A 136,405-nucleotide genomic window follows, 5' to 3' on the forward strand; every position below is an offset into this window, starting at 1 on the left:
TTAGTTTTCAAAAAAAAAAAAAAAAAAATTCACAAACCATATAAAAATGTCTTACAAATTAATGTAAAATAGGAAATTCTTGTAAAAAGCAATTCTGTCAGTCTTTTTGTATGATATATGATTAAATACAATTCTACACTGTGCAATTGTGATTGTTATTAAACATCTGCATTTACTATTGGACATCTGCTAAAAATACAGCTTTATAACAAGCAAACTACTGTACACAAATAAAAAAAATCTCTATTTCTGTAAACTAAGATAGGCATAGAGTGCAGTGTTTAGCATGTAATACTCTGTGCCAGATCCCAAGGGTTATTGGTAAATGTACAAGTATTGCAGGCAAAACAGTCTTGACTTGGAGAGTTTGACTTAGTTTATTGCCAGTTGCAACCTTTAACTATTGATTAGGGTATTAAGAAACCAAGAAGACAAATAACTATGTAAACATGGGGAAATGCCTTTCTTGTCACCATTCCTCCTTCCCATCACAGCTGCTACACTTTTTTGAACTTGTTGCATTTCCTTGGGCTTCCCTCAGTGGCAGAGGTTGGCGGGACACAGGGTGCTCACCCCAGTGCTGAAGCTGCCTGTAAGATAAAATATTCTTTAGGCCTGTCCTAACCTTTTTTCCTCATGTCTACATTTTCAGAAATGAGGAAAAAAAAAAAAAGTTTAAAACAGGCCTAAAAATATTTTCAGGCTGTATCTTTCAGACCCACTTGAAAAGAGTTTCCAATAGAATCTAGTTTTTTTCAGTGTTTCAGCCTGTTATTTAGAGTAGAGGTCCAGAATATTTGAATGTATATGGAATTTTCTGTACTTTGGGATACAACTTGTGGATGGGACTAAGCATGTCAGACTTAAAAAACTTGAAAAATGATTGAAAGCCAAATTTTGAATTTACTATAATTTGATAAGTCAGCATACAAAAATCAGCTTGCTATAGTTAAAGAAGAAAGTGTCACTCTAAGGAAAACATATGAAATATGCCCAACACAATTTTTGTTTTCTCCTAGATAAGCATTAGTTCTGACTTTGCAAGACATCCTTACTCCATTATTATTAAAATAAGTTATATAGAAGCTACTTGTTAGCCCTGCAATATAAAAGTTGTAGCTTGATGAAGACATCAGTTTTGACATTGGACAGTATTTTCCTGAATAAGAACATATGTTATATTTGGTTGGGGTATGATACTGTGATTAGGTGCTCCAGTTCAGAAGCTCTGCCCTAATCATTGCACATTTAATTGTATCTGTGTCACGACATCCTCTGTGAGCAGCAGTTTGTACTTTGCCCTGGAACACAGCACATAGCCTGAAGAGATACATACATATTATCTTTTTAGGTGGAGCAGGATTTCTAACATGCTGGTATTTGCATTTCATGTTTAACTGAACTGTGATAGAGATTTATACTTGAAAGGACTCCTTATATGTCTAAGCCTTTATTTATGTTATTTGCTCCTGTCTGTTGTATATTTACCACAGATTCTGATAAAATATGATCCTCCACTTTTTTTCCTTATTATTTAATGACACAGCACAACTGTCACTTTCCATTCAAGGCTGCATTAGTTTCATTTCTTACAATGGGATCCTTTTAAATCTGTCTATGAAATGTTTGGAAACTTTTGCCACAGTTCTGTCTCTTTCTACAAAAGTCTTGTGGTCTCTACAAAAAGGCAGTGACAGAGCTGGGCTCCTTTGGAAGAGCTGGGCTCATTTCATACACTTAGGCAACTTTATGAAAAGCTACTTGTTATAAAAAGTATTTCTGTACAAACTGACATGGACTTTTACATTGTCAGCCAGTGTTAAGATTGGGTACTGAACATAGAAATTTTTAAGAGATGCTTAAGAAAAACGTTCTGAAGACTTTTGTGTATGAGTAGAGAATATACTCAAAAATGCATCATGATTGACTATTCAAGAGCATTAAAAAAGACTTGGTTGGATGCAAAAATACTTTCAATACAGCCATTTATATACCTAGAAAGTAGCTTCTATTAATCAGGAAGCCTCTTGCCAGACACAGCACAGAGGAAACAGTCCTCCTTCAAATTGACATGATCAATTTGCACATCTGTCAGAAAGCTAATGTTTACTAGCATTGTCTCATTTCCCTTTCTCCTTCTCAGAAACTCCTGCCATGTCCTGTGGGAAGCCATTGCCCTCTAGTTCCCAGAAAGATGTATGATATAAATGTATTGATAGGACCATAGTGGTGACAGATTTCCAAAAGAATTGTGCTAACACTGAAGAAAGTCCGTAGAAAATATCTGATTGTATTTTATCTGAGTAAGGCAAAAAGTAATAAAAAAGATTAAAGCTACTTTAAAAAGTGTTTTAACCTGAGGTCATAAAACAATGGAGTGTCTCCTTTTCAAGGCTCAGCTTTCTACAGGTAAAGCATGGAGGTACATGCAGAGTATTGTGCTTGTATTTTGCTATCTTCTCTTGCTTAGCTGGCCATGCTTATTTGAGGAGGTGTTTAATGGAAGCATACATTCCCTTTACAATAACAGGACATCGTGTTGTAACTGCTAGTGTCATTTTTGCTGACATCTACCTACTGATCATCTGTCTCCCTGAGCTCACAGAATCACATGTCTGAGGCTGGAAAGCACCTCTAGAGATCATCTGGTCCAACTCCTGCTCAAAGTGGGGTCTTAGAAAAATCTCATTCCCTATCTATTATACCAATTAATCTTTGTAATATAAAATTGTATTAACTTTCTTTAAAATATATGTATAGTTTACATTGGACGCTGAACAGTCATGCTTAAGCAAGAAAACTAAAGAACCTTAGCAAACCAAAGAACCCCAGCTTATTGTAAGGAGAAGGACAACCTGGTTCCCAAGATAAGGACTCTGCTTCTTTGAATTTTAATCACTGTCCATGAAGAATAAAAGATACACCTGGGCAACCAAGATAATGCCAGCATTCTAGCCCTTCTAACATGTGTTTGAAACCCTCCCACCGTCTGTCACTATAGATAAGTAAGTATAGCAAGACTGACTGTGAGTGTATCTGATCAATAGAGAAGCAGGTGGTAGATGACATCATAGAAATGTAGTTGCTTTGCAAAGTTTTACTATGATTAGTAAATATTAGTGTGTGTTAGGCAGCAATAAGTGAAATGTGCACCTGAATGCCTGCCCTGCTTTGAAGGGGACACCACATGTGCATGAATAAAAGAACTATGCTTGTAATTCTATGCTTTGCATCCTAGTTTGTGTCCTGATATGGCATGGTCCAGTGCAACATTTAGTACAAAGGTCAACTACAGCAGATTGGACAGGACTGCATCTAGTTGGGTTAATTGTATCTCCAAGGATGGAGACTCCACAGCTTCTCTGGGCAGAAGTCTGTGACCACCTTGACAGTGTAAAAGGTTTTTCTTATATTATGAACATTGGTAACATCTCCCTGAGGCATTTCTTCTTCAGGTCCCAGCTCTCTCAACTCACCATTGTATGTCAGATGATCCTTCTCATCACTGTGGGTTTTTGCTGGATTGCTCTGGTGTGTCCATGTCTTGTACCGGAGTGCCCAGCACTGACTGAACTCGGCACTCCAAGCTTGGCTTCAGCAGTGCTGAGGGGCAGGGCCATCTCCCTCAGCCTGCCAGCAGTGCTTCTCCTAATGCTGCCAAGGGTACTGATGTCCTCCTTGATCTTGCTGTAGTCTTAAAAGGACTGTGGAATATAGCCTGATAGCCTGTAAGAAGGGGTTAAGATTTCAAAGCCACAATGAAGTGTGAGTTGGAGCATTCCCATACGAGCAGTGGTGAAAGCTGATATCCTTCAGTGTTATGAATTGCTTCTAAGGTATGTAGTAACAAAGACTAAGTACTACACACCACCTTGTGATATGTGCCTGATATGACAAGTGCCTGAAGGTTACTGCTGTTACTACTCCTACACTTCAGACTTCCAGAGTTATGGCTTATCTTCCCTACCTTTGATCTTAGGTCCACAGCCTCACTTCATCAAAGAAAGCCATTCTCGACCCTCATCATCAAGCAAATGAAATGGCAAAAGCCTGTACCAACAGGAATGGAGGAAAAAAAGGAGATTTAAAAAATTCCTCCCATTTCATACTGCCTTCTCATTATCCCCATTTCCTATTTCAACTGCCCAGTGTATACATCATTAGTTTTGGTGAAATTTGGAATAGATTTTACATCAATAATTAAAAGCTTATCAATCTGTGGTACCAGTGGGAAACAGGCAAGAGTACAATATGCAAAGTTTTTTTTTGTCATCCATTAAGCTTAAGTGACATTTCCAAATTGTTTTTTCCTTGTAGTTTATTGTTTTTATACCTCCACCAAATGGATTTCCCCACCATAAGGAGCTCAATGCACTGTGCAAATTTGGGAACAACAGTAAAGAATGAGCACAGTTTGAATAGGAATTTATGCCAGTGAATTTTTGGTTAACAGTCAGTAATACACAAGACACAATGAAACAAAAACATGAGATGAGAACAATATAGTGTAAGCAGAAGGTGATTTACCTGTGTTTGCCCTCTGTCTGTTTCAATAACATATTCCTATTTCCAGAGCTGGTTCTGCTGCCATAATTAAAATAATTATTTATGCCACTCTTTTTTTCTTTTTATAGTAAAATAAATTTTCCTTCCAGCTGAGTTTTTTTCTGTAAATTTTTGTTGTAAGTGGAGAATAGGAATGTGGCAGGCACAATTTGCATACAGGGCCTCTAGGGGACATTCTACTTGCAACAGGCAGGTTTTTCTCTTGTTTATTAATTTAATGATGGGTGTCCTTTCCAGTGAAAATGCATGGACCCACAGAGCTTTTAGGCATTATGTGATGCATAAACAAAATCGTTTTACTAAATTTACAGTTATTTTTACAGGCACTGTGAAAAAAATTCAAAAGACTGTTAAGGTGGACTTTTGTACTGGACTACTGAAGTAATCTCATATTATTGACAAATGGCTTAATCCAAAACAGTTTTCCTCTCTGTTATTGAGATATGAGCACAGATTCTGAAAAACTGTTTTGGGACCTTTAAAATGCACTTAGGCATGGGCTTAAGTGAGCTTACAAGAATTGTAGAATGGAAATGATGTTGACCTGACTTCTCTTTCTTTTCTCCACAAAACCGTAAAAAATGTAAACAACTGGCAGTTTTAAATACAGAGGGTCCAGAGGAGGAGAAACTACTTTCTCTTAAATTATCTGCATTTCCTGCCCTATGGCCTGCAGTGACATCCAATGGGGTAAGATGGAATGGTCTCAAGCACTTCACAAATCAGCATACTCCCTTCAGAGCAATTAAAATTATTGCTCCAGCAAAAAGAGGAGGAGAAAAGAGGGTGAAAATCAGACATTTCAAATCCCAAAAAGCTGTTCTGATTTGAAACACACATGAAGTCAGTTTTGACTGAACAATGGAGGAATTTATGTGGAACTCTCTAAGCTTCTCAGTCTTTCAGAGTTCTGCTCAAATGTTTCAACTTAGAGCCCCTGCCTGATGCTTTATGTCAGATGGCTATTTCTTAGGGAGCAAATCTAGTGACTACACTATTTTTGAGATCATGTCACTACTACTTGCATATTTGGGCTTCATGTGCTGCCTCTGTGAAATGCCAGATCCTATTTTCCTCACACGCAATGCTGCAGTTATTTTTTCCCTTTTTTTTCAGCCTCACAAGATCAGAATGCTGACTGAATACCATGCTATTTCTTCCTTGTCTTTGAAAGATGGAGATAGGAAGAATGTTTAGTAAATATGGATTAAGGTACTTTAAATAAGTGCAAATTATTTTTCATAATACAGAGTGCTTTAAATAATATCATACAGCCTGTCTTAAAGGGTAGGCACAGTGTTTGTTTTCCCATTACTCACAGTAATGATTTTCTGCACAATTAACTGTTCCTGAAGTAACTTTTTCCCTCCTGTAAATTAATTCAGTTCATATTTCCTCTGTTCCCTGACTGTCACTAACTGACACCAAATAATAGCTGACCCTGTGGAAATAATAATGAATTTTCCTGCAGGATTCAGAAGCCAGCTAACAGAAGCTTCTGGAAGAGTATTCTTCTATTTGCAAAGGGACTTGTAGCACACTGTTTAAACATTGTTTAAAAATAATGGAGAATTATTTTAAATGTACAAATAGCCTGAACTTCCTGCAGCTTTTGGAAATAGCTTGAATATAACTTAGTCTCCTAGTCAACGAGAAACAGGCTCTTCAGCAGAAAATAGAAAACCAGTTCAAGTGCAAAGGAAACAATTTAATGAGAACACATTATTCTGAATAGTATACATATATACATTTTTGTAACTGCTTGACAAATCCATTTCTACACTTGAAAATTATGTCACATTAAATGAATTAAAATAATTACTTTATTCTAAACCCCAAATGTATTTTGCAATCTGGCAATACTGCATTTATTACTTTTCACGTCAGTGTGGAGGTCTTCTCTTGTTAAAGTCAACCCAAAAAAAACCCCTTCTGTTTGCTATTTTTGCTATTTTTTAAATAAAACAAGCACGGATGGCATCTTGGGCCTGGTTCCTTCTTGTGCTTCTGCTGATTGTTTTTTAGAAAAAGGTGTAGGTTTTATAGTGCATTTTTTAAGCTATCCCTTTGTCTTTTGTATTCACTTATAAGGAAAAAAAAAGAATTAAAAATAACCCTATTTCCCAAGGAATTATTACTTAAAAAAAAAAAAAAAGAATTTTAAAAAATGAGCAATTTAGAGCACCCCAAAAGGGATTTTCAGTCTGAAGAAAAATTGCTATTTCAAGACAAGGTGGCATAAGCCTTTGCTACTCTTGAAGTTGTTGGAATTTCCTTCAATATATTATAAAGAAGAAGTAACTTTGGTATTTTCAGATGCTTTGATTTCCTCTTCCTTTATCTTCATATACGTCTAGGAAAGAACATATACATAGATATATCTAACACTTGTCCACAACGCTGTTTTTCTTTTCTTTAAAAGAACCGTTGCAAATATGTAAGCAAACCAGCAGCTCTAAACACAACTCCTCAGCCTGAAAAAGATCTGTGGGGACTGATTTGCAACACACTAAATTTTGAATGATTTTTTATTATGCATACTATGTCTAGTTTTGAAAAGACAGCACAGGTTTGAGCCATAACAACATAATGGCTAATATGGCATCCTGCATTGCTGCTCTTTCTGTACAGATATTTCAAGCTGCTCATATTGTACAACAATAATGTACCTGCTAAAGGGTGGTGGTAACCATGGGCTGAGCCAGTGCAGTCCACAGTAAAACCCTGTGCTGAAATGCCTGGCCAAGACACATGGCTTTGTATGCTTACTGCTCTTTCATAGCTGGCAGAGCAGAAATCTGTGAAATGGTTAATGATTGAAATGAGAGAAACAGTATGGATCAGAAGATGATGTAAAATTATCTTCATTTGGAGTGAAAATGAAACTTAAGTTACAAATAGTTTTTAGTGAAACAGTTATGAACTGTCGGTGCTTATCTGTAAAAGCTGGCTAAACCTCTTTCTCATTGGATTAGGCAGACATCTTTGGATTTCTCCCATATGTGGAAGAACCTGTTCATTTTGTAAAAAAAAATTATATTTAGTTTAAAAAAATGTCCAAGGGTGGGAAAAGAATCAAACAAAAATGGCTTAAATGAATCTGTTTAATGATATACTGGAGTATGTGAAAATCCTGTAACTTCCTGTGACTGTGGGTCCCAGAGATGGAGCAGAACAGTTCCCTCAAAATCTGATTTTCTTTTTTCCCTTTGGTTCTTTGGAGGTGCAGAAGAGGCGAGTTTGCAAAAGACTGTTGTGAAAAGCAACTAATGGAAGCACATGAATGTAAAAGTGCAAAGCCAGCTGTTTTCTCACCTTATATTTTGACTACAATTAAGTTATAAGTCTGTCAGTCCAAACCCAAGAGATTTAAAGAATTTAATTATTTTCCAGTAGTATTTCTACCTTTTAAGAGTTAGGGTGCAAATTTTGTAATTATTTTGACTGTTAAAGGCATATGTGCATGTGTGGATGAAAGGATAAAAAGGCTGAACAAAGCACAATGGAAAGTGGAAAAAGCTATTCCCATGTGTTAGGCATTGGCTAGTCTGCAAATTTGCTGGTATTTTCACTAGGATTTCTAGGAGCAAGAGAGAAAACACCAGCTAATTCTGGTGAAATTACATTCAAAGACAGGATTTGAAAGATTCTCAAACAGTAAATCTGAGAATTAAACATTGGTTTTGACTGATTTCATTTTACATAGTTATTTTAATAAATTTATTAAATCACAGCAGTTAAATTTAGAAGCACTGGGAATAAGAATAAAGTAATCACTTAGCTAACAAATCTGTTTGGCTCCTGTAATATCTGTTCTTTTCATTTGTACAAAGAGAGATTCCTGCCAGAGTGCAGACAAGTTTTGTATCATTTTTCCTGTGAATATTGCTGATTATTGTATAGATGACTGCATACTGAGTCTGTGGGATTCAACCATAAGTAATCATTACTTTGCACTACAGGAGCTGGCAATTACTTTCCCAGCTTCATTCTCTGTTCTGTGGTGTTTTGTTTCACCCTTATACTGAAATGGAAGCATCCTGCTGTAAGGACCAGTATTGACTTACTCATCCTTATTTATTTATCACTCAGAGTGCTTCTTCTCAGCAGGTCAGGAATTGGAAAATTCATGAATGTGATCCTTCTAATCTGAGGAGGTTGCCCAGTATCATGCTTAGCAGATTTTGTGCTATTAGTGAAAACTTTTTCCTGTTTCCTTTTCCAAATACGAAATATGAAAAGAGCAGCAAAATTGGTTTATGCAAATGAGTCCTTTACTGTCACAAAGTTCAAATTACCTTTTTGTTGCATTTATTAATTTTTTTCAGAGGGGTCAAGTATCAGTGAGAAACTTGAGAAGGAAGACATGTAAGAGGAAGAGTAAGAAAATATGTACTTTATGAGTGGTATTTTTTACATCTGGCTTTATGAAAACTTCTGAGCAGAAAAAAAAAACATAATTAGCAAATCAGTGTTGCTTTCTCACTGACCAGCTTGTTTTAACAAGCATGGCTGTGTGTTTACATACATAATGTGGACACACAGTTGACATAAACTAAGACATAACGACATTTTTTGTAGGGTAAGTACTGCATGCTAATGCAAGTCACATAAATATAGTGATTACTCAGCCAACTGATTAGAATATTGTTAAGAGTGTGTATTTTCCTTTTCAACTATAAAATAAACAGAACACATTAAAAAACCATAGAAAATGAGATATAATAGGCTTGTTACCAAATAAAGTCTTGTATGCTGTTCTTAATTTGTAAGAAAGACTATGTTCACAGTAGATTTATTGCAGGTATACTACAATTGAAAAAACTTCACCCTTCTTATGCTAGGAAGTGATATGCACTAGGTGATTTGAACAAAACCAGGTCTATAAGACCTGTGCTACAGGTCTATAAGCACACTGTGCTACCTACAAGCAGAATGTGCTGTGGCCTTCCTGGTATTTAACTCAGCAAAAGTGTTTCTGTGGAGTTCCCAGCCAGGGTACCACATAATAAGAATTCTTTTGCTATAGAGACACGGCTTAAAGTATAACTCTTAGTATTTCAGTGACTATTGTAACAACCATTGATTATTACTCAACTGACTAGTTTCAACATTGCAAAAAACCCCACTAACTCTACTTGGCACATGGCTGAGAGGTCTGAAGGCCATGCTACCAATTAAACTGCTTTGATTGAATATTTAACCTATTCAGTAGGAAGTGCTGATGTTTCAGTGCCCTATTAAATTAAGTGGGAATTTCAATTTGAAGCTGTGTTTGAAGATCTCACCTTTTCTTTTTTACACTTTAACAAAACTAGGGTAATGAAACAACAGACTGAAGCCTTGAGGAAAAGTGGGGGATTGGATAGGAAATGGTGAAGGAATTAAGGCAGTTTATATCTTTCCTTCCATAATCCTCTCAGTGGAATCAAAAAACAGCTACCAAAATGTAAATTGTTCTGGATGCAAAAGTATTTGTCTTTGAGTTACCATGTGAGTGAGCACAGTCTGTAACTTACTGTTGGTGGTCTTGTTCTGGCTGCTCAGGAATGTGCTGAATAACTTCATAAACCGTACTTAGCATATCCTGGCCTGCGACAAAGTCAGGGCCAGGAACAGATTGACTTGAAACCTACCAACAAAACATATTCCTACTGTAAATACAAATATGAAAAGATTCAACAGAAATTAAACTGTTAATGTAACTTGGAATTTTTTAAACTTTTTATCAAATTGTTGATTGTGGATTGAACAGGTAATCTCTTCTAGTTTATATTTCATTTTGAGTAAGTTCTCATCACATTAATACTGAGACAACTATTAGTTTTAAATTCTTTTAGCCCCTTAAAAGATTTAGGATGCAGATTTTGCATTTAATACAGCAAATACTTTATATTAAGGTACCACAAGTCAAGAAAGAAGCATTTAATAAAGGGAAAAGCAGGAGAACAGATGGTAAAAATGCAGTAAATATTCCAGGCTTGGGTTCAGCATAAAATTCCCACCAGCCTGTCAAAGAGAGAGAAATGCATGGAATTTCCATAAATCAAGTAATATTGATTGTTCAGCATGTTAAGTATATTAATTTCCTCTCATGTCATGACAACAGATTTACCTAGACTCTACATCCATAAGGAATTACCAGTCTTTCTGTCTATACCTAACCTCCAGTTCTTCATTATCTCCACCTTCTTATTTCCCCCTTTCTCTGCTGACTAAATGAGACAAAAGCTGACTTTACCTGGAATGTTGTACATTTGAATAGCTGAAAATAAATGAGTGGAGTTTCTCCTGTTCCTTGAAATTTTGCTGGAAATTATAGTATATTTCATTGCTTGTACATCTGTCCTGTTGTTCTTGTCACTGCCCTCTCCCTCCTGACCTACTAAGGCCCTGATCCCTGATCCAAGAATGTGATATTGTGATATGATCAGCTTCAGGGATATACAAGGTTTGGCTTGGAAGTCCTCAAAGATTATCCAGTTCCAACCCCTCTGCCACAGTCAGGGACATCTTTCACTAGACCAGGTTGCTCACAGTCCAGTCTGACTCTGAACACTTCCAGGGATGGGGCATCTGCCACTGAGACAACTTTTAGTTGCCTCACCATCCTTACAAGTAAAGAATTTATTTAATTGAAATATACCTTCTTTAGTATATCACAGTATGCTTAAGGCTGTAATGATCTAGGGCCTGATCTCTAAACTTAATAAGCCTCTTACTGGCACAAACTGTAAGAGACACAGTTCAGCTGCTCTGTTTTCTAAAAGTCTTTTATCTCTGCTGCTGTAAAAGCCTGTCCTCTCCACTAACATTTGCAGTAGCACTTTAGCCCTATAAATGTATATTTCAAACATGTAACTCCATCAGAGAAGATAAATTAATCTATGACTTTTTTTTGACATCATGTATTACAAGTACTAATCATAAAAACAAATTAGGTGTGGCAATGTGACACTGACCATGCTTTAAGAGGTCTCCCTTACTTGAACAGATTGATGTTCTCCAAAGTTACAAGATTACATTGCTGGCAATTTTCCCTAGCAAAGGCAAAGTCTTATTCTCTTTCCTCCCAGTTTTACCATTGTCCCTAAATTTTGTGGCCCTATTTCTGATATTTTTATTGTCCTTTTACACCATATCAGAATGGTCTCCAACTGTTATGCAGTAGTGTCAGAAAAGACACAATGCAAGGAAGCAGCAAATGTTGCAGGATTTCTTTTCTGCTAGCAAAATTCCTATGCTTAACTCCCACCCTACAATACATGAAACCAACCACATACAGCTGAGACTTATTTTATATTTACACTGTAAATAACCCCCAACACTTTTCTGCACTGCCAGGGCTGAATGTTGCATGAGAAGAAATATTAGGGTCAAGGGAGAAAATGGCATCACAACAGTACACTTGCCTGTGTGACACAAGTGGTTCAGTGCTGCTCAGCTTCCCAGCATTACTAATATTCTTTTAGTATAGGGTAGTTGAATGGAGAGTGCTGTCTTTAGAGCTTAGTTATTCCTTACTTCACTGTGTTGATTATGAAGTACTGAACTAATAACACAGGAAAGAAAGAGCAAGTACTGGGTGACCAATAGCCATGAATATGGTGTCATACAGACATCTGTAAAAAGCAACAGAAGTGAAACTACAGAAGGATTCTGGTACAGATATTTAGTATACCTAGGGAAATAGAAGAGAAACTGTCTGTTTATGATGTAAAAGCACATACCCTAGAGCCACTGGTAAGATCTGGAAAAGTGATGAACTCATATATCCCAAAATCATCCAAAGCACTTTCATGTCCTAAAGTTAGAACAAAGATTTTAAAAAAGAGATGTTAATATGAACCTGGAAAATAATGACTGGCAAGATATTTTGCCCTAATTTTTGAAACACCCAAATACTGCTTATGTGATCTGCTTTCTACCACTTCCCTGCTGAGCTCCTAAACTGGTGAGGAGTGAGGCAGGACAGCTGCAGAGCTGGTGTGAATGGTACTTGGTGATCTCCCACACCCTGTACCCAGTGTGCAGCCTCTTGCTAACCTCAGCAACAATTTTGGTGGAGACATTCATACTCTCTATTCTGGAAGGCTAAAATGACCAATTCACTTTCATTTCCCATAGAAGAGAGGCTGAATAAATAAACTCAGCACATTCACAGTGTAGTGAAGCAGTACCACCTGAATATTTTACAATTTTGAGAATAATAAAAGGGAACATGGTACCTAGAGATGCCACATTATTATTATTTGGGACTTCAGATACAAATTGTATCTAGGTGTATTTAGGTGTAGTTAGTCTACCCTCCCACTGTCCACGAGATGTGAGGCTCTTGGTTGTCTCTTGGGCAGCATTTCACATCAAAGGTTGCAGCACCAAAAACAATGATGAATTTCTATTATTTGCTATGACTTTGATGGACCTTCTGTGCTCAAGTGAATGTCCTACCTTCCTAAGTTACATATATTTCCCTCTACTTGTGCATGTAGCAGGTTATGGTCTGCTCTGATGCTTTGGTAGAAAAGAATGGGAATAAATGTGATCTCCTTCCAAAGGATGGTCTCTCACATCTCCTGCCTAGGATCAGGTGCTAAGTATTGTGGAGGGAAAAGAGGCAGTGGGAAAAAAAAACCACTCTGGGTCCTGATAACACAGAGAAAGGCAGTATAGGATGTGATAGAAGGTGATATATATATATACTGCAATGTCATTAACTCATGATTTTGGTAACAACTGATGCCAGAACATTTTCAGTTGCAATCCTTCCATGGTGTATCGCCTCTTACTGCTACCCCACAATAAGACTGATTTAAGTAATATTGGTGACAACAGTGGAATACAGGTATTCCAATACCAGAATACTGGGATTAATAGGTAGAATTCAAGACAACAGTACATACTGCTATGAGCTCCAGGCATGAGCTAAATCCATGCTGACTTCTCAATTTAGGCCTTATCTTAATTAAGCTATCATAGAGGTGTGCCTCCGAACATAAAAACACACTTTTCTTCCTTTCCTTTTATTTTTTTCTGTATTTTGTGATGCTATTTTTCTTTTTCAGAAATGGACTTTGACTTTATGCTCACACTTATTTCATTAGGATTACCTGAAAATGCCTGTGCCTTTCTGTAATCAGCTTCTGCCCTAGAAAACATAAACATGGTTCTCAGTTTGATGTCATAATCCAAGGAAAGAAAATTAATATGATAAAATGCAATTCTCTGGATGGAAATTACTTTTAGAAGTAAGATGAATTGTTTTTCTACCTGCTCTGTAGCTTCTGTTGTATCACTGAAAAGAAGAAAAAAATATTTATTCCTTTTGCTTCAATGGTCCAAAAGAAGAAATGGACTTTGCTTAACTTTTACATACCTTTATGTGGCTGATATCTTTTCCATAGGAATAAAAAGGCCATAGCTAGGATCAAAAATAATGAAATTCCTGTTATTACTGCAAGAGAAGACAAAGATTTTCCTTTCTGGGCCAGCTTTTCCAACCCTGTGACAAAGAAGATGAGTACTGGATTTAGTTCCTTGTTCTTCACAATGTGCTACAATGACACTGAAAAATGCATCTTTTAAAATTCTTCTGAAACAAGTAAACCTGAAGAGAGATATAAAACAGGTGCAAAGTTTGTGTCATGTGAATGAGTAATATTTATTTTTTCCCACAGATCTCCTGAACTGAAAAATCAATTATATGCATATCAGAAAACACTTCCAAGCAGATTAGTGCATAGATCTAAATGGAAGTCAGCAAATGTAAGCTACAAATTACAGCATGAGAAAAAAAGAAAAAAAAAAAAAGAAAATGCATATTATAACTTGTGGTATAGAGACACTGAACTACCAAAAAAGGAGGATGAGAGAGTCACTTGTGCTAGATTGGAGGGAAATCCTCCTAGTAGTTGGGAGCTATAAAGTAGGAGAAGACAAAAGACCCATTAGACTTTCTGTAAAGTTTTTTAGATCACTGGCAGTCTGGTTATTTATCAAATCACATCTGAAACCAATAAATTATCACAGAATCACAGAGTCATTTAGGCTGGAAAAGACCTCTAAGATCATTATGTCTAACCTATGACCAAAGACCAACTTGGCATTAAGTTCTATGTCCAGTCTTTCCTTAAACACCTCCAAGGATGGGGACTCCACCATGTTGTCTGTATTCATATCTTAATATATTCAAAATATTTCTTCCCTTTGCTCAAGTCTTTTGATGGGCTATGCATTAGCAAGACTTTTCCAGCAGGATTTTCTGATACAACACATACACAAATTGCATATAATTACATACCTAGAAGCACATGGAAAACATTTGTAATTAATTTACAAAGACAAGAATGTGAAAGTTAGGAAATACCAGACGTATTTGCTTGTGCACTCTCAGTTTCCTCCTTTTGCCCTGAATTGTGCAGAATTCATGTAATTAAAGGACAAAAATCATGATCCATAGAGGTAAATTAATGTTGCATATTTGCTAGTGCCAGATTTATTAGTACAATTAAAATGCATATTATTTAGCTGGATGTGAACTCCTGTGCAGAGGGCTGCTTACATCTACTTACACCTCCCTGTAATTCACTGGCATTGTGCTGGCTACATATACAGTGGTTTTCATGTAGATTAAATATAAGGATTCCTAGACAAATATGTCCTAAAGAGATGGGAAAATAAATCACTGCAATTTCACCAATTTTTTTTAATAGTCCTTCAGTGTACTGGTTTATTTAGGAAGAAAAAGACCAAATGCTGGAGAATCAGATGAGTCCTTAATATTGTTCTTCAAAGTGATTAATTTCAAATGTAGACTCAATAAATCACATCTCCATAGATACATCAGTGCAGAAAACAAAGACATGCTCTTTGCATGCATTTAACACACTCAAGCTGACTAACCTTGAAAAATGAGCAATGACTGGCATACACAAGACACCTCATCTTAGTATCTTGGCTGAAAATTAGTAACAACTTAGTGCAACTATTGATATAATTGTAGCTTATTATAAGAATTGTTTTGTAGATATTTTTTTAGGATTAATTAGGCATCTGTCTATAGCACCATATAGGTGAGTTTCTGTCCCACAGGGAAGTTGTGTAAGATCTTCTGAAACATCAGAGTTCTTGCTGCTACTGAAAGTGGCATTTCCGCTATTTTGGTTGCCATAGTCCAGCCTCTGTATCTAGGATTATGAGGGTGAGCAAAAAGAATATAGACAATTTTCATAGTCTTTGGTTAGTATGTTTATTTACTTGCAATGAGAATTTAGCATGAGCAGCATTGCTGAGAATGAATTGTGTGTGAATTCATACCTCTCAGAATCAGTCAGTGCTGCTCTGCAAGGTGTAGCCTTGACATTTCCATTTAGTGATATTTGAATAAACACTCATGAAAAAGAAAATGGCTCCCGAGGGGCAAAAGACCTTTTTCTATTTTTAAATACACTGGAGAAAATGTCTTAATAAGATGTAAGTAAAATATTTGTAATTAGGGAATCTATTAAGTGCAACCAACCAGGAAGCTGTGGAGTCTTCCCTCCTTTTTGGCCTTTGAAAGGAAATCTCAGCTGAATATCATATCTTATATGAACTTCCTGGAGAAATGTAATGTTAATTTCTATAAATACATAGTTTTGGTTGCATTTTCTTTCACTACTAACCAAAATATTTAGTTTTTCAGTGCAGTATTCTTACTATGAAATTGAAACCCATCTTCCTCTCAGCATACTGGATTCAAGATGAATCAGTAAGTAGCCTGAATCATGGACATACCTTCTTGTTTGCCAGATGAACAAATTTGTTAGCTGTTTGCTCAGCCCACATGAAATTGCTTTGCTAAATTTTCTAACAGGCAATCTAGTAATTCTTGTTGAACATTAATAGCATATGTTCCTTATCTGGAAATACTTGTATCCATCTGTATTAAAGAGATATCAGACTTCCTTGATATCTTGTTCTTTGCTCTATGCTTCTGGAGATTTTCTCAAAAACTGCTTTGTTAATATTGAACACAACCATACAGGAACTGAGATAATACCGTATGAGCAATGAAGGTATGTGTTCTTCAGAACCCAGCAATCAATCCAGAGATTCATAAATATGACAAGGAAATAATTTACATGAAAATTTTCAATAAAATCCCACAAAACTTCAGTGTCTTAGTGGGTTGTGTTCCAAGCTGTGTCATACAACAAGTAAAACCTGTATCCTACAGAATGTCCAAAAGCCCCTTTACTATATTTTTAGCAAGACCTAAATTTCATACATATTCTAAGAATTACTTCCTTTTCCTGGGGCATCTACTCAGATGTTACACTTTACAACAGTAAAGTTACATTCTTACCTACAGACATAACGACAACTGTGAATTGAGTTTCATCTCGTTTTCCAGTCACATTGTTGAAAGCACAGCACATGTACTCCATTGTCCTCTGGGCCACTTTGTCAGATATAACTTCCAGATGGGGTCCATATTTGATTACTTGAGTGGTATTGTCATCCCTTTGAATCCATGAATAAGTATTTGGTGGATTTGAATCTGCTGAGCAGTCAAACAGTACAACCTCCCCCACGTCAACTGTAAACACTGCCCCAATATTCAGACCTTTGTCTGATTTGACTCTTAGTCCATAAGGTCCATCTGCATTGGGAGAAAAGGAGAAATACAGTGGGAAAAAGAAAATCAAAGTATATAATTAAAAATTAATCAGAAGTGTATCTCTAAAGTTAGAATATTTAAGTTAGACTAGACTTTAGAATGGCTGGCATTCAGTCATTTCAATGAAAAGGTTTTCTGTTCAATAACTGGATCTGTGCTAGGCTTAGCTCAGGCTACACCCACTTAATACTGGTCCAATTGCTGATTAAGGACAAAGCATGGGTGTATGTATTTCTCAGCATGATAAAAAGAATGAAAACTGAAATCAGTTGGATCTATGAAGTAAAGGAGCATGTCTTCTTCAGGAGCATATTTGATTTCTACTTCAATGCCAAACTTAATGGCATAAGTATTTTCCCAATTTTCCTACAAATTTAAAAGTAAAAAAATTGGCCTTCTAATGTTAACTTCACTGCAATAATTTACAGTATAAAATTTATAATATAATTTACAGTATAAAAATTATTTAGGGAACTAACTTACAGGTATAATATTGAGTGGGGTGTACTTTAGAAGAATGCACAAAAAATTTCCATAAATGACTGCTAGAATAAACTTTAACTTTCCCCCTATTTTAGTAAGTTTGTACTACTAAATAATACCTTAAATAATTAAATAATTTAAAATACTTAAATAATTTCTACTATAATTATGCTTTTTCAAAGGACAAGTTCTTGTGCTGAAAGTTGTTTTTCTGAATATAATTAGAAGAAGCATATGTTATTGTACAGTCTTGTGTTCATTACGCAAAAAATTGAGCAGATGAGTATTTTTAGTGCAACCTGCATAGGAAAATGAGAAGGGAAACAATATACTTAAATATAAGAATATTTCTCATGCTGTTTTTATTAGAACATTTCAGATCATTGGAGCTTTTATATCTTTATATGTTAAAATTATTTTTACAGTTATTGAAGTATACAAATTTATGTAGAGAATATAATTATTGAAGTGTGCCTTATTAAATAACTTTTTCTAGTTTAAAAAAAACAAAACCAATCCCCCCTAATCATTTAAATGTTATTAATTCCCTGAGGACTTGCATGAATTATTAAAAATGCACAGACCTAATATGACAGAGCAAAAGAAGAAAATATGCAGAGTATCATTTTGGTAGGATCCCTGAAGATCAGTAAAGCTGCCTCATACAGAATGGTGTAGCACAAAAGAGACACAGTACTGTGCCCATTGCAGACAGGGGAATCTAGTAATATTTCCACCTTCATGTGGTTGTCTGGAATAATTAAGATTATGTAGCTGGTGAGCTACATGATCTGTATCCCTGCTACATGATGCTGCACACTTGTATATTTAAGACTTTATTTCCCACCAGGAAATTCAGGACCATGTTAGAATGTTCTCTAATACTTCTCTAATACTTCTATTTACTGTTTGCCTTTTTTTATGAGACTCATTTATTCTTCAAGAACACCTAAGCCACTACCACACAACACAAACCAGGCCATTCTGTGTGTGCCTCTGTGTTTATTTCTGTTTGTTCAGTCTTAGACAAGAGACTATAGACCACCACATATGACCTCAGTTTAGCCCACTTTTAAGTAAATACCCCTATTTCACAACATAAACTTGTCAATCTTTTAATTTCCTCTATTTATTTCCTAGAGGTAAGCTTTTTGCAGTCTCATTTTAAAGAATGGCTGACATAATGCATAATATTTTCTTGGGAAATGCAACACAAATTCACTTCAGCATGAATTAGTGCTGCTTCTACCTACATTACAGTGGCCACTCTGAAAAATCATGGCTTTTCTTTAAGTTCTAGATGCTGGACTGCTTCCTCACAGGCTCTGCAATTCCTGAGTCACTTGATTTATCATCTCTAAGAGTCACCTGGTCCTGTAATGACCATTTCTGTGAAGTACAGACCTATACCCACTGTTTTGGCTTGGCTGGCCTCACTTGGTCTGTATGTTTCTGTGGAAGTGGTGCTTTTCACCGGAGCTGAGCTCTCATAGGTGTTTACTTACCCTTTTTTTCAGATCTGAAAGGAGAAGGGATGTACTGGCCTTTGACATTTTTCATAAATGAATTAAAGCCCTTCACAAAATATGTATAGGCAGGAACATAATTTTTTTACTTTTCAGAGCAATTTAGTGGTTCTTCCAATCCAATTCTCCCATTTTTGGAGAATTAGCTTTTATTTTCACTGATAATATGACTTTGATATGTGTTAACATAGATTATTGTAAGAAGAGCTGACAGGTTTCCATGCTCTCCTCACTGTAGTTGGTGCTTTGCCATGGTCTGCAAAAGAATCGGAACTGAGTTTTGCTTTTCTATCAGTATCATAACCGTGCAACATAAAGAGATAACACTGAGAACTATATTTTAATGGAAGATGCAAGTTGAAAGAAATCATTATACAAACACTGACACACACTGGCTGGCGAAGTAAGCTGGAAAAAAACAGAGGGGTTATCTTAAAATCCTTGCAAAATCTAAAAAGTGGCATTCCTTGCTGAAGCCAACACAAGGATTAGGTAACCCTTCTGCTTTGCCTGGAGCAATATTTTGCCTCTCCTGGGCATTACGGACATCAAAGTCCCTAAACAATGGGTAACTGACACATACACAGCTTCAAGGATGATTCTGAAAAGTAGGCAATTAACCATTCTCTCTCTACTAGTAAGCATATTCTATCTTTTGGAAGACTTGAGGAAGAAAATCCCACTTAGTCTGCTGAGTTCAACCCAGTACAACAGTGTCTGCTGCAGCCTACAGGACAGTAGCTTCTTCCAGTCTTGAAATAATTTATTTCTGAGTCACATGACTGCAACAGCCATGTTCCAGGATGCATTATCATCGTAACTAATGGAGAAACAGGATAATATTAATAAGACATGAATTAAAAAACACTTTTCATACTCAGCTACAACCCACAATGATAGCCTTCATGGATCCCTCAGCTCTATCTACCCTTTCAAGTATTCTCAGCAGAAAACTGCCTCTTGTCTCAGTAAAACCAGTTAACTAAATTATGTGTAAAATAATAAATCAATATTTCTGAGTAATAATTTACTGCTCCATGGGAATATTTTCAATTGCTCCCATCACTACGAGACTGTTACAGTTTCCAAGCAGATGGCAGGTATTTACCGTGAGTGACCTTTTCTTTATCACCTCCAGCAACGCCCCCACAGCAATGACATATGGCAGAGAGAGATCCTGGGGCTAGTTCTGGATTGTTATTGACAACTGGGAGCTGGGAGACAAAGTACTTCTGGAGGCAGAGGTTGAGCCAAATTAGGTGACTTCATAGAGCTCGGGAAGTAAGACTCCAACTCCCATCACTGACTTGATTGTAGAGAATACCACAGGTATTTGAAGTCTTTCAGCATTGCATTGTTTGCTCTTAATACCTTTTTTCAGATTTTATATTGTGCACAAAGCAAATCCTCAGTTCTGATGAAGGACATTCAGAAAATGCGTGTACAATAATATTTACACGCATGGAGAAAAAGTGAATCTCAAGGTTTTTGATAAAACTGTATATCACAACCATTTAAACAGCAAAAGATTCAAGAAATATGGACACTTAACTAACTTTGAGATTTTAAAATTCTAGTAAACAGTAGGTCAAAACCAGGTTTCTAGCTTAGAACTTAGAAAGATTTTTCAAATTTGCTGAAAAATGTGTGTAATTGATGAGGAAGAACAGGGGGAAGCAGTACCAGAGCTGGGACTGAAGGGCACACATGTTCTCAGACCAGGTGTTCCAGACACCTGTGAGTGCCATCAGTGCTTTGGAGACAATTCTATGTATACCAGGTCAGAAATTCAAATCTCACATGGGCTGTGCAACGAACAGAGCTGTCTGAAAGCTAGCAAGGGTGGCAGATGTTTTTCTAGCCTGACCTGACTTCATTGCATGGGTAGGGGCTCTCAGGCTGGATACAGTGTCCCAAGTTCTATGCAGGTACTCTTTGAAGACAGACCTGTATAAGGCCAATTCGCAGCTCATTAAAGTGAGAAACGCAGTAGAGAAGCTGGTTCGTACACCTTCAGGTCTCATTTTTAGCACTTTAAGCACATAAGTGAGCTGAGACAGTGACTTTACAAAAGCAGGCATATAAAAATGTGCTACCTTGAGGAAAGAATGTGATTGACTTTTTTTTAAAATTGCAGTAATGATAAGTTAAAACTCCATCAGTGCTGGTTATTTTCTTAATTATCATGATTCCTCTGTCTAATGAGATGGAAGATCAGTTAATATTTGACCTGTTTAGGACTCTTTGCAACTGCTTCTTCATCTTCAAGTCTGCGCTGCTGTCAATTTTATAAGCTACATATAAGCTTATATCAGCTCATATCTAACAACGTCCTTGTTAATCCTTGCTCATTTGGGCTGTCTTTTTCTCTTCTCCTGATGCAGTGTAGAGACACCTCCTCCCCTCCATACTTCAGATGCAAGTTATCCCCTTATCCAATTAATTCTTCCAAGTTATAACAAAAAACCCCGAACAAATAGCAGAAGAGATAATCAGAGATGAAAGGAGATGCAAGGAGGAGGAGGAAAATATAAGAGGTTGAGATGTAGGTTCTGAATATGCTGGTAGTGCAACCACAACAAGCTGAGCATGAGCTGCCTACCAACTGCCAGCTGCCAGAGCCTGGAGAAAGCAGGAATGAGCACCAGCCCTTGACTGGACAGGAATTCAGTTCCCGTCCTTGCAGTGTCCCTTCCAGACTGGGCCACTGGGTAAACTGGCTGAATAGGACTGGTGGCAAAGTGGATCCTGGCCTTTCAAATTTCAGCTCTCCTCTGAGAAGGAAAATTCAACCCCTGAGGACATAAGGATTAGGGCATGGCAAGTGAGATATGTGTAGCATGTGCTACTTGAAAACTGAGGAGGCACTGAGAATTCCTGACATGGACCAAAATGAAAAGGCTCTAAGATTTATTGTATAATTGTTGAATGGTGATTAAATCAATCTTTTGTTTCCTCCAACTCAATTAGTTTCTCAGGTGCCTTCATTTCCAGTCAAAATACCTGTCTACCTGAAGGTTTACTCTTCTGTCAAAAATGGACTTTATGCAACTCTTCTTGCTCCCTCATGCTTCCCATTTGATATAGAACGTAATAATTTCTTTTCATTCTAATTTTGCTAAGCTTGACTGAGGTTTCTGTGTCTCTTCTCCATTCCTGTCTTTCTTTCTTTCCAGTTCAAGATCAGCATTCTGGGATCTGCAGGGACTGCATGAATGATTGCACATGTGGTGTTATCTTCTATGTGCCATTAGCATTCCCCTTGTTTCCTTGTTGGAAATACATTTCTCACTCCCCCAGAATTAAATATGTCTTTTTATGCCTGAATCATACTGTGATATTTTGTGATAGCTCAATCACCTAGGCTCACTGCCTTGATTATTTTCTAATCAATCTTGATCTTATCAGCAGAAGTTCATGTTTTTTATTCTCTGAAAAGGCATGCCCATTTATTTAATTGCTAGCAAATCTCATCCCAGCACTATTACTCTGTCCAAGTCATTCAATTCTCCTATTTAATAAAATGAATTAACTTCATTGAGATACTCCCTATCTTCTTTCTAGTGTCATTAATGGAAGTATTGAAAAAGACAGGACTTGAAATGATCTTGAGGAAACCCACTAATACCAGTCCTTCAGCCTGGTACTTCCTGTGCTTAGCTTTTTGCTACTATTCGGTATCTTCATTTATAACAATTATCTCATTATTTTTTTCCTTTGAGTCACATCTGAAGATATCTGTGGAAATTTTGAAGTTTCTATTTGAATTCTGCAGTGGAGACTGATCTTCACAACTACACAACACCGAATAATTTTATTATCCTGTTTAAAGTTAGAGCTGTTGCAAACAAGATCATTTTGAATGCAAGCTCACATACAGTGTTGACTCCACTGTTTTCTGCCTGTTTTCATATTTGGAGGCACTCCTTCCAGCAAAATAATTAATACAAAGATAATAATGAATATTTTATATACTCACAATATATGGTTGGTGCAATTATCTCACTTTCCATTGCACTGACAGGGTTAGATACCAGACAGCTGTAATTCCCAATGTCTTCTTTTACTACAGGAACAATTAGAAGTGTAGCATTGTTTGATGAAAAGGTATAATTAGGGCCAGCATGAAGACGCTTCCCATTTTTCATCCACTGGTAAGCTATCCTTGTACCTCTATCCACAGTACATTTTAGGGTAATATTCCCTACATACTCCACTACTCCTGAAGATGGTTCAGTATGTACAGCTGGCTTTGTGACTGGAACTGTAACATAAAGCAATAAGAAGAGTTGTTAAAGTGACAAGCCATTATATTACAGTCTTCATGGTCAACATGATTCAAATAGCAATCATCATTCTCCCTGGATATTACTAATATTTCAAATTTTATCTCTTAAATGTAGTTAAAGGTTAAAAAAAGAAGGCCATATTCTCAGCTGGTGACTGTAAGAATTGTTATGGGACATAAATAAAACCAGACTGTTTATATTACTGGTAATAGGATAAAGGCAGCAGTCGTGTACCCTGGCCTCTTGCCTCATATACTGAGGCAATCACTGAGTCCACAGAAAGGAAAAGAGCACAAAGCATGACACTGCCCACATGCCCACTGCCCACTGCTGAGAGGTGTGTGACGTCTCAGCATGACTGCCCACAGCTTTGCCCACACTGGGCATCACTGAAATCTGGGCAATCTGTCATGAGGATGTCTGCAGATTGGGGTGGGTTTGGGAGTTAAATGGCAGCTACAACTTTGTCACCTCAAGATGTCATTTGTCTCATTCCTTCCAGCTCTGAACCCTTCAGTTACAGGGCTCCCTCTGTATAATCCATAAATTAAAGAAGCTCTTGTTGCTCTTTTAGATAAATTTTTTCCCATTTCAATTTTTTTTCCCCAGTTCCCAATAGAAAGAGCAGAGTCTAAAGAGGGAAATTCAGTAAATTTATGAATTCAGATCTGGGCTTCTTTTACAGACTACAGTCACCAGCAAAAGTCAATGGCTCCTCTTTGTTACCCGAGGTAAAGTTGTTCAGGGAAAAAAAACTATTTCAAATTCAATGCTTCCTCATGAAAGCACAGCAGAAACTTATGAGATCTTAGTTTTTAGAAGTCTGTCTAATATAATCTTAAATGTTTCTATACCTCTTAAGTTTTTTACTTATGATATAGAAGCATCAATCAATATATTAATTTTGTTTAAAGATGACGTATTTTAGTATTCCCTCCAGGAGCAGTAGAAAAAAAACATAACTTAATAGTTTGCATTTATTATTTATGGTTGCTTTAAATGAGACACCATTGTAACTGGATACAAAGAACCAGGACTTCAAACCTATTGTAATTTTATTTTCAAAATGAAGATACTGTCCTTTATTAACTTACCATCAACAGCTACTTGAATCTTTTGACTTGCAGCTATGGTCCCATTTCCACGGACATTGACTTTTACAATGTAATTGCCTTCATCACTGAGATGCAATGGATTAATCCTCAAAGATGCATTTGGTGGTATAAGGGTAAACTTGTGCTGGTATTCCAAGTCTGGAACAACTCTTTGATTTACAGAGCCAAGCAAGTATTTTGGATTACTTTGAGACCTCTCAAAAAGCCAAATTATCTGGATTTCAGAAGCTGTAGCATTGAAACTGTAGTCAACAGAAAGATTAAGTGGTTGCCCCTCGATACCATGGATGGTATGAGATGGTACTGTCAATTTTAAGGCAGAACAAATCCCTGCATAAAAATGAAAGAATAAACAAATAAACAAACCGAAAATACAAATGAAAACCACAGGAAACTCAAATGAAAAATTCTTACAGTGAAAAAACTTTGAAGGCTAAAACTCACATATTTTAGTTATAACTCAGATTTTAAGTATGAAAGGGGCAAGAGCTCATTGACCTTGGTGGCTGCATCTAACTACAGAGTTCTAGCCTCATATTCTACAAAAAGCAAAAACTGTTGAAAGTTTGGCCAAAATATGTATATATAATGTAAATTTACCTTAATGTATAAAATATCTTCCCTTTAAAATATTTTGGATTTCTAGGTCTTACACTGTTTAACAGTCTTGGATTATAAACTCAGTTTTTAGGATTTTTTCTGGGTTGGTTCAGCTGCAGAGGACTTCTTAGGTACCCTGCCGGTTATACTGAGAAATTGACTGAAAATCTGACAAACCGCACTTTCATGAATTCTGACTAAAACTATATGTAATTATTATTGCTGACTGTTCTTTACCTTTAAGACTAAATTCAAGAAACATTACAAAGCTTGCAAAATTCAAGTATTCCAGTCTTAGGAGATTGCCAGAATTAAGCCTTGCTCTCGATATGCACAAAAGTGACTTTTTCACAGCCACATGATTAATTCTGTTTTCCAAGAATTCTGTCTCTGTTATGATGCAAAAAGGCAACTCCTTGGTTAATCATTGTCTTTCCCATACCTTTTAAAAATAATTTTTCCTTGTCCTGGCCTAAGATATATTTATAAAACACTAATAAAGCTTTAATGTAGAAACGAAGTGATTGATTTTCACATTAACTTTTCCATGGCACTCATGAAAACAGCAATCAACATTGACATTAATGAACTGATCTCACAACACCATTTCAACTGATAGGACTTTAGAGATGAATAATTTAAGCCTAGAAAAAATTAACAACAAAAATACAGACTCAATTTGGATGACCAATTCAAAATATAAAGGGTATGATTTTTCAAAATACATATAAAAACATTTCAGTATGTTCAAGATGCAACTCCAATTAACTCTACTTGCAGGTTTGATTGTTCAGATTTGTGTTCAATACTGCTAAAAAGCACAATGCAAATGGCAAAAAAACTCTAGGAAAAAAGCAACCTCTTATAAGTAAGAAACGTAAGAACTGTTATTTAAATAATCCATCTGCTACTGAATAAGAACACACTGGAGACTGAGAATGCACTGCCCAGGACAACATGCAATGCTTTCACCATGTACCATCTATTCTTTTCCTGCTAATGATCATTTTTGTTTGGACTTGATGATCCTTGAGATCCCTCAAACCTGAGATTCTGTGATTCTTGACATGCTTCCAATATCTGTAATGAAAAAGTAACTTCCCACCTGATGTCCATGGAACATGTTTCTATCTGGAAAGAGCTGGATGGGTAGGGAAGAGCAGAAGGAGCAATGTATGAAAAATATATGACTTTGCTCATTCATATAATGCAGGGTTAACTTTGTTTCTCACATTTCCTACTTTCATATCATTATTCTTTATGACAGAAATTGTGAAAGGTTCATTTACGTCTAATTTCCTACGTATGTGACAGAAAATAAAGAAAAACATAAATTCAGTATTATAATGTGGTATCTGTACATGTCTTTTGCGTTAGAAGCATCAAATTTCTGTGCACAGTTGTTTGCCACGAGGTAATAGCAAAGCAAACTTGTTGAGGATGAGGGTGGGGACACAAAATGGAGTGGTGGTTACAGATGCAGCAGTAATGCCAGTAATTAATGTCAGAGGTACCCTGGAGTGTGAGTGGACTGGCTCCTGGGTAGCCAGCAGTGCTGTACAGAACCTACCCCAAAAAAGTAATTTTGTGTCTGGCTTCCCTTTTCATAAAGCTGAGCAATATTACACTCAGCTAAAGATAGCTTACAGCATTTCTGAGGGCATGGCAGGGAAGCCAAAGGAAAATGCTGCAGAATACTAACAGGGAAATATAAAAAAAGACAATGAAATCCTTTGACAGTAAGTCTGGCAAGCCCCCATTAATGGGGCTAAGGAGGAAGCAGGCAGAGGGCTTCAGGCTGCATGGACTTTAATTCGCAGAGGACTGGCTGGGGTTCAGCTGAGATAGGAGGAGAACAGGGTAAAAAAAAGAGGAACAGTGTAGAAAAAATGTGGAATGGCTGAAGTGGAGGATACATAGGACAGAGATCATTATATGCTTAACTTTCTAGATGAGAAACCTAAAACAGATGATGCACATCAAACTGAAGACTGCTCCCCTACCCCTTTTTAACAAAATTTGCACCCTGTTATTCTTGCAATTTTCTAACACTGCACAACTCTTCAAGGATTTCTAGACTCTGATTAACAGGATATTAAGTATTTTGTTGATTTTTCTAACACTTCTCAGATGTTAATATGCTCCCTGACAACATTACAGTACAAATCAGATTTAAACTGCTGTTGTCCACTTGGAAAAGAGAGAAACTCCTCAGTAGAATCCTTCATTAAATACTTAATGCTAGAGATCTATTTCGTATTACCTACCAATTATATAATCATCCATTTTAATTTTTAGATCAACTGGAATAAAGTCAAACACATCTCAAACACAGAGCCATCTGTAATTAGAAGATCTGTCCATATACTTACTGATTCTTTATGTCTGATGCTGTTCAATTTTTGGGTTTATTTAGCTGTCAATGGGTGATTGTGCTGTTGGACAACATACCAGTAAAAGAAGCAGTGCAATCATAAACTATGGAAAACAAATAATATTTCTCACAGATCTGTTTGTGCAAAAACTTAGCATAACCTAAGCAGGTCTTGTGAGCACCAGGATAATTGGGATGACCAGGATGGAAGGTAACAGCATTATTATGCTGTAATGAAAAGAGAATCAGAGCTGGAAAATGTTTTTCTTAGCAGCTAAAAACTGTTGGAATAGAAACTGCAAATTAACTTTTTTCAACTTGATTTATAGGGAAAATCGGCTCTGTGTAATGTCTTGGAAAGACACTTTGATCTGAAATTAGGGAAAGTCTTTTAGCTGGGATCAGAGGTGGTGAGGCCAGAAACCCCATTTTCCCCTCAACCCCTTCAAGGAGTGCCTTTGGATAACTCCAGTTCTTGTCGGTCTCTCTGGGTTTGCTGGGGGGATTTTGTGGAGTGCCAACATCCCATAGGAGCTTCCCCATGGCTGGCAGGGCAAGGGAGAAGGCAGCCTGAGACTGGGGCAAGTTATTAGATAATGGTGCTCTGTCAAAGGCAAAGGTTTTATGGGAGCAGTGATGGAAATATTCTGGTCTTAGCAGAGGTCTTCTGCAGTCTGGGATATTCTTTATTGAGAGGGTTATCCTTTTCATCAAAAGTGTTGTCAGGCATTAGAATGGGACACCCAGGGAAGTGGTAGAGTCATCCTCCCTTGGGATACTTTGAAGATGTGTAGATGCAGCACGCAGGAATATGCTTTAATGGAGGAATTGGCAGTGTTAGGTTTATGGCTGGACTTGATACTCTTTAGGGTATTCCCCAACCTAAAGTGTTCTATGATTCATTTGAATTAGATTAATATTGATTTTTAATTTAAACTGGAGACTGTTATGACTAATCCTTGAATTAAAGTTAATAGCAAAATCAAGCCAATGTGTCAAACTAAATTAATATTTTTCAGGCCCAAATCCCATAAAATCCAAGCCTATCCCTACTGCTTTACATATATAATGCACTTTTTTTCCCAAGATGATGAAATTCCAAGACCTAATTTTTGTATAATGATTTTAAGAGCTGTACAAAATGACCTCCATTTGGAGCTCAGTGATCTGTGCTTTGCTTCCATTTCACATTGCTATCACCAGTATTAGCAAGCACAACAGAATTGTTGTTGACATAAAACAAGGGCTGCAGTTTTAGTTTAAATAAAAAACTATGGCATAACTTTTGAGTTTATGGCATAAACTGAAACTTGCTTAGCGAGATTTTAGCATTCTCTGAATTTAACATGCACATCTCCTTGCCAAAGTGAGTTTGGATTCTCAATTGCTTTTCACCAGAGTGTTCATTTAGCCCTTCAGCTCTCCTGAACTTGATGCAAAATGTCACTAGATCAGTGAAATTTTCCCCCCGTTTTACAAGTATGCTTATTTATGGAACAAAAAAATCCAAACAACCCAGATATAATGGCCCAGGAAAGCTGCAATTTCTATACCTCCATTTATATAATGGAAAATTTGGGAGTATTCTTCCCTGGATTAGGATTTTTGCCCAAGAAAAAGTTCCACTGAGCTTTGTTACAGGATTTAATCTTATTTGCTGAGGTCAATGCCTTCAGTGGCCTTTGTGTCATGCACCTGATTCTCATCATGATATGAAGTATGGGCAGCACTTTTCCTGGGTAAGGATGTAAGGCTTCTTGGTGAATAAACCTGTACTCAAAGCACTCTGCTTGAATGACAACAACTCTTGCAGGATTTTAATGAAAAATATCCAATAAAGTGGTAAAGTAGATAAAGCACAAAATCGCTATTTTTTATCAACCAAATATTTTTCATTTTTAAAGAAGAGATCCAATAATCATGATATAAAACATCAATCATTATGAAGCCAAAAGTCTTGAAAAAGTATTGAGCCCAAAATCAAGGAAACTAGGTGACTCTATAATATGCTAGAACTGTGAGGTTCAAAAAGAAGATAAAAAAAGTTGTTCCTATACATGAAAGATTAGAAGATGCACTAGATTTGTAATATTACATATTTCCTCTGTTGACATTTACAAACCCAATTAAATATAGAAAAAGGTAATTACAATAGTTTGTAGAATTAAACTTCTCTAACATTTGATCAGAGGATATTTCTGTCAAAGTACATGGAACATCTATTTTTTATCCATTACATGGATAACAAATGCACATGTACAAAAACTGCACCCAGTCACCAAACAAAAGTACTATTAATGGGGAGATATTCTTCAGTTGATTAAAAGCTTAATTTAGTTTCAATACCAATTACATTTAGATATTACATATAAATTTAATAATAAAGAAGTGAAAAATAATGTAACAATGCTGTCTCAATAAATTTTTAAACAAGTGTGTAACAGTTTCTGTCTAATTGGTTTAGAATCTGTCCAGTCTTACTGGTTAAAAAGAATACACAATGTATATGTTATTCAATAAAATGTAAGAGTATGTATTTAATCAATACCCCTGTTTTACATGTTGACTATGAATATTTAATCAATGCCCAGTTTTACATATAGATTATGTACAGCACTCCTTTTTGTTCAGCTGCTAAAACTTTAGCTTCACTCCCAAAACAAGGTGCCACTATCTGATTAACAGCTAGGCTACCTTCCTGAAATCAAACATCTGCCAACACAACAGAAATATCTTTAAATTGATAAAGATAAATCTTATAGAACCAATTCACATTTCCACAATGACAATTAAATATAATTCATACTGTATCTTACCTACAAGCAGAAAATATATTTTGCACTGTAAGTCCCAAAAGAAGTTGGCTAAAGGGCTCCATGAAAGCATCCTGTCCCACAAAAATGCCACCTTCTCAGCACTAAGCCAGGGCTTGGACCTGCAGCTGCTGGTTTATTTGCTAGGGAAATCAGCAATGAGTTAACAGGTCCTACCCTGTCCCCTGCCTTATGTGATTTGAATATGTGTATACAAAGAACAAAGGGAGTGGAGCACCTGTTAGATGAGGACCCATCTTCATTGCCTCTGACTTTATCATAACCCTTCCCCAGCAGTCACAGCAAATATGACACAGAATGTAATAAATGGGGCACACAATACAAAGTACATTTAATTAATAGGAGTAAGTAAACGCACCAAGTGAACAGGTTATACAGTTATTAACTTCCTTTAGTTACAGTTTCATAAAAAATACTGTGATGCTACATGCTTATTTCAAACTAAAATTAGTATTCAGAATATTTTTTCAGAACTTTTCTAAGAACAGCCTCTCATTTTCTGTTTTAAAAACCACCATTAAACAGCTGATAAAGAGCCTTACTAATTTTTTTTCTTAGCACTTTCAAGCCTGTAACTTTTCTGTATTTTTTTTTCCTTAACATAAGTATAACTCAGCAAAGAATGAATTCCCTTTCTCTAAGCAACACACGATGTCGAGTGCCTAGAGACATTTTTGAAATGAAAATCCTATGGCTAGAGTGGACAGCTTACTACAGTTGTTAACTGCTGATTTTTGTTTCTTCTCCATTACCTTACAACTGTTTAAATTAATATTAATGTAGGGTTTGGATTTTGTCCAAAGCTGTCACCCACCATACAAATCAGCAGCAAACTGGACAAACCCTCCCAGAGCTGTGCAGTAACAGTTTGCAACAGCAAATATTAGCAGTGACAGAGATGGTTTATCCATACAAAACCACACAATATTTTTCACTAAACAGCACTTAGGCAGACTATTATGGATTGACAAATATTAGGCTAGACTGTATTCTGCTTTGTGCAGGAGCAACTGGTAGGAAGGAATTGCCTCCCCCTCACTATGTGCTAGGAGCAGGGGTCCAGCAAGGTGCTAAACTCCCTATCAGAAGGGATGAACACCCAATTTTTACCTTAGTTAAAGAGAGGTGAAAACACCCAGATGTTTCCAGGTCCGATATAAGAAACATAAGGGTTATTCCAGGTTAAAGCAGAAGTACAGTGATCCCACCAGAAATAATATCACCACCTGACATATGTCAGGAGATGAAGAGGGTATTTCACATATTCCCAAAATCTTTCTGGCTCCATTGTCCTGCCCACATGATTGTTGTTGTTCAGAAGCTGCTTAATCCACCTAACTGTAGGTTTGATATATCAAATTGCAATCTTTCATAAAACCTGGATTAGAAATTATTATCTACTTGATTTCACCATGTAACAAAATATTGGTCATAGATGCTAACTAACTTCTAACTGAAATAATGGGACCTTTAGCATTGGAATAAAACTTGTATTGGCACTTTAAATGCCCCATTGTGTCCTGTAATTTCCAGCATTTGAATATATTCTTGATGTTATTAATATACTGCAAGTTTTAAACGAACCCACACAAATGTGCATATGAAAAACAGATTTTCTTTTCAGGAGACTTGTAGCTTGTGCTAGTTGTTAAATGGCATTTAGACTTAATACAAATCAAACCTCCCTCTTGAATAGAATCAACTACATTAAAGCAACACTACTTGCAGCACCAACATTCTGCAAATTTTCGTTACTTTATTAATGAGAAGTAACTTTGTTGTGTGCTAAACTTGTTCGAGGTTTTCCACAAAACAATTACAGGGTATTTCCAATGGCAGCCAGAAAGTACAGAGCTCCTGCCAAGGAAAGCAGGGCGGGACCATGGCTCCCGACCCTCCCTTTGTCAGTGTGTTGTTTCACAGACACCTGCTCCTACCTGCCCTGCCCTGCACCAGCACAGCAGCAGCTGGGCGCTGAGGGACAGCACGATCGGGAAACACGCCGAGCTGACCTATGTGCCCTCCAGAAGGAAAAACCCCTTTTTCTGCAGGCACAGCCACGCCACAGGGGATGGAAAAACCCCTTTTTCTGCAGGCACAGCCACGCCCCAGGGGATGGAAAAACCCCCTTTTCTGCAGGTAGTCAAATCGCCGAATGCTGCCTCCACTCAAGCAAAGACTGTAGGATAAATTATTTATTTTCTCGTGCTGGCATAAATTAGATTTAAAAAACCATCTGGTGAGTTTTGGTGTGCGTGGTTTTTTAAAGCTGCTATCAATACAAGTAAATAAGCGTGACACAAGCCTGTTTTGCCGACGCAAAACTACATCATCACCCGCCAACAGGCCAGACGCGCTCTCCGCGTAACGCCCGAAAGAACCCGAGACAACCAGGAAATTCTCTCCAGCTCGCCGCGTTTCACCCCCTGAGCTCAGCACACCCAAAGCTACACAGGTCCCAGTGCCCAAGCACCCCGCCCACCCCGGCGGCCGGGCCCGCCCTGCCGGCCGCGCTGCCGGGACTTGTAGTCGGGCGGGCCGGCGGGGCACTGCCGCTCCCAGGGAGCCGCGGGCGGGCGCGGCAGGGTCAGGTGGCGCCCAACATGGCTCCGCCGTGCCGCGGCGCCTTGCGCGGCCGCTGAGCGCGCTCGGGCGGCGGGGCCATCATGCAGAAGATCAAGTCGCTGATGACCCGCCAGGTGAGCGGCTCTTCTCGGGGGGCGGCGGGGTACCGGGGCCGCCGTGCCCGGGCGCTCCGGGGAGCCGCCGGAGTCCTGCCGGGGAGGGAAGGCTTGGGGCGTGCGGGCTGCACGCCATCCGCCGTGTTTCTCTCTTGCGAGAAATGGAAGCGTGCGCAGGTGCCAGCGCGTAGCTCGTGTCACAACAGAGACATGGTGGTTGAAGATGACAGGGCGGGCCCCTGTCAGTTTGCTTTTTTGACATATAATTTCAAAATTGTTCTGTAACGTAGCTTTGTCCGGCAGCAAATGCTTTTTGTCCAAAGGGAGGCGTAGCTGAGAAGGTGCCAGGGTCATATTTGGGTGGGCACATAGAGAGTGTGTGCCAGAGCACTCGGTGTGTGTCTGTCAGCTCACTGCTGTCTGCTACTTGTACCTGTTGTCTCCAGGATTATGTAGATCTAAGCCTATGTTTGGACCAATAGTTCTAAGATTGAGAGTAATTTTAAGGAAGTGTGTCAGCAGAACATTCCAGTTACACACATAAGATAACCCTGAAGAGAAGCCTGTTTATTTGTGTCTAATTGGAAAACTTAAAAAAATCACCTATGTCGCCCATGTCAGATATTCCGGATAGCTATAGAAAATCATGGGAAAGTCAGAAGCTTTTTTTCCCCCTAAAACTATGCCCTCAGAGTTGTGATCCTTATGCAGGAGGCAGGTCTTAAAAATGAACACTTGTGTGAAAGTGGAACGAAATCTGTTCTGCTTCAGTAGAGGGTTACATTATTTGTTTTCAGTTTGACTAGGAGGAGTGCTGGGAGGCCTGCCCAGTGTGGATGTGATGTTTTCTGCAAATGATAACAACTTAAGCAATTTTCAGTCATTTGGAAGGATTAGGTTCCATTTACCATTTAATAAGTGGAACCTTTTATTTCTTCTGGATCTAAGTCACTAGAACTGCATATTTTTGAGAGGACTTGGGACGATTTTGTGTGAAGTATAAGAAACTGCAGTAGTTGCTTTGCTTGTTCTTTGAATTTCTGATGCGTAGAGGTGAGTCATCTTTGATGGTGGCAACTGCAGTGGGAGGATGTTTTGAAGTGACGTGCAACAAAATCTGAGAATCAGAATGGAGAGGTTTTGCGTCTTGAGAGGATGAAACAGTTGTCAAATGTAGTAGTTAGCACTGAAATTATGTACAACACTTCATCAGTTTCATAGAATAAATACAAACTTTCTCACCATAAAGTAACATAGTACTTGCAGAAGTCCTTTTAGAAATAGGTACCAAGGACCAGAAAGGGCTTGGAAAAAATACTGTTAACATCAATCACAAGAGCAGGGGGAAATTCTGCCTGAAACTTGTGACTTACAGGAACACACTGAAGTTTCAAGAGAAGCTGGAGTTAGAGCCATATCTGAAACCTGAATGTGTAGATTAATTTCTGCCTAGGGAGCTGGCAGAAGATATACTAAGCAGCCTGTTATGTGGTATTGCTTCTTGAAATGGTGAGTTGCTGTTTCAGGTTGTCAGAGAAGCTGTGGGTGCCCCATCCCTGGAAGTGTTCAAAGCCAGGTTGGATGGGGCCCTGAGCAACCTGATCTAGTGGAAGGTGTCCCTGCCCATGGCAGGGCTTGGAACTGCCTGATCTTTAGATTCCTTCTAACCCAAATCTTTCTATGAAAATTGTGAATATGTTTGATATTCAACAAACATACATGCTGTTTATGTGGCTATATGTGTTTTAAGGAGTAATAATTATATAAAGAAGCTAGTGTGGATTATACAACCTTTTCACATAGGGAAAGCCAGGCCTAGTAGTGGAATATTGCAAGTAGAAAAATATGCCATCAAGCAGAAATAATCTTGCAATAGAGTAGCTGGCACCTAACTTGAATTCAGTGTTTTGATTCCATTAAATCCTTAAGTTAATGGAACAAAGTATGCTATGTTTTTTGGAGACATGCTCATTCTAAAATTTAAGATAACATCTGGACATTGACAGGAGAGTGTGAGTGAGTTTTATAGAGAAAATGTTAGTGAGCTGTACTGAAAAGGTACATATTGCAGAATAAAACTGGAAATGCTTATACGTTTGTAGAGCATAACTTATATACCAGTGGTCTTGCTTAAATGTTTCTAAAATAAGGTCTTAGCCTTCCAGCTACATGTCAGAGTATTCATTACGGGACCTGTAGATACCTATGAAACATCAGGTAAGACTTGATTGTAAGATACATAAAGGAATCAAACTTAACTGATTATTAAAATTCTTTTAAAGGGTCTAAGAAGTCCTCAGGAGAGTGTTAATGACCTCAGTCCTATTGAAAACTTTCGGACTCTTACTAAGGTATGATACAACACCCCTCCCCTCCCACTCCCTTTGTTTTTAATTTTTCATTTTATAGTTAAATGACACTTAGTTGTATCTTCATTTCTTCCTTAACACCAGCTTTACTGTTGTTCTTTTTTCAGTTTTATTTCTTGCTGATAGTCTTTTAGAATGTTTTAATGGAAGAATTAAGAACTGTGAGACAAATCAGTTCACCAACTCCAAATGAATTTGTGTGAATTTTTTTTCTTGAAACTTTTCAGTTGTCACTGGATGCTGATCTTAATATTATTTAGGTTTCTTGCTGGAGTGAATTAAAAAAAAAACGAAGAAAAAAGAAAAATGCCTTTTTGATTTTTACTTTGGAAAATAGATGCTGTGTAGATGGCCTGTATAGTTCTAGTCTTAACATTTAGTTTCTTCATGGTTTTGGTGCTGTAAGTGTATTTTGTAGTTTCATATTTTAATCTTCAACATACATAATTAACTTAATGTTCTACTTTGAAAGTTAAATCTTTATGATAGCAGTAGTCTTTGGTATTTTTTTGGATCTCACTATTTAAATGAAGCTAGCTCACTGTCATCTCACAAGTCATACTGCATAATGTGTGTGAGGGAACAATTGTCACAATAATTGGCTGTTCCTTGTTCCCTGTTGATCTGACAGGAGGATTCACAAGACTTCTATGGTTGTTGTCTATTATTTTCTATGACTTTGGTCTTTGCCTTTAACCATTAAAATACTTAAATTACCGACTTGAATTTAGATGACCTATTTTACAAAAGTTAAAAAATCAAACTGAAAGACCCTTTGTGTTTCTTTGTCTCTCCCTTACTGTGTAATATGTTGCTTGTGCTGAGGCAGATCAGAAAATTAGCATTGCTGTCTATTTCAAAAATCAAGTAAGAGTGTCTGAATTGGTATATTTACTTTACACTTTATTAAACAGTGGCTAATATATTGATATCAACGACCAAAAGTATTCAGTTGCAGCAATGTTGAAAAAATTGTCACATCTCCATCACTTAAATTTCACAATTGCAGATTCCTGCCACTCCCTGAGCAACCAGTTTTTTGCCAAGTTGTCTCTCCTGGTAAAAGTAGATGTAGGGTGTCTTGGCTGGATTTCCATTCTGTAATGGTTTGATATATGTCTGATAAGTCTACACTGTGTAGTGTAGACTTATCAGACATATATCAAACCATAGATGTTTTTATTTAACTCATGAGTCATTAAAGTCTCAAGCTGTTTTGATGAGAGAATGGTTATGATGCTGCACTTGCATTGTCACACCTCCATATTCAAATTGTTATCTCCAGACTGATTTAGGGCAGATGTTACTGAAAACTTCAAAAGCTGCATTAAAGCTATACAGAAGTATACAGAATGAAAGGCTGCAGGGTCAGCATTAATTAGGGCCAGTATGAATTACTGGTAAAAGGACAATCTTTGTCTAACACTGGTTAGACAAACTCATGTTTTTTGAGATGAGGGACTACCACACTAGTTTGGAGTTCAAATGGGAAATAATGGAGGACAGGAAAAAAAATATGCTGACATTCCATCCCCAAGGGCAAAACCAGCAAAATTCTTTTGGGTCTTGATATCTGAAAGTGTTAATTTGCTGACTGTTTGCTGACTGTGGCCAGCATGATGAAGTGATGACTGTACTCCTCAATTTTTTATTTTCAGGCAATGAAATTGTTAGGCATTTGGACATTTTAGTAAGTGCCTGGTTGTATTCACTCAGGTTAACTGGTTCTGCAACTAGTTTGAAAAGGTTCCATTTCTTATTATATGAAGGCAAATCACTAGCAAACTTGCTTAACTTGTTAATACAGACTCATGCAGCCAACTCACTCGCATAGGGAAGTATCTCAGTAGGAAATAAGTGTATAATAGTTTGAGTCAGATAAAGTCTCATAGAGAAGCCAAATCTGAACTGCAAGGCTGGATATAGCAGGTTGCCCAGAGAAGTTCTGGATGCCCCATCCCTGGCAGTGCTCAAGGCCAGCTTGGATGGAGCTCTGAGCAAACTGGTCTAGTGAAAGGTGTCCACAACAGGAAAGTTGGAGCTAGATAATCTTCAAGATCCTTTCCATCATCCTCTGATGATTCTTTGATGATTCTATGATATCTAGAAGAGAAAGTCATTTGTAGAAGGACATAATATTTATTTTGACTGAGATGCCTTACTTCATTGGCATACCCTGATTACCCAGAGAAATAAATTATTTTTGTTATTGTTGTTTCCCAAACTGGTAACAGTTTTGTTAGCAGATTCTGTCACAAAAGGCTGATGTAGATATTTTACATGCTTGAATTCTAGTGTGGTGGTTAATGGTGAATTGACTTTGAATTAGGTTATGTTTATTTTGATGATAACCAGCTCATATGCAATATACAAATAGTATTTGACTTTGTAGCTTATCAGGGTAAATAACACTGAGATTTTTAAAAAATGTTTTTCTTATAGATACAGGATTTCTATTTTCCAAGCAGTAGCTGAGTGCTTTTTAGGAGTGCATTAAGTAGTAGTGTGACTAACATATGTTCTATGGATAGGTTTTGTTCTCTCCATCAGGAGAGTTGTTTTCCAAGTATAATGTTTGTTTTGGAAGAGTGAGAGCTTTTTAGTAGGTATCAAAAGGAGGTTCTGAGCATTTTCTGTGAAAGATAGGGTATATCACAAACTTCTCTGTGGTACTGCCTTCCCGAGCTGGAGAAAGGGGAGGGAGGGGTAGGGAGGAAAAGCAAAGTAAGTTTATAGATATGGTTATACATTGTATTTTATTATATTATAGGCATTAATTGTTAAATAAAACACATATAGAAATATTAGATTGTTATATATATATAGTTATATATATATTATTAATATATACTGTTATAGTATGATATAATTTATATACATTAGATTAGATATTAGATAAAGATTCTTCACCAAAGGGTGGTTGAGCACTGGTACAGGTCTCCAGAGAAGTGGTCACAGCACCAAGCCTGACAGAGTTCAAGAAGCATTTGGACAATGTTCTCAAGCACATAGTGTGACTTTTGGGGATGGTCCTGTGCAGGGCCAGGAGTTGGACTTGATGATCCTTGTGGGCCCCTTCAAACTCAGTGTATTCGGTGATTATAAGACAATTATAATTTCTAAATATATATTTTTATATAGATAGAATTCAAATATTGTGTTTGCGTGTGTGTATACAGATACATATATAAATGCTTTAATACTTGTATTTCACAGTGGTGCAGTGTTGCAGTATAGCTGCTTATTGAATCTGTTGAGCACGGCCCTTATCCTGATATTTAGGATTGGATTTTAGCACAGATGTTCAGAATGGAGGGATATAAATCAGCAGCATATTCATTGGTGTGTTTTTGGCTTATGACAGAAAGGAAGGCAGTGTCCAAATCAGTACAGCACAGACTTGGCCCCTGGTAATCTCCAGATAAAAGTGCATAGGCTGTTGTGGAACTTCAGCTTTTAACTAGATTAGAAACAGTTCATAATTTTTTTCCCTGAGTGGTATCAGTTAACTTTTTTCAATATCTTCACTTCCCAGTCTTTTAGGTGATAGTGACTGGAGTGCAGAAAGTGTTTGCTTCTACTCCTTGCCAGTAATGCTTCATTCAACAGAGCAATATTGGTTTTGCTGCTACAGGCAACATAACATACAAGGAGAGTGGGAGTGTGATGCACTGGGAAATAGCTATGTAGACATATAAAACTTGCTGAACTGCATTTCAGATGAATCTGCAATGAGATGACTCTTCTGAAAAGCATTTCAAGGAATTGCCACAGGTTTCTAGACTGTAAACTCCTATTTCCATAGAACAGAAAGACAAAATGATGTGAGAAAGATGCAAGCACTTTTGTTTAGTGATGGCTTCTTCGAGCATGCAGAGCTGTCAGACTTCTTTTTCCTTCTTCCTTTTCCTTCCCAGATGCTGTCTTTCATGGATCTATTTAGGTGACATAATGAGACAGACCTGCCGCTGAAGGTTGGACTAGTGGTAACCTGACAGGATAAATTGTTTTTCCATGAAAGTATGGTCCTGAAGTACTGGGGAAAAAAAAGGTGCAATTGGCACCACAAGTGATGTGAGTTGTAGGTAGGAGGTGAAGCCTCTTGCTGAATAAAACTCTGGGAAAATGAGTAGCCTGTGAAACAGTATCTTACCAGGCTGTGTTGGCCCATTATTGATTGGAGAGTTCCTACTGCTGAATGCATGTGTTAACCTGGTCAGGTGGATTAAAGTGAAGATTGTGGGGTCCACCTTGCCAATATGCTGCTCTTCTGGACCTCTTGTGTATCTAATTAATTCTGTTTAGCAATGGTGAAGTTCTCTGCAAGGGTATTATCATGAGCTTCCCGCTGTCGCAATTTTTGACAGGTTTTTCTGTTCAGAATAGCACTCGGAATTGCTGAATTAACGTAAAATGTAAAATTATAAATGTGTTTTAATGCTGACTTTTTTATTTTTAAGGAAGATACTTATATGGCAATAGCTAGACAAGTTTTGGGGTGGAAAAATACCTTGACGGATTTAATAGAGCGTCTCTGTTTCCTTCTACTAAATGTATGAGTGCCAAGTCCACAGAGTTAAACCGGCCCTTTGCCAAGACCCCTGAAACTATGGGCTTATTTCTACATAGTAAAATTGTTTTTGTGTATCTGATTGAAAGGATGAGGAAAATGGAATATCAGCAAATAAACTCTATTAGGGATAATTGCCTCCTTTAGTGGTGAGTGAATAAATTTGCCTTCCCTATGTTGGTTATTTCAAACTACTGGAGCATGATGTGCTGAAAGGTGCAGGTTATCATGGTAGAAAGTCTGGTGTCAGATAATGTAATTTATTGGGGGAGCTAAAATTTATCCTCGAGAGTTATAACTAGACTGCTTTTCTAGAAATAAAATGAACAAGGTAAAGAAAAACCTTGTCATTTAATAAATATTTTCCTGAATAGTGTTTTGGCAAGAAACACTCAGATGAGTGATATTTCTGAGACAGAATAAAATGGTTTCTTAGCAGTTTTCCTAGGCACTTCCTGGGCATTTCCCATCAAATCCAGATTATGTGTCCATAATGGCTTTCTTAGTGCATCTTTAGCAGATGTCAATCACCACTGACGTATGGTATTGAGATATTTTTTCACCAACATGACAAGGTATCAGTAGTCCAGAATTTCAAATGATCCTAAGCATTTCTTCTTTGGTTAGTTTTTAATCTTTTTTTCTTTTAGGAAACAGACATGCAGGAACTTGTAGGCAAATACTGGATCATAAATTCAGTTATTCCTTTTGCAGTGGTTCAGTGGACCCTGTTGCCTGTCTTGGATAATTTTTAATTTTAGTTTCATATTGGTAAAACTCAGTGTACTGTAAGGTTTGAAACTGATTTACAGTGGGGTGTACATTATAGAGCTACCATTACAGATATATAACGATATAACTGTATTATTTCCTTGTTTCTCTCGGTCTCTCGGTGCTGTCCATGTCCTTTCTGTGGTTGTGCGCGGTTGCTGCGTTCCTGCGCTGGTGGCAGTGACTGCATCAGGCGTTTCAGGGGGAGCTCGGAGGCGCCTGAGGGGCAGGAGAAGGTGGCTGCCGGAGGCTTTGCTCCGGTTCCGGTGGCTCCTCCGTGGTTTTCCTCCGTGCCCCGCTGCCCATCCCAGCTCGGAGCCGCCCGCTGCTGCCCGGCCGCGGCCCCGCGGTACCGCTAGCTGGTGAAATAAACCTTTGAGCTCTTTGTGGTGAAAATACCAGCACCTTGTTCCACTGGAGTAAGTCAGCACTGCTGGGTGGCTCAGGGTCATTATGGGACTCTTCAGTCTGCTGGATTGCTTCACCAGAGTTTAATTTCATTATCAAGCAATTTGATCCATTTTATCTATACTTTTGATGAAAGAATGTTCTAGCAGTTCTCCCTTTGGAGTCCCTGATAAAGGATTTTTCATTGTTTTGAGTGAATGACATCCAGTTGAAGGCCAGTATTAGCTGCAAAGTCCAGTGCAGCAGAGGAAGAGGAGGTTCAGGCTCAGTCCTTGGTTTGCTTCAACCACTGGAGGCATCTGGGTTGTCAGGGAGATCTTCCAGAGGAGATCATGACAGCAAGGAGGGGGATGCTTATCTCTGGAATATTAGCTTTCAAAAAGCTGACAGCACGTCTCTGCTCAGACCACTGTGCACAAGTCTGAGAGCTGTTAATCTTGTGCAAAGAAGGCAGATCTGTTCAAGTTTTACCTGTAGAAATCAAGTGTTTAATGGCATGACTTTTACTTCAGTGAATGTGAGGGCTGAACTGGAAAGTTATGCATTTGTAATGACACTATTTACCTGTCATTTACAAAGAGGGTTCTTCTGTTTTAAAAAATTCAGGTTTTATTTTTTTTTTTTTTGTGCATTTTTTTCTCCTTCTGGAGAAATAGTCTGCCAGCTTATTTTTAGTTTAATACTAGTCTGCCAGTTTATTTAGAATTTCTAAAGGTAAGGAGGAAGAAACTGGACTCAACATGCAGTTGGTGCCATAAATCAATGAAGAAGTGTTTAAGTGGGCTGCAACATTGACGTCTACACTGTTTTTTGAAAAGTTTTCAATGTCTTGCTCTCCCTAGTGGAAGTACAAGCAACAGTGTACTGTACTTTCTGTATTTTGCCATTGTTTCTTGTGTTAATGTTGGAAGTAGCTTTTGAAAGATGTTAGTTTTGTTAAAACATCATTCTTCCTGGAATGTGTTATTACATTATGGAAATTCTTTTTTGTTTCGTGCAGGAGGAACTCAGAGAACTACATGAAGAACCAACTGATCCTCAGGCACAACAAGAAATAATTAACAGCATTGAAGAAGTTTATTTTTCCAATGACTCCTTTGATATTGTGAAGTATGAGTTAGAGGTAAGCTGTCATCTTAAAAGAAAAATGGCAACATAGCACAAAATGAAGACCAAAAGCATGCTTGTTTCAATGAGCTATTTTTTGTTTCTTAGATCTTGTCTTAATACAACACTGTGTTCCCCTATGTCATCTTGCAGTTGTGTGCAGCTTCTAGCATAGAGTATTGGTGCATATATATAGTATATAGTCTCTTAATGTAGTGGAATGTGCTAACAGGCATTTTGTAAGTTAAACTGTATTGAAAAAGTCAAGATAGCTGAGGAACCAAATCTGTTCTATATTTTGTGTATTTTTTTAGCAAACTGACAGAGACAATTTCTGTGATAAGGTGGTTGTGTGAATACATATATTACTTTGAGGTAATTATAATATTACATGAGGCAATTGTGATCATTTGTTGTATATCTTAACACTAATTTATTTCAGTATCCATAATTTGAAAAAATGGATTAATTCTGCAGATTAGATTACAGAAGCCATAAGAATGTTTCTTTAATGAAACTGATTGCCTAGCTAATGCTATGTGTGATTTAAAAACCTATAATTTCTCACTGATTTTATTATTTAAATGCAGAGGCTTCCTCCAGTACTTAGTCTTCAAGAACTAGAAGAGTACACAGACAAACTAAAACAACAGCAAGCTGCTGTAAGTAATGTTTTTTCCTCTGTACCCTGACACAATTTGTTGTCCTGTCTATAAGTCTAGCAAGAAGTATAACTGAAAAAGATTTGATTTCTTAATGCATTAGATACTAAGTATTTTTTAAATATTGTTGTGTGCCTTTATAGTGGAAAGTCATCACTAAATCATATAATCACATGAAATCATGGAAGTAAATCTTAGTATTAAGTATTGTAACAGAGACCAAATGTGCTAACTATTTCTTTAGAAACTTAACTTTTTGAATGTTTATCTTGTAATGTTCAACACAGTGCTGACTAGTGGAGTAGTATCTTTTTGAGGGATTTCTGGCAGTGTAAGACTTAAAATGTTTTAAAAACTCTCTTTGAAGATGGTATTTTCTCTTACCTTTCATTTGCCAATATATTAATTGTTCACAAGGGTTTTTAGTGAACACTGATACAGAGTTATTATGTAATAAACCAAATGAAATGCAATGAGTAGCAACTACGAGGAATGAGGAGAAATTGGAGTTGCAGCGTTTGAAAGGTGCTTGTTATGTTGTAGACTCTTATATTTTCTATTAATGTATTAACTGTTGTTCCATTACTCTTTTGAGATGGATAACACAGTACAGGAAACAAATCTGTTAACTGTGGCATTTGGAGAATATCTGCAAGTAAAATAGAAGTAATGATCCTAATTCATGTCTTCAAATAAGTGAAATGGATAGGATAATCTTGCATTGTTAAGAATACATAAAGAAGTGCCTTCTGCATTAAACTGCTTTCCCCATAACATTCCTATGAAGTTTTATGAAAGATTAGTGAGAAGTTGAGGAAATTAATATTCTATGTTTCTTACCAAGATTTATAAGGAAAGAAGTTGGAAGTGAATGAAAGACAGTAATTTTTTTGCTTGTTTTTGTGGTGGTGGTGGTGGGTTTTTTTTTTAAATTTTAAAGAGGCCCTCTGGTGGTGACCTTGTTTTGCCAGGAAGTGCTCTCAAGCTGAGACAACTTCAGTGAGATATGCTGCATAATTCTGATATGTGTTATCAATATCTTGGCCATTTTTTGCTTGCAGGATGGGAACTGGCTGCAGGTGAGGGAGTAGTTTCAGGGCATGGCTGCTGCTGAAACATTTGAACTGGAAAGTACATGCATCTAATGAATAATAGGGGAAAGAACTGAGCAGAAGGCTTCCAGTAAATATGGCCAGATGTGTCTTTCTTTTAGAATACAAACAGGTAAAAACTCTCAAAGCTAAAACTTTTGACAAGAAGTGTATGCCCAGTTCTTCTCTCATCAACTTCCCCAGTCAAGATTGGTCCTTGCTTATTTATTTCTTAATTTCATGAAAATGTGTTTCTGGTATAGGAAGGAATTATTTCCTCCTTGAGTATGTGCCAAAGTGCTAAAATTTCTTATATACTGTATTTAATGTTCTTATGTTATATTTTCAGGTAGAGTGTGAGAGACTGTTGCATGTTTGCTTCTTGTGTCTCAGTTGTTACCCATTCGTCTTGTGATAGGTCATTTAGAGAACTGTCTGCCTTAAAGGATGTTAGTGTCTTTCATGGAAGACAAAACTGCAGAATGTTGTATGTTGTTAGTTCAGTCCTAAAAATATTTTAATGGTAAATAGATTATTAGAGGATTCAAGAAGCCTGTTGACATATTACACAATGGCTCTGCTTTTGTAAAAAACTAAATACTGCCTTTTTCACTTCAGTGTATGGACCTACAGCTGGCAGAGGAATTTACAATAATAGTTTGGAGATAATACCACTTTCTAAATTTCTCTAATGCAAAGCAATTATATGATTGAATTACAGGTACTGGAGCTCTGATCTTCACTGACTTGCTGCTTTTGCACAGCTGATCTTGGTCATCCTGTTGTTTTCAGGGTCACTATAGACTTACTTTCTGTAGTTTTCTCATTAGTTTTCCATTTCACTGGAAGGATCCCAACTTGCTCAAACATTTTTTAATATATGTACATAACCACTTTAATTTGTAATCATCTTGATACAGACAATTTGGATTAGAAAGGCTTTTTAGTTTTATGTCTGTTAGACTTAGTTTTAATTAGTAGTCTAATATCCTTAGCTATGTTGTTTTTTTCTTCAGGAGATGACATATTTTTTACTGATGTGATTAAGAAAGAGAAAATTGTTTGTCCCTTCAGCAAATGTTGTTGGCAGGCTTTGAAAACCACGGTCACATTCAGTGCTAGCAGCTGCAGTTCAGGATTCCAAGATTTAGCACAATTGTATGGAACATGCCAAAAGGGGTGTGACAGTTTGGAAATAAATGAAGTTACTGAGGATAGTATTGCTTATCTGAAAAAATATCTGAGAGAATAGCTTGGAACCTCAGAAAGAAAAGTAGTATCACTAAGTACTGGGAAAGAAAGAAAAGTGCCTGTGGCAGGTGCTTCTCAATGTTGAGGTCATTATTAGACAAGGGAAACGGAGGACTTGGAAAACAAAAAGTGTAAAAACCAAAAAGAAATGTATCTTTTATTCATGTGCACTGCTTGACAGTACTAGAGCATTGAATAACTAGCAGGTATATCCATGTCCTGAAGTTTTTTACAGGTACAGAATGAAGAATATGTTGAAAAAACAAGGTGAAAATTTCACAGTGCATAGACTGTGGAGCCCCAGGGTCATGCAGACTTGTGTAGCATTTAGTTTGATAATATCCTATCCTGACCCCACCTCGCTCTGGAGTGGTTCTTCTGCTGTCCTACAGAGGAAAGATTTATTAGTTATGGAGTAACTAAAAGGTTAAGAACAGTTCAGTTTTAAAATTGTTCTGTGGTTCTGGCCTGCTTTTGATATGGAAGGAGGAAGCATAGCTGGGTATATGCCCCTTGTCCACATTGCCCCTGATGACATTGGAATACTTCAAAGACCATTTATGTGCAAGTGCTCTTCCAGAGGATGGGATTGAGCTGGTGGAGCCAATATAAGATTGTTACAGGAATGCTGATTGAAGAGCTCAAATTTCTGCTATGTTTGCCTAAGAAGTCAAGTTTATAAAAACCTCTTTGTTTCTCTTTGCCAGTAGTGCATTGTGGGCTGGCTGTCATAGCCAGTTTTATTTTATTTCCATTTCTGGGAGTATTGTTCCCCGAAAAGAATATAGAGCAATACCAGTCATTTCTTTGTTATGTTTGAAACCATTTCTTAAATATTTTTAGTCCCTGATGAAAACCAAAACTAAATACACTATAAGTGCTCAAGCTGGCATTTATAAGACTGTTACTGTTGGATTTCTTTTTAAGCTTCTGTGTTTGTGGACAAGAGATTGATTAAGGTAGCAACACTCAGTTTTTAAATTCAATACAGACAGCAGCTCTCAGGAGCATTCTATTTAGAATTATACTCAGAGCAGTGGAGAAAATTTTAAAATATACATGTTCTATGTACTAAAGAAAGGGTATAATATGTAGAGGATGCATATTCATTTTGACATCGTTTTACTTTAGTGCAGTATCAGTCTCAAAGGTAGGTGTCCTTATGTTGAATGTGTTGTGCTTTGACTCTAGATGGCAATGAAGTATCACACAGCCTCCCATTCACTTCTCTGCCAGTGGGATGCGGGGGGGAGTATGGGAGGAGTAAAAGTGAAAAAGCTCATGGGTTGAGAAAAAGGCAGATAATAGAGAACAAATAGCTAAAAAGTCGGTAAAGCAAAACAGGGAATTAATTCACTGCTTTTCATAGGCAGGCAGCTGTTCAACCTTCTCCAGGACAGCAGGGCTCTATCATGTGTAGCATTTATTTGTCAAGACAAATGCCATCACACCGAGCATGCTTCCCTTCCTTCTTTTCCCCAAACTGTATATGCTGATCATGACACTGTACATTTAGGATATTCTGTGAGAACCCCGGGTTTGGTTTGGGTTCTTGTGTGGTGGTAAAGTCTTTCCTCCAACCCGTGCGTCCAAAAACTCCGCAGCCTTTCGTTGTTCGGTCTCAAGGCGGTTTATTGCTAGTTATCTAAAAGATTGTGTTCGCGGGCTGTTGCTGTTCGGTCAGCGGGCCAGGCAGAGACACACACACCCTGACATCCTCTCTGTCTGCTGTCTTCTCTCCCCCTGCCCAGGGCTGCTGCTATCTTTTATATGATATATTACGTATTACATGTTTACAGTTATTCCCCAATACCTACTACCTATATTACCAAGTGCTTTGCTACTCTGAACCCATCTGTGAGTGCCAACATCACCAAGAACATGGAGGCAAGGAAGAAGAAGGAGGAAGAACAGGATCAGCCCACTTTCCTCCATTTTAAAACTTCTGACTCCCATGTACAAAATAACAACTCCCCTGTACAATACTAAAAAAATTTCCCCTCTACTTTGTAACTACTTTTACTATGCTATCTAACCCTTTGTGACTGCTTGTTCCACCTTCAAAGTTGGTAATTCATTCCATGGCTCAAACTCAAAATCACAGCTGTTTCCAGCTGCTTGCTGTGTTCTAAAATACTTCTGACCAAGGCCTGGAACCTCTAAAAATGTCTGAGAGACATTTTGAGTTCCCACAATATCCCATGGGTCAGTTGGGGTCAGCTGTCTCAGCTATGTCCCCTCTCAAAGGTTTGTGTACCCCCAGCCCACTTGTTGGTGGGGTAGTTCCAGGAGTAGAAAAGGCCTTGATTTCTTCAGGCACTGCTCAGCTGAAACACCTCTGTGTTATTAAAACTGGTTTCAGCCCAAATACTTTGGAGAAAATTGAATACCCCAGCACAAGCCAGCACATCATGCTATATCATTGACTTAAATTTGTACTCTAGCAATAGCATGAGCAAAATGTAAACACTTGCCCCAAGTTATTTCTATTTGCTTTTCTAGCACATTCCTTAACAAGCAGAGAGTTAAGTGAGTAGTCTAAAAATGCCCACTAATTGCTAGATGGACTTGTGAACGTTTCTCTTATCTTGGTTCTAAGACAGCTGATCATAACTTTTACAATTTTTTTATATGTTGTTGTGGAGTATTTATTAATAAATTTGAAGAATGCAGAACTTAATGGTAGAGAATCATAAGCTTGTAGAATATTATTATGGGCATGGCCTACTTAATTGAGATTGCTGTGTATCATATGGAGTGTTCTTCTTTTTAAGGTATCTAAGAAAGTTGCAGATTTAATCCTTGAAAAACAGCCTGCATATGTTGAGGTAAGACAACTAACACTTTTCAAGAATAAACTGCTCAATTTTTTGCTGTTATAATGCTGGAGTTGTGTCGGTATAGTGATTTGTAGTAGGGGGTGATAGTGCCTGGTTGGAAGCAGCTATTTTTGTATGCTAAAGCTCTGTCTCTATAGTGAAAACCAACGGTGTATTGAGTTGAAAGTCCTTAAGATGATAAAAGGTTTTGGCATATGGTCATTTTACAAGGGTTTCTGAAGAATTCAGAATTCATGAATTCACAGGCTTGGCTAATACCTGTAAAGGACTTGGAACAGGAGCTGCTTTAGTGCCCCTGTTTAGGCATGGTATCACATTTTATTCCATAAGAGAAAGCAGTAATGATCTTTTTGGAGATCACTTAACTGCCACTAATCTTGGGCAGTTGTAAGAATCACAGTCACAGAATATGTCATGTTGGAAGCAGCCCGCTAGGATCATCAAGTCCAACTCCTGCACAGAACCATCTCAAAAAGTCACACCATGTGCCCGGGAGTAATGTCCAAACAGTTCTGCAAAGTGAAAATGGTGATTGTTATTAAGTTAGTCAGAGAATGATCCTGTGGTTAATACTTCTGTTTGTGTACAGCACCTTACATCACCATTGTTGTTGCTGTTTATGACAGTTCTTTGGGCAAGAAGCTGGAGAGAGCGTGGAAGAACAAAGATGGCTTCCTGTGGTAGATGTCATGGAGCTGCATTCATTTTCCTCTTACCCAGAGGACACAACATCCTTTTTGTTCTCTTGTTCTTATGGCCAGTGCCTCCAGCTGTAGTGAGGTTGCCATCTATGTTCTGGCATCATTACCTGGTGAAAGGAGTGCTGATGTTTAAAGAACAAGGGAGGGTGGAGAAGTGACCTTGATGCTTGCATCATCTCCTGCAATAGCAGGTGAAAGAAAAATGCTGTAACAGTAAAGTTGTTTCAGTTTTAGTTAAAGGGGTGATGAGGTGGGAAGCTATTGCAGGAGGCTGGTAAGTGCTACTGTACAGAAAGTGCTGCTGGTTGAGTCTTCACAAGATAGTGTAGAAGGGGGAGAAAGAGTTATAGTGTGGTATAAAAATATTCTGGTATTATTTCACTGTTTTGAGGGTTTGAAATTGATCGTTTTGAGTGAGTGCTGCTTTTCCTGAATCCAGCAGCTTCACTTTGAAAACCTCTCACTGCATAATGGAACTGCAGCAAATGTTCTTGCATTTTGCTGTGTAATGCTGATATTCTTATTGCAGCATCTTAGTGAGTTGAGCCTGGTTCATACCTAGAAGTGCTTTCAGATATTCCAAAAGGACAGTTAAAAATCTATTGTGCCAGTGAAAATGTTTTAAAAACTTTTCTTAAATACTTTTGTGCCTGATTAAGTCAATAATCCTTCAGTGTTACTTATGGGCACAGGCCTGCACAGAGTTATTCTTGTCAGTAGACTTTTTGGAGATTCTGATGGGCATTATTGGTCTCACTTTACCACTGATTCATGAAATGAACCTCTTGCTGTTCTGTGTGAACTTGTAATGGCAGTTCTAGTTCAGTGTTAAACTACAGTAACAAATCATTACAAGAGCCAAAAATGCAATTGAACACATTCCCTGGACACATTTTCAAAGTGTAGTTTAGGGATATCATGGTTTGAATCCTATGCCTAATGTGAAGTACTGGTCTAACAGGCACTCCTGTGGCCAAAAGAGGCGCGGTGCAGACACAGGGTAAGGGATTTACAGTTTTCTGTTCTTGGAAGAAAGACATGCTTTAGAAGGAACCAGTGGGTGAAAGACTGTTTTTAAGAGAAAAATTGTATTCAGCCCTAAATGGTGGGCAGAAGATTCCCTCTTTGGAAATATTTAGGCTGCACTCTCTCCCCATTCCTCTCCATCCAGTTGTGTTCAAAGGAGAGATTTTACAGAGTCTTTGCAAGAAGCAACTGAGTGGAGTTGCTCCTTATTGTATGTGTTTCCTCATGAACAAGGGAACAATGGCTTTTTGAATAGCTCTGGTATTTGCAAAGTATGTTTTTAGAGAGAAGCAGGTATTGAGGAAAGTAATCTTCCAGTTTGCTTTCTTAAGATATTTTGCATATCAGCAACTAGGCTGTCATTTATAAAAAAGCAACACTGCTGACATAAAAGGAGCAGGTTGTGGTGGAAGATGCAGCTCAGTGGTTTGTAGACTGACCAGGAGCTGATCTAAAACTGAACTGAACTTTGAACTAATTTTTGCTTGTCATATTAGAGTTAGATGAGTTTTCAAAGTGAAAATCTCCCTTCTCATGGAAAGCACTTGATACATTTTGAAATGATGAGCGGAACTAAAAAATAAAACAAACCTACCCCATCCAAAAAAAAAAACAAACCCCAAAAAAACCAAAATAACCTTCAAACAAACAAACAAAACTCTTATTCTGTAGGAAAGCCTGGGGAAAGAATGCACTTTTCTGCAGAGCTGTTCTAACAAAAGAAGTCCTAATAGTTGTATTAAAACATTTTTTTTTTCAAGGAGTTGAGATTATGCTAGGTACTTCACTAAGTCAAAATCAGGCTAAATTCAGGTCACCTCTGCTGAAGAGTTTTCAGTTGAAAGTCAACAGGATACAATTAGCATTCATTATGATGTGACATCTATTAAATTGGTAGAACAAGTGCCTCCAAACAAGAAAATGCTGTGTGAAACATAATTTGTGTTTTTTGTTTTGCTGCTCTCTGGCATATTAATGTAGATTAAGCCCTGTGTTTCTATCCCTGAAGCTTTGATCGTTCTGTTGTAATGCATTAATGATATAGAAATTCTTAGGCTAAATGTGCAATATATAAATGTAGAGGGTCCCACTGCAATGAAACCAGATTTCAACTATCTTATCTTCAAAAGAGAATTGTATTTCAAAATATAGTTTATGTTAATGTTACATTGCAGTACTTAGTGTATATAAAATGATGAAACAAATAATATATGAAGTAACTGTACAAAGTCATTTTAACATCTCAAGAGAAATACACTAATCAGTAGTCTTCATTGGTGTGTAACTTGTATATTTGTTTAATTTGTATATTTGTTTAACCTGTTGTCTCTCTAGGAACTTGAACGTGTTACATCATTGCAGACTGGCCTTCAGCTAGCAGCAGTTATTTGCACAAATGGAAGAAGGTATCTTGCTTAAGGAACTACAGAGATTGAAATTGGGGAAATATTTGAAAAGAGATCTGTAAACCCAGGAAGTTTGCTTGCTGATGATATTTCCTGTTCATGTGCTGAATGCTATTAACAGTTGTAGTTAGAGATAACTGAAACTGTTGCAAACTCTTGCAGCTCTCACTTTTGCAATTGGTAATCCTCTGTGAAATAGAAAGCTTTGGAAATAAACCACTGATCCACAGACAAGTGCAGAAGGGAGGATGTGCCTTCTTGTTTGTCTGTTGCTACAGTCTTGTTTTCTGAGTTCCCCTAACAATGCTGGCAATTTTGTCTTCTACCATTTATTTTGTTGGACTTGTTAGAATTTATTAGAAATACGTTTTATTTTATGAATTGTTGAATATTATGTTAATTTTTACCTTGCAGACACCTGAATATAGCAAAGGAAGGGTTCACACAAACTAGTTTGGGGCTCCTTGCAAATCAGAGGAAACGACAGTTGCTTATTGGACTGCTAAAATCTCTGAGAACAATAAAAACACTGGTATGTACAGCTGTTTTGTTCAGTGAAAAATATTTTTCTTACTTTCTGCATAGTAATGACTGGATTTTTTTTTTTTTTTTTTTGGCTTTTCTTAGCAAAGAACTGATGTGCGTTTGAGTGAGATGTTGGAGGTAAGTCCCTACCAGACTGGTATAATTTGAAGCTATTCTAAGTCTACATTTGTCAGTCATCTTAATTTTTGTCTTGCAAACAGGGTGTGTGCGTGGGATGAAATTATATTTTTATTCTTTTAAATTGGGAAAAGCTTCATATCAAATTAGCCCTGCTGCCAGGGAAGATTATTTTCTATCAGAAACTCATTCCTGCCTTTACACTGGGCACTGAAGCTTGTGTTAGTTCAGTAAAAATGTTGTGGGATCTTCATTTATCCCCGCTCTCAACTTATACCTCTTTTCTTTAGGTTGATATTTGGGGGAAAAAAAGAAAAAAATATGAGATTTATCTGACTGGTGATAAACTGGGTCCGGATAAGGAATTTCTATTGATATATTACTATACAAATTTATGGATGGGTTCCCTGTTTTGTTTTTTATTTGTAAATGTAGTAGCTTTCTGTCCTTACTCATTGTGTTGGCTTTTTAATTCAATTGTAGAAAAGATTGCAGCATGCAGGCCATGACACTGAAAATTCTGATGCTGTTATGTATGCTGCCTAAAAATGCAGTATATGCTGCACAGAGCAAAATAAAATCTTGTCTTGAGGTGATGAATTGTTTGAAAGAAAGCCTCAGGATTTTATTGACAGCTATAGTAATGGTAGCCTAACAATTATGACTTGCAAGTTTGCCAAATATTTATAGCTAATACTGGATGGAATGTCATGATGACAATCCCCGGTTATTAAACTTGGAAATTGAATCTTAATAGTTTCAACTTTCAAGATTCTGTGAATTTAATTCCATCTTGAGTAAATCACCTTGTGTCAGCAAACTTTCTTACTCTTTACCAAGCAGTACTGCACTGATTTTCATATGGCATAAATGCTTTCTGCTCAGTAAGCCCTGTACAATGATTAGCTTTTAATTTCTGTGCTGTGTTTTGCTACTCAGGGAATTAACTCTTCAGTGTCTACTGGCCAGAATTGTCCTGAGGAGGTGTAGTTGTTGCATTCACACACAGACCCTAATGTCTAATTACCATAATTGGTCAGTGATTTTTAAGGGCTGAAAATGCTGTTTTGGCACAGTGCAGTTTTAGAGCTGTGCTCAGTGTCTGTTCCCAGTAAGTTATCCCAGCTATTGGCCCATTTACTTTCTGTACTCCTAGAAGTTAGGAAGTTGGAATATGCATGAGAGCTATTAGTAGCCACTCAGAGAAGAGCATTTTGAAAGGGTTCCCAATTAAAAAAAGACCTGGAATGAAGCTACAGTAGCTTACAGTGCTGAGCTGCATTTGGAATATATTAGTAACATACCTTACGCAAGCAGGCTTTCTGATTTGAGCCCTGTTAGACTTATGGAGCAAGTACCAGGTTTCCAGTGGAGAAAGATGTAAGGAGCTAAAAATGCAGCAGTTCTTTTAGACCAGTGTACTGTTCTGTTTTCATCAAATGGATAATGTAGTTTGGGGTGTTTTTTTGTGTATTTTTAGTTAAATTTGATCTGCATTTGAACATTGCTGTTCAAACCAATTTCATTTCAGAAACTACTCTATGATAATAGATGAACATAAATTACCCTTGTGATTTTGCTCTTCAATCAATGACTGAACTTCCAGTAACAGCTTTGCATTTTAGGTCTCTAAAGCATGTAATTATGACAAAAACCAGAAGCTCTTAGCTATTAAAAAGGGTTTCTCTCCTTCCAAGATTCCTTCTGGTCTTATGTCTAATAGAATACTGAAGCAATAGATATATCTGAGGCAATGCCTATGTCTTATTGGTAGGATCTTGGATTGTACATTTTTGTGTGTATGTTTTTGTTTTGTCCTGAAATCCTCATACTTCCTGATTGAGCTGTCTACTTATTGGATATTCTTATATATTAGGACAGTGCATCCATAGTGTGTTCTTTATTTCCCGACACTTTCTGTGAGTCAGTTATGTTTAATCTGATTTCTAATGAGCTGGATGTATCAATTTAAATAGTGTTTATTTGGGCGTAATGTTGGAAGTGACTTCCTTGTCTCCTTTTATGTTTTATAAACAATGGGAATAGCTTGTCAGTGCCCGAGTTAAACTCTTTCCATGAATAGATTACTGGGAAGATGTTAGTTGTTCTGTAATAAAAACTTTGTGATATATTTTTTACGTATGGATAAGGAAACAATACAGCAAGTTGTTTGCATAAGGTAATGTAATACCTAGTGTTTTCAGATGTTGATAATTCTAAACTACCTGCACATTAAGTGCTGTAGTAGACCCTCACTCTTTAACTTTACTGTATAGACAGGAGGGGCAAAATATTTATTCCAAATGTTTATACATAAGCATGCAAGCGAAAATGGGTATTGCATGACTGCTTCGGATGAGTTTTCAATTGTATTTTATCCTAAGGAGGAGGATTATCCAGGAGCTATTCAACTATGCTTGGAATGCCAGAAAGCTGCCAGCACTTTCAAACACTACAGTTGTATAAGGTAGGGTGACATTGTGCAGATGTCAGCTTTTATGATTTTATTTCTGATCATTGATTCTCAGTCTCTAAAAAAAGTTGAATTGAAAAGTAATTTTTAGCTTAGAAAAGTAAAATTGAGGCAGTTATAAAAGTGTAAGTATCCTCTGTAGTTTCCCACCTCCCTTTATCACAACTAACCAATCTTCAGTCATAACAGCACATGGTAAATGTTTAGACTACATAATTGTATTGTAACTCTTCTAATATGTTGGCAGGTAAAGTTTCAACTTAAAGTGAATTTTAGCTATGCTACAACCTCCCACCTAGAGATATGTAAGCTGAGTTTTTAATGAGAAGTTTTTATTCTGGAATTAATTTGCCTATAGCAAGATGGCTTCTTCAGGATAATTTACTCTGATTCTTGTCAGTGACATTAGCAAGTTCAGAGTTTTATGCTGACATGGAGAAGTTGCTTTCAGAACCAAAACTAATACAAATATCTGCAGTGTCTTTTGTAGGAAGACTTAATATTTCCATTTCTTTAAAAATAAGAAAAGAAATAGCAGGAAATGCTCATAAACTCCAGCAGGAGATGTAGTAACATCAGATTATTATGGAAGTCTTTCTGTTTGAAGGTTCATTTTATGTGGAGAAACAATAAAGAAACACTGGCTACTCTCTTAATGTTCAATGGCAGTTCTTTCTGATTCCCCGTTTTTCAATGTAAACTTTTCTTTGCAGGGTGCTGTACCCAATTTATCTAATGGAAACAAAAAAGGAGGGTGATGGGTGTATCATTTAAGCATAGAGAACTAAGATGATGCATAGAGAACAGAGATGCTAAAATCTGTCTTTTTATAATATCCTGCCTATTTCTTTGTTGCTTTGACCCTTCCAAACCAAAACAGTAGGGTTTTTTTTTTTTTTTTTTTTTTTTTTTATTGCTGCTGTTCTGAAATTTTTAAAGCTGGTTGTTGCAAAGGTGCAGAGGTGCCTTTCTTTGTTATAAATAGTTTATCTTATGGTAGCTGTTTTTGTTAATTTTTTATACCAACTTTAAATTTTTTTTCTGAGAAAGCTTAAATTCTCTTTTTTCTGATAGCATTTCTGTAAGGGGTTCTTGAGCAACAAATAAAAATTACTGTAGTTTGCAAAGGCTTGACAGCCCTGACCCTTCTGGGTATGTTCTGCTGTAGACCACAGTGCCAAACCAAAACATTTAAAGCAAGTTTCTTGGAGGTTAGGAATGTCTTTGAATTCTTGGTTAAATCATAGCAGGATGGAGTCTTGTCTAGACCTTCTTAATGCTGTTGCATTATAAACCTAGAATAATGTGCTTTTCAACATAGCAGTGATGTGATGGTGCTAGTCTGACATAGTAACAGCAGCTTAATGGTTTATGATGAATTACTAGGTTGTGGCTCAGTTGTAGGGTTTTTGGAAATAAGAAATGGTCTGAAATGTTTATATAATCAGTAATTTTATTCTATACATTTTTTCATTCATCAATAGTGAGTTAAATTCAAAACTGCAGGACACTTTGGAACAAATAGAGGTAAGAATTAATATACTGATGTTTAGTATATGTTAATTTTTAACCTCTAAGTATGTGCTAGTATTTAATCTCTAAGTACTAGAGCTTTCCAGTAAAATGTTAGCAATTATAGAATGTGTACATTATTTTCAGATACTCTCTTTGGATGCTGTAGCCATTGTTGTTCATGTAGACTTCAGTGCTGTAATCAACCTATATGCTCTGTAATATGTTACATTATGACCCAGTTCACTAGTTGTGCTCACTCTAAATGGTAGAGCAGTCAAATTTAAAAGTCACATAAAATTTGAAGTATTGAACTTCTAAAGAGCTGTGAAAAGTAAATTAGTAGCAAGCCAGTAGTTTGGATAAGCTGTACAAGAGATCACAGTTTCACAGGAAATTTTAGAGGTCAGCACACTGGAAACTGCTGGATAGGACCAGTGCTAAGCTGTAGGAAGTAAGACTTTAATAGCTGTAAAGGATGAGACTAAGGTTGGTTGAAGTTGGTAGATAGTATCACAAAAGCAAAGGGATATAAAATGTTAAGTGTCTTCCTGGAAACTGGTGGAAAAAAAAGGGAATGCTTTGAACTCCACTGCTAGGTAATTTTGAGCTGGAACTTGGCGAGCTTTTTGTAGGGCGGCTAGCAAAGTAGGTATGTAAAATGTGTATGTGATGCATGTAATGCATGTACATGTAATGTTTACCAGGAAGCTGAATTAGCTATCTGAGCAGCTGTCTACACCCATTGTCACATGTTCTTCAGAAAGTCAGACCAGCATGTTTTATAATACCTTTTTATTTAATTCCCTGTAAAATTAAAATTTTGTCATCTTCCTTCAGTTATCTCTTTGTACTTCAGCTTTTATGTAAAGCTGTTTTTGTTCCTCTGGTCTTCCTTTGATAATGCTTTATTCAGAGCATGTCTAGTTCAAAAGAGCTGGTGGAATGACTATTTTCTTCCCACTAACACAGGCCATGTAAGAGTGAGCACTCGGCTTTTTTCTTGTGAGCAAATGCTGATGTTGCTTAAAAGGAGACATGAATTTTTACTTCCTTCCAGTAACAGCTTTGAAGAGCAAATTTTGGTCTTATTAAAATATGATAAAATAGGCCATTTTGGTTGGTGAAAGCAATTCACAGCTAGCTAAATGGTCATGTTCAGGATTCTTATTTATTACTTGTGAATTTATAAAAATATCTTACTTTCTTCCTGTGAAAGTATCTTATTTTCTACTGCAGTTATGCCTGTGCATATGGAAGAAATCTAAGACATCCTGGAGTCTATGGAGTATTGCTGAGAAACACATGGTCTAATTAATGCAGAGTAATATTCTGCTACTTAGGATTTAAATAATAAGACTTTTCAGTAGTTGAGTGCCTCTACTTAAGTCCATTCCTTTTTCTTGTCTTTTTTAAATTTAGGTTTTAATATAGATCTTACTTTTATACTAAGTTACAAATCGAATGCAAGATGGTTTTAGTGGAAGGAACTATAGAAAAATGTAACAGAAAACATTAATGTTCTCTGTTTAAAAGCTCTGTTCATGGGCAGTTTGATATCCTGTTTTTTTTCTTTGTACAGGTATTCTGCAAGAAACAAGAGAAGGAATTTTTTTTTAAAATCATCATATGTCTGAAATTTAAATTTCTAAGTAATGTTTTAGAGAAGTTCTGAATCTTTAGGTTACTTATCCTTTTACCATTTGGCTTGGGGAAGAAAGTACAATGAACAACCCCCACCAAATCTCTAGGATTAACACCAAAAATAGTCTGTGATTAATGATGTAATTAATGAAAAATTTCCAGTGGATTAAGTAAAAGTACATAAACACCCATCTACTATGGTTTCTATTTTTAAGAGCAAGACTGTATTGCAAGATCATAAAATAATACAAATTGAAATTATTTTAGTATCTAGCAGTGAAAGAAAATATTTGTTACCTGTGTATGTTATTATATGATATGGATTCATTCTGTTTTTATTTTTTGCATTGTTGGTTGGAAAAAAATAGGTTGTGTAGCTGAATATATTACAGTATCTACATGAGAATAACGTTATTAAGCCTGCATAGCCAAATTCTTGAAAGCTTTATTAGTTATTAGATACATTGAAGTTTATTTTTCACTTAGTTTACATAGTAGACAAACTTCACTTTTTGCAGAGCTGATCAGTATGCTCAGACATGGCTCTGCTGGCAGAACCAGTATTTGTATGTCTACTTTTTTAGACTTTCTCAGGTACTGATTGTTGTGCTGATACAGTATTCTGTAAATTGGCTGTCTTGCCAATAACCTTTTAATTCAGGCAGTATTAGTTCAATTTAAGAGATGCAGTTAGAGGGTTAAGAAGTCTGTAATTTAATTAACCCCCAGATCTGGGTTTTTCTTAGGGGTTGAAGTATACCAGCTCAGAAATCCCAGCTCTGCCATATTGAGGTTCCTGGCCTTCTCAAAGTAAACATCACTTTGAATTTGACTGCAGTATTCTTGCTTGTTCTTGGGAGTGGTGGAACTCTGTGGCTGACACTGAGTTACTTACACTGTGAGAAGTAACACTTAAGCACCTCAGTCTAGTCACACGCAGTCTTGATTACTGTACAACCGTAATTACCACACTGTTTTAAATAAATGTCTTCCTCACTTGATGCTGTTTAAGTAATGTATTACTTGGTCTGGTTTTTTTTAGTGTTTAACACATTTTTTCTTCCATTTTTATAGGAACAATTGGATGTAGCACTTTCCAAAATATGTAAGAATTTTGATATCAATCATTATACAAAGGTTCAGCAGGCTTACAGGCTGCTTGGAAAAACACAGGTTAGTACTTACCTTCTGAGGAAGTCACAAAGAATAGTCATGTCACAGCATGAAGCTTTGAGTCCTGTGATGGAAATTTTTTTTCATAATTTTCTGGTTTGATCCCATGTGGCAGCTAAGCCCCCCATAGATGCTCGCTTCCTCATCCTTGGGGCGATGGCAAGGTCAGAGGGTGGGCAGGTGTTCAGTCATCCCCAGGACAGCAGGGCTCCATCATGTGTAACAGCCACTTGTGAAGACAAACTTCATCACTCCAAACATCCCCCTGTTCTTCCTTCTTGCCCCAGCTTTTATTACTAAGCATGACACCGCATGTTATGGAATATCCCTGTGGTCAGTTGGGGTCAGCTGTCCTGGCTGTGTCTCCTCCCAACTCCTTGTACACCTCCACCCTCCTCTGGAGGGTTGGGGTGAGAAGCACAAAAGACCTTGACCCTGTGTCAGATGTGCTCAGCAATGGGTAAAACATCCCTGAATTATCAACACTGTTTCCAGCACAAATCAAAACTACAGCCCCATGCCTAATACCAGCTACTGTGAAGAAAATTAACTCTCTGCCAGCCAAAACCAGCGCATTAATGCTGATGGGTCTTGCCAAATATATGTATATGGAGGCTTTTATAATGCTCATGTAATTTAACATTTAATCGCTAAAGATAAGCTCTGTGTTACTGCAACATGTACATTTTTGGACAGATCATAATGATAACAGTTACGTATTTCAGCTGTGTTTATACTGCTGTTTGCACTGTTCGTTCTATTTGGTCATGTGAATAATATTTTTTATAGCTGGGTCTGCTTTTCTGGGTTCTGCATACCTCTGCCTTGAGTATATCCATTTTATATTGTACTGTTAACATGATGGTAATGGAGCATGTGAGGGGGTAGATTTTTGCAGTAAAGTACATCCTATGGCATGTCAAACACATACTGTGGACATGTCTGGGAAGTTACATTTGTGTGTGTCTAGAGCATTTTCTGTGTATAGAAGAGTAGACCTAGGTTCTTCCATAGGATGGGGTTTTCTTCTCTTTGGTGCACTGTCTTGAAGCTTCATATTGGTTTATTTTTCTGAGAAGGCAGTTGACCTGTTCCCTTCAGAAGGTATGAAGTATGGGAGCTAATATCAAGGTCCTGTGAGGTAAAGGGGATAAGGAGACATGAAAGTCTTGGAGGCATGTTTTGTCAGTGGTCAGTGCTCATACGTGATGGTGCCAGTCTAACAAGGATTGATTTCCTTATGGAAGGGATTGCCCCAGAAGCCTTTAGTTGCTAAAGATCGAGTCAAAGCACCTGTCCCCTGGTGAAGACAGGACAAGAACTCAAATAATTTTTTATTATGCTTGGCTTTTTTAATGCTCTTTCTAAATTTCAGGAGTATATCTGATATAAGATTGCCTTTATTTGGTTTGTTTTAAAGTTTTGTTTGTTTGTTTTGCTTCTTTTTAATTAGAACCTTTCTAGGTTGGGTTCTCTTTTCCCTGGCTTGACTGTAAAACCAGTGCAGCTCTGCAGTAGGATAGAAATGGATTTATCTTCCCATACTTTGTTAATGTGCAGAACTATTGGAATGCCTAAAGACTGCAACTTAAAATCAGGGGCAAAGATTAATTAGACTTTTCATTTTTTTAGTGCACTGTATTCAATTTCTTATTTACTGAACAAAAATAGGTACAATGCATTCACTGCATGTCAAGTACATGACATGTTGAGAAAGGCAGATACTTGGAGAGGAATGAAGTTTCTGACAAAAGTGTTATTTGTTACTGTATGGTTTTGCTTGCTTTGTTCCATTATAGAGTGAGTTGGTTTTGGCATTCTTTTTATTACTAGTAAAGTGCATATTTTGAATTTGTCCTGAAAATAATTTAGTTGCATTTTTATTCAAATCTCTCTTTATATTGACCACTTTTCAGTAAACAAAATGTCAAGGTTCTTCAGTACTTTTCATTATATCATTTGTCATTCTGTTTTCTTTAGCTAATTCAAGTTAGGACTAGCTATAGAAGATGGGCTGTTTTAACTTAAGCAGAATTGCTTCTTCATTTCTTGTAGAGTGATTGAGTTCTCAGCTCTTGTTGGTAACTAAAAATGTCAAATAGGAAGTAGTGAAACTAAACACTTTCAAATCTGCTGATTGTGTGTATGTGAAAACAGTGAGAAAATTCAGTTTTTGAATGTTACATGTAATTTATTAAGAACAGGGACATTTGGGAAACATCCTGACCTGAAACTCAGACATGATTATGGCAAAACTAATATGTTACCTAGTCCTTAGTACATGTTATTTTTTTCCTGGAAAATGTAGTCTTTAAAAAAAAAAAATAAAAAATTGGGGTTTTTTTTCCCTACCAAAAAGAGGGGATTTATAGGAAATTTATTTATATGATGTGCCTACCTTTCTGTATTGCTTAATTGTACTTTGGGCTCTTCACTCTGGCAAGTGGATGAAGACTTTGTAATTGTGCTTTTAATTTTAATGATTGCAAAGGAAATATTTTTGATTTAGTGGGCAGTGTTTCCAGTGGGAAAAAGTGCATGAATCCCAACTAATTTATTTTTGGCATGTTATCAATAATTGGGAGAAGGGTAAATGAGTGAGCAAATTCTATAATTATCTATGTTATATTAATATTTACTAGTGACAGTGTATAAAAAAAGGTAAAGAGGGAAGATGGCAGAGGAAACTGATTTTACTTGCAATACCTGAACTCTTTTATGTGACCACATTGTAATATTGCCAAGATCTATGTTACGTATTTTTGAGACAGAGATTGGAGGACATGCTTACAGGTGTTCAGTACTGAAAAAGATTTATGTTAAAAGATGATGGCATATGACAAATTGAATTTTACTGTTTGGTTTTATGTTGCTCTATTTCTTTTAGACAGCAATGGACCAGTTACATATGCACTTCACCCAAGCCATTCACAACACTGTGTTTCAAGTAGTTCTTGGATATGTGGAGCTGTGTGCCGGAAACACAGACACCAAGTTTCAGAAGTTACAGTACAAAGACCTCTGTACAGTATGTAATTCTTGCATATATGTATGGTTTTTAATCTGAATTTTTTCACTGTTGTAGGTGTACTTTTTGTCAGTAGGGACTCAGTTGTTAACCCTGTAGCTACTCTAGTTTCTTAATACCACTTATGATTATTTGAGATATTTGTTACTCATAACTTAGTATCAATTTTGAATGCACTAAATCTTAGCACCTTGGAGTTACTGTGCACTCCATCTAACAAAGACCAACATTTCAAAATATGTGTGTCTTCAGTATGATATACTAGTTATTGGAATAACTATTATCTTTGAATTTTATTCCTGTGCATTTAGGTAGTATTCACAATTTCTCTGATACTGCATTTCAGTAAGAATTCTTGTAAAGATTCTAATTTAATTGGTGTCTTCCCATTATTCCTGATTTGTATCATTCACTTTCCATTCTTACATTTAATTTTGCACTTTTGATACCAGGATAAGGGACAGCTATATTCTGGAGATGTGAAAGCCTGATGATAGGCAGATAATGGGCTCAGAATATACATATATTTTCCTCTGCTGCAAATTTTAAGTGTCGTTTCTTGCATATTTTGTGTTGCTTTTAGAATGAATGTAGCATTTTTTTAATTCACTCTTTTAATTTTTTCACTTGGGATTTTACTGTTACATCCTGAGAAATTTTCTCAAACTTCAGTGACGGGGAAGAAGAATGTGAGATATTCTAGGGGGCTAATGTTGAATTACAATTTGAAATTATGTTTCTGTCTTGAATGTTCTTTAGGATGTTTGTTTCAGTCACAGATGGAGCACTCATCATCCTTCATAAACTTAAGGATCCATCCCATCAGTTGCAATTTATAAAATTGAATTACAGTCACAAGGAGATTAACGTTCATATTCTGATCCATTTTCTGTTCTTTCACTTCTCTTATCTCCTGGGATCAAGTAGCTGCCACGAGTAAACAACACATCTGCATTGTAAACCATTTCATTGTAAAGAGGTGCCTCTTTAACTTAAAAAGTTTACATTATCTAAGAGCTTTCATATAAATTAAAGTGTGATAAAGCAAAATAAATTTATTGGGAATAATTGACTTAAGTGTTCATGAACATAAGGAGTATGTTTCTGGATAGTTAGTATTTCCACTTCACTGAGATGAATTCTAGTTGCAGAGAGCCAGCAAACCCTGATCTTTGTTCTCCAGACTGCAGTCCTGTCATCTTTCTGCTGTAAGCCTTCAGAGTGTGGTTTTATTTTTGTTTCTTAGTTTCCAATGAACTTTTCTTCCAGGTTTTTTTTTTGTTGGTTTTTTTTTTTTTTTTTTTTTTGCTTTATACCTCTGTATGTCCTTCAGTTTATCTCATTCCTTGCTAATACTAATGATACTATGCCCACTTATTTACACTTTCAAACTATTACTGAGCTTCTTCTGGGCAGTTCTAAAATCCAGATTGTGTGTTGCTGTTCTGCTGTTTATCCTTATACTTGAGTGTGTGGAGGGATCTTTCAGGTACTTGGAAATACCACATTTTGTAATACACAGACAAGAGGGTGGCTTCAACTGCATGGTTACAAAATTATTTCCTCATTATTTCTATTAGTCTTTACTTATGCGAGATCTTAAAGATATGATGCTTAAGTTAATGTGACCCTGCAGTAGCATTCTGTATAAAGGAAGGTACTCAGATTTTGGGACTTGATTCTACTATGAATATTGCTGCAATTACATTGAAATTTACTTTTTAAATTTTTCATTACTATCTTGGTAACCATTAGATATTTAGGGACAGGCTGCAGATGGGAAATTCTGGTCTCTTACCATGCTGTTCAGTGTTGGTTGTTACCTGTTGTAATGCATTTGTGAAATCAGGGTGCTGAATAAGATGAGGTATCATAGCAATTCAATTTTTAACTTCCTGTAGAAAAAGCAGCAGGTTTTCATCTCATGCATTCAGTTGTTGAGGAATAAATTGTTCAAAACTGAACTATGAGCCCTCTTTCTCTTTGTTTAGTTAAGTGAGAACCCTCTTCAGGCTGCCTAATGCTGTCAAGCCAGCATGCCCTTAACATGTAAAGGGTTATGGAGTACTTTAATTAAGAAAGGGAGGTCATATAAAATTGAATTATTCCTTTTGAGGCAGGTATGCTGCTGTGTGTTTCTAAAAATCCGTCAAAATGAACTCATCTAGCTTATTTCCATTGCACATGGGTAGTGCGGGACTGTAGTGGCTTTTTTCTTTGTTTTGTTTGAATCTTTTTGGAAGTCAGGAACTGGATATTATAATAATGTGAATCCTTTAAAAATAGTAATGTTTTCAGAAATTCTTAAGCATTTATGAAAGTTAGTGCCTGTGCAGTCAGAGTCACTGTTTCATTGTTGAGTCTTTCTGTTCTTAGCAATATGCCATGCTTTTACATGTTTTTTCTTTTTGAATATTTCTGAAGCAGGACAAAGCCTTGCTGCTTTAGTCTCAAGTTTTGATTTTCTTTGTTCTAATATAAGCTCAAAGAAAATAGGTTGTTTCCTTAGTTTAAATGGAATTACCTTGATATTTAGTAAGTAATCCTTTCTTCCTGTCCACTGAAAGGTCATTATGTCTTCAGATATAGTGATTTGCACAAGAAAACTTTCGATTTTAGATACTAAAAGCCCTGAAATAAGAGTAGCATTTACTGACAAGTTAGTAGAGAAAATTGCTGAATCAGCAAGGTTGTTTTTTTTTTTTGATGTTTTTTTTTTTCTTTTTTAACTACTACTTTAAAGATCATTCAACCCAATGGGATATTCGCCAGGAAGGCTTCTCTGTCACACTGCAGTACAAAAGTCTGTGTCCTTGAACTGACACACAGGGGTGGCTGCATCCCTCTGATAGTGAGATAGCCTTACATCTGTATCTATGTCACTGTAAAATAAATGTAAGAGATAGTTAACATACAGGCCAATTGAGAAAATTAAAAAAGAGGTGCTAACAAAAACACTTAGTACTTTTGGACAGCATTTGGTTAGTTGACCAAAATCAGGAATCTGTCACTTCTTAAAATACATTTGAACATGAAACTGATCTATCTCAGCTCTGCTGTATGAATTTGAAGAGTTTCTTACAGTCTGTGTTGCTGCAGCAAAAAATGAACACAATTTTGAAGCTTGTCAATGGTGTTTGTTGCTCTGCAGCACATTACCTCAGACAGCTACATTCCATGCCTTGCTGATCTCTGCAAAGCCCTCTGGGAAGTCATGCTCAGTTACTACCGGACGATGCAGTGGCATGAGAACCATGACCAAGATGAGGCAGATGTTGTGTCTTCTGGTAAGAAACTTCTGGAAATAAAACTCTTGATATTTGGAAATAACTTTTCTTGTGCTCAACTTATTAATTTATGTGTTGATATCTTCGTGGTCTTGACTCAGTGCCTTCAGCATTTTTGCTGATAGTGTACAGTAAGGACTAAAGCACTCACTGGATTTTTTTACTTCTTGGTGTAAGGTTAATTTTTAAATGAATATTTGTATGTGCCAGTCTTGCAGCTATAAATTATTTTGAACAGTGCTTAGGGAAAATGTCCTTCCCCTGTTGCGTGGAATCTTAAAAAAAAGATAGCAAAAAACTATTTTCTTTGTAAAAAAAATTATTTTTGATTGCTGGAGCTCATTTTGGAGTTGAAGCCATTGCTTGAGTTGTAAGATGTTATAGCTATAGCAGATGTAAAACTCAGAGTCTAAATATTTGCTTTTGCAGTGTGGTGTGAAGAAAAAGTCTAGAGTTTTGATTGAATTGCCCATTCTCAATAATATTTACATTTACAGGTTAAATAAGATAGTTACATTTTCTATTGTGTCCATTTTGCTGTGTTTTTTGCAGGTGTAAAATCAAGCAGGTGCATTACATGCTCATGTAAAGAGCATGGAAAAATGATTGCAGTAGATCCTAATTCAGCCACATACACACTTATAAACTAGTTCTCCTTAGAGCTGTTACTTGTGACATCCTCAGAAGAGAAAACAATCTGCATTCTAAAGCCTTCTACAGAAGCCATTAAACCCAATAAAGTCATCTATACAGTCAGATGCATAATTTTAGATGCACTGCTTTTAAATACATGCCAGAGTGTTTTGGTATGTTTACTACTAACCTTCTGTCACTCAGTTTTTAATTTTCTGTACATACAGCTTAGCTATAATGCACAACTGAAATGTAGTGATCTACTGAATCACTTTTTCAAATACCTCAGCAATGGTAAAGCACACAGAAGGGAATTTTAGAAGTACAATTTAATTTTAGAGGGACTGTAAATATCTACTGGTTGTTTTTTTTTCTAAAAGTCACTGCTTATTCTACAAGTAATTATTGAAACTGTACAGGGAATTCTCATTTCATACTTACTAACTATGATATGTGGTAAAGTCAAAGAGTAAAATTTGTGTAGGATGGGCATATATGTCAGAGGGAACCAGGGAGGCAGTTCAGGAGATTATGCTGGAGTTCTTCAAATAACCCCACAGACTGGAGCAGTAGATGTACAACTATGTCTGGCTTTTATAATTTTGGGAACTCATAGCTGTCCCAGTTAATCTCAGGACTCTTAGAAAGTACCTTAAATGTGTCAAGGGACTCTTGATCTTAGGGCATAAGTACAACTGTAGATGTGAGAAACTGGACTTGAAAGACATTATTTATAAAGCTCTTTGTATTTTAGTAGTGAAACTTATCCAAAAGAACTCCTTGGAAAGACAGAATTAAGTATATGTAGGACTTGTTTAATCCAACCGAAGATAAAGTGAACTAAAATTATCAACATAACATGAAATTAATTCTATGGCATATTTAATGAGATGCTACTTAGTCTATGGTTTTGTTGTTTGTATGGTAAACAGTAAATTCTATAAGATGGGGTTTCATCCCTCAAAATAAACTATTTACTGGAAAATTTTCCATTACACTGCTTGTTGTGGTCAGAGCATTGTTTATATTTTTAGTAAAGAATCAAATAGAAAATTAGTTTTAAAGGGACCTGTGCAGATAATTTTTGTCTTCTCTGCTCAAAGCAAAGTGATCTTTGGAGTCACACTGGTTTGTGTGAGGGCTTGCCTGATTCAGCTGGATTTTCACATAGCAAGCACGAAATTTACTATGGCATTGATGGAATTTATGTATTAATGAGACAAAGATTTAACAGAAGACCTTAAAATGAATGGTAAAATGATCCCTGTAGCATTTAAACTCCTGATTTCACATGGGTAGTCCTAGGGGTAAAAGTTGGTAACAGCTCTAGTATCTGTAAAAGAGTCAAAGAAAAGTGAGAAGAAGATAACGTAGGATGTAAATTCAATTTCAATAATTTTAATTTTCAAAATGTTTTGTTTATAGTACAGTGTAAATTCTATGCAAGACTTGCTTAGTATTCAAAGAGTAAAGCTAGAAGACAGAGATTTGATTGAGTCCTTTTATTTGCTTTCCTCTACTGTGCAAGGATTAAACAAAAACCTTTTGTTATGATTGAAAACTGCCTTTTTGAATTTTGAGAAATACTGAAAAACCTGGAGAATTACTGTATTTAAATGAGGCATCTAGAATAATAACTCTTGGGTGGTTTTGATCCTTATTTTTATGTGTAGTTATGAATATATGTGTTCTCTGCTTGTTCCAAATTCCTCACTGCAAAATGTGTAAACGCTTGTGCAGTCCTTGATTTTCAAGGAAGTTGTCCTAAATGAATGTGTTTGCATGTGTGAAATTAGCTGCAGTGCAGTTCATTAAAAGACTGGAAACAAGACCTCTTAGCATGACTGGCCATAAACCAAGACCATTGGGAGACTGACAAGAGACAGAATATTCCAGTGATTTTTTAGTGAACAATAACATCCATATTGCAGTGTCTGTCCAGCCATTCCTTCATGAATAGCAGTTTGTGAGTACAGGGACTATGGTCTTGATCTAGAGAACAGGTCAAACATTGTCTTCAGTCTGTGGAAGTTTAAAAGAGAGGAGGTTGCAGAAACACACAAAGAATGTGCCGTGTCTAAGATTGCTGGTTTTATTTCCTTGATAGTCTGGGAAAGGTTAAATCCACTTAGAGGTTTTCAGGTTATGGAAATTAGATTCTTTCTGTTTGTGTTTCATTTAATCTTCCACGAAAGATCAGGAAAATGAATTTGTCAGAATGATTACTTTCAGAAGATGAGCATATTTAGGTACAGTTAGTAAATTATGATTTATGCAGGCAGTGGGTAATATTTGTTTTATGATTTTTTCATTCATAAGGGACATTTTTTTGCATGTCTTGCAACAGTAGATAGTATGGAATTAAGTTTAGGTCATGTTTGCACAGAAAACAGCCTTTTATAATCTAATTTTGAATTATTAGGGTAGATTCTCAGTTAACCTGCAAAAGCAGTCTCAATGCCTTAACACAGTAAAAAGTTGAACACAGGTTTGCAGCCTTGAAAAATGAATATAAATCCAAATTCCGGATTGTATTTTATTATGTTTTTTTAATTTTGATAAGGAGTTATTCAATACACAGTACATAAACTTTTGCATTCTGGCTGGTTACTGTGCTGGGTTCTGTGTTCTTGAGTTTCAGCCTTGTCGGCACACTAACTCAGCTAGTGTGCCAGTAGTTCTTGGTAGTGTTTGTATGTTCACTGATGTAATCCCTAGTTTACAGGTAAAACTTTCTCAGTGTTAGATAAAGTTCATAATTTAATAATGTGTCCAGCCACACCTTATGGCTCTGTCTGAAAGAAATCAAGCAAGGCCAGCATCCTTCTCAGTATTCATATTCCCCACATCTGTTTTTTGAATTTAAATGGAGGTACAGATGTAGAAGATACAATATTTTTTTGTTGTTCCTCTTAAGATGATAGAAATACTTTTGTAATAGTTCTTGTTCTGAGAAACATACTCTGGAAAGGTTCAAATCAGAAACTAGATGGTTTATGAGGAGAAGGATGACACTGTTCTACTTACCAAGAGACTGGCCTAGGACAGGGAGAATGAGGCACTGCTAAGTGCTATTTATAACTGGTGGTTGTTACAGAAGGAAATTGCTCACTTGACAATGAACACTGGATGTTCTGAAGAAGATACAATGAAAACATGGTCAGACTGCTGTGCTATATTGTTATTTTGGTTTTATGGAATTGTCAGTGTTTGATACAAGTCATAACAATTCCTTTTAGTGGGTAAATTTTCTTTTGTTCTCTTAAATATGTGGTAGTCCAGATAATGTTGCAGGATCTGTTTTGCATGCATCTGAAAAGGCTGATAAAAATCTTGTATCCATCATCCCATTTCTTACTGGCCTTTTTAGTAAGGTGTTCACAATATTTTCATGATATTCATCTAGACTGAAATGTCTGGATCCAGGGCAAGGCGTGACAAGGAAAGAGCACTTACTTTGTTGATAGAAATTTCATGGTGCTGAGAATTGGAGGATGTATGTACATTGTTTATGTTTCTGGACTCTTACTTCAGTAGGCAACAAAATTAGACATGAAAAAATTGCTCTTTTCTCTAAGGAAGGTGAAGCTAAGCCAGGAGTTTGTTTGGAAAAAGCTGTGAAGCCTAGTAATGAAGAACTGCAAGGGTCAGTCAGGATTAGCTCTCACTGTGATCCCTGCAGTACATTACTACCTAAGGAACACTACTGGGACAAGTGTTTGGTATCCAGGAGATGAAACTCTCCTGGTCTGTATTTCCATATCATGCTTATATGTGCATTATTCATTTCTGTTCAAAAATTTAGAGAAAAGTAGCTCTTCTGGAGTTTGCATAATCAATAATATGGCAATAGCTAAGGAAATGTAATTCTGTGTAGGATAAATTTCAAAGCTTTTGGAAATACTTAGAATGCCTTTAACCTGAAATTTCAGATGGCAACAATGTGATTGGAACTGAAGAGAACAGTTTTGACCGCAACTATGTAAAAAAGAAATTGGAGCATGGACTTTCACGAATATGGCAGGTATGGCTTTTGAATTTTGTTTCCCTCTAGGTATTTATTCCCTCCTTTCCACCTCTCCAATATTAGTTATGGTTATATTTATACTAATGTTTTTAAAGAAATGTCTCTAGGTTTTTTTTTTAAGTGACTTTTTAAAGTGACCATGGAAATATAATTTCTATGACTCAGTGGTTGCAATGCTTCCAAACTCAGTCAAAATACCAAAACATAGTAACAGGACTTTTAGTCTGATCCCATTTCTTTCAACCTGTGTGCTGCCACACAGTCTGTTTTCTTCTCATATGTTTTTCTCTGTATACTGCTTTATATTTCTGGTATAACCATAACTCTGGAGAACCTGGAGCCTTGTGAACCTGGCTGGTTTCATGGTATTCCTTGTGTGATTACTGGATCAGTGGGGTGTACAGTGTCACCCAAAATGTATGATGAAAAAGCTGAGTTCTGTTCCTGCATTGATGATAAAGCATCTAGGATTGACTCTATCTGTGCTATAGAGTGCTAAACAAACTGATTATAAAATTGTTTTAGAGAAATTACCCATGTTACAGAAAATGGAATTCTATTCTAAATCTCAAAGAATTTTTAAGTGCGAACAACCAACAAGCATTAATGAACCAAGCATCCAAACCTTCACTTTTTATCTTCAGTGTATTAACTATACAAAAACTTGTTTGTATTTTGTAGGATGTTCAATTGAAAGTGAAAACGTATCTTCTTGGAACAGATCTGTCTAACTTCAAATACGATGACTTCATATTTGTCCTTGATGTTATCAGCAGGTATGCTGGTGTGGTCGTAAGACCTTTAAGTACGTGTCCACAGATGAGCTCTGGTCAGATAGCACTGTTGATTAAGGCTGATATTTGCATTTGGATGCTAATTTCATTCAAATGTGCTGGTAGCTTGACGATCAATTCTTCTATATGTGAGAGTTTATGAGGATGTATTTAGGAGGAGTAGCATGAACCATTTGCTGCATAAGTGATATGGCTTCAGTATTGTCTCCTTTTAAGATATGGGGTGTGCAGGTCTAGTAATTTTTTTTTTCTAAGAGCTCTTAGAAAGGGAGTCTGAGTCAAGCAGAAAAATGCTGTGGTACTGCCAACTTGTACAATTGATATCTTTCTGTTTTGGTAATAAAATGACAGATTGAGACTGTGAACTGGCAGCTTGCCCTGTGTAGCAGGCTCTCAAAAATACATTTATTTTGCTTATGGCTTTTTGTCTCTTATGTGTATGGCACACAGTGGTAGGATTTGAAGGAAAATGAGACATGGACTTTTGTGGAATGCGACCCTAACATTGCAATATAACATTGGTACTTTGTGTTTATGAAGATATATCTACACTCACAGTTGGAACAGCAGTATTAAGAAATCCATAAATATGTCTAAACTTTGTTTTATTACTTTAGGCTGATGCAGGTTGGAGAAGAATTTTGTGGCAGTAAGTCTGAAGTTTTGCAAGAATCTATCAGAAAACAAAGCGTTAACTATTTCAAAACATACCACAGGTGAGACTATTATATATGTAGTAGATGATTCTAATGTCATTTATTGTTCTTAGGTAAACGTTTTCCAAAGAAAACACTGCATAATGTTCCTGTGTTGAGGTTGCCTGTAGAGTATGTTTCCTGATGAGACTAAAGCTCTGAGCCCTGAAGAAGGGGAGAGGATAGAGAAGCCTTCACTTCCACTGTCTTTGTGGAAAACTGTAGTTCTGCAGCAGGCTAGTCAGATAAAAGATGAACAGCTTTTTAATGCAGAATTTCAGTAGTTTTTTAAGTTTTCTCTTGTCTCCTGGCATCTTGAGGAGGAATGCCTTTGAAGTCCATACTTTGTAGCAAAATTGTGTCTTCTTTTTCTGTTCTATTGTTTAAGAAGATTTATAATGTATGACTCTGAAATGTTTTTTCAATATGCATTTCTGTCTCGAATCAAGTAAGATATTAGTCCATCCTTTGGAGTGTCATGTCTTCATGGCTTGTTCGTTGGCAGGATGTAACTACATTTCAATGAGCTGTATTGTCATAGCTGAGGCCAGTCATGTGTTGTCATGGACAGGCATTCTCTGGACCCAGATATGATATATGGCTATAACAGCATCAAGACTTTCTGTTTGTTTCTTTTAGTTGCCTTGATTTTAGAAATTTTTTGGTTTGGATGATTGACGACTTTTTAATTCTAGTTTTCTAGCATTATGATCTTTCTGGGTGTAAAAACTAGAAAGAGATACACTAGAAACTAGAAGAACTAGAAAAACTAGAGAAGAAATACAGCCTTCCATGCTGTAGGAAATGCTTACTTTCCTAGTCTTGATCTGTTGCCCTCTTGTTTGGGTGCTATCATACATCTAATACATCCAGAGTCATTTGAAAAGTCTGAGACTTTCTGCCTAAAGTCCATGAAGTATGAAAATTAGGGCAGGAGAACATGAAACAGTGCTGAATTCAGAAGATGAGAATGTGGTTTGGAATTTCTTCCAGCTTTGTTAGTTTGTTGCTAGGAGTTCGTTTTCATGATTTGAAGAAGACCTCAGTTCCAGTTGTCTGAAAATCTTGAGCCTTAATCAGATGCACATTATGTCTTGTCAGGAGATGCCACCTGTTTTTATTAATTGAATTTTTTCTGAATCCTAAACAGAATTTCATGAACCAATTTTGGTCTACCTAACCATCTTTTACTACACTGACTTATCACATAATGCCTTGTAGGTTTAAGTAAATACAATTTTGACTGTTACAGTTCTGTATATGATTAACAGCTTAAGTAATCATAGGCTAATTTTCTGAATTATCTTTGAGTAAAATAAAGGTTAAGGAACATTGATGAAATATGTATAGAAATAGTAATTTTTTGAAAAACTTGTGTTTTTAAGATAATGTAATTCTTGTGAAAATAGAATGAAATATTTATTGACATGAATTAAATTATATGAAACCTTTGAATATTTTTATGCAGCATGGGTATTGTGAAGATTAATTGGCTGCTGTTTTCATTCTCAGAAGGAAAAACATAAAAAACCCTGTCTCAGAGCTATATGCCCTGGGTTGTTTTATGGAAAGCTTTAAGCATCTTGCCTTTTCAGATCAAGCTAATGTGGCTTTCACTTCTCTTGGATATTTAATTGGAGGGAAAAAAAAAATCAGGAGTGCTTTTAAGGATTCATTAGTACATGAAAGCTACACAGAACTGAAATGCTTGGAGTCCAGGAGTAATCAGTTCTTTGTGTAATTTGACATGCATGGCCTCCTGGGCAGTGTGGTGTTATGGAGAACTGCCAACATACAGAAAATATTGAAAGGAATTGGCTGTGTGATTCAAAAAGCATAGAAGAGAACATAGTACTAGAGCATACAGGAAGCCTGTTTTTTGGGTGCCAATGGATTGTTCTGAAAAATCAGAATGGGCTTTTGGCAAAGAGCATCAATAAGATGATTTTTGAAATGCAATTTACTATATGTACTGGTACACTTGTAAAAAGGTCTGTGGGATCACTTAAGCTTTTCACAGAATGAATGCATCAGGTCTTCATGCAATTGCCTTTCTACACATACATGCTGGTGAAAATTAAGAGCATTTGTTTAAGTACTCTGTCAGAGCCTTGTTTTCATGTTTAAAATGCTACAAAACCTGTTGTGTGGCTTTTAAATGGTTGCTTTTCTATGACTTTCACCTCAGTATCCCTCACAAAGACTTTTAATCTCTAATGCTGGTTTTCACAGCATCTCTGTTGTTTCTATTGCCTTTTCTGTGAGAAGATCTGCAAGCTATGGGTGCTCAATGCCCTGAAAATAGCACTTGAAGTCTATTTGTATTTAACTTGGGAATTTAAATAAACACCGCAAACTGTAGTTACAATTCAGCACATTGCTTATCTCATTGTGGCAAGCAAATTTTAATTGTAGTGGTGGTTGTAATTCATTATTGAAGTTGTGGTATTCCTAGAATATTTTATTGCCTAATTAGAAACCCAGTGCATAGTTTACCAACTGTTACTTGTTAAACAAAATCATATGCCCTATATTAAGAGGAAAAGACAGAGCAATGTGATCCCAAAAAGTATTCATTGCTGTCTTTTCCTATATATTCCATTTATGTGGCAAATTTTTTTTCTTTATCAAAGATGTTTCTGCTTACAACAGAGTGGAGGCTTTTCTGGTGATTAAAAACAACAGAAGAAATGCAGAGATGTAATGGCTTGATTACTTTTCCTTATTACTATATTACTGATACAATAGTAAAATTAAGCTATGAAGAAAATTAGAGACTAATAGCCATTTATGTTTTTTTCTTTGAAATGTTGAGATGTCTGTAGAATATTATTTCTTTCCTCTTCCCTTTGCCCTCTGTTGGCTTCAGTGTGTTTGAAAGAAGCATCTGTCTTATGTGGGCTCTCAGAAGCTGTTGTGCTGTTAGTGGCATGTTTATATATATTATATTGCTTTCTATGGTTTACAGAGGAAAAAGATCCAATATTTCTGCATAAATGTAGATTATAATTTCTCTATAATTTCTGATGGTTTTGATTTAAAAAATTAGTTCACAAATTTTAGAGATAGTCTCAAAGAATATCTTTCTCCAGGGGTGTCATAAAAAACACACTGTTTTGGTAGCCACAGCATTGGTGGTTTGTTGGTTAGAAGAATTGCTTAAATACTTGTTTTAAAGTGTAACTTTTTGTACAGTTTTAGGAGTTTTTCACTGCAGAAGTGAAGTAATTGCCAACTTTGTGATTGAATCTTTCTGCCAATTAAAAATATTCTTTTGTGTTTCAGAACCCGTCTTGAAGAACTAAGAATGTTTTTGGAGAATGAGACCTGGGAACTTTGTCCTGTTAAATCCAGCTTTAGTATTTTGCAGCTTCATGTACGTTCTATGAATAAAATATACAAATTAATACTTTAATAACTAAGTCATGATGTTCTAAGAAGTAGTGAAGTCCATGAACTACTGTACAAATGTTTTTAATGGCTTCTAAAAGCTCCTTAGTTTTACTTCATGAATTATTAGAAACTTAGGAGTCTAATGCTTTTGAAACAGTAGTGCTTCTGTTTCAGATAGGCAGAGGTTTATATGGAAGATGCTGGAGTTGTAAGCATAATGGTAGCCTTTATTTTTCCCGTTTCAGTGTACTATGTCTGTTTTTAATTTCTAAATTATTTATCTGACAGTAAGATGCTAAAACATGAGTGCCTGAAAGTAGTTGCATGAGCGCTCACTGGCTTGTAGCAACTTGGCATCTGTTTCTGGAAACATAGTTCATGCCGCCTCATTTGGACAGGAAAAAAAATATTCTTCTGTGGTGAAGTCCAACTGAAAGCAAGTAATTACAGTACTCACCTTCTAATACTCTGAAGTGTTTTTTTTTTCATTTTTAGCATGTGGTGGATGAAATTAACTTGTTTTGCCAAATAAAACCTGGTGCCTGTGATTAAAGCTATAACTAAGGTACAGAAATGTTTTAGCACAGCAGTGTTAAGCAAGATCATTTTGCAACCTCTGTGGAGTTAACTGTGGAAGTAAGCAATAGGCTACTGGGTCACTAAAAGTATGGAGGGGAAGGAATGGAGGACCCTCAGCAGCATCCAGCAGCAAATCAATAATATTTTTAGTAAAAAACTGGGACTATAAATCTGTACATACTGCTCAAGGGACTGGAGCAGCAGAAAATGGCAGAAAGTTACGGACTTGTTCAAGCAAACAGAAATCTGACATTGTAGTCCTTTTAGCTGCATATGTTTCAATCTTTAAACCTTCAGTTAAAAAAATGTACATTTTGCCATTATGAATATCAATAGCTAGAGTTTAATAGATAAAAATGGTATGTCATCTGAGATAAGTTGTGTTTTTTAAGAAAAAAAAAAGTAAACAAATTATGCCTTTTGGGTCCTACTTGGTGCATACATTTGCAAATGTTTGTGCACTCAGCCAGTGATCAGAAACTGTGCAGTGGGTTTGAGAAGTAAAAAATTTTGACAACTTTTTAGAAATAAAATGTCAACAAGAAATTTTCAGCTTTAGTAAATTATTTAGTAACTTGTGTAAAGAAAACTGTATTTATTGATAGAATTTAAGTATTTTTTTATCTCCTTATTTCTGTGAAATAAAAAACACAATTAGTTTTCAACTAGTTTTAGACAGTAAATACTTCCAGAATGCAGATGTATTGCATGTTGTAGCAGAAAACTTCTAAAAGTACAAAGAGATGCAGCATAAGTTTGTCACTTTCAAGGTTAACTTGAGCCAGCGTGAAAAGCATGTTTAAATAAGCAGCAGACTTTGGCTAAAAAATTGTCCACAAGTTTGCTGCTATTCTTTGTTTTTATGGAACTGGAGTCATAATAACGTTGAGAATGCCTGATGAGAAGGTGGTTTATTTCTGTCGATAGGAATTTAAGTTCCTGGAGCAGTCGCGGTCCCCGTCGGTGTCACCGAGCAAGCAGCCTGCCTCAGCAGTTTCCTCGACGGGGACGCTGTTCCAGCAGTACTGCGCCGCAGGAAACCCCTTCGAGATCCAGGCCGACAGCAAGGATGATGAGACAGAAGACGTGTTAGCTTCCAATGGGGTATGGAGCGTTTCAGGAACAAAGAAAACAAAAAAAAAGAAGGCAAATTGTGCTTTCAGTAAATGATGATATATTTTGTGAGGCAATGATGGTAAAGTTAAAGTGTGTTAGTACAAGAATCTGTTGCTTGCAGTACTGTGCTGCTTTGCTTTTAAAAGTGCCGGCAGCCCAGGCATCCTGTTTAAAGTTCAGTTTGTTTTGCACTTGTTATAAACGAGAATTTATTCAGCCAGATTAAAAATAAAAATAATTTTATTTGCAGTCAAATTCTATCTAGCCAACCACACGGAAAGGACAGAGCCGAGCCCGGGGTCGACCCTGGGTGTGCAAAAAGGAGTCAGCCTCAGCAGAGGTTTTCTCCTATGCCCACACCTCCATCCTGGCACAAGCGGTTTTTATAGGGAAAATTCCGCCTGAGGCCAAGATTTCAGTAGTTAGTCTTTTCTTCTATTCAGAGTCTATAGGTTAATAAGATTTTCTTTTTTTGGTGATGAGGAGAAATAATTCAATGTCCGGAGTAGTTGAATTCTTGATGAGAGTTTACGGGAAGGCTGCATTCACAGGGATCTGTTTGAGAATTTCCATGATATCCATCTTGGACGATCAGCACCGATGATCAACACCTGGAGCCCAGACATGGCCAATCTCCTGGCTGAGCCACATCCTTTTACTTGTAAATCAGTTTCCAATATACATCCAGTCTCGCCTGCAAGGGGTGGGGAATTAATACGACGGGCATGATTTAACAAGTATCCAATATTACATATTTCATACAAGGAATGGCGCAAATTATATTTATTACACATAAAACACTGAATCTGTACTTTTTTCCCACTCAAGTCAAACATTCCTGAAGGTTAAAAAGATGTGTTCCACCTAAATTAGTATTTTTCCAGGGGTTTAAATTAGCTTTCTTTGTGGAGGTAATTTTATCATTTTAGGACTTGCTTTCCAGCTTCATAGGAAAGACTTGTTGTGTGTTTCTCCTTTTTTTTGTATCTGTTCACACCTATGTGATTTGCCATGGATTTTCTGCTGTTTGTTACATCAGTTTTAGTTGTAATTGAAAGTACAACTATCTTTATTGTGGGTTCTTCTATAAAACTGAACAATAACTGTGGTTTTTTTTTTTTTCAGACTTCTGTCAAAATCTTTCAGTGCTCAAATGTTTTTCAATGTAAAACTTCATACTTTTCTCTTAAATGCTACATTAACATGTTTTTGTTTAAGCTTTTGTTATTGTTTATCCCTTTGAATGATGTTTTATTTGGCTTAACTTGTGCTACTGAGGCTGGATAACATCTCAAGAACAAAAAAGAATAATTTCTGCTTAGTGATTCCAAACTCCTCTTATGCCTTGTGGGTTACTGCTAGGAATGACAGCCTACATCGTTCCCATGTCTTTTATTTAGTGACTTGTGATCAGCATACTTAGACTTGTGGAAGGCTATAATTGTTTTCATTTCTTGGTTATGGATAGGTTTAAGTGTTTTTATTTCTCTCTGCATGTTTGTGTGAGATATGAAAACTCTGCATACAAGTTAGGACAGACCTTCTTTGGTCCTTCCATTTCTAACATTTTACCCTTCAGAATCTGTTTCTACTAGCTTGAAGAAAAATTTACAAGACATTGTCTTACTCTGTGCTAAGCTTTTGCAAGTGTTAAATTATTTGATGAAAATCTAGGTAGCAAATGCTGATGAACATGTTGGAGGCACTGTTTTGTTGGCTTTTGCCAGCATGAAGTGTCACACTGCTGCCTTCTGTCAGTAAGACAGAAGCACTGAATTGTTAGTGTTTGAAGGGACCTCTGGCACAGCAACTGCAGGCTCATGAGAGAAGTAGTGGTCCAGCAGTCTTACTGGCACTCTTTGAAACCTGCATGACTTACAAAACATAAGTGTAAAACAGACAGAAATTTGTCTCTCTGCATGGAGGCACAGGACAGATTAATTAACTTGTCAGTAGGTGTACAGGACATGTCCCAGGGCTGGTACACAAAAGCAAAGGTATTTTATGACTGAGGTGACTGTACTCTACAGATGACTGTCCTACTTTCCCTTTTGACATTTTTAGTCTCCTCTCTGCATTACTGTCCCAGAGGCAGGGTAAGTGAGGTTCTTGTTAACAGATCCTTTGGGATGGACTAGAGTGAAACAGCACTGAATGATTGCTGTTTATACATACATATAAATGGTAAGCTTATTTTAGAATAATTCGGTTTCAGTGGAAATGAGGTCTGTAGCTGTTTGTGTAGCTTGTTTTTATCTATAGTAATATAACAATATAAAAGTATTAAGATATAACTTAATGAAATATACAAAGAAATAGAAGGAAAGGGTAAAAGTAGATAGTGAAAAGATAACATAACTCATGGATCCAACTGGGACTTGGTTTTTACAATTTCAATGCCCATTTGTCAAAGTAGCCACAATCTTGATCTGTTGGGGCTGAGGGAAACCACCAAACATGAAAGGTCACTGGGTTAATAGACATTGATGTTCAGAGGGGGAGCAGCCAGGTACCTCCACTGGAGGGGTGTTTTTGGCTGCTGCAGCAAGGATCATGTGCACTCCTCTGGTGGAAGGCTGCAGAAATGAGTCTGGGGGCATTTTGGGGGTCTTTGATGGTTTGTGGCCCCTTCTAAATAACTTGACTGCTGTTTGACCTGACTTAGTTGAGCCAATTATGGATTATCAGAAGGGGCGAATACTTTAAGGTTTCTGTGATACCTCTTCATGGGAAGGGCATTGGCATGATAAAAAGTGTTATCCTGTCTCACAGGAACTGTTTATTACTGACCTTTTTCCCTAATCTGGATCAAAAAATGGCTTGTTGCTTATGAAAGGCTGGTTTTTCATGGTCATCCTCTGGTGGTGGGCATGCACCTCCTCTGTCTCAGGGAGATCAAAGGTTTTGCCAGCACACAGTTGGTGTGTGCAAACCTGGCCTCAGCAGAGCACCTGCTGCTCTTGCAAATTGCTGATTGCTGGAGCCATTAACCTTTAATGTTTCAGTCTCACATCTGTCTGTTCTGAAGTGCTGACACAGAAAGAACTCCCGTTTAAAAAGTAGAAGGTATACCTATTTTGTTATTCTTTACATAGAAAGATAAATAACCTGCTTAGACAATGCAGGATAAAATTTTACAGAGGTTTTCTGTGTCGGTGTCTCAACTGACCAGTTAAGGTATAAGCACATTTTAGCACTGAAAATTGGAATTATTTCAGGTAGAAGTTGCAAATTTTTTTTTCCAGAGAACACAGGCATGTTGCCAAACATAGAAAGAAGTAGCGCGATAAGGACGTAAACAAGTAATTTACTTGTCAGTTTATCTGTAGTGTGGGAGGAAATGTCAGGATTTATTTTGAGAATTTTAAAGTGTTTCTTAAGTGCTTCGTTGTTGCAAAATGGGGCCCCTGGACCCAATTACCTTAGCTCTGTATCTTGAGCTTCAGTGGGATGCTTTGTGTCCCTTTTCTATAGCTTCTTAAAATATCTTTGTTATGATACAGTTAACTTCCAGTATTGTAACACTTTTCAACTCTGATGAACCTTGCCACTACCTGTGGGCTGGTTTGAGTGGATTGCCTAAACACTTGTAACTGGTTATTGCTGCAGGATACCTGAATTAATTTTTACTTTAAAATTTTACTGCAGGCTGTGCAAATTCAAAATAGTTCTATAAGGTCTCTTCACATTAAGGTCACTGTTTAATAGTTGTGAGTTAATGCATACTTTAAAATACAAATGCATTTATCTTAAAAATAGCTGTTTCAGATCATTAATAGCATTAGATTGAGGAGACTTAATAAAAGCACTTTTTCATATTAAAAAAAAAATTCAAAATCCCTCTTATTCTATGATGTTAAGGCATTTAAATAATGCCACTTACAGATTCTTATATCAATATGTATTGTAGTTAATAATTTGTGGTCAATTTATCTTTTTACTGTCACTAAATTTTAATTGAATCAGCAAAGTATGTACTATATATTAATGCATAATAAGTGGTGGTAATTATCTGTGCTTTTTTTTTACTGCCACTATAGGGATGAATTTTGAGGATTACTATTTTTTTCTGATTGTAAGCAAATAATAAAAGCTCAGATATGTGGGTAGTTCATAAATCAACTAGAAAGCAACACAAATTATCAGTAGCTGAAATAAAATGATGCAAATATTTACTCAGTCAACATAATATAAGTTGCCTGCTGCATTTTTAAAGAACATTGTCAGCAGCCTTTCAGCCAGCAAAGTTATTTGTATCCCAATCAAGGTAAAAGCCAAAAAGTGACCAAAGTGCAACCTTAAATGAGTGATAATATTATATGAAAAATAATGGTAGTAATTTTTTTTAAACAGTATGAATCAGATGAACAAGAAAAAAGTGCCTATCAAGAGTATGATAGCGACAGTGATGTTCCTGAAGAGTTGAAAAGAGATTATGTGGATGAGCAGACAGGAGATGCCCCAATAAAAAGGTAAGTAGGCTGTGTGTGTCCTTGGGTTAATTCACATGCTTTTCATCTCAGTATTCTATTTAGTTCAGTGTCTATAATCAGCAGCAGTGGAATAATAATCAAATGAATATTATGCTGTCTGCACAGTTAGAAGGCTCAGAACTTAGATCTCCAGAATGGGGAGGAATATTAAACTGCTCATCATTATTGCAGAGAAAACCAGAGGAAAGGAACACTTTGAAAGCAGATAAAGGCTCTCTGAAGCAGGTAGTGGAAAACTGGTTAGTAAGGACTAGATGTTAACTGAGGGTCCTTCTGTAGCAGCTCTTGTGTATATGTGTAATTTCTGTTGTGTCAAAAGCAATTGTTTGCAGACAAATGCTTTGAGTTTTGAGCTTCTGCTTCTGCAGAACAGTAAACTTGTACAGGTTAAGGAAAAAAAAAATAAGGTTCTTCCATATCTTGAAAACAGTCTTTTGAATTTTAAATTCTCTTTTTCTTTAATACACATCTAGATATATATAAATGAATATATATATTCTATTTTGATGTCTATAAAAAGTATTTTATTTGTATATATTCATGTAAAAAAAAGCCAACTTTGTATCCTCTAAAAGGATCTGAAAACAAGTTTCTGTCTAGGATACTGTACAACTTAGATGTACATTCAGACTTTGTAAAGTAGGCTAACATTCTTTTATGTAGGGTTTGCAGGACAGGTAGAATGCCATCACTTGGATGAAAGTAGAGTAGTTACAAGATGACTCTTTAGGATAAAATATTGTTACCGTGATTCTTTCTATAAGGTATACCATGTAAACTGCCTCCTTGCAAAGAAGTGGTGCAGCTATAGCTAAAAATTATTTAATTGGAACAAACAAGAGTTGCTGTCCATAGATTTATGCTGTGAAATTGAAATTTCTGGAAGAATATAATTTTGAGGTATGGCAGCTGGCAGAGGGTTTCTCTTACAGAAAATTAAAATGTGTCTAGTTGGATAAATATCATTTAGTCAAATTTTTTTCCTGTCTCTTTCAGAAGTAAAATTTATGAAAAAGTTAATGATTCTTTTAATTTTACCTTCCTCAAAATTAATTCTATTTCTAGGTAGTAACTTTTAGCTGTAGCTGACAAATCGGCCTCTGTTTTGTTGTGACTTGTGTTGTTTTTATTCTCTTAATTAATTAAGAATTTGATTCAGAGTGATTAAAATGACTGTTGGGGCAAGACAGAGCTCCAGCATTAGAATAAAAGTCAAAAATTCCTTCTCTAGCACAATTCTATGTAAATTAGATCAGGATTCTTTCTTAAATGTTAGAATCCTAACCCTGTTGTGCTTTGGAATAAATAAAATTCTTTACTGGAAGACTTACTGTCCTGTGAAATAAGGAGGGAGGGATAATATATTTTCCACTAAATTTAATTTGTATGTCTTTGAATGTTTTCACATTTGCCTATTTTGTTTTTTTCAAGTGTTTCTCGAGAAACTCTGAGGAGCAGAAAGAGATCAGATTATAACCTCAATAAAGTGAATGCACCTATTCTAACCAACACTACACTGAATGTAATAAGGCTTGTTGGTAGGTAGAATAATTGTTTTTTTGAAGTGTTCTTGATTTTTGTGCAAATTTACGGATTATAGCAAATATGTTAAATGATATTTAAGGCCCTGAAAAATATACCTAGTTGGGCTCTATTTCTGCTCTTTGAAAATGTTAATAAGATTTGTTTATTAAAAAATTATTTAATTAAATACACAAATTTGCTTATATTTTGAGAGTTATTTTTACCTGGAAAATTAATCTTCATGCATATGTTGGTTTTAACCTATAATGGTAGTTTATTTTTCTGAAATATTGAATGTGTTAGAAGACTAGAGATAGCGAGCAAAAAGATTAATACTCTTATTTTAAAGTAGAATAGTTGCAAAAGTAAGAACTTCAGGGTTTCTTTTCCTATTTCATTATTCAGATTCTTGCACTCAGAATAACTGTTTTTACTACATAGTAATCAACTAGAAGCAAAGATCTCTCTCATACATCCTAGTAATCCCTAGGAATTTAGGGAATCTCTGTCCCTGTGGGTCATCAGGATGTAACTGGACAGGCTACTGAGCAGCCTTGTGTGTTCAGACCTTCTCTGAGCCAGATGTTGCACTAGGCCACTTCTTGAGGTCTTTTCTTGCCAAATTTTTCTATGAAAACACTGGCCTCCAATTCTACATGTGATGGGGTTGATTATTTTATCATCATGCCTTCTGTGTGATGATCTAGATAATTGTACCGTAGCAATTTTCTGCTACTGACTTCTATCTATAGAGAAGGGGGAAGTAACTGCCTAAATATATCTGAGTAAGCAGGAGAGAGAAGAATTGTGTATGTGTTGCATTAATAAGGTTTGCCTTCAAAGTTTGAAAATCATTGTTGCAATTCAGAGTAAGCCCTTTTAAAAAAGGTTACTCCAATACCTCATTATAACAACTTTTGCTGTCTTTGAGGGCAGCATGAAAGTCAGGAATTAATTTTCTAAATCTTCTTTGCAGGTTTGCTAAAGCCTTTTTTTTCCTTGAGAATTTATTATATAGACCTGAAATGAGAGTTCATTTGTTGTGATTTTTCTGTGATTGATCTGTGACTTAGGTTGGAGAGATTTGTTTGCTGCTTTTTGCTATAAGGTTTTGCTCTAAGAAAATGGAGGATTGAATGTAGAAACCACTCATGGCACTTTCATGCAAATTCCAGCCTCTGTTTCTCCCATAAAACACTGTATCAGTAGGTGAAGTAATAGTTCTGGTTTTCCAATTTTACATAAGGAGTCCTACTTGAGGATTATGTTGATTACCCCAAAATTAAACATTATTTTAAAAGCTCATATATATGCTTTATTCTCCTTCTGGAATTATTATTAATTTTCAATTTTTCTGCTGTTTGGGGTGTTTTATATTGTTTTGGTAATGCGTGATAGTAGCATTATTTAAAACATGGAATTGGAAAGGGACCTCCTGTGGGAAGAAGATGTCATTTAGTACTGCCTGTATTTATGCTTGTTTTGAGCTCCAGCTCAAAAATACTTCTATTAACAGCACTCATTCTGATAAGAATTCTATTTCAGAAATCTTGTCATTCTAAAGAATAATAAATAAAATATCCTCCTATTTTCTGCTGGCTTGATCTTATGACAGAAGAAATTTTGAGGTTTAAGGGATTGGTTTTTTTTTGATGCATACTGTTCTGCTGTTTTTACAGTAGAACAGCAGAACTATTTCTTTTCAGTCTTTGATTTGCTAAACAGTGGAGAGATTTCTAGTGTCCTCTGTATTCATCCACCAGAAACTTAAATTTTCTGCTTTTGTTGTAATCTTACCAAAATCATGTGCAATACTTCAGATGAGATCTTCCTGCATTGTCCAATTCTTACATCATTGCATCATGGTCCTAAGTTGTTTCCGTTTTGCACCTCTTTTGATTTCTTACAGCTTCCTTGTACTGGCAGTGTATAATGACCTTGTACAGCCAGCAGATCCTCTACCTTCCCAGTTTTTTCCAAGAGATAAGCTTCTAGCTTATAGAAGAAAGATGCGTTTTTTTAATAATTGTCCCCTAATTGCATGGATTTACAATTTGTGCTACTGAATTTCATCCAATTCTTTCTACAACAATCATCAAGTACTCCTGTACATTATGTCAGTCCTTTCTGTTTTGATGGTGCCTCTTTATTTTTTTCTATTATCACTCTTATTTTTGTGCCAGACTAATTTGTGAAAATGTTAAAGAGATGGCCAATTGCTGGGAACTCCACAGTGGCTTTTTTAGTTACTTCCCTTTCCAACACACTCTAGCTTCATTTATTTACTGTGCAATGTTGTTATATTAATATTTTCACCAAATCACAGATAGATGAAATGTACTGTGTCCTTTGTGTAGAAAATCATGTACCTTATTCTGGTACAATTCACTTCTGTTAGATCTATGATTTATCTTAATTTTCCCTCCATATTTCTGTTTCTGTCATTTCCATAGTTTCTTCTAAACAATCTGAAATTCTGCATCCCAAAAATTATAACAGTGGATCAGTAGTTATTACTATTTTCCCTCCTTAATATGTTTTTTTTTTTTCTTTTCTGTTTTTCAGTCATAGTGATGAGCATGCAGATTTAAGTTGCCCAGTCAAGTAAAAGAAATGATTGCCTTACTTCTTAGGAAAGTAGTAGTAGCCAATATTGCTAGTGTATAATTGAAGTGGGAGTGGTTACAATTGTGTTTGACTCTCAAGTGAAGAGTTCAATTTGTCACATTTCTCTTACATTAATGAAGGTAATTAGTTCTCTTTCTAGCATCACAATAATTTATAAGTTAATTATTTTTCCTGTAAAGCCATTGCATGTTGACTTAAAATGTAAAGGAAGAATAAACCTGTGTTAAATTTATATGGAATAGTTTGGTTAAGCACTATATAAGAATAATAAATGACTATGTCATTGTATATATTGATTCAGTGATCTCTTAATATAATTTTGATCTAAGAAATAGTTTAGTGGCTATTTCTTATATTGATGGAGTTTAATGCTTTTTTGGCCTTATTTTTGCTTGTGTTAAGAATGGGTTTTGAGGACAAATTCTTAGATTTTGCTTACTTTAAACCCCATTATCTTGCAAGAAAAAAATAATAGTGGTGACAAACCTCACAGCAGAAGTTGTTAGCTGAAGTGAGTGATTGGTAGCATAACATAGAACCTCATGTGACTTAAAGAACCTTAAACCACACAATCTTTAAACAGACTTTGCACTTTTTCCTTTAAAGTGGCATTTTAGCTCTTAATGTGTGTCTTCATTCCACCATTCCTTTTTCCCAGCCACCTGGGTCAGGGATTACCAACGTCTTGTCAATGAAGACTGATACACAGAAGGCATTTTGTATATCAGCCTTTTGTGTTTCCCCTCACCAGGGTTCCTTCTCCATTTAGTAGCAGGCCTTTTGTTATTGATGTATTTGAAGAAGCCCTTGTTGTCCTTGACGTTCTTGATGAGATTTAATTCCAGGTGGGCCTTAGCTTTTTTTGTCTTAATGTCTACTCACTCTAAGAATGTCTCTATATTTGTTCCAAGTGGCCTGTCCCTGCTTCTACCTCCTGTATATGTCCTACTTTAGTGAGTTTTGACAGATGTTCTGTGTTCATCCATGCTGGTCTCTTGACAGCTTTACCCAATTTCTTGCTCATTAGGATACGCCATTCTTGAGGCTTGAGTATTGACCATCTCTCTTGGACCCTTTTTTCCTGCAGAGCCCATCCCCATGGGATTCTTCCAAAAAGATCCCCAAAGAAGCTAAAGTTAGCTCTTGAGAAGCCCAGGGTTGCAATCTGGCTTGCTGCCCTGCTTCCTTCATGTAGGATACTGAACTCCACAATCTCTGGTCACTGGTCTCTATGGTCACTGTAGCCAAGGCTGTCCCCAACCTTCACATCTCTAGAAAGGCCTACCTTGTTCATTAGTAAAAGGTTGAGCAACACACCATTCCTCATTGCTGTCTCCCACCATCTCTGTCAGGAAGTTGTTATCAGTGCTTTACTATTTATGCTTCACTGTTTTGTTCTTCTAGCAGGTGTCAGGATGACTGAAGGCCCCTGGTGAGAACCAGGGCCTGTGACCATGAGGCTGCTTCTACTTGACTGTTAAAAGACTTCATCCACTTCCTTCTCCTCATCAAGTGGCCTGTAGCAAACACCCCTGACAGTGTCACCCTTATAAGTCTGCCCTGTTATCGTAATGCTTGAGCTCTGGGCTGACTCATCATCCACCCCAAGGCAGAGCTCGAGGTGTTGCCTCACATACAGCACAACTCCACCACTGTGCTTTCCAGGTCTGTCTTTCCTAAACATGTAGCATGTAGCCCTTCATGACAATATTCCAGTCACACAAGCTATCCCAACATACCTCTATACCTGCAATGAAAACAAAGCACCATGACTGCATGCACATCTAATTCCGTCTGTTTGTTCCTATTGTGTGCATTGGTGTACAGGCACTTCATAGAGGTGTTTGAGTGTGTCAATACCTCAGTGGGAGTGCAAGGGGATGTCCCATAGTCCTGTCTTACGTCTTTGGCTGCTTGTACCTGCTGGAGGTATCCCACTTAAACCTTATTTTTCCGCATGCATGGTCACTGTAACTTTCCCGTTACCCCATCTTTTCTAGTTTAAAGCTCACTTTACCAGGTTGGCCTGGTAAAGATTTATTGGCAAAGATTTGTGTGTGCTAATTTGTGAGGTGCATCAATTTTGTATAGATTAGTCTAATGAAAAATGCTGTTTACTTGCTATCCTTAAGGACAGAAGGAGTTCTGCAAGCAATACTTCAAAAGAAACCTGGCAAATGTTCAGCAGTTTAAGCTATCTAGACCCTCTAGAAATTCAAGCTACTTTCAGCTGCTGAAACTTTAAGTGTTGTTTTCAAGTATTTCTGGAAATTTTTATTTTGATATGTCTTTGGACTGTGTGCTGTTTGGAAATGTTCTTATATATCCCTTTTTAACCCAAAACAGTGACTTCAGCACAAGTATAGGTAACAATGTGTAGACATTAAAAATTGGTGTCCTGTTATGGAGAGCAATGAGGAGGAAATGTTCTTGGAACATTTGGAACACTTGTTGTGTCAACTTGCTGAGTGATGTAGTAATAGAGAAATGTTCTTGGCTCTGGAAGATTTTTATAGATACAATACTTGGGCAGTGTGTAGTACGTAGCACTTTGGAAAAGTATAAGACACTGCCCAAGAGATTATCTTCAATATTGATGCCAGTTGCACAGATACTTGGAAGTCTTAACTGTCCAGAATGTGACTCATCACTCATAGTGTGTTTGGGTTGCAGGCAAGTTTAAAAATATATCTATCACAGTGTAAGTGGAAAAAGTCGCCTGTCCAGTACAGAATATTCAGATAGTATGGATGAAGGTGACACTTGTTTTAATTAGGTACCAATACCAACCTTTCACAAACATTCAGAAGTTTCCACATTGGTCTGTGCATTCGATTTTCCGTTTTAGAAGACAAATAGAATTTTTAAGTCCACTTTTCAGTTTGTTCATAATGCTATGGGTTAAAACATTTATAATTAAGTAGTATAGAGTTAATAAAAGGGCTAAAGAGACAAATATCAATTATTACAACCTGTGTCAAATCTCTACAAATAACAAAACTTATGCTTGTGTGTCGTAGCAAACAGGGGTGTAGTCATGTAGTATTCAATAAGGAGTCTAAATTAGATAGAAACCTGGAAGGTAGCAATGTCAGGCTATTGTTTGGTTCTTACTTTAATGCTCTACCATTTTATCAGGTATGTAGCTGTATCATGCATGTTTCAACTTCGTTATCTTTGCTGACCTACACAATAACTTGCTTGAGAAATTCAAATAACTCCCCCATTATTAAAAGCTAACTTGTTTCTTTGCTACCCAGTTTCTCTGATTAAACCAGTATTTTCTCTGCCTATTAGTAGATTACTTCTCTGGGCATTGTTTTAACTTGAAGATGAGTGTTGTTGACTACAGGAAAGATAAATTGTTTTAGCACTTTCCTGTGATTTTTCCAACCTGTCACACCTAAATATGTCTGGAATATGACAATTTGTGAAATGACCTGCTGCATCCTACATTCTAGGGTAGACTGCATTTTTATTTTGGTTTAAAAATTGCTGTCTGTCTTGTACTGTAATAAGCAAACAGTTTGTTGGTAACAAAATAACATTTGTTATATGTTATGTTTTTAGAACGATAAAAGGGCAAGCAGGATGTCATTTTTGAGGTAGCCAGCAGGAAATGTGAGGTCTCTGCAATATCAGGGTTTTCATTAAGTGTGCTTCTTTTATGACCCAATGAAGAGCCATGTCCTATGCTGGAAACAAAAATAAGTGACAACTATAGGCCCTGTGAAGTAGGTCTGTAGGGAAAACTCCCTTTTGGACTCCAAATACTATGATCAGTTTGATTCGGATAACATATAGATGAAGAACCTGAGGCTGGGTTTTATTATTAAAAAAAAAAAAAAAAAAGGTGAAGTCCAATATGTTACAACAGAGAATAGTAAGGAAAAGAAGGAATTGTTCTTCTCCCTGGATGTGCCAGGGTACTGGCATTCTCCTTTACTCATAATCTCTCCTGGAAACATTTCAAACTTGAAACTACTTGAGATTCTTACCACAGGATAGAAAGGAAGGACAGCAGAAAATGCTGTATCACTCATGTGAAGCACATAACTCCTAAAGTTGTTGGGTAAAATCCAATCTTGGACATATCATTTTTATACTGTGTTTTTCTATTGCTTGAAAAATATCCATATGTGCATATATAAACACGCTAAAGCCTAAGATCTACAGTGGCTCTGTATAGCATTTGCCAGACACTGCTTTAGCAGATCAATATTTTTTACCTAAATGAAGCTGGAACTTGTAGAGGATCCAGACTGTTGTGTGTTGAATTTGTTACCAGAAGGCTAAGAATGGTTGAAGACATTTTGATATGGATTAACATCTATATTTTGAGAAGTCTTGAAACAATTGTGGTGTCTTAAGACATCATTTTAGCTTTGTTTTTAAACCTTTCCAATCTGTAAACTGTTATTAAGTTGTTGTTAATAAACAATGAAGGCTACATAATACACTTGGTAAAGTTGGCTTTGAGTTTGTCTAAACTGTCTTTGTAGCACTTGTGCTGAGGAAACTGATCTTCTGTATTTAATTTTTAAGGGAAATACATGCAGATGATGAATATTCTGAAACCTATCGCATTTGATGTGATCCACTTCATGTCCCAGCTCTTTGATTATTATCTGTATGCAGTCTATACATTTTTTGGCCGAAATGACATGGTAGGTAGAAGCATTTTTCATTTTCAAGTATCACTGTACTCAGAATGAAAATACAGAAGAGATCTCTTTGCTTAAAATACTATCTAATATATAATTCCCAGAAAAATTAGTGGCAATAAAATGGATTTGAATGTAGGAGTAAGAAAAGGCTGATAGCTCAGCAATAAGGGAAGTACTGGGAGCATTATTGTCAGTGAGGCATTAATCATACTATGTTTTGAATAGCTAGATTCTCTATTCTTTTTTCAAGCACTATTGAAAAGGAGGAAAGACAATGTAAAATACCTAGAAGTAGTGGTAGAAAGTGGGTAGCAAAGGAGATCGCAGAAGGAGGGTGGTTTGAGACTAGACAGTACAAGATGATTGAATTTTTCTGTATGTATTTCTCTAGTTTACATAAGAATAGCAAACATAGGAAAAGGGAGCCATGAAAGTTAAGTAGGAACTCAAGTTTAAGAAATTTGGAAGACACTTTTCATGTCTAGTATTCTTCTGCCAATCTACGTGCATTAATAAAAACAATGTTTTTTTGAGTGATCTTGTAGTTGAAAAAAAATGCTTGTTGGCAACGTCTTTACATAACATAGATCAGCTGTCAATAGAATTGTCTTAATAGCTGCATGTAAAAACAACTTCCTCCTATCTTGGCCCCTAAATTACTCCTCAAGTAACAGTGTTGAGGGATTCCAAATCCATCATCATTTGCTGGCAAATTGTAATGAATTTTCAGACTTAACATATGGTTCTAAAAGGTTTTGAACTGTTTGGCAGGACAAGTGTATTTTCACTTTGTGTTTACAAGATGGGTGGAGGTTTTTTTCATTTTGTTGGGTTTTTTGGTGTGGGTTTTTTTTTTTTTTTTTTTTTGTTTGGGATTTGATTTGGGGCTTTTTGGTTTGTTTTGTTAAGATAATTCATTTCTGTTGGCTTAGTTGCTCTGCTATTCACATTGTGTTGCATTTATTATTTCTTTGCACCTCCTGTTTTGTGTTTCTAAAGCCCATACCAGCTTCCTCACTCTGTGCTCCTAACAGAGAACAGCACAGTGCTAGGCAGGTAAATGTTCTAGCAGATGGGTGGTAAAATTGTGATGTTTTTGTACTGTGCCTACTATTTGTTTTGACAGATTGTTTTCCATGGGAAACAATGCTTACAAGCATTTATGATTGTAATAAACCCTCTTGTAATGCTGCTTAAATGTCCACACTGTCCATAGTGTTTGTATACCTTTAGAAATTAGAGATGGGTGATGGTATGTGATTTAGACCACTCAGAGAGTTCTTGTTTTATTTTTGTTCAGAAAAAAATGTCAAATGGGATTCTTAGAGTATGCTGGTATAACTTCCTTAAATGTTAAAAATTATTTGTGAATATTATGGTTATTTTGTATATGTGAGTTAGTACACACATAAGGAGAATGGTTATATAGAGTTTATTGCCAGCTCAGTGAAAAACAGGGATTTAAAATATGCATGTTGAGTTCTATGTCTGTTCATGATGCTGTTGTTACTTTCAGAACTTGTTCAAATCATTATCCTATGTAATCAGTATTAGCTTTCTTCACTGTCAAAAATTAAACACTGTTGTAACCAGAATTGCTTTCAAAACTTTTTTTATTTGTGGGCTGCAAATTAAGCCTGCCTTATCTCAAAAATTAGTTTAATGATTACAGGTAAAATTGGTGATGAACAGAATTATTCTGCAAATTGTTTAGTGCTCTGCTTACTAGCCTTACTATATCATCAATTTATGAAAATTAAAAATCTATGGATCTGCAAATAGAAATAGCAAAAATTTGTATAAAGTGAGTCAGCTGTGCTGATGAGTGAAATGTTCATGGTAGAGCCATGAGGTTCTGTTCTTGTGAACATGTCTCCTAGATCAGGTTGTAGATCTCATGACAGTGTACTTCCAGTGAGAATCCAACTCAAATGTAAATTGTCATTTAATTAATAGAAGGATTGGGGCAAATGACATTTTAAATTAGAAACTTTGGATGCAGTAAATGGGCATCCAAATGATACCTGTTTGTACTCACACAGAGAGGAGGAGGACACATAAACTCAAATACTTCCTTCCGTGATTCAGCCCACAGAAAGCAAGTCTAATAATGCAGTGTACAACAGTGTCCTAAATATTGTTCAGCAAATTGCCTTTTGGTGTGAATCACATACCAGAACTGTATTCAAATCCTTCCAGGTTGTTGACTTAAATTTGTGTCTGTTACACATTCTGTTCCACTTTCTTTGTGTTAGTTTGTTGGAGGTTTTTATTAACCTCCAACAGGAAGTTAGAAGAAGATCAGAAGTTACAATAATTATGTGTGTCAAATCAGACCCTCAGCTGGTATAATCCATTGCACTTAGCAGGAAATTAGTGTAGCTATATATATGTGTGTATATATATATGAATAAAATAAATACATATATATAGCACAGGTATATATATAACTATATATCTCAGCTGAGTACTCCTGAGCCGTGAACATGAAAATGGCACATTTCTGAGGTGGATCTTCGTAGACATCAAGTAATAATGACTGTTTATAAAGATCAGTGCTTATAATTTTTACATATGCAAGATATATATTTGATGATTACTAGAAATTGTATAGCTAGAAAGAGGAGGGAAAACCATTTGACTTGGGTGTGGTGTGAGTGCAAGGCTTGTGGGGGTGTTGTGGGGCATCATTCCAGGGTCATCATCCAAATGAGAAAATCTAAATTCCTGCAGTTAAATACGAAATTATAACAATAAAAGATACTGGATGTTTAATTCGTATGAATGATACACTGTTGTCTTCATGGAAGGTACTTAGGTCATTCTTCACAGTGAAGTGTTGAGTGCTGTGACCTCTGTTGATTTTCTTTTCATTTTGTATGGTTGTGATTCTGTGCTAAAATTTTACTGTAAGAAAGATGTGGATAGTCTTTGCAAGCTCAAGTTTTGTTGTATAACTTTAAACCAAAGAGATTTCCTTTCCTGACTTAAGTAGAGTGTATTTCTTCCAGTTTGAATCAACAGGACTGGGCCTCAGTAGCAGCAGATTACGCACCACACTGAACAGAATCCAGGAGAGTCTGATTGATCTGGTAAGTACCTGGATGTTGTTAATGCTCCGTGGGATAGAAGTTTGTGTATGATATTCAGGAATTATATTTTATCACAGCTTTTTGATTTCTTTTCTCATTTCGCATTAATTGTGAATGTGTCTAATAACGAAGTTATCTAATCACAAAGGCTTAGTTTCATGATGTAGAGGTCATTACTGTATGAAATCATTTGTTTCTAATGTACAGCAAAAGGAATTAAATAGATTTTGCTAGATGTAACAATGACATTTGATATTTAAATCTTCTGTTATGATTCATATAATAAAGAGAGACGATTCAGTATTAGCCTTACTAAAAGACATTTTATAGAAAGAAATAGATGACTCATTTTTCTTCAGTAAAAGGATAGTAAAACAGTAAGTTCTCCCTGAAGATTGTTCACCTTTTCAGACAAGAGAGCTTGTGTACTAAGACCTCCCTTAATTTTGGGGAACTGTCCCTGATGTATTTTTTGGATCCTAGCCCATCAGTCATTTCATGATTTATGTTCAAAATGTGAAAAGCAAATACAGTGCTCATGTCACACTAGCAGTAGATTGCTATCCTGCACAGAAGGATGGTAAAGGAGATTGTAGGTAGTTTTTGTGGATTCAGCTGAACAGCAGAGTTTATAAAGAAATATTGCTAAAAACTACACCAGAAATGGAAGTTTGAAGTTCTCATATTCCGCCTAAATATAAAACCTTTGAAACATTGTGAAGAAATTTCCTCAGGGTGTCATAAATGGCTTGTGTAGTACTTAATACTATGAATGGTACAGGAAGATTTTATTTTCTGAGGCTTCTATCTTAGAAAGAGGAAAAAGATGTTCTACTCTGACTTGCACAAGGATTTGACACCCCACAGAAATGTACTTTTTATCCTTTTTTAATTCCTTGAAGTGTTTTATCAAATCCTAAACTGTTCTCTCAGAGAAGCATCTTAGGAGGCTTGGAGGCCATTTCTTAAACAGTCAGTAGAGGGAGCATAAGATAACTAATAACCCTAGGCTCCTGTAAAGGAGAAAAAAGCTTCTTGATATTCTTCTCAAAGGCAGTGTATACAGAAAGAAAAATTAATTGCAGGAAATACTTGCAAATTAATCAGCTAAAGATTAGGGAAAAATGGCAAGTTATGGAATTAATTTTTAAAATTTCTCTATAGTGATGGTTCTTTCATTTCTTTAGCAGTTAAAATAATTGAAAAAATAATCTAGGAGTGAAATAGAAAAATAACAGCAGTTTTTCTTCCTCAGTCATTAACAGTACTGTAATAGATAATGTTATTGCCAGTTGAAATTAATAGCTATATTCAATGTAAGATTTGAAAGAAGAAAGAAATCTTAGCTAACTGCTACTAGCTTAAAGGCATTCCATGAGGTTTATTAATATCTTATGAACTTATGCCAATCTTACACTAGAAATGGAAATTTTTCACTTTTTGATTTATGAGGAAATAAAAGTATTCTGGGTATTTTTGTTTATTGTTTGCTTGTTTTTAAGAATTTGTGAAAGTCAAGGTTCATTTTCATTGTGTCATAAAAAGTACCTTTTTCTTGAGACCGCATGGACAGTTCTGCACTGCTCAAGGGATTCTCTGATCTTATTTTAAATTTTTGTAAATTGCTTTCTGAAAGTATTCATGTTTGTGTTGTGGCATTCAGTTTCATGGTCTGTTGGGAATTTAGGGTTGTTGCGTTTTCTTCTACCCATGGTAAATTTATTAAGGGCTTCATTTCTGTCACACTTCAGTTCCTCATGGTAGCATCAATATTTTATTTCCACAAAGATATTATGAATCTGACAATTCTGAGTCTGTGACCAAAACTTGGCCACTTGCATATAGATCAGAATAATTTCACAAATCTGTCAGTCTCGGTGAAGGTTGAGCTACGTGGTCTACATGAAGACTCTTCAGTAATTTAGACTGGATAATTTATAGCTTTTCTCTTGGACTTTCTCAATTCCTTTTTTTGAGATATGAGTGAATAAAGGCCTCTTTACTCAAATTTATTGTCAGGAGTTAGAGGAATTGTTAGGAGGATTGAGTGGCCACCCCCTCCAGCCTTGTGTGGAATTCTTGTAGTTTCTGTTTGGGATTGAATTAATGCTATCTAGTTTATACTAGATACCTTTTTTTTTTTTTTTTTTTAATAATACTACTTTTATTGTTACTCAGATGAATTTTAAGTTTCCTTTGTGAAGGAAAAAGTGATGTGGAATGGGAGTTCCACTTCTGGCAAGTTAAAGCACTAAGTGTTCTTTCTTACATTTTTGTAGCATGTTCAGTATGAAGAATATGGAGGTCGATTGGAGGCATTCCCTTTAACTCCTTATGGAACTCTATTTTCCAATTATTACAGTGGAAGAAGTTTCTGTCCCTTAATATATACTGTGCTTACAAGTATACTTACCACACTTGGAAAAGAAGTATTTTCCTGGTTTTTATTTGGACCACTGAGCGAAGTCAGATTTCTGACTTGTGGCCAGTGTGCAAAAGGCTACAGCAATTTGAAGCACTTCCTCAGCTCTTCCCTCCATCCCTTCTCATGCATCACGTGCCTCCTGCTTCTGCTGAGGGTCCTTGTCCCCTCTGAGCAGGATTCAGCTATAGCTGAACCACTTCTCCACTGTTTTTTGCAGTCTAATACTTCAAAACCAACTATACTTTATAAACTGCATCAAGTCCTCCTGCAGTTTAGATTAATATTTTACACAGTGAGCAGGAAATAGCTGAAATGCAAATGTGTTTAGTCCTGTTAAATTCTTTGCAAGGGAATAATACACATTATTCAATGTCAGTATGTTTCTCCTAGACTGATAAATGATAAACCACATTATAGTAAACAAAAGCCCCCAAACAAACAGTGACCAAACTTCTTCAGTTGGTAGTAAATGTGCTCCTGCTGGTTGTAATTGGGATAAAAAAGCATTTTTAATGTGAACTTTTCTTAAAATTTGGATATTCTCTATGATGTAATCAAAATTACAGTGATGGAGGACTTCATGATGAAATCTTTCAGAAGGACTTAACTCTACAATTGAGGAAGCAGGTTCTTAAAACATTAGTGCTTTAGATATGCTTCCAATCTCAAACTATTACAAATTTAATAGTAATGATATCCAGTTATGGCTTTTTAAAACACTATACTGCTAATACAGGAACTGGTTTAAGTATGATCTGAAATTTCTTTTGGTAAATTTAATAGACCTAGTTAAAAATAAATAAAAGAGGCTTACCAATTTGCAAACCTTTATTTGCTTTCTTATAGTAAGTTTTGTGGAAGTGTGCTGACAGCTTACAATGATTGAGTAAGCTGTTTTCTGTATGTGACCTCCTTGTCTTTGCCTTAAAAAAATACCTTTAGGCTAAATCAAAGGTACAAGAAACAAAATCACTGTGAGTATTTGTTTTAAAGTGGTTTAGGGTCCAGTTTCATTTCTGAGAGTTAAGAGAATAGTATGACTTTCAAAGATTTATCTGGCCACACTGTACTGAACTTCATATGTGTATCTGAACTTCATAGTTAGGTCTTTGACGTTTAGCACATAATAGCTTTTATATAGTTTTCTGCTATGCAGCAGCTTCAGAGTTAGTAATTTAATAATTACTTCTGAATCCTCCAGAAGTAGCACTCTACAAACACTTTACTCATTCATATAAGCAGATTGTATTAAAAAGAAAACACAGAAAGAGAAAACTGAAAATCGGATGAAAAAGTGCTGTTCTTTCAGCCTCACTCAGATGTGGCTTAGGCTAAATACATCAAAACAAGCCCCCTTTTTGCATTGCTTGTATCTCTTCACTGGCAGTTTCCAAGTCAGTATATAGACAAACCTACACACATTATGTCCTTGTGTTTGTAATTTCTAACAGGAATGTGTTTTTACACAGTAATGATGTCCCTATTAGTTCACTGAGAGCTTTAAGCCCCTAAGTACAAGGCATCAATCAGTTTCTTGTGTGGTGGGAATAATTAGTGCTTTGGAGGGAAAATACTTCTGATTCCTTGTTCTTTCTGTTTTTAAGCAGCTTCTTTTTCTTCAAAAAATGTAATGTAATTGTGATACTACCATTGCCTAGATCTTGTTTGTGAATGTCCTGTGTACGTAAATAGCTGCTTTGAGTGATATTGCTGCAAAAAGAGATTTGCAGACCAAATAACTATGGAATACTCATAAATAATTCATCACAAACAGGTTTGCTCAAGCAAAACTGAAATTTAAAAGGAAGTTTCTCAAAGTTACTGTGTCTTACAGTAGTAGAAAAACACTGTAGTAAAGTATCTCAGTATTGCAATGCAATATATAGTAGCGTACATGGAAAGTATTGCTGATATAAATGAGTATGGGTCAATGTATTTAAGAATCTGTCTTTACTTTGGCTTTTGGACTCTTTCCCCAGAAAGTATATGTCTTTTGGCAGAGTCAGGTTAGTGATTGATGGTGCAGAGATGGAAAATGTAGATTTTTCAGATGTACAAATAAGATAAAGACTGGTAGGATTCATTTTTTTTTCTTCATGTCTGACTTCCCATCCCATTTTGGCTTTGACACTTTTATCTTGTGGAATGGTGCAATTCAATTAGTCCAGTGCTGGAAACAAATAATTTGGTTTTACTTAAAATGTCACATCACAGGTCTACATTACATAGAGTGGATAGGTGCCCTGTTGTATATGGTGTGGCAAACTCTGGAGAGTCTTGACTGTGGAATTGTTTACCTGAAATGGCTGTGCCTAGCACAAGGATGCAGCTCCTAAACAGCACAGCTAAGGTTCTCAGTGAAATGGTAGCTGTGACTCTTGGTGAGGTTTTATTTGGGTGAAGATATCTTGTGCAACATTTCTAATCCATGCTTGGTGTCCTGCTGCCTAAAAAAACAAAACAAAACAAAAAAACAAAACAAAACAAAAAAAACCACATGAAAAAGCGACAACCAGTAATAAATAAATCTTCCACAATCTTGTCATATTTTTATGCAGAAAGTCTGTCTTTGAAGAAAAAAATTCAGTGTCAAAGATCCCAGAAATTTCGGTGCAAACTTATTTGAACTGTTTTACTGAAGTCAGTGGGCCTGACCCAACTGAGGTTTGGGACATGCTTGTTTTGTAAAGACAAAGAACATTGGGGTTCCCCACTCTTGAAACCAGAAACTCATGCTTGTTGTGATGCAATGCTGATCAATTCAACCCTAAGGACAGTGTGAAACATGTGCATTGTAAATGTTGGGAAGTTTGTGGATCCCTTTAATGGTTCTTCAATAATGCTATAAAGACACCATTTGCATGAAAAGGATTGGAAATAATAGAAAATTAATAGCATGGTTTCTCAAGATGGTTAGTAGTTTGGTTTTTAAAGGTAAGATTTCTTAAAGCCTGTAGAGTGGTGATTACATTGTTTATGTTTGATTTACTTTCTTGCAAGTTGAGGCAAGATTACCTGCTTAGTAAATTTTGTGTCCCCCAGCAAGAAAATACTAATCTTGCAATTTAAAACCTAGTAGGGGTATTGTAAAATACCATTTTAAAACCTTAACATGTTTACAACATATTCAAGAAGTACTTTTACCTTGAAAGCCTTGTGCTTTTGCAATTGGCCCTACCTATAATTTTCAGCATTCAGTTTCAATAACAGTTAGGGATGTGTAAGCTCAAAGGGGAGGGAAAAAAAAGCCTGATTGGTTGCTTTCAGTATATTTCTTTTGATAAAAAATTCTTGTATATTAAGCATCTACTTGGAGTTAGTTGAACTATTTTCTGTCAGCTTTTGAGTACAATAAGAAGTCATGCTTTCTTTGATCAGTTTTTCTTGTAATCAATGCTCATGATATTACAGAAACTATGAATTATAGCTTTTTAAATAGAGATGATGAAGCTGTCCTGTTTTATGTAAACATTTGGGGTTAGTCTGCTTTTCCTTGTCCATCAGCACTCATCAAGTTCTTGGCAGAAGTGTTGGTATGTCACAGCTGCTGTAGACTGTTCTACTGCCAGAACCTTTTTGGATAGTACAGTTTTGTCCATGCTTTTTTGAATACCACTTACTCCTTTAAGATTGGGATTTCTTCAGTAACATTTAGAGTTATTGCAAAATCAAACCTAAAATTTTTGCTATTGTGTATGTATATTAAATCAAAACAATTCTGAAACTGAAATCTTATGCAAAAACTATTAGGCCAGAAGAAGAGCAGTTTTAAAAGATTATTGGTTATGAGTGTGATCTGCAGAACTTTGTGTGCTGGGGACAAGTTGTGGAGTTTACTGGGTTTTGTTTAAAGTTTGTGGAGGTGGATGATTGTAATTAACTGTCAACTATTTCACCACAAGTGGCAGATAATCAGTTGCTTCAGTCATAAGTTCTTTTGGATGACTGAAATAAAAGTGTTTCTGTTCTCATGAGATCAGCGCTGTAAAAATGTCTCTTGTAAATTGAATGTTAAATTTTTAACTTAGATAATTAGCTTATTAATTTATATTTCTGATGTAGGTAATTAGTTTATAGTCTCCTCTTCTCATTGAGATGGAAGGCTTAACAGAGGCTTGCCACTAGGTTCAGCCAAATTTGAAATGAAAACATTCTCTTATTACAGATGGAATTTTTAAAAGAGATTGAAGGAGAGGCTTGTTCCTTACATGGATTTTATTTTTCTACCTGTTCATTAAAAATTTTCTTCTTGGGTATAAACAATTAAATGATAAAGTGAAGTACCCAACAATTAAACAATATCACACTTCCATTCATCTGATACCTGTTATTTGCTAATACCTTTTTGTTGTAACATGTTCCAGATGAATTTCAATTAAACTGTAGATATCTTGCAAAGATACTTCCCAAAGCATACTCTGTAACTCATACTACTGTTATTAGCAACCTTTAAATAGGCAAAGCAGCCATAAGCCTGCTTTAACACTTCATCCTGATATTTTCAGGTCTTTATAGCAAAGCAGCTTGTAAAAATAATTGCTAGTTGGGTATGCCTATCATGTATAGCATTAGAACACACAGTTATTTTCCTGTGACAGTATAAGGAAATTAAACTAAAACTAGAGAAAATTTGATAGGTAAGACCTGCTGTAAGGGAATACTGGTTAACCTGTACTGCAGTTCATTTGGTTATTGTTAAGTCTGGTACTTTTAATTTTTTAAAAATTTTTGTAACACTTTGGGTTTTTTCTTTTTTGGCAAGGAGGGAGAAGAGCAGCTTGTAGTTTGCATGTACATGGAACTGATGTTCCATGTATACCTTGAAATTATTTTATCAAATCTATTTTGTTCAGTTTTCTTACAAGGGTGTTGTGTGGGCTGTGATATGTCTTTGACATATCCCAGTTCTGCTGGATCAGCAGGACCTGCTACTCTGATGCTGGAAGGAGTTAAGCAAGTTTTAGTATTCTGCTTTAGTATTGCTCTCTGCATGCTCAATGCTGGGTGCTACAGTATGTTCTCAGTGTAACTTGACATTTCTTGAAACTGAAGTTCAACTGGATTCTATTTAATTTTCTGGCTTCTACTCCCCTCCTTTCCTCTTCCTCTTGAGGCTGGCAGTTTTACAGGACTCTGCTTGTATGGCACACAAAGGGAATCTTAGGCAGCAGACGTCTTGCGGATTTTCTTTATTACTGGAAGGGTTAACTTTAACAAGTCCAGTACACTGAAAAACATCAGTTTTCTTTAAATAGTCTGTAGCCTTTTTTCCTGTTCCAGCTTGTGTATTTTGCCTCTTTATTTGCTGCTTTCAGTCATTTGATCATTTCTGTAAATGAAGGCAGGAGGAAAAAACACATGCATCACTGAGACCCTTTCAGAGTGATCCTGTGCTTCTTTGGGGTATTGACACACTGGCTGTTTGCTTTTTGCCATCAACATGCTTTTGCAGTGCCTGCTTTTTAGAACAAATTAGGAGAATGAAATGCTCATGCTGTTTGGCCACGATATTTCAACCAGAGTTTGACTCCCTAGCTGAGGGTAGCATTATCTTTGACTTAGCCAGTTCTCATGTACCTTTTGTGTTCTTCAGATGCAACACATTTTTGGCATTTAAAAGATGTTACTTACCTTCATGAGAAGCAAAAAGGAAGAAAAATAAGTTTAAAAAGTGTTTGAAGTGACAGGCAAATTTTAAGTGAGATAAATACAAAATGAAGTCTTCATAATATTTGGTTTTTACTTGATTTGTAATTAGTCTTTGAAAGAAAGAAAGCTTCTTAAATGTTTACTACTGATACTCTTCCCCCAGCTCTGTTACTCATTGTCTCTCCTAAGGATACAGCATTGCTTGGTGAGCTGTGAGTTTGACTACTTTTGTCCTGTGAAAACAGTTAAAAACTGTGGTTTTTTTTTTGTTTTGTTTTTGGTTTGTTTGTTTGTTTTAATTTTTGATTGGTTGTATTTTTTTGTTTTAATCTGGGTTTTTAAGAATGTAATGGAATGAAAAATGTAAAAGAGCAGGCAGATAAAGAGGGAATTTTAATAATTAATCAATATTGTCTTTGCCTTAGTTAATGCTTTTAGATAATTTAATCAATTTTAGATAATTGTTGGTTAGATGTCATTGGCTATCTGCAGTAAACGTGGAGGATGTGCTCAGGAAGTACACATCCATAGAGCTCTCTGAAACAGGTTGCATGAGCTTTAGCAAATATCCAGGCCTTTTGGCTTGCTTATCCAGTCTGATAAACTCAGCAGAATGCAAACTTCATAGTGTTGTGTAGCATCTAGTCAGTTTAATTCCAGATTTATCTGGCTGAGTGTGAACACAGATCAGAGCAAAGAAAATTAATTTTTCAAATAACATAACATTGTAGCTAGCCTTTATAATTGTTCCTGTGCTCAGTGCAACTGTATTTGATCACATTTGCCACAAGCTGCTTTTAGAAGCTTTATCTTCTGCTCATTGATGTATTTCTGTGAGATCTTTTAGTGCTACAAATGATGTGTTGATGGAATTTCTCAGTCAGCAGTCCTTGTTTTTAATGTCAGAATTTCTGTGGGGAACCATCAAGGTTCCCTGCTTTATTGGCTTTTTATGTCTATAACTTTATTACAGTATTTTTTTATAAGTCTGAAGGTACTTCCTAACCCTTGTTAGTGAGAGCTCTGCTTTCCCAGACTGTGCATTGTTCCATCTGCTGTAGCCCATTTTTATGTTTGTGTTTGATGTTTCTGGAGATGCAGAACTGAAAGAGCCTTTCTGATTTAGCAAATTCACCTCCTATTGCCTTGGGCTGTCACACCACAGGAAGAAACTGCCAAATAAAATCTGAGAGAGTTAAAGTGGAACTTGTGAATTTTTGTTCCTCCACACCCCAAACCACTTTTAACAGCTTGGCCGCTATTATCTTCTCACTTGTCTTATATTCTTAATGTCACTTTTGGTTTGGCTTTCATCCAGGCAGTAAACACATTCTGGTGCTGCTTTGTCTATAGCAGCAAAGTTTTGATCTTTCTGCTCATCCTGTATCACTTAAATTCTCACCAGGTCTTTACACATTTTGACATAATCAATTTTCACCTGCCCTACCTTTAATTGCTGCAACACTGCCACAATGGGTCTGTTAGATATTTTGCTATCAGAATAACTGCCCTGTTGATTTTCCAGTTTTCAGCTGATCCTATGTGCAGTACTTCTCTTGGTGTTTTGAGGTCTGCAATTAAATATTCCTCTTTGTCTCAATCCTGACATATAGAATGAGTGACAACACTGCTAATTTCCACCGGTGTTTCAGGTACTCACTGCTCTCCTCCTTAAGCAAAAGCGTCTGAACAAAACCTGTTTGAATAGCAAGTACTCAATTTCAGGTCACTTCTCATAGTTGTTCTCTGCTGTGGAGCCCCGAAGAAATTAATGGCTACTGTTGTGGTTAGCTTGAGTCTGTTTTTCTCTCTCTTTTCATAGTTACTTCACTGCAATTTCTTCTGTTTTTATTTCTATCTCTAGTTGAAACAATTCACAAACTTAAAAGCTGCTTTTTTTCATTATGTTGTTTTTGTCTTTATCTTTTTCCCTTTTTTAATCGCAATTTCAGAATTACACTATTTTGTTTTTCTGAGTCCAAATATAAATGTTATGTTTAAGCATCATTATTGTCATATTGGTTGGTTGTTCCTATGCTGTTTACAGCAGCCATGTTGAGCCACTAATTTTACTTTTGTAAAAGTTATTTTTCCCACTACTTTGTCACTGTTACTGTTATTTGTTTTCATTCCCTACTTACAGGCTGATGTGTTGTAGAATCCATAGACTGTAGACTCTGGCCAGGGTTTCTATCCCCAGGGCTCTTACTAAAATAAGTGCCATATCCTGCCTGTAGTCTTACCTGTTCTGGGTGCTGTCCCTTTCCTTTGTAGCATTTATCATCTTCTTGTGGCCTGTGTATAAGCATGGTATGAATAACTAATTCAAGCCAACCAGAGCTACCTTTATGTTTTCATGTTTTCATGCTCTGAAACCCTCTGAAGACTGGGAAATGGACAGGCTTCAGAGGGTGTCCCTTTGTACACCTGCTCTGGGAATTTCTTCCTTCCGTGATTCCTCTTCTAGCTGTACCCTGTACTTAGATTCCTTAAATCTCGGGGTAGAATTTTTTCTCTATTTTTTTCCTTTAATTTTGGAACAAGGCACTGGTATAACCTCTTTCTCACTAGAGATTCTAGTCCTTTGCTGTGAATATTTCCTTGCTTTCTAGCATCAAGGTGTATTCAGGATAGAAGTTTTCATGGAATGGATTAGTTGAGGTGTTAGGGCATGGGTTGGACTCAATGATTTTGAAGGTCTCTTCCAACATAGTAATTCTGTGATGGAAAACATCAGTTTTTTACCTAAGTTAGCTACTGCTCATATAAGCAGTAAAGCCCATGCAGAAGTAACATTCCTTTGATCTGTCTCTTTATTTGGTTACTGTCAGATTGAATATACTTTCTTCAAGAATGAGAAGTCAGTCTCCCAAAAGGCAACTGGGCTGAAGCCTGTTTGGCTGTTAAGGTGTAGTGAGAAGATTTGTTCGCTGCATTTTCTCTTAACTTATTTTTTCCTTGGCTACTGATTTACATGATCTGATTTTTTTTTCATCCATTTCAGTATACTGTTTAAATAGAAATAGGCTTGATTTATATTACATCCTAGAATTTGAAACATTCCTTCTTCATCTTATCTGGCATGTGAAACTGTTCAGCTGGAGCCATCCTTGCCGGTTTTGTGGAGTTTAATTTGTTTAATTCTTTGTTTCAGGAGGTGTCTGCTGATCCTTCAGGAACTCTCACAGCTGCTGAAGAGAGAAAAGAGAAGGTGCCAAGCCCACATCTCAGTCATCTTGTAGTTTTGACATCTGGCAATTCTCTGTATGGCTTGGCAGAGAGAGTGGTGGCCACGGAATCCTTGTAGGTTGTTTACTGTACACACTGTATTTGTGATCACTGAAAGCTATTGATTGTTTAAGAAATTGTGGTTACAATCCAAATCCTTCTTGACAGGTCAAAAATTTCTACCTCTCAATGTGATGTTAAATATGAGTGATAAAGGTGATTTCTTTATTGAAGGTACTGAAGTCTAATTATTTGCTCTAGCAACATGCAAACACAAGAAATTAAATTTTACTGTAGATGATCCAGTAATTTCTGACAACATATGGCCAAATCTATCAGGAAAAAAGTTCAATTTCAAAGATGCTAGTGGGAACATTTAATCTGTATGGTTAATATTCACCTTACATTAAATACTTGACTCAGAACTGATTAGTTCATATCAGTTTGGCTTGAATCACCATGTTCTTTGCAATGGATAGAAATGTACCTATGTCACACCACAGGAGAAGATGACATTATAACAAATTTATGCAAATGTAACAAAATTATTTCTATTTGATAAGAATAATAGAGCTAGGAATGATTTTTTCCTCACATGAGATAACACTTAAAGATTAGGAGTTAATTTTAAAAATATTTTTTTTCATGAATGTGGAGTTAGAAATATATTTTCTTATTATGTTGTTATTAACAAATTCTGCCCCTGGGAAGGAATACGAGATCAAGTTCTATTTCATAGATTCACCAGCAGAAATTTAATTGGGAATGTTATTTTGAAATTCTGAGATGGATTTATTAATATTGATGTTGACTATCGTGCAGTGGAAATTGTGTGACTCTTGGTCAATGACTTTACTAGACCTCATGTCAGGTCTAGTGCAGTGTATTGTCAGTAAAATAGAAATACAAATTTTTGATATTCAAGCCTTAATCTCTTTATTCAAATATTTTCTTGTTTGCAAATACATTTTAAAATTGTCAGAATTGAGACTGCTAGTTGATATGCTGGCACACAACTGATACGGTTCTTCTCAGGACTAAATTTTCCAAGGTTACATATTGTTATTGCCAGATACGTCAGCTGTAGAGTAAAAATTGTAAAGAGACATACCAAACATTGCACTTAGTTCACAGTAAATTTTCTTTGCTTTCAAAGGGTATTTCTGGCTGAGCAGTTTGAATTTCTTCAGCCTCATCTTGATGCAGTGATGCCAGCTGCCAAGAAGCCTTTTCTTCAGCAGTTCTATTCTCAGGTCAGAATTGTGTAATTCACAGCTGATTCCCATACAGAAGATTTGAAACTTGTACATTATGATGAAAATACTTCTACATCATAGTTATATATTGGTCCTACTGGCCACATATTTACTGAAGTGAATTTTATTTATTTTCTATTTCAGACAGTGTCAACTGCAAGTGAACTACGTAAACCAGTTTATTGGATTGTTGCTGCTAAAGCCATTGATTATGAACAGATGCTTCTTCTCATGGCTAATGTGAAATGGGATGTGAAGGAAATCATGTCACAGCACAACGTATATGTAGATGCACTTTTAAAGGTGAATAGTTTATGGGAAATGGTGCGCTAGAGTTTATATAAACGCTAAACTGCTGTAATGCTTCACTAAAACTGTTCAAGTGGCATGGCTAGGACAATATATCATCCTGACAAATGAGATCTATCCAGAAGTGTCATTATTCTTGCTTCTAAAGCATTGTTTTCAATGATGATTTTTTGACTACATGATGTGTGAAAGTTAGCAAAAAAGTTCAGTGAGTCTCACATTGAAGTCTGGAATGGTAGAGAAATGTGTAGTAAGCAGAGTAACAGACGGAAATTCAGTGGCCAGAGATAGCATTTAAAAAAATCCCAAAACACCCTATTTCCTGTTCTAAATAATTTTTCTGATTGTCTTTGAGATGTATCATAGGAGCTGTAGGTCAAATCAGCACCAATAATGATCATGCAGTATCTAATTGAAATTGTTATATTAGAAGTTAATATTTGAAAAGGAAGCTAAAGGAAAGTTATTCGCCCAACTTATCAATTGTGTTCAGTAGATGTCATTATACAATTGCCATGTCTTATGGCATACAAGACTAGTTCTTGGGACAATGCCTTTCTCATCCTTTTATATATGCCTACTTAATGTTTCCAAAGGTCTTCAGAGGGAAGTTCTGGCAGTGGTAGAATTATGGTAATTAGTTATACTATATTAATTACTAATTCTTTTCAGAGAAACTGGAAATTTTATTTTAAAGATGTGTGAAGTGTGAATCACAGAAAAAGCTACACATCTATGTGGAATAACAGTTTGGATAACACCTTCATACTTTGTAGCTCTTCTCTGCTAAAAAAAAAAAATCAAGGCAAAGAAGGAAGAATTTGACAGAGGATATATCATTGCACTGAATTTGATGGAATCTTTGTGATTATCCTTATTTATGCTGCTGTGACTTTTTGATATCAGTTTGTGCTTAAAATAGTTCATCTCTGGGGCAAAACTTTTTTCTTCTGTGAGTATGCAACTGCTGATGAATCTGCTTCAGGACAATCAGAAATAATACAATTCACAACCAGTTTTGGTCTCTCTATTCTATAGCAAGTACTAGTTGCCACAAAAGCTTTTAAATAATTGCTAAGCAATGAGTGATTTTTTGTGTACACTGGGACTCCAGGAATACCAGATGTGAGCACAGTGATTGAAGTAATAATGAATTACTTTCAGCCGTGTGCATACATACACAAAGTTCTATATTCAGTCATAGTATGTTGGAAGCAGATGAAGTGGGGAAAGAAGATTGTTGAAGAAATAGGTTGTGGAGTGTTAGGCATCTGTACCTTCAGAAGAATGAGTTGTATGCCAGTTAAAGCATGAAATTGTGGTACCCTGCATTTTGTTGACAAACTCATCTTTCAGAAAATTTGTGTTGAATGCCAGCTGGTTACTGAAGTTCTCTTCTGACTTTCTTCACTTACTGAATTTTTGAGAGGGTCTGCAAGAAAAAAGGAAAAGGACAAAACCCTAGATTAACAGCTTTGGAAATAAAATCTCTGTTGGGCAAGTATGGTCTTAAAAGACTGCACTGCAAATGGCTTTTGCTGGTTATGCAGAGGAGTTCATTATCATTCTGCTTGATATTGAAGCAATTTGATACTTTTTATATGCTAAAGGCTTTAATCATTGGCAGAGGACTTTTGTTTCACTTTATGTCACAAAAACCATTGTAGCAGTAATTGCATTAGTTAGGACTAGTTTCTCACTCAAGATATCAGCTGAAATCCATCCAGGCCATTGATTTGTGTGGAAACAGGTGCCTTCCTTTAACCTGAATTGTTACCTAGTGCTGCAGTGTGGTCCTAACCTGTTAAGATTTTGTCTCTTTCAGTGGATTCTCTCGGCTCCTTCTAAAGCACTGAGGAATTACCTAATGTGAAAAGTTGAAGAATGAAAAGTGGTTACAATGTTTCTGAGCTTCTCTTTGAAAGCCGATGGGATGGGTATTTAGAGGGATAAAGAGATCATAGCTGGATTTTCTTCAGGGTCTGTATTTTGACTTAAAGAAGTTAAATAGGAGTTTAGGGAGTGAGACAATGAAAATGGCACCTGAAGGATAAGCTACTTGGTTCATTTTCAGAGGTGTCAGTTTCACAGAGAACTACAACTCTGGGGAACAGAGCAGCAGTTCCTTTAAAAAAAATCACTGATGTAATATTGTGAGTGACATACTAGAAAGTGATGTTTTCTGCTTTACACATAAAATTGTCTACAGTTTGTGCCTGTTAAGCCTCTCTTCTTTGCTCCTACTTTTCAGTATTCTCATGTGCATTTCTAATTAGTTGTTGCTGATGTTGGATGTATAGAGTATGATCTATTTTTACATTAAAGAGTAAACATCTTTTATGTTTTATTAGGAATTTGAAGAATTTAACAGGAGGTTGAATGATGTGTCTAAGAGAGTCCGTATTCCATTGCCAGTCTCCAACATCCTTTGGGAGCACTGCATACGCTTGGCCAATAGAACTCTTGTGGAAGGGTAAGTATTTATGAAAGTCTTGCTCTTGGGTAAATATGTCTATAATGTTTATTTTATAGCATTAAAAGTTCTAATTTTATAGTGTCCTTGTGAATTCATGTGCATTTGGGGACCCTATAAATTAGCAGTGCTTAACACACTCCTTAGCAATTGTCTCACAGTTTGGTGCAGTATTAAGCCTAAAGAGGGTGGTCTTGATCCTAGATACTGCTGAAGAATGACACTGAGTGTTTTACTGAAGCATTTGAAAATACAGCACTCTTTCAAAGAAACTTCTATATGAAAATTATAATTTCCCAGCAGAGTAAAGAAGGAAGTTACAATATAATAGTCAGTACTTCCATGGTGATGCCATTTCTTTGCCAGGAAGAAAGGTGGAGTTATAAGCACTGTTTTCTTAAAGTACCCATGAACGTGAGTTTTCCAAATTTATCAAGAACAGAGAGGTGTCTCAGATGGCTTGCTTGAGCACCTTCATCAGGAACCTACACCTTGCTCATCCCTTGCTCTTGTAATCAGTGTCCCAGTCTTTTTGGATTCAGTTTTGTAGCCTGAGTATTGTAGACTTTTCATTCCCTGCATTTATTTTTATGGTCTTGTCCCTCTGCTACATATGATTGGGCTCTTACTAGAACAACTTCTTCATCATAGAATATGTGCTGTCTTCTACGCCTTCTACATGTTTCCATACTTCTTTCCTGGTTATCTTTTACCTATTCACTCCTTACTAACTATTTTACATTTTGGTCTAAATTAGGACCTCAACAAAACACTGTTCTTCTCCAAGTGCCTATTGAGAATCATCAGCTTCCACTGCTTCCTTAAAGCCATCATTTTTCTGTCTGCTGCCCAGTTTTTTCATGCCATCATCCTTTTGCAGTCTTTAGAGAGGTCAGTTTCATGTTCAGGGTAACTAATACTATCCATGATCTGTCTCTGGCCTCTCAGTTCCTTCAATATAACATATGGCCTATACAACAATTTTGAAATTTTATTTTCTATTTATCATGCCTCAAATAAAAGGAAGTGAAACAAAGTCTCTTCTCCTCTCTGTTCCCCTTACCTTTAAGTTGATAACATTGTCAGTCACAATCAACCTCCTCTACCTCCCCTGTTGCTTTTGTTTTCAGCTTGTTTCCTTTACTTATATCACATTCATCTTTTGTGGCTTCGGTGTTCATGAACCAATCAGTCCTTATCTGTGAAGACATATGAGCAAGACTCATATGTCTTGCTCCATGCTGCAGCTCAGGTTCATGTTTGCGACTTACCATGAAACTTTGACCTTTACTTCCACCTAAGCAGGTTGGACTAGGACTACTTTCCTGATATAATTTGTCCTGTACCATTACTGAGAATGTAGAAAGTACTTATTATCATCTCATACCAAATACTTGCCTGTAATTTCTTATTCTTGGCCAGTTTTGTTATTTTTACATACCTTGTAGGTTCTGTGGAAAGGGAAGGAAGGTGTTCTGAATAGGTGACTCTCTGAATTCGTAACTTCTTTTTAGCTCTGTATTCAGTGAATGTATGGAGTTAAAAGCTATGAAGGCGATGTTTTTCATCCAGTCAACTGAAATTGCTTTCATCAGGCTCTTCACTGAATGAAGAATTACCTCCACTGCAGTCAGTTACATCTTAATCTTTAACTTTTGTCCTTCCCTATCTCCTAGTTCTGTGTGTTTTCCTGTTTCCCAGCTGGTTTCTTGAGCTTACTGAAAATCATCTGCTAGTCTTCTATGAAGGTCCAGAGGACTTTTGCCTTGACTCTTTCTCTTTTTGTCTCTTACTTTTGCATTCTGCAAATTCTTTCTGTGTACTAACTCTTCAAGTGTGAAATTTCTTCATATTCTTAACCTGACTTTTCCATGTATCCATCTTTCAACTGCATGTTTCTGCTGCCTCTTTTGTGAACCAGTGAAAAACTGAGCTTATTTTAGATTTGGTAGAGGGGAAGAGTGATACAGGGTTGTCACTTGTGGAGCAACTGGTGGATGAGCTGGATTAAGTCTCTCAAGTCACTGTGCCGCAGACCCTGTACCCTGTAGTTGAAATTGGCGTTCTTAAGGGCATTGCAGTGTCATTTCCTTTGATCTTGACAAATGCAGTTCCTTACCCATTTGAAGAACTGCAAAGATCGTTTTCCTTGTTTGTTGCCTATCACTCCACTGTGATCCTTGCTGGTATCACTCTGCCCTTAAAGTTGTCTACTGTCTCCTCTAACCTGTCACTGGTTTGCTGTCAACCTGTTCTCATTAAATCATCAACTTCTCACAGAGATGAGCCAGTGCTCCCCCTTCATCCTGTGGTTGCTGTAGCTGTTTTTGAACAAGTAGCTTTGTGTCTTTGCTGCTCCCACTTGGTTCAGCAAGCTCCTGGAGGCCATTCCGAAAGCTGCTGTGGTACCTTTCAGACTCTAGTGGTCATGATCTCTTGAAACTGTAGTCCAGTGTGCTAATTAGTGTTGGTTTAATTTCCTCTAATTTACTTATAGTAAGTTGTTCAATGTAGGATTTTTTGTGGCTTTTGGGAGAGGAGGGTGTGATGTTTCTAAATACCACTGGGTACAGTGGGGTTCTGTTTGATGACTGGGCTAAAATGTGTTTTACTAATGCAAACAAAGCTCTGCAGCAGACATCCTAAGAGAAATTCTTGTCTGCTCCTAAAGAGAAGTTCTTGCCTGCTTTTGACTTAAAACCATAATTTTGCTCCTCCTCAAGGTTCAAAAGGAAGCAAAATTAATTTTCATTTCATTCTAAGTTCTGCTTTGCACTGTTTCTCTTTCTAGTTATGCCAATGTAAAGAAGTGCAGCAATGAAGGACGTGCCTTGATGCAACTGGATTTTCAGCAGTTCTTGATGAAACTAGAAAAGTTAACAGACATTAGGCCTATTCCAGATAAAGAATTTGTGGAAACCTACATTAAAGCATACTACCTGACAGAAAATGACATGGAATCCTGGATAAAAGAACATAGGGTAAGAATTAAATTTGCATTATTTTCCTCTCTATTGAGAAAATTCACCCTGATGATAAAAACATGCTAACAATTATAAATAATCAATTGTTCTATGTGTTAAAAATTAATATAGGCATATATATGTATATTTTCATTTATTTTAATAAAACATCTAGGAAGCAGTATAAATATAAGTGCATGTGTGCAGGTACATGTTAATTTATTTCATATTAATTTAGTATGTGTTTGAACTGGTTCAGCATCTGATGACTGGGGAGGATGACTAAGTCTCACATCTGCCTATTGTATCAAAAAATGTAGAGAGCTAGAGCAAAGGGAAATTGAAAACCTTTGTGAGCTCTTCAGAATATGCCAAAGTGCACAGTTTGATCATCAAGAATTATGTTTTGGGATCACACCCTCATGGCCTTTAGGATTAGATTGCTTAAACTAAGTTGTAAGGCACAATGGAGAAGTCATTGCTTTTTCTTTCTTCATTTATACTGCTTAATCAGCATTTCTTGCTGGGATAAGTCTATATTTGTGTTTTGAAAACATTCAGATGCTTTCACTCTAGCATGAACTAACAATTATAACAGATCTGTGTAAGTAATAGTCACATGCTATTGGAGATACCCATCTTTGAAGTAAAAAGTCTTTTAAAGTGAAGCACTTGAAATCTGTATTATGGGATTAAATCCCACTAGAAACAGAGGGAAGAAATATATCTTTGATTTAATTTTCCTTGTATTGCCTGGAGCCCCAAGAGAGATTGTGAGCTATGAGGTTTGATGACCTACAAAGAAAAGCTCTTTTTTAAAACATATTGGTGGAAGCTATATTTTGGATAGTGTTAAGACATAAAGGTAATACTGGCAAATATGGTGTTTCCACAGGTGTTAAGAATTGTTTTCTTCAGATTTTTGACATTTTTTCCTCCTTTATCATATACTGAAATCAAAATTGTTTGGAGACTCTGCAGACAGAAGCATTTAGAAGCTTATTGGAAATGGGAAGTCAAAATAAAAAAGATCACCAACATTTATCACAGTTTGTGGAAAAAAATAGGTTTTGTGTTAAAAGCTTAATCATTTGCATGTGTTTTCCCACCAAACCTCCGAAAGAATGGAAAATACATTAAAAATTGATTTATATACATGTTCACAGAGTTACTTTATGTGAACTCTTTCCAGTACTTTTAAAGTCATAAGCATTTTTCATTATAAGCTACCATGTAGCAAAATACAGTTTTGTCCTCTGCCTCAACTATGAAAACTATTCAGACATGACTGAACTACAGCTTTAAATCTCCCCTGTGTACTGGTGCTCCTATCAGTATCATACTCACACTGAGTATGTCTGCGTATTTTAAAATTTTCTGTCTTTCTCTGGTGTTTTATTCTGCCCTAACATGATCTGTTTTTGTTTGCCAGGAATATTCCACTAAGCAGTTGACCAATCTGGTGAATATTTGTCTGGGCACCTACATCAACAAAAAGGCAAGACAGAAGCTGTTAGCTGCCATTGATGACACAGACAGGCCTAAGAGATAACTGGAGAAAGCTGCTTTCTTTCTGACTTGTACCTTTTTCTGTTCATGTGAAGCACGCAGACATTTCTCTCGTGGACTGATGACAACATTAGAAATGTTGTGCATGACCTTTCTTAGCAACATTGGAGGCACTCTGAAGTGACAGTGTTCTAAAATATGACTTTTCTAATCTGTAGAATTATTTTCTGTTGCATTTCTTTATTTCTTTTTTCTTTTTTTTTTTTTTTTTTTGGTTACTTGCCCTTAGTAAAGGGCCACTGTGTATCATTGATGAGCTATATGTTTTACAAAAGTGTATACTGTAAGTAAAATCAAAATCAGAGAGAAACACAATGGCTTAATTTATCATTGATGCTCTTTTTAGATAAAAGGGCTACTTGAAAATATGATTTCTTTCCTCCCTGCTTTCACCTCCAGAAATTGTGCTGTATTATAGTCCAGTGTAAAGTGAAAGGAGATGTATAATAATTTGATCTATGTATCCTGCATGTGGATTAAGAGTGCAGCTCAACTAAGTACTCTCATATTAGAGCCCATCGTCTTCATATGTATTTAAAAATGTCTCTTTATTTCAGAATTAATTTAGTCATATCAAAATTATTGACTTCAGATTAATAGAAGATAATAAACATTGTATGCTAATATGATTTGTTTGTGAGACTTTGTTTTTCCAATTTAGGAATGCAAAATGTCAGCAATAATGCCAGGGAATTGGAGTAATGTTTTTCTGACCGAAGTTTTGGATTGATACTAAGATAATCTTCCTGTTTCCTGCTTTGCTGTAGGATCTTGAGCAAAGTAAAATGGCTTGACTGCATATGTGCCCTAGAAATCAATTTGTCAGAGCATCACTGACTTCACTGAAATGTTCAGGTTTACCTTTGGTTTTCAGTATATAAAGTCTCAGGAATTTTATTTTTTATTACAAAATCAACTTTCTGGAGTGCTCTCAGACAATTTTAAAGGAAACTTTGAGCTAACAGATAAAATAAATTACATAGGCTGCAATCCACTGGTGTGTACAGCATGCTAAATTCTCAGTTTGGGATTCCTACTTGCCATTGTACATTAATTCAGACATAAGGGAACCAGGAGTTAGTGAATATCAGCAGTAATGCAGTGACAGAAAGTAGCCACATAGAGTCATCATGATTATTCTTTCCTGTGGCCTGATTTCCTCTTTCAGAAGTGTACTGAGCATCATTGTGTGAGTTTAGAAAAAGCCTGTATACAGTTTTAGAAGAGTGATAGAATTAACATTTTAAACATTGACTGTGTGGTATTCAGCTTCCTTGTTTATCTATATTTTAAAGGAAATAAGATTTAAAACAAAATTTGCACTGTTCTTTATTGCCCATGCTGTCTTGCCTAGTCCCGTTTAAGGCTTGCTTAGTGGTTTGTCACCGTATATGTTGAAGCTGAATCACTTTTATCCTCATTAAAAAGGTGGTACGAATGAAAGTGTGGACTTCTGCGTCAGCCTATCTGCCCTGGAGTCAAATCCTGAGCAAGAGCTCTTGGAAGAAATAGAAACATATTAGGGACTATTAGTGTAAAATATCTTTCCATTTTCTTCTCTTGGATGAAATAAGAAATTCTAATATCTTTACCGGTGATTTGATGATCTGAACACATTTAATTTCTCCTGAGCTGCTTAGGTCACTATAATTTTAGTGCTTACCAAAAGGTAGAGGTATAATTATTGGAATGCAGGGTCAAGGTGAGCAATTGAATGAACCACAATCAGGAGTGATTTTTTTTTTTTTTTGGTAGTATATCTATAGTTAGACTTGTTATTTTTAAGTAAGCCCCCAAATAAAAGAATATGCAAGAAGCAGTGTAAAACATGTGCAACAATGGTATGATCTTCATTCATATATGCCTCAGAAATAATTGTATTTTCCACAAGAACTTTTCCTTGCTGCCCAGGATTGATGATTGATGCCAAGCAGGAAGCCACATAACTAAATGGCTTACATACACTTTTAGATACATGTTTTTAGGTTGTCCTGTGTGAAATCAGGTGTTGGACTCATTGTTCTTTGTGGGTCTGTTCTAACTCAGAATATTCTATATATTGCTTGGTTCTGACTGACTAATGAAGCTAAGTTTTCACTGAGTACTGAATTTTTATCTCAGTAAAGATATGTTTGGTAGTTTCTATCCTCTGATACGAGAATATTTTATAAACCATTGGTTTTTGAGCATCTCTGTGCATCTTTGTTCTTCTCTGCAATAAGCCTCTTATACTGCTTTTTCTGCAGTAGAGAATATAGCTTAAATACCCTTTATGTTTTAGAGGAGTATTTTGCAAAACTTTAATTATAGAAGAAAATTGCCTTCAGTTTCTCTGAGACTGGCCAGCAGTGGGGAGGTGGGCATCTGTCAATCCTTCTTTAACCTGATGAAGGCATTAAATCCCGGTGCCCAGAAAATAAGTCCTCTGATACTTGTCAGACTCACCTGGAACATAGATGGGCAGTTTTCAAGTGTCTAGTTAGCACAGCCTGTACCTAAACTGATCAGCACACAGCTGGCTTTTCTACTGTCAGCTTCTCTCAGTTATATTTGATGGTGACACTGTTATTCCAAAAAGCAAGGGACTAGGTCAAAAATAGCAGGAAGCCAGGTGATTGTGTGGCCCTGATGTACGATTGAGGTCCTTGCTTTGGTTTAATTATTCAAAGCAGGTGGGAAAGACCATCTTGGATCAGCAGTGCTGCAGCGGATGGGACAGCACACAGAGCAGCCCCTGGGGGTGTGAGTTGTAATGCTCATCAGGGAAGGCACAACAGGGGTGTTCCATGATTTCACATTTTCAGGTAATTGACTGTTCCAGGTTCCATTTTTTCCACATCACTAAGAGTGTTGCCATGTGTACAATAAAATCTTGGCTCGCTTCTGATCTTCAGTGGGAAAAACCAAGCCCTGTCCAGATCTGCTTAGTGCACCCCAGATGTGGGGTGCAAATTACAGCTTGTGTTCATTGAAAGAACAGCCTCCCTTCTTTGCCCTTATCCCCTTAGGGGACAAAAAAGGATGGGGGATCGATGGCTGCCTCAAAGCTTCTGTGAAAGGCTTGCACTCCCTCTTAATTTTTTCAGATGTTGATGGTATAGGTATGTTTTGTGATAGATACCAAATGCAAAGCTGTGGATGTGAATTGTGTTTGTTATCGTGTTACAGAATGCACGAAACTATAAGGATCCCCTCTTCTTACTGTGAAAGTGATCTGTTTGGGTTCTTTTCCTGTTTAAGACCTGCTATATTGTAAATTACACAAATGGAGATGGTCCAAAAATGCAGATTTATTGTATTTTTGATGGTATCTATTTTAATTTTATCCATTGTTTGAAACAGCATAGCATAAAGGCTAAACATTGTACTGACAGAGCAATTATGGTGCAAATATGGAAATAATGCCATTTGCAAGCAGCAAGGTTTCTGTGCTTGCTGGCTATTTAAGGGTATTTGTGAGTGTGGTTTTTTTTGCTCTGCCAGAGCTGGTTTTCATCACAGCAGAGACTTGGTTTTTAAGGATCTCCTGTTCATCCATGAGATCATGAAGTGTTATGTCGAACAGCATCTTTAAGTAATACTCAGGCCTTCACAAACACTTTTTTTTTTTTAAGTAGGCATAAATCAATAGCATGCCACATGATAAAATACATGTCTGAGAAACAAATGACATGAGTAACCTTAGGTTTTGTGTTGTGAATCCAGTGCTTAATTTTGCAGAGTATTCTGCCCAGTCCCAGAGACTTGACATGTATAAGCCAAATTAAAAGTGATTGTATATGAACTAAACTTGGGTCTGCTTGGCTATTCTGCTAAACCAAATCTCGACAGTATACCTCAGCTATGCTGGTTTGGTCTGGAGCTGTGGATACATATGTGAAAAGAAAATCTACTTTCAGAGCAGAGATGTGCAGATCTGTGTTGCATTTGTGGATTATCTTGCACAGATTTCCATATTGTCAGATTTAAAATTATCAGATACCTGTCCAGTTGTGTTAATCTTTGAAAAAGTGTATGAGCAAGCTGAAGGTCTAGGAGAAGAGATGCAGGGATGTGCTCTTCTCACTAAGCACAAAATGAATGTTCTAATGTGCAAAATGACTGTGGGTATTTCTGAAGATCTTTTTTTACAAATAAATCCAGGGTTTGTACCTGTATGTATTTCCTGCCCTATATCACTAGTAATTTTTATTCATACATAGAAAGTCATCCCGTTCATTGTAATCCAGTAAACAATAAAAAAGAAATGCCACTTGAAACTTAAAATAAAAAGGATCCTTGTCCAGGAAAATGATCCTGGTGCTGCTGAGAGCTGCAGGGATGGTATGTGGAATATGCACCACAAATTTGTGTTCCTTGAAATTTATCCTTATATTATAATGTTAATATACACACACACAGAGCTTTTTGTGTGATGTAAGGGACTACAAAAAAAGAATGATAAAATTGAACAAAAAGCCACTACTTGTTTCTCTGCTGTCATTGACACCGACACTGAAGCCTCGGTAGGCAGTGCAGAGGTGTTTCCTTGTAGGAGTAATGGGTGTCCATTGAGGACAAGGTCATAATTTGAGTTGGAATTCTGAGTTTGGAGTACACCTGAGTTACCATTCTGCTCCCTCTGCCGCTGCCTGTGTGTGCTGCTGATGTGTGGTCTGCAGGAGGTAGCACAGGTGAGCCTGCTGGAGAGGAGCTCCAGCACAGCCCAAATCATTGAAAGCAGCGAGTGGGACACTTGGTGGAGCGTGTTGCTCTTGCCCTTAATGGAAAGCTCATGGATAGTCATGCTTGCTGTCCTGGCTGCTCGGGGAGGATACCTGTTTTGGATGTACAACACTCCTGGGTCAGGGCATGGGGGAATAGAGCTGAAATGCAGTGGAAGGGCAGCCTGGTGAAAATGTAGCTTGCTCTGGGACAGCTTGCTGTCCCCTTGAAACCTCAGACCCCAACAAATGCAGGAATTCAGATGCCTGACGCAGTTATTAGCACAGTACTAAGCATCTGTGAGTTTTCAGGACCATTTATTTCCAGAAGTGTCGGAAAATGTCATTTATGTAAATGAGTTTGACTTGGGGCTAATTCCTGGCCCTGAGCTGCTAGTTCAGCTGTCTCCTCCAGCACAGTTAGAATATTTAAGCAGCCAAATGTTCTAAGTAGCTGAATGGTCATGAGTGGTTTATAATACGCTACATTTCACTAGAGAAAATATTTGCCTTGAATAGCAGTGGTGTGTCATGGCTGTAATGCCATTAGCTCTTCCTTCCTCCTTGCAGATGCATCCCAGTGCTATGCTGGTGTCTCTGCTGTTTGAAAAGGCATTTCCTTCTCAGACCTTTATGCTGAGTTGTGTTTATTTTTAGTGAGATGTTTACTTCTGCTTTTGCTCAAAATGTCTGCGTTGAGCTGCAGGGCTCTGGGTGATGCACAGGTGCTTTTGCCTTGTGTGCCAGGAGAGCTCTTGGTGTTTGTGGCTACCCTGGCCAGGAGAAAGGATGCCCCAGAGGGAACACCTTAGAACTACTGTATACCACAGCAGCCAGGTCACAGAGTCATCCTGAGCTTTGATTCAGGTTCTGCTCTGTCTCAGTGCTTGATGGAGAGAAGTTTGTTATGTTTTCCTGTTCTTTACTCCCCTAGGTATAAAAGAAATGGGATGATCTATAACATTTTGTGAGGTGATGTTAGGCCATGATTCCATAGGCACAAGCTGTACTTTTAGCAAGCATTGGTGACTTAACCCTGGAGAAGCTGAAATATGAACTGTTTCTTTTCACAGGGTAACAATAGGCAAACAGCCAATGTGGATCACATTTTTATTTTCCTTGAAGCTCAAGTTATATTAAGGTACTGAGTTAAGACCTAAATACTGGAATTAATATGCAAAAATAGCTAGACTGGAAGGTTCAAGGAGAGTGTAGATGAGATTTAAAATCTTGCTTGCTCACAAGAAAATTAGGATATAAAATTCTTGATTTTTTTTTTTTTATTTTTACAAATACTATTTTTTGGTAAAGCTCATATCTGAAACTCTTACAAATGAAATAATCAGGTAAAGAGATTGGGGATTTTTTTTTTTTTTCTGTGCCTATCCATACTTTTTAAGATGTATGTCTTCAATAATGGGAAATGATGGGATAATATCTCTAGAGACATTTTTTTGAGGCAGTAAATTGATTATCTTTGGTTGCCTGGGTGAGTGTGCAGACTCTAAGCTAGTAGGCTCTGTTGAAGATTATGATTAGTTCCCACGAACTTGGGTAGAAGTTTGGAACTCTTATCTCTTATCTTGGGAACTCTTATCTCCTGTCTTTAAGCTGAGAGTAATTTCTGTATTAAATTTCAGTTTCTGCATTTGAAAGGAGGGAATTGTATGAATAATTAAAACATATTCATTAACCTCTAACAAATGGTCAGTAAAGCTGGAAATTGAACTGAGTGACATGCATGTGGGATATTTTGAACTGTGCTCTTTGTAGGAATCAGAAAAAAAAAAATCTTGAAATAAATAAAAAATTTTATGGGGGTCAGTATGTGCCTGTATCACAACCTAAAAAATATAAGTATAATATTCTCTGGGTTTATCTGGTACTTCGTGATGAGCCTTTCTGCTGTCACTATTTCATGAGGTCAGTGAAGGATTTTCAGACTGGGCTCTTCTACTCTGTACTCTCACATATTTTCCTGAAAATGGGATAGTGTTCATGTTTGCTGCTTTATAAACATTGATTTCTTAGGAAAAGAAAATGACAAAAAAATGCAGAACACTGGGCTTCTTTAAATATTTTATTAATATGTTTACCTTTCTTTACTTATACAGTGTGAAGGAGAATAGAGATTAAAGCATTAGCTTCTTTTTGAACATAACTGACAGGTAAATTTTTGGCATTTTTTTTCTTTTGCGTTCTACTCTGCACTGACCAAAAAGAGCATAGTAATGGTCAGTGGCAGTCTGGGGGGGAACTCTTTCCATGGGCATTACCTTCCAGCTTACTTGAGTCTTGCCAACAGCACTCAGGAGCTCCAGTCATGGGCACCATCATCACCCTGCTGGGGTTTCAGTGAAAATATGGAATTAATGATTTCTGTTGCCTCAGGGGGGCTTGAATCTAAGAATAACATAGGTTGCAGCCAAGTCTGGCTAATCTCTGTTGGCTTGTGTATACCCACAGCACAGGATCCCCCTCATCCCTCCTCCCAAAGGGGTGCCAGGTCACCCAGTGGAGATGCTTCCCTCCCTGCTCCCCAGTGACTGACCCTGAGAGCACCTTCTGTCCAGACAGCCACATTAGCACTGCTGTCAGCGAGGCTGGGGCATCAGCCCTTGGAGTGGAAAGCAGAATCCAGCCCTGCAATTGTTGAGGTGTTGAGCCATGCCTTCATGGCACCTTTGTGACCTGCATTGTGCCATCCATCCTGGTTGTGTGAGTTTTCCAAGAAGAGTGCTGGAAGTTGTGGGGGCAGCCAGCCAAAGAAAGATTGGGAGAAACTGGACAAAAACCCCAGGCTGGATGACAAGGATCTAGAGGCTGGTGACCAGAGGACACCTGACTGCCAAGAGGAAGTAATCTTCTGGTGTGTTGTACTTCCTTCCCCATGCTGCTGAAGCAGCGGAGCAGCCTGGGGGACCACACGGAGGGCTGCCTCTCTCTCATGGGGTCACAAGCTCTTTGTCACAGTGCACAGGGAGGACATTCCTCCTCATGAAATCACCAGCCAGTCTCTGCTGCCTGCCCTCTGTGTTCCTGGAGTTTGAATTAGGGCATTGCTCTGAAGCACCAACCTTTGTTTGGTAGGTACAGATGAGAAGATGCAAGTACAATCAAAGGAGGAAATTAATCCGATCTGATTCTTCTAATCTTGGTTTTAATAGAATGCTCCAAGGAGGAAACAGGGACTTGCCTTTCAGCATGTGCTGGATCTTGGGCTCTGGCTACAGAAGCATTTCCATGCTAGCCCTGGAGCAAGGCTGACTAAGGGTATCTGCAGGGTCTAGGATGTAGAGTGAGAAGAGTAGCCAGGCTACAGGCTGACCTTGCAGAGACCATATTTCCAATATGTTCCTAAAGAGAGGAACAAATGGTAAAAATTCCACAAAATGGATTACTTTTTATATAGGTTTTGTGGTGATCAGGTTCAGGACTAAAGCAACAAGGGACCAGAGAAATACAAAATGCTCTGCATGTTTGACAGAATCTCCCGTTATCTACCCCAATATATGGAGAGGAATAGGAGGACAACTGAGCAAAGTGGCTTCTCTGTCATCTGCCATGGAAAAGAAACAATAACCCTTCTAGTTCCTCCCCTATGATCTGTTAAGTCAGCCTAATATCTAGTTTTTCATGTTTATCTCTAATCATTATTTTGTATTCAAACTGATTGAATGAAAATGAAGAACATATCGGGCAGTTTCTTCTAGAAGGCATGGAAAACATTGTTCTTATATAAGCAGCCATTCTTCATTGTGCCGGGATATCAGTGAAAAGTCATTTCCAGACTTGGTATATGTGTATTGTTTGTTGTTTAGAATGCCTATTTTGTGGAAATTAGGCTGGTCCAAATAATTAGGTGTAATGATGAGGAGTATTTGTGAGCACAATATTTGTGCTATGAAAAGGCTGAATGCACTTTGGAAGAAGAGTTAGAATTTCATTCCTCCCATTGCTGTCTCTAAGAGTGAGATAATCTGAAAAGGAAAGGGACTACTTCGACAAATTGCTTTTATTTTTGCTTCTCACAATAGCTCACGGACAAAAGACAGACTGGTTTTCTGATGAATTGTGTCAGATCATTCTCTCTTCTGACTCAGCCACCCTCCCCCAACCTTCATTTTACCCAAATGTCAATTTGGTTGTACATGTATGCATGCCACCATCTTCCTAAATGTGGCCTCAATGTTTACCTGAAGCACCATGGCCTGTATTTTCCCTGTAAAATTTAAAGGTCCCAGGCAGTTCCAGGAGTGTACAGGAGGAGAGGTGGGGTCAAAGAGGTGATGCTGCCCTTGCAGCCAGCAGCCATCAGGCCATTGCCAATGGTTCAATCATGTGCGCTTAACTGGAAGAGAGGAGGAAGAAACCTGAGCAAGGAATAAAGTGTCTGAAAATTGGATGTTTTTAGAACATTGGGGCATTTAGTTTAATATAGAAATGCACAATGTCAGCCAGAAGCTAAATAATCCTGTCAGCCAGCTGGGAAGATAATTTCCCCTTCCCAAGGGATAGGATGACCCACAAATGTGGAGGGGACAAGAGGAAATGATGAAGGTTCCTGTTTCCTGCAGTCTTGCAAACAAGGTCATTAGGTTTTCTTCACAGCTTTTCTGTGAAGTTAACCATCTGTTGTGACACCATATAGCCTCAGTGTCACTGTGCTGTTTTAAGCTAGAAAGGAATATGACTGAAGCTTTCACAGTTTCTCAAAGATAGGAAGGAATAAAATGCAAGATACAGAGGACGCTGTCATGACTGAGATAAAGAGAATTGAAACAATGGAAGCCCAGAACTGTTTCTCCAAAATACCAATGGATCACAGAAGCAGCAGGAAGGTGGCAGAACCTGGCTTCAGTCACCAAAAAGGCAGTGAGGAAAAAACTGAGAGTGCAAGGGAGGATTGACAAGAAACACCCTGAAACGAAATGTTGAAATTGAACCTTCTGTAAAAATATGCTATGAAATAGTATATCAAACAGTGAATTCCAATTAGATACAAAAAACTCTGAAATAACATTTTTGAGATGAAATCTATCAGTAAAGTGAGAAGGAAATGATTTCTTCCATAGAAAGTCCAATGTACTTTTTATTCTATAGAGACACGTATGTGCTCAGAGCCATTGCTATATGTGAACTCTGTCACAAAGACATTTTTCTCCATCGTAATCCATTTGCAAATTGAGTCAGTGAAGTACCAATTACCCTTAGGTCATTAATTTTAAATACACTATCCATTTTCTTTCTTTTTTTTTCCTTGGTTTTTCTTTTTTTAACTTATGTAAAGATCTGTGGGGAGTCTTGGGTCCTTAGCCTTAAACAGATCTTTTTTTAATGCTCCAATATCAGGGCTGAGATTACCATTATCTTTGGTCCTAGTGCTGCTGAAGACATTTCTATACCTTTAGTTTTAGTCTTCATCCTCTAATTGCTTGTGTGGGGTGCTGTGTGAAGGGCAGGACTTCGTTCCAACCCTTTTCTTTGTTGAGAATGTGAGTTTATTTTGGGTTTTTTATTGGGTGGCACAGAAGAAGCAAGAGTTTCAGCATCTATAAAAACAAATTCCTGCTTTTGTTTCTTTAGTCTTATTATTTTATTAATTTTATTATTTTAAAGTTACTTCCATATTGTAGGTTTTATATTTCAATTTTACTTTTAGATTTTTAAAATTTTTAATTGAAGGCTCAGAAGAGTAGAATGTGTGCTGTCTTTTATAATTTGCCAAGAGATCCTCTTCTGTGAGCTTTTTAAGCAAAATTGGAAGATTTGGCCATGGCTAAGTTTGCCCTAGGAGGGGCTTAATGAGGTTGACCTGACAGTTCTGCCTTTGTTAAGCTCTGCTTAGCAGTACTTTTAGTAGTGCTGATAGAGGAATTGCTGCATATTTTGGGAAATTACACAATCCTTTGATTAGGAGACCCATCCAGTGGGTTTCTAACCACTCAGCTCAGTTGTGTGCATGTCTAACACCATGAGGAGCTTCTCTGTGCAGGTCCTGGGTGCAGCCAAACACAGACCCTATGACTAAAGAGCTGTCCTGGAATCGATTCTTCTGCTTGTGAAAGAAGAATGATGCCCACCTGATTTTACTCATTTTGTTTGTAGCCATTTTAAAAGCCCAGGTGTTTAATGTTAAAAATTGACAACACCAAAATCTGGAAAAACACTAAAACCCCAAGTCTCTTGCAAAATAGATAAAATCCATATATTCATTCTGAAATTTTATCTGCATTCAATTTAGCAAAATAAATCTCATTCATGGAACAATGTCATAGGAATTAAAACATATTATGTCTAGAAAGGTGGAGCTAAAATGATTAAATTGACTACACCAAGCAGGAGTTGGGGGTCCCAAGATTCTGGAAGATGCTGGACTTAGCATGCACAACATTTCTAATATATACATGTCTGCATGGGGGCTTTGGCAGCCCTGTGAAAATCAAAATGACTCCCTGTTACCCAAACTACCTAAACTAAATGTTAACCTCCACTGACTCTTCAATGGCTGTGAAAGAGAGCTGCCTCTGACCTTGCATATGCATTTCCTGGCTTATCAGCAAATTTTCTGGATGATCAGGAATGTGTTGTTGTTTCTAAATGAATTTATGTTAGGGGAAACAACATATGAAATGGATCTACCATTTGATTTAGGAACTTGCATGGTTGTTTCTCAGAGATGTATCTTGGAACTGCTAGTGTCTTTATACCTTGCAAAGGAAGGAGCTCTACTTGAAGTATGGAATTACAGCTTGTATAATTCCAGATTTACATTAGAAACTGTAGCATGTTGTCTCAGTCAAAAAGTGTTAAAACAGTTCTGAATAAAAATAGTCCATCAATACTTTGAAATAAGCAGCACTTAAAAAAAAAATCCCAAATCACTCCATTTATGCATATTTCTTTGCTTCCTGTTTACAGTTTAAACCCTTAAGTTTTATGGCAGAATTTTTGAATTTTTATTAATATTAATTTTATGACAGTTTCCAGTTGCTTGGTAACTGGTGACAGGAGTATGCTTGTCATATTCATGAAGGATGTAGGAGAATATATGATACAAGCATGAGTCAATTGGACTGCCATCTACTCAAAACATGCCGTCCAGGGCAATTCTTCAAACTGCTCTACAGATTATTTCTCTGTTGTCTGGATCCTAACCCCTTTTCTGGACTCTACTTGCATGTTCCTTCTCTTGTCTTTCTCTTTTTCTCTCCCCTTCTTTGTTTATCAGGAGTAAAACTCCTGAAATGGCCAATTGCACTCAGACCCCTCTGTGCAGTGAGTAACTCTTAGCTCTGACTTTGACTGCAGTGTGACAAAAGCTTCACTTGCCCGGTGGCTGCCCAGAAGCACCTTTGGCTTTTTCAGACACATTTGCTATGCAGTGCAAATGAGTCATTCTCTGCAATACAGTGACATTTGAGAGTTTGAGACAACATAAAATAAATCCAATAACAATCTAATAACAGATTACTATTCATAAGACATGCTGTATAATTTGTCTGGATGGGAGATCAGCTGGGGCAGTAACTTGTGGGCCAGGATGGAAATATTTAGGATAATTTTACTCTTATGCTCAAATTCCTTTTATAAGCAAAAAGGAGAACATATGTATATGAGAAAATAAATGAAAAGTTTTTAGAGTCTAATGATAATCATAATAACATCATTAGTCTAGTTGCAATATTATATATTTTTATTCCTTATATCTTACTCAAATTAATACTGGAGATCCTTGATAATAGAGTAAAAATATGATAAAATAAAATTTCCTTCTCAGTATATTTCTTATGCTCACCCTTGCAATGATTCTCCAGTTTCAGTGTGTGTACCTTTGGGTGGGTTAATGAAGAGCTGCAGCATTCACCAGGAAGAAAAAGGTGCCCTGTCTCCCTCCTCTGGGCCAGGACAAATACAGTGGTAATTTTTTGTACACCTTTCTGTTGTGCTCCACTTGGGTTTACTTTGTTTGCTTTTTGTAGCAGTTTGTTTCAATGCTACTCACTGTTTTCCATTTACTTAGTTTTTTCTATTCTTTTTCTTACAATGACAACTGTTTTTTCAGAGCAAAGCAAGGTTGCACTCCTGTAGGGACTGCTGACTTTATCAGCATGATTTGTTTTATAATCTGTGACCTCCAGTATGATCCTGAACCTACCATCTTCCACACCAATTTCATTCCAGGCAGTTCAGCGGCACTTTGGTCCACACAACATAGGTATTCATTAAAGTATAAACTGTAAGTCAACCAAAATAAGCTTAGGCAACAAGTGCCAGACAATTGGACTATTGTCACAGTTAAACAGCTAAATTCAGGCCTGCCCATGTCAGGGCATCAGGTTATGCAATTTCAGGCCATTAGAGAGCCTGTAAGTCATAACGGCAAAAATCTCATTTATTGCCCTATGTTATCTGGATTCTTGTTCAGTCTTAGCATAATACCTTGACTTTGTTAGACGCTACCCTGGAAGGCTTAGGCAGAGCCAACTGTGGCTTTCAGGCAGGCTGTAATAAATAGGCTGACTAGATTTTATTGATGTTTGAGGGGCTGTTTAATTGTGCATGATATATTGTGCAGCATAATTAGTTGTCAGATGGATAAGAACGGCATGCTCTGGAATCTTGTACTACATCCTCATACTCACACAGAAGACATGGCAAGCATTCACTTTTACCAGAGAAAAACAATTAGCTTTTTGTACTTCAGCCATTCTTTTCATAACAACAGCAAGTTTTAATAGAAAATGAAATTTGAGGGTAAATTTGTATGTGCATAGTGGATTGCATCATTCTATGGGCTACTCTTGCATTTCTTCCCAAGAGGGTTTTTTATGTGTGCAAGCTGAATGGTAGCTATTGAAACAGGCCCAGTCCCTTGGACACATAATACCATTAATTTTTCATGTTGATTGTGTTTTAAATAATCACTGCTGGAGTTGATCCAAAATGGAGTCAATGGACATCAAATCTTGACTCCTCAAAGTCTTTGCCTTTACCTGTTGAAGTCAAGTTCTGTGCACTGTTTTGGTAATACAGAGAGTTCATACTAAGGAAGAACAATGCACCCAGAGCAAATTCTTGTGGACTGCTGTCTACAGCTGGTTCCTGTTTTCCTCTCTGCAATCCCAGCTGCTGCTGTTGAAGCAGATAGATTGATTCATTTCCTTCAGTATGCTTACTCTTCTGGGTCCATTTCCCTGGCAAGTTGTTTGGCTGTTTTGTGTTTACTGAGAGTAAGCAGGTTGGGAGCAGACAGACCATATGATGTTTTGTGTTTCTGTTAGCAATGCAACTCTTGCTGCGTTTCAAACTGGAACCTCCTGTGGAGCCGCAGAGAGAGAAACTAACCCTGAGAGCTCAGGCATGGCAAAGGCAACAAGCAAAAAACCAAACCACAAAGCGGCAGATTTGTGGGAAAAAGCCTTCCCAGAAACATTCCTTATGTAAAAGTCAACATATTGCTTATTTCTCAAATACAGAATGGTTCATTTTAAGACAAAAATTCAAAAGTATAGATTAGTTCCAAATTGCTTTTTGATGCTTTGTGCAAAACTGCTTCAAGTGCATACATTTGTATAAAATTTGAATGTTTCATATAATACTATTTTCCTCATTATAGGAATATATTTTGTTTTCTGTTTCCAATTTATGTAAAGAAGGATTAGCTCTGATGGCCACCAGCAGAATAGCTTTTGCTATTCACTTGCACTTAACCATGAAGTACTGCAGTGCATGTTTCAAAATCTTCTGACTTTGGGCTGAAAGAGATGGGATCATTCAAACAAGTAAATGTTTCTTTAGATACTTTGCTGAATCAGAGTAGGCTTGAATGAAGAAATGTTATATAATGATTGAGAATATTCAGAATATTTCATTGCAAAACACGTAGGCAATACAAAACACTGCTATATTAAACACAGATAACCAGTGACCTAGGGTGAATCAGGAGGCAAAACTTGAGTGAGGGCAGTAGCAGCAGCGCAGGTCTTTGGCACTGCTGGGCAGAGCAGCTTCCCTAGTCCTCTACTATCAGTTTTATCTGTATAATGCTACATGCATACAGGATGCCTTAGAGCCCCACAGGGCTAAGCCAGGCAGGAGTAACATGTCCTGGAGAGGGCTGGACTCAGATGGTGAGCCCTGGGGCCCATCTTCATTGTCCTCTTTTTCTTATTGCTGTGCTCCTCTCCTGGTTGTTATGCATCTAATCCAAATTTTTCCATTTATGAAAGACAAATGCAGAGTGTACTGCATTAAATGACTTAAATATCAATATGTATTGTATACAAAAGCCTACAGTAATTTATCAGAGAGCACCCTGCAGAACAGGAAGCAGCTCCCCATTCAGGTAAGAGCAGGTCCCTTCAACCTGCTTCAACCCAAGGACTTGGAGGTGCTGCTGCCAGCACCTGCTGTCAGGCAGGATTTTGGTTGCAGTTGTAGCAGGTAACATACAGGGAAAGGCCTGACTGAAGCAATCGTGGGTAAAAATTGGGTGTAGATAGAGCCTATGAAACACAATGAGAGCACCATGAAGTAGCACGAGTCCTCTAATAGTGGCTCCCATTGGAATGTTTTCCATGGGGGATGGACTTACATGCTGCATTTTGATAACAATTTTCTAAGGTAATTTCTCAGATATAGAAACGTGACACTCCAATTTTGCCAGAGTCAGAGAGAAAATTTCTGCAAAACATGGTAATTTTTTCAACTCATCCTGCATATCCAGTGCATCCTCCCCGTAATGTTCTTTGTTGTCATTCACAGATGCCGCTAAAATATTTTCATTTCATATTTAGAAGATGTGGGTGTCTTAAAACTATCCTCTTCTATTTTATCAGTCAACAGGAGAAATGAGGCCCTGAGGTCTCAAAGTGTAATTGTGGGTGAGATTAGCCCAGCAAACAAAAAACCTGCACATGCCTTCTGTAAATGGGCACTGCCACTGCTTTGCTGTGGCAACTTGGATCATAATTGCAAAAATGAACCTCCTGTCATCTATCAGAGTTTGATTTGCTGCATGGTGCATTTAATCTCTTTATTTACAAGATTTTAAAATGGTGATTTGCTGGTGTCTCTAAGACCAAGGTGACCATTTTTCATTCATTTAATTTTGCTCAATAGCAGCTGTTAAAGACCAAAATAAAGAGACTTTAGCTACATCTAATACATAAATGACAGTAAATGATATCTGAAATAAATTACTCTGAACAATCTAAATAATAATAAAACCCATCGTTCTAAAGTACTAACACAGACCCACTAAAGTGAAATTGTCCAAAAGAGTCAGACGTAGCTCACAACCCATGTTCAGAAATTCATTCAGTGAATAAAAACTAAGTCCAGATCCTTTGAATAAGTCAACAGCAGTTTTCCCTTGATGTGCTTCAAGACAAGAATTCTTGATTTTCTTCTGGCCCTCCTAAAATCTGCACCAGAAGACCTTTTTAGTCAGTGACTCAAAAACTGAGTCAACTGACCTCAGGCAGAGGTCCTGTTTGATTACAAACTCTTGCCATTTAATTTGGAATAAATATCCAGAAGTAGATGGACAATGAGGATGTAAGATCATGACCACAGCCTTTAGCTTTTAGCAGTTCTTCTACTTTGTTTAATTCACAGCCCTGAAATGTTGGAAAGGTTTGCTGTTCTGGCTCCTGGGTTACTGTGCACATAAATACTTGAAGAAATTTAAGCTTTTAAAGTCATTTACTGCCAACAATTCAGTGCATAGTCATGACAAATCTTCAGGAGCAGATGGGTTTTCAGGTTCTGCACTTTGAACTTAGGTGCTTAAAGTGGAGTTTAAAGAACGGGAGTGAGTTTTATAATTGATGCTTTCCTTTCTTACTGACAGTGATAATAATATATTCCTTAGTTATTTCATATTTTATTATGCCCGAAGAAATGCTCATGTATTGTCGTTCAGAGAATTACAGGATGTGTTTATGTAGAACTGTGCATCCTGAGATTCATATTGTAAATATAAATGCTTCTGTCATTGTATCAAACCCATTAAATTTTAAACTTACTGCAATAAAATTAATCAACAATTTTTATGAGTCATAACATTCACAGTTGCTACAAATATTAATGAAAAAATGGAATGAAGAAACTGCATGAGTGATAAAATTCATAGCTTTTACTGGATTTAATTTCTGCATTGACTATAAACTCATCCTTTTATAGATCCACCAGTTCTGTCTGATCTCTTCTGAAAAACTTTTTTTGAATGTTGGCAATATTGCAGTATTGCTGCTCCAAATTGCTACTGCCATTGTGGGACCATTCTCTGTGGACATAAAGTAGTTTGACTCAGACATGAAGCTGTTAGTAACTGATTAACAAAGTTAGAAATCTAAGGGCTTATGCTATGGGAACTGAGAATACCCTGGGGATAAAAGCTGCCCAGAGATTTGGGTTGTGTTTTCAGATTTGTGTGTTTTTGAAGACTGTTTTGTGCTATGATTCTGAAACATGAAGTAGTGAAAGCTGGAAGAAACATCTTGACAATTTAGCCAAATTTTGAATCAAATGACTGGTAAGAGCTCTTTGAGAGCACCATCAAGCTCAATTTTTCTTGTTATGGAGCTGAGAATGAAAAAGACAACTAAGGAGGCTTTTGGGTGAACCTACCAAAGGTGTGTCTGCTGTTTCCTGGAACACTTCCAGGGAAACTTCAGTCTCTTTACCTGTCAGGAAATTTTTAGAAGGAAAAACATCCCCAAATCAAGAAAAAATGTCAGCGCATTAAGTGAATTGGAAATACAGGCAACGTTTCCATGGTGTGGAATAAAAGGTATTCATCCCTTTAATTCAATATTAAAATTCAATATAAAATTCACATATACCCTGTTTCTGAGAGGCGTGAGCATCACATCCTTTTATGGAGGAAGAGAAGTTTCCCTATGTAAATGTGAAGTAATACTCACAGATTTATTTTTAATTTGAAAAGGACTTAACACCAGCTACCAAATCTCTGATATTTAACAATGACCATCATTTTTGGGATTCACAGAGAGTCCACTGGTGGATTGGAAGTACCAGCTCAAAGAAAATGTGGAGAACTTCTCTTTGCTACCTTGCCAGTCCAATGCTGGTTTGTAACCAGCATCATGCCAGGTTTGTAACTTCAGTGGAAGGTCTAAAATTTGTGATTTTGATATTTTATGATGCTCTCTCTATTTACAGGACTGTGTGCTGAAAAGTAAGGTGGTAAGGGACAGTCTGGGTTGAAAGAAAATCTCTCCCAGCTCAAAACAAAAGTATTTTCTTGTTAAAATGCATTTGTATGTTTTATTGTTATAAACTGGTGGGAACAGAATTGACTATTCATTAAGCTAACAAAGTTAACGGAGTTGTTGTTCCATGAGTTAAAGCATGTCTAGACTTTTGCATATTAAGCTTATTAACAGCTTTAGATCTACCAATTGCCCACAACTCTATAAAATTGCCCTTAAGGTACTAGATTTGAAAATTTGATAGGTAAGAATTTAGCTATTGTAAATGAAAATAGCCAAAAAGCGTAAGTCCTGTTTCCAGGAGTTTTGAATGTTTTTGAAACCTCCAGGCTACTTTATGATTAAATACTGTGGAAAAATACTTCTAGAAGGCTTCTCCATAAATCACTGTGAGATGAGAGCTGGCAAGGACTGCTGGCTCTGGCACTGGGTTATTTCATGGCTCTCCAGCTTACCCACCACAGTGCTGAGTTCACCCCGGTTTCACATGGTGTTTCCATAGGTCATTGCTCTGTTTGTCTGGCAGTAAAACATCTCAGCAGTGGGCACGAGCTTTGTGTGAGAGCTAGTGCATGCAGAAATGTCCACGATTGTACTTATCACCACGTGCAGCCTACCATTGCCCTGCCAATGCAGTCTGTAACCAGGCTAACCTGTATCAAAATGCATCAGCAGTGGCTTTTTAAAAAATGAAATCCCTTTATCCTTTCAGCAGTATCCTCACTTAGAGTTCAGTCAGTGTAGCTGTGTGGTTCAGGACAGGGCATGTGCAAAATGAGACCCCCACAGCTCTGTCCTAGACCTTGCCTCTGGTACCAGCATTTACACATGCAAAGGTCTGCAAGAAGGGTCTGCAGTGAGTGGGCAGCTTGTCTTTCTCCATCCTTTGCTGTCCCTCAGTCCTCTACAACATTGAATCTGAATTGTCTGTCTTCACTTAGAGCCCAAGAAGCTCACTCTGGCCACAATGCTCATCTTGATAGTGATACTGATAGTCATTGTGCTTTCTCCTGTTCTGTGCCTCATGTCTGGGGAAAAATGACTTACCAATAACACCCTCCTGCTGACCATGCTGGTCTTCTGCAAATCACTTCTCAAAATTCTTTCCTTTGCTTTTACATTTTCAAAACATAAGAAACTTACACAGTTATTTATATGTCACAAATAGTGTCTGTCATGGTGTCCAGCACTGTCTTTCTGATTTCCTGAACCCCTTGTCTGTCTGTATTTGCCTTTCTATAGTGTTGAGAAGAGTGAATTCTTGTGACACCTACAAAACACAACACAGAAACAATAACAATTGTAAAATCTAGTAATTCACAACAGCATTATAAATAATGGAAGAACAGTTAAGATAAAAACATCTATTTAGGAAGTTAAGGGAAAAAATGGAAGAACGTAGCTGTTTGGCTTGATTAAATAGCAAGTGGCTAGAGCAGAGAGCATAACCTGGGAATACCTATGAAAGGATGGCTGTGTGGTGTAGATTAAAGGTCTGTACTTTTCTGGGACAACAGTCACCACCCAGATTCTTCTGGAGGAAGGCAGGTTCTTAAGAATGTTAGGAGCCTTGTTGAATTAGTTCCCTCTTTGTATACCGTCCTTTTGCTACAGCTTAGCCACCATTTCTGACTATAAATCTCACACCTGAGCACCTTGTGGAAACCACTTTCTAGGTAGACACTGCTATAAGCCCCCCTCTGTGCTGTGGGTGTAATTGTGCCCTGTGATCCTTCCACCATGTTGGGGAGAGGGTTCAGTGATAAAATGGAAGTGCTTCTTGTCAAGCAGTGCAGTTGAAGGCTGAGTTCAATCTGCAAAAAGGAAATTGCAGATAGAAAAAAAATCAAAACCAAACCCATATGGCTGAAAAGGCATGAATGAAATGCATCATCAGAGAAATTTGTGGTTCCCCAGCAAAATGGAGACATCTGACTGGGTGTGGCAGGGGCGACATGGAATCTGCAGAAAATCCATGCCTTTCTGGAGGGGCAGCCCCTGACCCCAGCAGACCAATTTAGTATCTAACTTAGTATCTAGGTATGACTTGTGCAATGAACAAGAGACTTGCTTTCTTTTTGCTAGACCTCAGTTTTGGGTTTTAAGCAAACAGGAGGTTTTATGGAAAAAACCCAAATCTTTCTGTGAAATTGCCTTAGTAGTAAGGTTTTCAATTCACCAATATCTGCATGGAATTGTCATCTTTGATGAATGATGTTTTCATGTGCCAATCATTAAAAGGCAGTTTAAGGATTTTTTGCTGCACAAAATATATATGATACTAAACATAGTTTCCTATGTTTTCATGCTAATGTTTGTATGTTAATTTTTATGTTAAAAAATGCTTTCTGTCACTTTTTGAATCCTTCAATATTCTCCTTGGTTTTTTTAATTTTCTTTCAAATACTTTTTTACTATTAGATAATTATTGAAATTACTTCACTGAAGCTTCTGAATGTGGTAAATGACTTCCAGGACAAATCATAGTACTGTTAAATGCCTGGTTAAGCAATAGCTGCAATAATGGGAAGCTGAGCTTCATGCAGGTTTAGGCAAGGGCTTAGGTAGCTGATTGAATAGATTCCTCTAGGACCCTGACACAGAATATGAAGGCAATTTATATTTCAGGTTTTTTTACTTTGTGCATATCAGTGTGTACAGAAGGGCAGAAGAAGCAGATAAAGAGCAAGAGGACATACAGAGCAGATGCATTGATGGCAACCTGGAAGCAGATAAAAGACTCAGAAAGAGTAAGTGACTAACTTTTTGTGATAAGATGTTGCTGAAGGAGACACAGAATTAGGCAGAAAGGATCTACCTTGCCATATCCATAAAAAAGGGGTAGGTGCATAGTCAGTCATCTTGCTTTACGAGAATGAACAGAAACTCTTCCTAAACCACATAAGCTGATGCTAATCCTTTCTAAAGGGAGTGAGAGAATGAGTTCTGATCTCCTGGTAATATAAGAAAAAAAAAAAAAGAGAAAAGTCAATGTCTTCTAACTTAGCCATGTAAAGTTAAGAGCCATGAGTAACCTCTAGAAATCTCTAGAAATCTCTCTTCATTCACTGTGAATGAAAACTAGGTGGTTAATTTAGATTAGGTACAAAATAAAGTGAACAAGGAGCTGATGTGAGGTGAAGATAGATCTCACATATGCCTCTTGCATGTCTAAAAGGATGATGCAAATCAGTTAGATCCTCTGAGAGGAGGAGTTTTATTGTCTCCTGCAAGGACTGATGAATTATTTTTCTGTGTTAAGAAACATCACTTTGAATATTTCTTTTTCTTTTCAAGTTTCACTGTTTTGTTTGCAAGGTAAATATATATATATTATGAAGTCTATCAGACTAGGCACTGTTTGCTCTGCATTGCCATGCTTAGTTTGTTCCTGAGGGGAGGGAAAACTGAGTTATGACAGTACATCCTAAGGCTGTCTTCAACCTTTGTGAAAATGTGCTTATGAAAATGAATTTTAAAGAGCTGGTGGCCATCAGAATGCATACACTTCAACATGACAAAGTCAGGCAACAACTTGCCACTGTCTGTAAGCTGCGTGGGGTGCTCTGACAGCTGTGGGAAGTTCACCTGCAGAAAAGGGAGCGATGTGCTCGCTCTGAGCCATGGGGACTGACCAAGGTGGGCCAGAGACACGCCCTGACTGCCACTTTTTCTGCCATGAAAGACATCCCTGGGTTGAATATTGGTGAAAGCAGGGTTTGGCTCTGGGGAATTTTCAAGTAAACATTTTTATTTCAATATACAGTCAAACAGTGATAAATGTCATGTGGTCGTGTGCAAGGCCATAATTCTGTGTGACATTAACAACCACTTTTGTGCACAGGAGTCACTCACAGCTGGTACAATTTATTTCTGAGAGAAAAGTACATTCCCAAGTTTTACAGTTACATGCTTGGCAATCTGTGCCCTGTGATGTGCTGCTTGGTTGCACAGAGGAAAAAGACCAAATAAATGTCAGACCTGTTGGCAAGGAGGAGGCAGCACCTGCATGACCTGGTGGAGTCACACCTTGGTCCCAAACTTCCTGCCTTTGCAAATGGGACTGCTGCTGGGTCAGGCATGGCTACTGTGAACAAAGGCACAAAATTTAATTTAATATTTGAGGCAGTCATGTAGTAAGGGTGTCCTCTATCAGCCTACCCTCTGAGAAGCAGGGAAGAGTTTAGGCAGCTTCTTACTGTCCTCTGGGCACTTGTGCACAGAAATGGACTTACTGCATTAGATAAATCCAACTAGAGTGGCTCTCCTGTCAAATGGCAGCCCTACAGATGAAAGACTTATAAGCAAATAATTATAAATTTTAGGATATTCCCAGTTAAAGTGATGGAACCAATAAGAGAAAGGCAGATTTAATGGAAAATTAGAAAATGCATAATTTACCCCTGAGGTAGAAGGAATGGTAGAGGATTTCTCTTAACAAGCTAGAGGCACCTGAGATTTCTTTCCCCCTACATTTAAAAATAATTATTCTTTCCAAGCCTTTCAACATATGGTGGAAAAATGAAATTAGTAAATATTGCTTTTCACATCAAATTTCTTCCTTTCAATCTACTTTTATAGGAAAAATATTTGCTAGGGCAAGCAGTTCTGGAAGACAATTGCATGACTTATATTTCCTTATTTTTACCTATCATTTTTCCTCTGCAGGTATCTTATAGATGAAATGAAATTTTCTCTCATTTCAGCAAATATCTTGTGACAAGAGGATGATGAAGGAAAAAAAATCACCGGAGCAATAGCACTGCAAAAAACTACATAGTTTTAGTGGAGTTCCTGTAGATTTCCCAGATGAGTCTTTGGGCAGTTTCTGAGGTGTTTTCTCTGCCTGTTTATTAAATTTTTTTTCCTGTTAATTTTGGGAACAGTTTTTGTGAGCCGTGTGGGCTGTACCCCACACTCAAAACCACAAAAGGTCACTGCTGAAGCCAAGGAGGACTTACTCTCTCTTTGAACTAGGTAAAGACTTCAGGACATGAATAACAGCAATTTCTTACACTTACACTCTAGGCAGGAAAAGTTAGCACATTTTGCAGAACAATAGGCTATTTAGAAATATAATACTTAGGGCCCCACTTCATTGAAGCACTTGGAAAAGTGCTTAGCTAAGTTTTAAACAGAAAAAAAAAGAAGAGTGTTTAAGGGCCACTACATTTAAATCTGAACCAAACTATTAAATTAGCACCTTCTTTGAGTGGCAGGGTCAGTTTTCAAACCTGTGGCTTCAGATATATTGAATGAAGAACCAAACAGGCTGGGTGTTCAAAGGAACAATTCAGACTATTGAAGACTTTTTCATAAACTACCTATTTTTTTTAGGTAAATAAGTATTATTTAGCTTAAGGATTGTAGGTCTATAATTTTTCCTTACAGTCTTGCTGCACCAAGGGAACAGCCTTTCCAGGGTTTAAGAGCCCTGGAAGCTGGGAGCTGCCCCCTTGTGCTGTTTGTTGCTAGAGCCATCAATCTTTATCAGAGCTGGCAAGCATACCACGCCTTTGTGCCACTGCCTGAAATAATATTCTGAACTGATTCAGTAACAGAGCCATTAGGGAAAATTTCTTGGGGACAAAATCAACAGCTTTTTCTCTTCGCCCCATTAATTAATATTGTTACATTCTGCCTGTTAAGATGTTCTTTGAAGGCAGTGGACAAATGGAAAGCTGATTTTTGCCTAAGGATGTATTAGATCCAAAAGCAATCTATTTCTGCACTTGCAGAGTGATTCAGTCCTAAGAGTCTGTCGATTTGGCTGATTATAAAGTCAGGAAATGGAAACATTTTTCCTACACCTTGTCATTGAGTTTATCTATAAATGA

The 136,405-nt window shown here is 36.8% G+C and overlaps 2 protein-coding genes across 2 annotated transcripts; one reads left to right on the forward strand and one right to left on the reverse strand.

The window, feature by feature from the left end:
- Positions 1 to 10,081: 10,081 nt before the first annotated feature.
- Positions 10,082 to 30,504, reverse strand: HEPACAM2 (HEPACAM family member 2). Its single transcript, XM_077781251.2, is given in 10 exon segments — positions 10,082 to 10,198; positions 12,297 to 12,370; positions 13,677 to 13,714; positions 13,837 to 13,861; positions 13,943 to 14,068; positions 16,913 to 17,209; positions 23,216 to 23,500; positions 24,620 to 24,970; positions 30,431 to 30,459; positions 30,461 to 30,504. Coding segments are annotated over 10 exon segments (1,374 nt in total). The 5' UTR covers positions 30,493 to 30,504.
- Positions 30,505 to 32,987: 2,483 nt separating this feature from the next.
- Positions 32,988 to 113,246, forward strand: VPS50 (VPS50 subunit of EARP/GARPII complex). The gene is made up of 28 exons (XM_021551762.3): positions 32,988 to 33,147; positions 35,412 to 35,480; positions 42,248 to 42,370; positions 42,945 to 43,016; positions 48,133 to 48,186; positions 51,261 to 51,331; positions 51,746 to 51,863; positions 51,959 to 51,994; positions 54,379 to 54,461; positions 55,952 to 55,994; positions 58,698 to 58,796; positions 61,684 to 61,824; positions 64,976 to 65,111; positions 69,677 to 69,768; positions 70,453 to 70,547; positions 71,183 to 71,281; positions 74,546 to 74,636; positions 76,160 to 76,336; positions 80,702 to 80,820; positions 82,273 to 82,379; positions 89,539 to 89,660; positions 92,672 to 92,752; positions 103,981 to 104,129; positions 105,211 to 105,307; positions 105,455 to 105,613; positions 107,971 to 108,092; positions 110,884 to 111,073; positions 112,488 to 113,246. Exons 1-28 carry the CDS (start codon positions 33,115 to 33,117, stop codon positions 112,605 to 112,607), a joined length of 2,898 nt encoding a protein of 965 aa, XP_021407437.3. The 5' UTR covers positions 32,988 to 33,114; the 3' UTR covers positions 112,608 to 113,246.
- Positions 113,247 to 136,405: the final 23,159 nt, after the last annotated feature.

The sequence above is a fragment of the Lonchura striata genome, chromosome 2 (assembly GCF_050655825.1).
Source record: "Lonchura striata isolate lonStrDom1 chromosome 2, ASM5065582v1, whole genome shotgun sequence".
NCBI lineage: Eukaryota > Metazoa > Chordata > Aves > Passeriformes > Estrildidae > Lonchura > Lonchura striata.

Bases quoted from the DNA above. Each gene is read 5' to 3' on its own strand.
- VPS50 (XM_021551762.3), top strand. From the start codon at position 33,115: ATGCAGAAGATCAAGTCGCTGATGACCCGCCAG. The intron at 51,332-51,745 runs GTATCTTGCTTA...TTTACCTTGCAG, and splicing joins ATTTGCACAAATGGAAGAAG to ACACCTGAATATAGCAAAGG. The intron at 111,074-112,487 runs GTAAGAATTAAA...TTTGTTTGCCAG, and splicing joins CCTGGATAAAAGAACATAGG to GAATATTCCACTAAGCAGTT.